This window comes from Chanodichthys erythropterus, chromosome 8 (genome assembly GCF_024489055.1).
Source record: "Chanodichthys erythropterus isolate Z2021 chromosome 8, ASM2448905v1, whole genome shotgun sequence".
Taxonomy (NCBI): domain Eukaryota; kingdom Metazoa; phylum Chordata; class Actinopteri; order Cypriniformes; family Xenocyprididae; genus Chanodichthys; species Chanodichthys erythropterus.
Genome location: NC_090228.1, coordinates 31068788 through 31203698, shown reverse-complemented (window position 1 = coordinate 31203698; position 134911 = coordinate 31068788). Strand labels below are relative to the sequence as shown.

The 134911-nt window shown below is 41.9% G+C and overlaps 4 protein-coding genes across 6 annotated transcripts; 2 read left to right on the top strand and 2 right to left on the bottom strand.

The window, feature by feature from the left end:
* Positions 1-19693: 19693 nt before the first annotated feature.
* Positions 19694-85190, bottom strand: LOC137024720 (NLR family CARD domain-containing protein 3-like). Its single transcript, XM_067392567.1, has 9 exons — positions 85143-85190; positions 74321-74410; positions 73020-73154; positions 72816-72866; positions 38618-40424; positions 38181-38354; positions 34992-35165; positions 21123-21169; positions 19694-20858 (listed from the first exon to the last, which is right to left on the bottom strand). The coding sequence occupies exons 2-9, from the start codon at positions 74388-74390 to the stop codon at positions 20341-20343; spliced, it is 2976 nt and encodes a 991-aa protein (XP_067248668.1). The 5' UTR covers positions 74391-74410; positions 85143-85190; the 3' UTR covers positions 19694-20340.
* Positions 85191-101674: 16484 nt separating this feature from the next.
* Positions 101675-111943, bottom strand: LOC137024725 (zinc finger protein 585A-like). Of its 2 annotated transcripts, XM_067392577.1 has the most exons (7): positions 111884-111914; positions 111455-111500; positions 111109-111215; positions 107194-107237; positions 106878-107110; positions 105930-106388; positions 101675-103787 (listed from the first exon to the last, which is right to left on the bottom strand). In XM_067392577.1, the coding sequence occupies exons 5-7, from the start codon at positions 107047-107049 to the stop codon at positions 101941-101943; spliced, it is 2478 nt and encodes an 825-aa protein (XP_067248678.1). In that variant the 5' UTR covers positions 107050-107110; positions 107194-107237; positions 111109-111215; positions 111455-111500; positions 111884-111914; the 3' UTR covers positions 101675-101940. The 2 variants fall into 2 exon arrangements, with proteins under 2 accessions (XP_067248678.1, XP_067248677.1); XM_067392576.1 differs by lacking the exon at positions 111455-111500 and having other exon boundaries at positions 111884-111943.
* A 685-nt stretch (positions 111944-112628) lies between these two features.
* LOC137024758 (zinc finger protein OZF-like) lies at positions 112629-120986 on the top strand. The gene is made up of 3 exons (XM_067392625.1): positions 112629-112675; positions 115568-115725; positions 118247-120986. The coding sequence occupies exons 2-3, from the start codon at positions 115641-115643 to the stop codon at positions 119092-119094; spliced, it is 933 nt and encodes a 310-aa protein (XP_067248726.1). The 5' UTR covers positions 112629-112675; positions 115568-115640; the 3' UTR covers positions 119095-120986.
* Positions 120987-126927: 5941 nt separating this feature from the next.
* Positions 126928-134461, top strand: LOC137024736 (tripartite motif-containing protein 16-like). 2 transcript variants are annotated; one of them, XM_067392588.1, is made up of 7 exons: positions 126928-129264; positions 129786-130362; positions 130554-130649; positions 130736-130969; positions 132263-132422; positions 132562-132609; positions 132736-134461. In XM_067392588.1, exons 2-7 carry the CDS (start codon positions 129790-129792, stop codon positions 133275-133277), a joined length of 1653 nt encoding a protein of 550 aa, XP_067248689.1. In that variant the 5' UTR covers positions 126928-129264; positions 129786-129789; the 3' UTR covers positions 133278-134461. The 2 variants fall into 2 exon arrangements, with proteins under 2 accessions (XP_067248689.1, XP_067248690.1); XM_067392589.1 differs by having other exon boundaries at positions 126930-129264; positions 129905-130362.
* The last annotated feature ends 450 nt before the right edge of the window (positions 134462-134911 follow it).

Here is a 134911-nt window from a genome sequence, read left to right as displayed (position 1 = left end):
CTGAGCAAAACTTTTCTCTGTTGAGTGCACATTTTGGCCACCTGAGCAAAAACATACTTTATATCAGACCTGTACAATGAACGTAAAAACACACACACACACACACAAAATGGTTTTATCATGCAACTGTAACATTTAACTTTAATGTGCCGTTTCTATTTTATTTGACCCTTGATGTAACTTAGTGATTTATTAAATAATATGTTTGAAAATAAGCAGTTCAGTCACTAAATTAAGCACATTTTAGGTTACTTGAGATTTTTTTCACATTGCTGTATTAACTGTACCAGTCTTTACCAAGAAATTCTATTAAAAAATAATTTCTGTCCTCCTGCAGGACAGTTCAGTTCTTTATAATAATATAATATGAGCAGTTACAATGATGGTTTGGGACAGCCATAATGTGTTTTTGTACAGTCAATTATTAGCAACAGACAGTGTTAAACCATCAAAATTACATGTTTATTGCTTATGAATTTCTCAGATTTTATATACCAGGAGGTTAAGATTTTTCGTGGCAAGGAGCCCTAAACAATCCCCTTGTGAGATAAATTTTTTATACATTATAATATAATAAAATATAATATTTAAGTATTTAAACTACAGTATTATCAGTTTAAATGCTTCCATTTGTTTTAATATATTATATAGTGAAAACAAACTGAAGCATTTAAACTGATAGCTAAATATTTTTAAGAAAAGTGAACGTTAACTCTTTTATAGTTATCTAAACATCCCTGAAACCCACACCACCACACACAAAAATCTATTTAAACTGAGGTATATCACTGATGTATTTTGAGTTTGCAAGCTACACCTGTGGTGGGTGTGTGATTGTAAATGTCTTTTGTGATGAGTTTTGTTAGCATTTTGTGCCCATCATCCGTTATTTCCACCACTTTTCATTAAAACATGACGTTTCATTTCACATTTCTTTTCGTTTCGCGTTAGTCCGCAAACTTACCGTGACTGATTTGGCTCAGGGCCAGCCAGCTCACACGCGCTCAATCGTTCTCTTTCTATGAAACCTGTAAACCGAATTCACCGGTTCCAACTCTATAGCAACAATAACTCTGTAGCGGTTGTCCAGAGCACTGCAATTATTTCTCATTTAAACTACTACAATCATTTTCATGTCTGTTCTCTGCGCGGCAATTATTTCTTCTGCGCGGCCGCGCACGCGCGCAGCTTAGAGGGAACATTGGTCTGGGACCCTGATTAATGCAAATTCCCATTGTGAACTCATGTATTCAATTTCGGCCAATTGGACGGCCTTACACCATCAAAACAACTGTAGCTGAACACATCTTTGAGTTTCATTAGTATCCATTCAAAAGGGGAAACTTCTGAGAATAATTTTGTCCTGGAATGTAAACATGGATCATCTAACAAACTGCAGTGAATTACAAACAGCAGAGAGTGTCATTCTTGTTTTGTAAAGAAATTTTACTAAAGAAAACATTGTATAATGCTATCTGTTGTTTATTGAAGCTTGTTAAATAAAAAAATAAAAAAGGTGAATCAGAAAAAAAGTCTTTATCTCACATTTCTGACTTTTTCTCAGAACTGCATGAGTTTATATCTCACAATTCTGACATTTAAGTAAGCAGAACTATCAAGTTTTGAGTTTGTAGTACTCATGCATGTTAATTTCTCCTAACTTGAAGTACAGAGTAAGCTAACTCATTCATTTTGATAGCAATTAACATAAAATATTTTGTTTACTTTTTTATTTTGAGTTCTTGCAAATCAAAGTTATTTACTTCACTGTAAACCCTAAGAAAATGCAGAAAATGCCAATGTGTTACAGTTTTTTACGATTGCTTAAGCACAATTTTGAAAACAGGGCCCGGTTTGTCAAAACACTACACACAATTAACACAACCCTACACCAAAGTAGCACAACACTTCAGATCATTTGCAAAATGAAACACTTCATTCAAAACTTTACATTAATTTAACAAAACCCAACTTTGACACCGTAAGGAACACACATGGTTCATACATTCTGATTCTGTTTGATTCATTTACACACTGCTGTGCTCAGTCTTAAACTCTTGTAACTTTTATACTTTTCTAATTATATAGTCTGGGTTTGATTTTTTCAGAGATATTGTTAGAGTAAAGTACATGAATATATACAGTATATATATATATATATATATATATATATATATATATATATATACAGTTTTTTCCAATTGCTAACACACAATTTTTCAAACTAGTCTGGTTTTATCAAAACACTTAACACAATTCACAAAACCACACACCCAAACTGCAAAATACCTCATATATCCTGCAAAATGAAGCACTGCAACCGAAACTACACAGAGCATTATCAAAATCAAACTTTTGCATGAAATGGCACACACTTCATTCATATTACCAGATTTTTGCCTAACCACCTACACACTGTTGGGCATAATGAAAAGCACCCCCATCTTTAGTATGCTTTGCCATAATACTAAAATATGTATCAGATTGTTCACATGCACAGAAATATTTGCAGATACACACACATGCTGTTGCAACATTTTTATTTTTTTTCCTTCACTACAGTAAACAAGTCAGTACAACATAAGCACAGCAGATATATTTACATGGGACTGAACAAAAATATTCTTACAAAAAAAGTAAACTGAAAAAGAAAATTTCTGAAAAAAAAATATATTACAGTAAAAAAAAAAAAAAAGGCAAGAAAAATAATTAGGCAGCATCTTGCCGCACAGCCGGGTCTGGCCACAACGCCTCGTCAACATCACAGGCAATATCTTCCCTTGCCAGACATCGAGGGAAGAAGCGCCTTGAGTGCCTTATCCATCCCTGAATTGCACCCACATCAATCTCATCACATGCCTCTTCCATGGCCTGCACAAGAGGCATGCGCACAAAGGGCTGCCGGTCGTATACCTTCCACCGCCATGCCGAAAAGAATTCTTCTATGGGGTTCAGAAATGGTGAGTATGGTGGGAGGTATTGCACGAGAAATGTTGGGTGGTCAGCAAACCAGTTTTGGACTGGGGCTGCACGATGAAAGCTCACGTTGTCCCATACTACAACGTACCGGTTTCTTTGATGGTCTGCATCATTCATACGCTCTGGTGGTATGAGAATGTTGTGAAGTCTGTCCAGAAATGTGAGAATATGGGCTGTGTTGTATGGTCCAAGTTTGGCATGACGGTGGAGGACACCATGCATATTGGAGATGGCAGCGCACATTGTGATGTTCCCACCACGTTGGCCAGGAACATCTATAATGGCTCTGTGGCCAATGAGGTTTCTCCTCTTCTTCTGGTCTTTGCTAGGTTGAACCCAGCCTCATCTATAAAGATGAACTCATGTGGGATTGCATGAGCATCCATTTCCAGTACTCCCTGAAAACAAAGAACAAAAATCACTCAATATGGTGTTATCCAGTACACTGGGAAACAATGTTGTGTGTAGTGTACTGCAGTCAATATAGTACTTACATCCACATATGCTCGTCTGAACTCTTTGTTTCTTTGAGAGTTTCTCTCAAACGGCACCTTATAAAGTTGTTTCATTCTGATTTGGTTTCGCTTGAGAATGCGAGCCAATGTGGACAGACTAACTCGTTGAATGTTGTTGAATAAGGTGTTGTCTTGGATGATGTGGCTTTGAATTTCTCGTAATCTGATTTCATTATTTTCCAAAACCAAGTTTACAATGGCAGCTTCCTGTACCCCGGTGAACATTTGGCCCCTTCCTCCACCATGGTGTCGTCTCTCAGTCCTTTAGAAAAAATAAAATAAAAATATATATAGGGCTTGGACAATGCAGCCTAAATATTTTCCCCCACAGTAGAGTTCATTGTACAGGAAACTTGTACAGTTCATGAATGGCTGATGTCATACACTAAGTAAACAGGTGTCACCCAACTGATACACTATGACATGGGGTATACTACATGTGTACTACATGAAATTTTGGTTACATACCTGTTCTCCAGTCTAAAGGTCCGGATGACAGAGGCGACAGTAAAACGGCTCAAGTTTGGCTGCACTCTCTGTCCAGCCTCACGCATTGTCAACCCATGGTTGATGACATGATCTACTAAGGTTGCTCTGATTTCATTTGAAAGTGTTTGTCTTCTTTGGCCATGAACTCCTCTACCTGCTCTACCCCTACCTCTCACTCTTCCTCCCCTCTTATTCTCAACCTCCCTCTTCCTCTTCCTCTTCCTCTCTCTGCAATGTCTTCCATTGTTGTTGTAAAAAAAAAAAAGGTTCTCACCTGTGGTCTTTTCATAGTGCTTACATCCTGATTGAAGTGTTAACAATTAACCACTGAGGTGTTTGGCCAGGTGGCACATGTAATTGGCCAATTAGCTCATGTAGTGTCATTTTGAATGGCAGTGTTTTGAAATGGCAAACATGTGACTTTATGTCAGATTGTTGTGTCTTATGCAGAGAACTGTATTTAGTGAATTTAAAAAGTGCTATTTTGAAATGCAAAATGTGTGTAAAACAGAAAAGGTGTTTAGACTTTTGGAGACTTGAGAAGAAGTTTTGCTCTCTGTGTGTCAGTTTAAATAATTGTGCTGTGCATGTCATTTTAGTGTGTTAGCAATTGGAAAAAACTGTAAACACAAGATCAGTACTGCACATTGATGAAAATATTTATTTCTCACCACATTGTAAAACCATTCAATACATCAATGCCTTTCCAAAGGTTATATTTTGCACTGAAAATTAGAACATATTCTAAATATAATTTATTACACAAACAAAAATATTTGTGGAGACAAAACACCAAAGCATCATCTCTTGGCCTAGCTGGATCTGGCCATAGCGCTTCATCCACATCTCAGGCGATGTCCTTTCACGCAAGACAGCGAGGGAAGAATCTTCTTGAAAGGTGAATCCATCCTTGCACAGATCCTGCATCAGTTCGGTCAGGCCTTCTCCATGGCTTGAATGAGGCACATCCTGACACAGGGCTAGAGATTGTAAACCTTCCATGCCAAAAAAAAACAACAAACAAACAAAAAACTCTTCAATGGGTTTAAGGAAGGGACCGTATGGTGGGATGTATTGGAGTGAAAATTGTGGATGCTAATGAAACCAGTTTTTTGACCAGGGCAGATAGGTGGAAATTTACATTGTCCCATATGACAATGTATCTCATCTGCTCTGAATCCATTTGGTCTTCTGCTGTGACGATTTTGTGCAGTCTGTCTAAAATGTGAATATGTGGGCTGTGTTGTAAGAGCCTAAGTTGGCATGCAGGTGGAGGACCTCATTCTGTGTGACTGCAACATACATTGGGATGTTACCACCGCGTTGGCCCGGGACATTCAAAATGATTCAAAATTATGTTTCTCCCTCTCCCTCTTACTGCAACATTGCCTTTCATTTTGTTGAAGACTCATAAACTCACATTTTGCCTTTTTATAGTACTATAGCACCTGATTGTTGAGTTTACAGTTAAGCACCCAAGTGTCTTCACACCTGACGGCTGTGTTTGATCAATTGGTTTATAGGTGTGGTATTTTGGAAAGCAGTGTCTTGAAATGGCAAAGAAGTGACATTATGTTAGATTTCTGTGTCTAATGTAGAGAAGTGTGTTTAGTGTTGTGCAAAACAATGTGTGTAGTGTTTTGCAAAAAGTGTGAGGCTGAGAATGTGCTTATAGTTGTGCAGATCTAGCTTTGTGTTTTGCTCCTTGAGTGTAAGGTTTTGCTAATTGTGGGAAAAGTTTAATTTTAGTGTGTAAGCAATCGTAAAAAACTGTAATCTGCTAACATGTTAACAATAATTTAGCACTTACTAAATAAATACAACATATTAAAACATGTAACTTACCTGCTCTCAAACTAAGCCGCAAGCGCTGCTTGTCACCATGATGCAAACTCTTCAAAAACCCACATTAACAGAAACTCTTCTAATTTAGCATAACAAAACATTAATCACTACTAAATCTCCCTTACCTTTAATTGTGCACAAAAAACATTACATAACACTTAATTTTAGCATTTACTCTCACTTTTGGTTGCCAGGGGCAAAGCATGCTGGGAAATAGAAATCCCAGCCCAGTTTCAGTTAAACTTAAATTAGTCTAAATTAAAAGAAATGAGTTCATAAAACTCAAAACAATAAATCAGTTCAGTTTACTTGAAATATGTCAGTGCTGTGAACTCAAAATAAAAATAAAAAGTTATAGCAGTTAATTTAACTGAGCTAGTTTGTTCAATTTAAGTTTGTTCTACTCAAACCAATGAAGTATTTTGAGTGTTCGGGTTTACAGTGTTGAGATTTCAGAAATGAAGCCATAGTTTCCAAAACTGTGTGGGAGCAATTTGAAAAAACTGATGTAGTTACAGTTTTTACGACTGCTTACACACTTAAAAAATAACACAAAGGTACTGAAGCCAAAACCTCTGCCCAGATCTGCACAACTATAAGCACATTCTCAGACTGCACAAAATCGTCACAGCAGAAGACCTAATGGGTGCAGAGCAGATGAGACACATTGTCATATAGGACAATGTAAATTTCCACCTATCTGCTCTGGTCCAAAACTGGTTTCATTAGCATCCACAACTTTCACTGCATACCTCCCACCATACTGTCCCACTGTCCCTTCCTTAAACCCACTGAGGAGGGTTTTTTTTTTTTTTTTTTTTTTTTTTGGCATGGAAGGTTTACAATCTCCAGCCCTGTGTCAGGATGTGCCTCATTCAAGCCATGGAGAAGGCCTGACCTCACTGATGTAGGACCTGTGCAAGGATGGATTTGCCATTCAAGAAGATTCTTCCCTCGCTGTCTTGAGAGGACGTCGCCTGTGATGTGGATGAAGTGCTATGGCCAGATCCAGCTAGGCCAGAGATGATGCTCAGGTGTTTTTTCTATTGTTTTTTTTTTTTTTCATTTTAAATCATGCTTTTGTTTTGTCTCCACAAATGTTTTTGTATTGATGTTGATGTATTGAAAGGTTTTACAGTGTGGTGAGAAATAAATATTTCATCAATGTGCAGTACTGATCTTGTGTGTTTTGTTTGGGTTTTTTTGTCAATATATTCATGTACTTTACTCTAACAATATCTCTGAAAAAAATCAAACCCAAACTATATCATTAGAAAAGTATAAGTTACAAGTGTTTAAGATTGAGCACAGCAGTGTGTAAATGAATCAAACAGAATCAGAATAAAACGTGTGTTCCACACGGTGTCAAAGTTGGGTTTTGTTAAATTAATGTAAAGTTTTGAATGAAGTGTTTCATTTTGCAAAAGAACTGAGGTGTTCTTCTACTTGTGTGTGGATCTGTGAATTGTGTGTAGTGTTTTGACAAAATGAGCCTTGTTTTTAAAATTGTGCTTAAGCAATCGTAAAAACCTGTAAAATGAGTGTTTCGCCCATTACTGTAAATACTGTAAATGTCACTTCTCTTCAGCCGTAGCGGTTGGGTGCCACTGTTTATTTTATTTTATTTGTGAACACTTAGTTTTCTCTTGTTTTTTGGTTAGTTAAGGGGTCAGTTCAGTCCCTGTTTTTTTTGTTTAGACATTTTATTTGTTAGGGTATTAAGTTTTCTTTTGGGAAAAAGACTTCTGATCTTGGGTGCTGATAGTGACAATTACAAGGCAAAAATGAAAAATAATTTTATTTATGTTATTCTCCTGGACCCTAAACCTGGGACTTAACAGTGTGTAGAGTTACTATGCAAAAATACCATTTTTAGAAGAGTTAAAATAGTTTTGAAGGAAATGTTTGCTTTTGCATGTTGTGTGTGACGTTTTGTGGTTTTGTGTGTAGAGTTTTGAGAAATGGAGCCATAGTTTGAGAACTGTGTGAAAGCTTTAAAAAAACTGTAACTGACGTGTTGAGAGTTGGTTAGAAGAACTGTGAGAAGAGTTTTGAAAAGTGACCCAAGTATGGAGAAATGTGTCCTAGTGATTGCAAAACAAAACAAAAAAACACTGTAAATGTGTATCGAGAGGGTCAGTATATGATTTCATTTACCTTTCAATTACCTGTTCATCAGGTAAATGATAAATGTTTGGTAAGCAGTGTAAGGTGTGAATACAATGTTAACCTGTCACTAAGCGATGTGTATTTTTCAGTGAGAACAATGCCACACCTGTGGAAGGAAGTTCTTCCATCTGCTTCCCATTACTGTCCGACTCTGCTGAGCGGTTTGCATTTGTAGCTCCGTATAGTTTTGATTTTAATCACTATTTACTATTTTTCCATGTTGATTATATTTCTGATCTCTCTTAAAATCTCTTCAGAAAATCCCATTGCTCTTTGGACTTCTCAGGGGAGTCAAATTACATCAGTGTCGGAGTACAAATACTTCAGTATTATTATCCATCACACGTTACGCTTTGTTTCATCTATTAATTATTTGAGGCAAAAACTCAAGAAAAATGTAGGATTTTATTTGAGAAATAAGTCCTGCTTTTCATTCAATGTGAGGAAGAAACTCTATTCTCTCTACAATATGCATTTAAGACTCAATTAACATTTAGTTATAATTTGAAAAACCTTTACTCATGAAGATTAGGCTACATGTTTTTGTGGAGTAAAATGATTGAATCCACTGTAGATGGCTTCAGCGCGGTCCTGCGCTCACTGGTGGTGCGTCCAGCAGCACTGAACACCCTTTCACTGCTGCTGCTACTGGCCGGGATGCATAGTACTGATCTGGCTAATTTTCAACTCCGGAGAGCTCTGGGTCACGAATCTCCACATCTAGTGCACCCAATAGTATCCAGCTGCAGACCCGCAAGCACCACAGTTTCAGAACCGCAGCCACAGAACGGAAGTGAGGGGCGGGGCTTAAACAGTCATATTTGCGTTAGTTATACATGTCATTTTCTTTTGTTAAATATAAGTTGTTTTTACATGGATTTTGATGATGATCGATGTCTACAGTATTTAACAACAATACTTTTAAATAAAGTCATTTTTCTGTTCATATAGGCCTAATATGCATAAGATATCATGATGTACAAAGAGCAAAATTTTAAAACAGCCTATGCTTAATGTCAATGAATGGATACAAACACAGTAGTGTATGCTGTGAGTATATAGGCTACAACTATACGCCGTTTTTATTTTAAATAATTTCCTCCATGTTCCAAATAATACTTAACGACACAGAGTTTGAGAAGATTTATTTAAGTTTTTTTGTATTAATTCAAACACTCATATCCTCACTTATGAAATAATGTGATTGTCAAATAACAAGTTTTTCGATAATCCTCTGTCCACATGTCTGTGGTCAATGCGACTGTGCCATCCTTCAACAAAGTCTTAAGTTTCTGTACTAAAGCTTCCCTCTTTTCTTCTGCCATGTCAGTGCACCTCTTTCGCAATTGTCACATGGCGGGGAATAAGAGTTTACGGGAACCCTCCCATACACAGCCCCAACATTAATTAGTTCTTGCACCAGCTCTTCAAACCCCTCGCCATTTACGAAATTAAAAGGCCTAATATCTTAACAGCAAAAGTTGACACACTTCTCCGTCATCATTTGTTTCACCTTTGCAGGGATGAGTTTTGATGCTGTAACAAATTATTTGATTGTAGGTTGATCCTGGGCACTGGCAGGTGTTGAACAGCTTCGATCAACATGCCTTATCAGCGACAAATTCCCTGTCGTTTTGCTGTCGTACTTTAAGAGAATGTCGCATTTTTTGCATTTCGCATAACCCACTGGCTCATTATTCTCATTATGCACATGGTCAAAACTTTTCCACACCTCAGACTTTGCTTTAGTTATGCAGCCCTTAGTCACAATGCGAAGGCTGAGGTTCCTTTTTCACAGATGTTTAATGCACTCATCCACATAGACACCAATATAGACATCAACACCGTAGAACTGAGTAAAAGGATGAAATATACAACATAACATCAGTCACACATTCAGTTACATGGAAAAAAAACATATCACATAAAACTCGCAAATAAACAGAAAATATATCTACATACCACTTTTCCCTGCTTGTGAGCTAAGAGAGGGGATTATATCTTGAGGATTCTTGGTTGGATGGCTTATGATTATAGAGAGAAACACCTTTAACGATGTTTACATCATTCCATCTCTTCATGTAGATGACAAAACAGTAAGTGACGATGGAATAAAATATAACCAAAAAAGTCTTAGAAAGAATAAATCTTGCACAAATAAACAACAGTTCAGTATAGAAATCACAATAAACGTTATAAAATAGTCAAAATATACAAAATTAGACTAGTCAAAAGTAGCTTTAGCAAATGAGTGTTCAAGTGTACAAGCGCCATCTAGTGGAAGAGCTTTGTGACAGCAAATACATCAGTTGCTGGTGCAACCAAAATGTAATCGCCAGAGGCAAGCCTCCGTTTCACCTCCTCAGCATCCATTTTCGCATCTTTCTCACGCTAATCGAAACGCATCACATGGCCGCTCATTTACCGCGCAAGCCCAAATCTGGCCAGAGCCCGTGTAAAATGATAGAAATTAAGCCTTCTTGTAATCTTGTGTTACTAATATTTATTATGAATGTTATAAACAACCAAACCGTAACAGCATGAGGGCAGATCCCTCAATCTTAGAATATAAAACTCTGACAGCACTGCTTGGATATTATTACTAAAACTGCTGCATTGTGAAAAATTATACTTTGGATGTGTGCTCATTTGTTTGTGAGATGTATATGATCATATACAGTTTTACAACATAAACGCTGCTCAGATTGCATAATTTTTTGAAGAATGATGATGGAGAGCAGATCATTCAGAAGAAATGTGATGCATACAATGGACAATTTATCAATATTTAAAGGTGCCCTAGAATTGAAAATTGAATTTACCTCATCACAGTTCTGTACATGGAAATGACATACAGTGAGTATCAAACACCATTGTTTCCTCCTTCTTATGTAAATTTGATTTGTGCAAAAGGCCTCTGAAGAACAGGTGAATCTTAACATAACACCGACTGTGACGCAACAGTGGGGTTCATTAATATGTACGCCCCCAATATTTGCATATGCCAGCTCATGTTCAAGGCATTAGACAAGCCAGTATTAACGTCTGGAGCAGCACAGCCGAATCAACAGACTTTATGCAGGTAAGCAAGCAAGGACAATAGCGAAAAATGGCAGATGAAGCAATAATAACTGACATGATCCATGATATCATGATATTTTTAGTGATATTTGTAAATTGTCTTTCTAAATGTTTCGTTAGTGATGCAAAAACTTGAGAAAATGAGATCCAGGCAGTTGATGACTTTGAAGAAAAATTATTTATTTATTTCAGTTAAATTGAGCCTCACACACAAACTTCAATCAATAATGAAAATATTTAATAAAACCAAAAGGTAAAATAACAATCAGAAATCGAACATCTATGATAATAACATTCTGGAATCTGAGTATAGTAATCTAGAAGAAAATCATTAGAAGTGGCGCCATGAGACAGCAAATTGCGAGTCAAGATAACAGGAAAAAGGTACCTATTGACAGAATGAGCCAGGTTTTATACCTTAAGATTGGGAAAAACTTACAACACACCATTCCAGGCCTTGTTTGAATAGATAAGAAAGGTCAAAATGAACTTTCCGTTGTTTTGGAGGATTTAAAGAAATTCATGACATTTTATGATTTCCTGCTATCCAAACAGTCATTGGGTAATTTTTATGGTCTCGTGACAGTTGACATTAACAGATGAAGTAAAAACACCCAAAAATAGCACCCCAAAAGGGTGGATTAACACCTTCGTCAGAACAATGGAATAGCAAAGTTACATTTTTCAAAGATCCCCTTTCATTTGAATACAGATATACAAAATATTATAACATGTGATCACTTCTGAGAACATCTACGTTTGGGTAAAATTTGGCAGGAACCCAACTTAACCACAAATGTTACCAAGCCCTCTTAACCAAGAAAACTTAAAGTTCACTTGGAACTTCGATGTCACAGAGTTCAACAGGTGGAAGAAACACAATGAAGATCAAAATAACAAAAGAGCATAATAAGGAGTAAATATGGTTATACTTGACTATACGTGATTATATGTGAGTAATTAAGTAAGATTATATGAATACTTCAAATCATAAGTAGCATGAAAAATCATAAGCAATAAATGATAATGAATGATTAATATGAATATGAATAAATGAAAATGCATAAATGAATAAATGAATATTGACCATTTTGGATACACCAGTTAGCATGTTGCTAATGTACTGTTAAATGTGGTTAAAGTTACCTTTGTTTCTTACCGTATTCACAGAGACAAGAGCCATGTCGTTATTTTCATTATTAAACACTTGCAGTCTGTATAATTCATAAACACAACTTCATTCTTTATAAATCTCTCCAACAGTGTGTAATGTTAGCTTTAGCCCCGTTAGCCAAATAAACACTATACTTACATGATCTCATATGCTGCATGATGAATACTTTGTAAAGATCCATTTTGAGGGTTATATTAGCTGTGTGAACTTTGTTTATGCAATGTATTACAGAGTTGTGAGCTTGGGGGCGAAGCATGAGCATTTAAAGGGGATACGTGCTGAATCGGCCCATTTGTAATGATGCCCCAAAATAGGCAGTTAAAAAATTGAATAATAAAAAATCTATTGGGTATTTCGAGCTGAAACTTCACAGACACATTCAGGGGACACCTTAGACTTATATTACATCTTGTGAAAAAGGGTTCTAGGGTGTTAATTGATTTAATGCTTTTGTGGACAAAAAGTGCTGCTTTTTGTTTTTCAATAGACACTCATGGACATTTTAGTGCCACAGATTGGATTCATCTCACAATCTTATTTCATTATAAAGATATTGTAACGAGGCGGGACTCTGGAAGAGATCCATTTGCAAGCTTTATTGAAAGTGAGTGTGGTCGTACTGGCAGGGTCAAACAGGAGCAAACAGGAGCAGCAGGGAAAAGTCAGAATCATGGTCAGGGTAGAGGCAGTAGATCGAGGCAGGCAGATATCATTCACAGTCCAGGAAACAATACACAGTTCAAAGGTATGCAGCAGAGAATCATAAACGGGTAACCAGACAGGATCGGAAACAGATAGGCAGACAGGATATAAATGCTCGGAATTGCAACATATGTTAACAAGACTTCGCGAAGAGGTAGTGTGTATGTGAGTCCTTTATAGTCCAGATGATGTGCTAAGCTGTATGTAGCGACAGGTGATTGGTGTGGAGTGTGTGCATGTGACTGGCAGAGAGGATGATGGGAAATGTTGTCCGGGAACTGACAGGAACTGATGGTGATCGTGACATAACGCCCCCCTTCTGGAAGGCGCGTCCTTGCGACGTACATGGCACAGATAGGGAGGGGGGTGGGTGCACTGGAGACGCAGACAGGAACGGGGTCTCCAATGCAGATCCAGGAACTCAGGCAGCCACGGTGGGTCAGGTGCCACGGGCAGCCATGGCGGGTCAGATTTCACGGGCAGCCATGGCGGGTCAGGTACCACGGCCAGCCATGGTGGGTCAGGAGTGACAGGAAGCCACGGCGGGTCAGGTGGCTTAGGCAGCCACGGCAGGTTAGGTTGTTTGGGCAACCACGGCAGGTCAAGTGGCTTGGGCAGCCACGACAGATTAGATGGCTTGGGCAACCACGGCCGGTCAGGTGGTTTGGGCAACCACTGGCGAGACAGAGTCTGTAAATGACCACGGTGGGTCAGAGTCCATAAATGGCCATAGGGAGTTATAGTCCGTAAACGGCCATAGCAGTTCAGAGGCAGTTGCTGGCCGTGGCCGGGCAGGGGTCCCACCCACAAGCTCCCCACCCTCAGGTATATGGCCCCACCCAAAAAAGTACTTGGTGATTTCAACGGAGGCCGTGGCGGGTTCGTGGGCAAGGAGCTCGGGTAGTGCCGGCAGGGCAAGACGCTTGGACGACGTCGGCAGGGTAAGACGCTTGGGCAGAGCAAGAAAGACCTCTGGAGTGGTCTCTGGGCCCACAGCAGGCTCTGGGAAGGCCTCCAAGCCCTGAAAGATGAAAGGAGCCTTCTTCCTCCTCTTCCTCCTCTTACGTGGACGAGGCTGTGGCTCTGTGTTCACCTCCTCTGTGGACGCTGCAGCGGGCGCACGGGCTGGAGCAGGCTCTGGAGCAAACTCACTGGCTGGAGCGGATTCTGGAACAGACTCACTGGCTGGAGCGGGCTCTGGAGCGGACTCAACGGCTGGAACAACCCCTTTGTTCACTGACACCGAGGGGGCAGCCATCTTGCCCGTGGGCACTGGCGAAACGGCCATCTTGTTCATCGCATCCGGGGAGGTTGAGTGCGCTGCAACAGGTGAACTTGAGTGCGCTGCAACAGGTGAACTTGAGTGCGTTGCAAACGGCTAACTTGAGTGTGTTGCAACAGGCGAAATTGAGCGCGTTGCAACCGGCAAACTTGAGTGCGAAGCGGCCGGCTGGCTTGTGGCCGTAGTGACCGGCTGGCTCGAGTGTGGAACGGCCGGCTGGCTTGTGAGTGAAGCGGCCGGCGGGCTTGAGTACGAAGCAGCCGACTGGCTTGAGAGCGAAGTGGCCGACTGGCGTGAGAGCGAAGCGGCCAGCGGGCTTGTGTGCAGAGCGGCCGGCGGGCTTGTGTGCGGAGCGGCCGGCGGGCTTGAGTACGAAGCGGCCCGCGGGCCTGAGAGCGAAGCGGCCGGCGGAGGCTTAGGAATGTCAGCCGCTCGTACTGAAGACAGCGGTGGATCAGCCACACTGGAACGCAGCCCTCTCTGCTCCCGGACAGATCCAGAGACGTGACATGACTCTGGGTGATCAACGGAGACGTGGCGTTGCTCTGGGCGATCAGTGGCGACATGGACTAGTGTCGTTGTGATGGTAGCCACCATCTTGTTAGTGTCCACTGGCGCGGCGGCCATTACGTGATTCAGTGTAGCATCGCCTCTCTCCGCGACACCCACAGTGAGCGAAGAGCCAACAGTCAATAAAGCATAATCCATAAAACCGCTGAGTGATAAACGTGGTCCTTCTTGTCTTAGTTTATTTTGGAGTGGCTGCCCACATGGAAAGAACCTATATGTGGATATATGCGCATATATGAAACCTATATGCAGTGTATATGTACATATATGCTGCATATATGCACATATATGATAATATATATGCTGCATATATGCGCATATATACTGCATATATGCTATATATATGCTACATATATGCGCATATATACTGCATATATGCTATATATATGCTGCATATATGCGTATATATACTGCATATATGTGTATATATGCCACATATAGGCAAAATTGAGGTGCATATATGTGCATATACAGGAAATATAGGTCTCCTGTATTGCTTCTTCATATCCATATATATGCCCTATACATACAAGATATGTCTTCTATATAGCTAATGGCAGGATCTGGTCATTTTGTAGCTCATATCTCATTTTTGACTGTCATACATGATGCCTAGCTCATATTTTCTATTATCAAGGCAAAAACTAAGAATTAACGAAAAAAATTATGCAAGAACTTATGTATGTGCGAATGTAGCAGTTATGTATTTAGACAATTATTTTGTGATTCCACTTGCCATGACCATATTTGGGGTTTCCTGCCGCCATGCTGACTTGGGGTGTTGACGCACTTTGCTGCTTCCCAGTCTGCATGAGACATCACAGCGGTAGGTCGCACAAAGTTTTTGCGGTGATTCAATTAAGGCCATGTTTCATGTAACAGCTGAATTCACATGATATATTTGTATGATTGTAATCCAAAACCCCTCTGTGATGTACATTCAGATGTTTCGTTGATTATTTTTCTTTACTTAAGTTACTTTTAATATCTCTCTTTCTCAGCGTTGTGCGTTGCTGCCGCATGCTGTTTGTATGCTGCACAAGTCCTCATATATTGCCATTTGTGTTATACAGAATAAAGTGAGGACCTGATGGCAAGATTTTTCGCAGTCTGTCTTTGATTACGACACAACGCAGAAAACACACCGCTACACGAACACGTGAAATTGGTCCCACATGGAAAAAACGTATATAAACATATATGTTTCAATATAGGTTTGATATAGGTTAATATATGTGACATATATAAAATTGGCCGTTTTCCTATATTATGTGTACATATATGTGTACATATATGTGTGTACATATATGTGTACATATATGTGTGCATATATGTGTGCATATATGTACATATATGTACATATAATATAGGAAAACGGCCAATTTTATATATGTCACATATATGTAAAACCTATATCAAACCTATATTGAAACATATATGTTTATATAGGTTTTTTCCATGTGGGTGGTTAATGCCATCACAAAAAAAGGCTATCAAAGCACAGTCAGGCAGATCAGAATAATAAGCAATGTCCAGATATTCACCAATATATTCCTCCAAAGATCGTGTACCCTGTGTACTCCATAATAGCAGTTGTGTAACGCTCATACCGGACCAGTGTTCTCCAGAAAAACTGCTGGATCGTTGTGGCGGCGAAGTCTTCTGTAACGAGGCGGGACTCTGGCAGAGATCCATTTGCAAGCTTTATTGAAAGTGAGCGTGGCCGTACAGGCAGGGTCAAACAGGAGCAAACAGGAGCAGCAGGGAACAGGCAGAATCGTGGTCAGAGTAGAGGCAGTAGATCGAGGCATGCAGATATCATTCACAGTCCAGGAAACAATACACAGTCTAAAGGTATGCAGCAGAGAATCATAAACGGGTAACCAGACAGGATCGGAAACAGATAGGCAGACAGGACATAAATGCTCGGAATTGCAACATATGTTAACAAGACTTCGCGAAAAGGTAGTGTGTGTGTGAGTCCTTTATAGTCCAGATGATGTGCTAAGCTGTATGTGGCGACAGGTGATTGGTGTGGAGTGTGTGCATGTGACTGGCAGAGAGGATGATGGGAAATGTAGTCCGGGAACTGACAGGAACTGATGGTGATCGTGACCGATATGAAGTCCCATTTTGATTTTGCGTGTTGTCATTTTCACACCCGAAACAAATTACAATTACTGGTGCTGGAGCATCTATATCGTAAAAAAGACACCGTAGATTAACCTTTAAAATTTTCTAATAATAGTAACTTATTTATTAATATTTTAGTATTTGCGTTTACACTTGGCATTAATATGCAATCACAGTGATCCGATCAAGCAGATCAGATCATTAGCTAATCAGGACACAGTGTGTTTATATTTGATCACATTAAAGTGGCCTCTGTATCTGGATAACTGATCGGATTTCTGTTTCCCGCACAATATTTAAATTAAGAGCATTTGAAAGGCAGACGCTTCAAATGGCTTCATAGTGTAAAACAACTTTCACTTTAGTCTCTATCAAAGCAGTGCATACAGCAGAGTTTTTGTGATTTATTCCACAAAAGTACAATCGATCACAAATAGAGAGCTTAATCTACCAATTTAAGTTTCCCAACATTAATCATTTCGATGCATTTCATGATTGAAAGAAGCGTGCAAGCATTTGTATTGTTTGTTTAATATGTAACGGCAGAATCCAAACACTTTGTACATTCTTTTATTTCTTTAATACAAACAGTATACAGCAAATAAAATAGTAATGAATAGTACAATTATATAATAGTATAAGTACAATAATATAATATCATAATAATATATTGATAATAGCATATAGTATAATTCTAGTATAACAGTACTTTCAGCACTGTAACTTTGCAGATACTGTTTATGCTCAAGCAGCAACATTACACACTAAGTAAAGTAAAAAAAAAGTGAAATCACATTGAACCACCCCTTTAAGGAATAGTTCAACCAAAAATGAAAATTTGCTGATAATGTATTCATCTTAAGGCCACCCAAGATGTATATGAAAAAAAAGGATAGTCTTTGGCAGGACAGGAAGTCTCTAGGGCGGGTCGGGTGGCTCAGAAGCTTCGGGGCGCCATGGCAGGCACAAGTGAAGTGGCCAACTTGACTGAGGTTTCAGGTGTGGCGGCGGCCATCTTGGCTGAGGGCTCATGCATAGTGGCGGCCATCTTGAGACTAGGCTCTTGAGTGGTGGCCATCTTGGGATGAGGCCCTGGGATGGCCTCAGTGTGCGGAGGATGGTTTCTTCATTCTACGCCTTCTTTTGGGCTGAGGTTAGCATTCATCTTTGATTGAGTTCTGAGGGTGGATCAGGATCTGGACAAGGCTCTAAAGTGAGGATGGTGGGTCCCAGGAAGGTTGTAAAGTTCAGATAAACAATGAAAGTCATACTCATCTGTGATGGAATTAGAGGGAGAAAATTATGACAAATTTTCTATTTGTTTTCATCAAAATTTCATTTTCAAAGAGGTTTGAATATGAACAGGGCTATAATGCTCACAGCAGTTCTGGATTTAACTAGATCAGATACTCCCAGCATTAGGCAGAGGAGGATCAGTCTCTTGGAAATGGTGAGAACACTGCACTGACAAGCTCTCCTCAGATTTCCTTGAGGCTTGTGTAGCCCTGGTTACAATGGGCTAAAAAGGAAATAAAAATATGAACAAATCACCATTTAATGGCAAACTATTAAATAATCTATTAATGACAAACCTACTCTTTGTTGATGAGTCGGGAAACTTCCCTTCTTATAGCTACTTCGCACTTCTCCTCAACTCTTTGTCTTTGTGTGAAAAGCTAGCCAACTAACTAACATTACAGTAAGATTCACAATTATCAGTCACCTAGCCAAAACGAAAGTTACTTGTCATAAAAGTCGGTTTTAAAGGTGCCCTAGAACGTTCTTTCACAAGATGTAATATAAGTCTAAGGTGTCCCCTGAATGTGTCTGTGAAGTTTCAGCTCAAAATACCTTTTAGCTTTTTTTAAATACCTCATAGCTTTTTTTAAATATTTTTTTTAACTGCCTATTTTGGGGCTTCATTAACTATGCACCGATTCAGGCTGCGGCCCCTTTAAATCTCGCGCTCCCTGTCCCCGCTGGCATGGGCTGGGCTGACATATGCAAATATTGGGGTCATACATATTAATGATCCCGAGTGTTACGTAACAGTCTGTGTTATGTTGAGATTTGCCTGTTTTCCGGAGGTCTTTTAAACAAATGAGATTTATATAAGAAGGAGAAAGCAATGCAGTTTGAAACCCAATGTATGTCTTTTCCATGTACTGAACTCTTGTTATTCAATTATGCCAAGGTAAATTCAATTTTTGATTCTAGGGCATATTTAAACTTCAGCAAATTTGTTTATAAAATAAGATATAAGCTAAAACTATTTTAGAAATCATGTAAACTCATATCTCTACTTTCACAGCTCACTAGCAACATCGCTAACTTTTGTAGTCTGGCTGACTCCGGTGGCCAACTACTATTAATATAATTATATAATGACAAAATACAACCAGAAACAAATGTTCAGTCTTACCTGTAATAGGTCATTTTCTTGAGACCTGTTTTCAATTGTGCAGCGATTTGTACAGCCCCAAGCAGCACACAAAGCAGGCATTTTTCTCAATTCCAGTTATGAGCGTTATGGGAACGTTGCCCCGCACAATATGGCGGCGCCGTTGACATACAGACCAGCAGCCAATAGGGCATCTAGTGTTTATTATAATGTCTATGCTCCTGACTGCTTTGTCGGACAAAACGGCGGATTCACCGTTATGATTGGTTAGATCGCTTGTCAATCAAACTCACAGCAAAGGGTCAATTAGTAAAAACACTTTAATTTAAACACATTATCACACTCGTTTGGGATCCAGAAAAATGAAAGGTTGGTCTGATCATGTGATCCCAGTGATACCAGCCTTTACAATTTACAAAATATAATAAAATGACATTTACTACAAAGCATGTATTATTGAAATGTTAAACACTCTGTCATGTTCAAAACACAGTGAAAGATAAAAGTATCTGGAGTTCAGGGATATTTATTGACACAAGTAATCTTCTATGGAAAACAATCAAAGTATTATACAATAATACATGAATAATTCATCATGCCCCATTAAAATAATAAAACAAACATTTAAAGTACATGGGTGAGAATGAAACAAATATAATGACATGTTCTTCATGAATCATGTTTGTGAAAAACACTTTCAGCTGAAAGGTAATTTTGACAGTAATAATAGAGATTGATATGACAATAAAAACTGATTTACATCAGAATATGTAGAGACTGAGAAAAGAACAGACACACACACACATACTTGTACAGTATATGTGGTTTACAGGGACTCTCCATCGGCGTAATGTTTTTTATACTGTACAAACTGTATATTCTATCCCCCTACACAATCCGTTTAGTATGTTTTTTAAACAATTAGGTTCATGAGCCTGTGTCCTCATAAATGAGCTCAAAGCATTATGGGTAGAATCTCTCTACAGTCTTTTCTGATTCATCAACACAGTTTCACCGATCCATAAACAACCCTAATCCCAGGATAGAGCGGTTGAGTGAATGTGGTCTGGACTGTGTGGATGAGGCTCATTGTGTCTCTAGAGACGCTGTAGAAGGACAGAGTTCCTGCACTGTGATCCACATACACTCCTATTCTATGCCTGATGGACTTTACAGGGAGTTCAGTCTCTATCTTATTGTGTCTGAATGAGTATCTGGAGGAAGAGCAGATCAAACACCAGGACTGATCATTATATCCAAACACACACTCATTACCCCATCCCTTCCTGCTGATGCTCTTATATGACACTGATAGATCCACACCACCTCTCCACTCAATCTCCCAGTAACAGCGTCGATCACTCACACTCTCTCTACACAACACCTGAGGAACATCAAATCTGTCTGGATGATCAGGATACGACTGAACTGTAAGAGTGTTAGTAATCACTCTGTTCCTCTCAGACAGACGGAGGTGTTTATTCACTGTGTTTGGATCCAGAGTGAACTGATGGTAATCTGATGGAGATAAAACAGGAATTATGAATCTGATCTTTTAATCTACAAAAAATATTTTTACAGAAACTTTCTATCTTAAGTATTTGGTTCCGATCTCTGACAAGTTAATTTAGGATTTTTCACAAATTAATATTTCAGAAGTAAATCATAACTTGATTTAGGATTCTTACAAATCTCATCTCATCTTGAGTTCAACACTCAACTCTCAGGTCTGTTACCAAACAACCAACTAGTGTGTGTGTGTGTGTGTGTGTGTGTACATACATTTGCGTACTCCTGCTGTAATCCTGATCTCTCCTCCATGATCCACACTAAAAAAAACACACACAGTGTCACAGTTAATCAGTAAACACAGTGGCTCTCCAGATGAATGGGAATAAAGTTATCAATGGGTCTGTTGTGTACAGCACAGTTTGCAGTTGCACACAGTGGACTGTCGACTTAAATCTGCTTACAGCCAGAGACAAAGTCACGTCCATGCTGCTAAAGGCTATTTTATTAATCTAATATCTATTAATATAATATTCCATACATTTTTATAACAGCTTTGTAAATAGAGAATTATTATATTTTAGACATTATTAGACAGATCATATATATATATATATATATATATATATATATATATATATATACATCAGCAGATACATGTAATCAGCAGAGTTGCATAGAGACAGATCGTATTTAGTATAATCTGAAAACCACGCCCACCGGGGGGGGAAACAATCCAACCGTCTCCATTCACTTTGTATAGTGTGAGGCTGCCTCTTTGTCATTTCTGACTTATTACAAAAAACAGAACAATGTCTAAAAGCTGTTTATGTGACCAGGTGTACAGCAAACAAGCTAAAAAAACCCCCCAGAACTAAGTTTTTATAAGCTGTCTGTCACAGTTCCCATGTCTCCTGGACTCCATTTCCCATGATCCTCCTGTTTCCACACCCGCACTCACTTCCCTCGTCTTCTCCCCATCATCACGGATCACCTGCACCTGGACTCCCTCATCAGCACTGCCTATATAATGGACTCACTCTCTTCACTCCTTGTCTGTTCTTAATGTTATTCTACATGTGTTTTGGTTGTACCTTCTCCCTTGTTGTCAATAAATGCCTGTTTATTGTGGATCTCCGTGAACAGCTGGTCTCTGTAACCACTACACGTAACACTGTCGACTCCAAAACACGAAAGTTTAAGGACACAAAAATGGATACAGGTAGTGAGAAGGGCGCAACAGGTCATATTACTATAAAAACTACTATGGAGGGTAATGTAATCAGCATCAGGTTATGCTAAACAAACAAAGAAAAAAAACATGAATTATTTTTAACCATGTCTAAGAATTAGTTTACCCGTCCCTGAATACATTCCCCTCCCATGCATTTCTTATAGTGATATGACCTGTTGCGCTCTGTCTCACTGCCTGTATCCACTGTCTCTAAATCACAAATTCACAAAAGGACAGTTTGCTTTCAACAGCACTTCCTAGAATTCTTTTTTTCCTCTTCTATCTATTTTAATAATTGTTTATGCGTACTGATATTCACTATGAGTGGTTTTGCTAACTATAACACTCCAGTCTGTGGAAGTAAAGGTAGAGGATGGGGTTTATTGAAAGTACCACAGTCATTACAGTTCAGCGTGCCCGATGTACAAAGCGATGCACGTGTGCTCATAGACAGTCATGCTTCCAATTCAGATCCATTAGTTTGTGAGGGCTCAACCACTAATCATGAATCCGATGCTTCAGTAGAGCCACAAGGTGCGTTTTCGTCTACCCCATTCCCTAACGCACAGCCCCCAGATGTAATCACTGCAATGACAGACATAATCAGCCAAGTCGGTCAGCAAATCGCTGACAGTATTGTCACCAGACTCAGCCCAACACACACAGTTGACACAAGTTGAGTATGTAGTACCTCCAAAAATGTGACAGCAGATGGATCAGCTTTACGAATGCTGGACCTACTACAAAGCCAGTTGTCCATTTCCAGAACTGTGAAAGAACCTCCTAGCTTCAGAGGTGAAGTTTCTGATACTGTTGACTTAAGTGAATGGATTGATATCATGAGAGATTACATAAAACATAATAACTTGAAAAAAGAGCAACAAGCGGAGGAAATTTTGATCTTAGAGGCAAAGCAGGAGATGTGGTCAAGTTTGGCATAAGGAACAGTGAAATTGACATTGTGCAGAACCCTGATGCTATCTTTAGTATTCTCAGGAAACACTTTGAAGCTTCTCCCTGCTCTCCTCTCCTGCTGGCTGACTTTTATACCACCTTACCCAGACCAGATGAGGATGCTTATGAGTACTGGCTCAGGTTAAACCGTGCAGTTGACGTTGCTGCAGAATGTTTGAAAGAGCAGGGTAAAGTGTTGGATTGTCCAGGTACAGAGGTAACCTGCATGTTCATCAGATGCTGCCCTTGTAAAGAGCTTGCCATCACTTTTCGATCTAAAACAATTTATGCATGGTCTGTGCGAGAAGTTCAAGATATTTTGAATGAATATCACTCCGAGACCAGTCTTGTATCTACAGTGAGACATGCAGCGCCCACTAGAATTCCTGTGAACAGAACTGAAGTGGAACTGTCGACAGCAGCACTTCCGTCTACTTCTGATGTCCAGCAGTCTAAGTCTTTGGAAGCTCCTGCATTAGAGTGAGTCATGAGCCTGTTGGAAAAAGTCCTGTTAAAGGAGTCCACCAGCAAAGAGCCAAGTCAACACCCAATGTAAGTCTGCCTTGAATAAAAGGACTTAATGACCTGCCATGCACTGCCTGTTCGAGCCCTGATCATTCTGGCCTCACGCATTGTCGTGACAAAAAGTTGTGCTTCCAGTGTCAACCTCCTGACCGCTCACGCTTTGTTTTTCCTGAGAGAGTAAAATCTCTGTCTTCTCAAGGGCTGGAAAAAAGAAGAAGATCTACACTCAAGGGAGGACAGTGTAGATCATGAGAATATTCCTCCAAACCAGTGTTGTATGAATCATCCTACCTCAGTTTATAGTCTTTCTAATTCTGTTGAGCCTGCTGGAAAAACTGTCATCTTTCAGAACATGCACAGAGTACAAAGAATTGATAGTCTGTTTTACACTCCTGCGACAGTATGGGGCGACCTTCAACTGAAAGCTATGGTTAACAGTGGCTCCATGGCATGCATGTTAAGTGAAGCTGCTGAACGTTGCTTATTGCAGCACAAGCCAGATTTACAAAAGCTCCCTGCCAATGATGTTGTCATAATTTAGACTGGGTAAACTCAGCCTGATCTGCCGGCGATTGGATGTCGCCCGGCAACTCAGTCTGGAAACCCGTACATTCATTTCTACTGCTTCTGTTACACTTTTGCGGGAACAAATCACAGACTGGCTTATCCACCTTGCTCACTATTGGCGGGTATAACACGATGACGATAGAGAAGTGACGGCAAGCACGACCGTCAATCCAATTCCTTTTAACCTCTCGACGATGGTGAATGACTTCTTTAGTTTAGCAAACAAATCGCTCAAGTGGGTGTAAATACCACTCACTTTCATGTTTTTTTTTTTTGCACAACCTACAAAAATCGCTCAATGCCATTGCTGCTTCTGCAAACCGCTGATCAATTCTACAAACCAATACAAACTAAACCTGTCTGGAATTTTTGCGTCGCTCTGCAAAGTACGTCACCTGGATCGTTGATCTGATTGGTTCAAGGACTATCCAATTGCGTGAATAATGCTCGTTGATCACGCCTCTTGTGCAGTAGAAAATACATACAGACTCCCCAGACCAATGTTCTATTTTAAATTGAGCTTGGTCTGGTGACAAGTCGTAATTGATTGTGGTGGACAACGTGTTACCACAAAAGTGATGTATGAATTTCAAATCTAAGTTTATGTCTGTAAGATGGTTGTTCCAGTTTTAGTCGTTCCAGGTCAGACTGACGATTTGATCCTGGGTAGCAACGCTATCAAGTGGCTGATTCAAAAAATGAAGGAAACTGACGGATACTGGAGACTTGTGTCCAGCCCAGCTAACTCTGATGATATTGAATGTCACCAATTCCTGTCTCTTCTTTCAAATATGGAACAATGGAATGGAAAAGACATTTCTGACAAGGTGGGCACAGCTAAGTTGAAGGAGAAAATAACTCTAGAACCACACCATAAGCATCTTGCTTGGGCTCAGCTTTCTGAGTCAACAGCTGTTTCTGTGGGGAGCACAGTCATTGTTGAGCCAACCCTGTGTAAATGCCATCCAAGGAATGTGATCATAGGGAGAGTCATCACACCTATGTGGAGAAGTAGATGGGTGCCATTCAAAATAATGAACACTACAGACAAAGCAATCATTCTTAAGAAAAACACAAAGATTGTGGATGTTTTCACTTGTATAGCTGTTGAAGAGTTGTCTACTCCTGAGACCCTGAAGAGTAATGTTCAATGTGCTGTGAGTCCAGCGAGTCATGTGCGGACCAGTGATGAGAGGACAAATGTGCTTGATAAGTTAGGCCTGCAAGATTTGGATTTGGATGCTTGTGAAGTGTCAGATGAGTGAAAGGATAAACTTCTGAGAATCTCATTGAGAAGTATGAGTTGACCTTCTCTCGTGGAAAAATGGACTGTGGGGAAGCCACTGACTTGGTCCACAAAATTCACTTGGTGGATGAGAAGCCATTTCGACTCCCTTATCGACGTGTAGCCCCCTGCCACTATGAAAAGCTATGCACTGTCTTGAATGAGATTGAAGTGAAAGGCATTATAAGGAAATCTCAGAGTGAATATGCATCTCCATTAGTTTTGGTGTGGGAAAAGAATGGCGACCTTCATATTTGTACAGATTTTAGATGGCTGAATGCGAAGACAGTAAAGGACGCCCACCCACTCCCACACCAAGCAGATGCACTTGCAGCCCTGAGAGGCAATGTTTTCTTTTCAACTATGGACTTACCTTTTGGCTTTTATAATGTTTCCTTGTTTGAAGAGCATAAGAAGTACACCACCTTTTCCTCTCCTTTCGGGCTTCACAAGTATAATCGTCTACCTCAGGGCCAGCTTGACCAACAGTCCAGCAACCTTTATGAGGACGATGATGTCCATCTTCGGTATTGAGAATTTCACTAGCCTTCTCTGCTACGATTTAATGGTTTTTGCTCTTTGTGAGCAGGTAGCTCTTGACCGACTAGAGCTGGTTTTCTCACGCCTAAAAGGGAGACATTTCACAGCATGGTCTAATAATAACCCTTTGACCTATATTCTTTTTTGTTAACAACTGTTTATTGAATTTTCTTCTGTGAACAGTAGTATAAAACAAAAAGCAACTGTGCAAATTTAAAACCCATCCCAACCCATCCCACCCCCTGGTAGACTTAAGGGTAGAAAAGAAAAATAATAAAATACATAAAGTAAAATAAATAATAATAATAAAAATGAATTAAGTAATATTAATACATAAAATACAATAAAATAATTTTGACAAAGATTTTAGAAAAGATGACACAATATTAAAAGATGAATGCCATAAATTGACAGTTTTCACATTAGATCCATGTATGCGAGAAGTTGAGAGTTCCATCAAGATAATGTCCAACAAATATACCGCCCAGGTTCGTCTGTCCATTGTGTGAGGAGGATTCCAACGGTTGACTAGCAACTTTTTTGCTGCAGTGAGAGCAGCTAGCAGTAAACATCTTTGTTGGACGGACAAGGTGAGGTCCCAAAAGTCATTCATAAAAAAATGGCGTGAAGTCAAACTTATCTCAGTGCCCAACAAATAAGAGAGGTCCTGTGAGAGCTGAGTCCAAAAAGAAAAGAGAGAGGGGCACTCCCAGAAAAAATTCAAAAAAGTGCCTAAAGATCCTTGTGAACAGAGATTGCACTTAGGAGAGGTTGACAAATTCATATGAAAACGTTTCATTGGAGTCAAGTAGACCCTATGCAGCAATTTCCAATGAATCATTTGGTGGTTAGGGTTTTTAGAAGACATTTTAAACATTCCCCATATCTGATCCGAAAATAAAACATGCACATCCTCATTAAGATCCTTAGCCCAAACAGTTGTAATAGATAAAGGTTTGTATGAATGCTCAAGTAGAAAAAGATAGATGACTGAAGCAGAAGAGGGAAATTCCTCAGAGGGAAGGATTAGGTTGCACAAAGGGTGAATAGGAAGTTGAGAATCCCAGGGCACCCCGTATGCCCGTAGGGCCGATCTAATTTGTAAATACATAAAAAAGGAAGTGCCTGGCAGATTATATTGATTTTTGAGATTCTGGAAGGATTGTAAACCATTATCATCATAGATATCTTCCAGAGTGTTTACTTTATGATGAGTCCATTGCGAACAATGGAATGGAGTATTGCCTGACAAAAGATTTTTGTTGTGGAAGATTGGCGAATGCTTATGCCATATTGTAACTAGTTGTAAACGTCTTTCAACATCCCTCCATGTGGAGAGGAGATGGGTTACAATAGGACCAAACCTAGACTTACACTGCCTAAGCAGAACCACTGAAAAAACTAGATGCTTCAATTTATATGGATAAACAATAGATTCCTCAATTGCTCTCCAAGATACTGAAGCATCAGGGTCAAACCAAACTGATAATGGGCGGAGGGAAAAGGCTTGAGCATACAGTCTAAAATTAGGGAAAGAAAGACCTCCATGTAATCTACTTCGCTGTAAGGTAGACAGTTTAATACGAGGACGTTTCCCATCCCATATATACCGTGAAACACATGCATCAAGTTTGTTCCAGTAGCCAACTGGTGGAGCGAGAGGAATCATGGAAGAAAAGAAGTTAATACGTGGGAGAACATTCATTTTGATCACCGATATACGAGCCTGAAAAGAAGTAGGAAGACGAGACCAATTTTCCAAATCTGAGGATATTTTGGCTAGAATACTATTATAGTTTTTTGAAAGAATTTCTTGCATGGAAGGAAAAATATCTATCCCTAACTACTTTAAGTTTTGAACCAATGGAATAGATGCAGAAAGGGAAATGGGATCAAATTTAGAATTGAGGGGAAGTAGACATGACTTACTCCAATTAATTTTAAACCCAGAGAGAGATCCAAAATGGTCAAATAAATTCAATACATGAGGAATAGAATGTGACGGCTTATCCAAAAGCAATAAAATATCATCAGCGAATAAAGAATATGATGATGAGTATTCCTTATAATTATGGGAGAAATAATTTCAGATTGACGGACCGCTTGAGCTAAGGGTTCCAAGGATAAGGCACATAACAGAGGAGAAAGCGGGCAACCCTGACGAGTACCTCGATGTATAAAGAATGGGTTAGAGCAAACAGAACCTGTGAGAACAGAGGCTGCTGGATTGGCGTACAGAACTTTTATCATGTTTATGTAACTCGATCCTAGACCCATATGCTGTAGAACCGCCCATAAATAGTTCCATTCTAGCTGGTTGAAAGCTTTCATTGCATCTAGAGATAATACTGCACAAGGGGAGGACAAACTATTAGATAAATTAAATAATATGATATAGCCTGTGTAAGTTATCCGAAGCTGAGCGAGATTTAATGAACCCTGTTTGGTCATGATGAACTAGCCTGTTCATAAATTTCTCTAGATGACGAGATAGTACCTTAGCATAAAATTTAACATCAGTCCCTATCAAAGAAAGTGGCCGGTAACTAGAACAGGAAGTCGGATCTTTATCTTTTTTTAACAAGAAAGAAATAACAGCTATATTAATAGATGGGTGAAATGAGCCTTGAGTAACTGAAAAATTTATCATATCTAACATGAGGGGGCCTAAATCCGACCAAAAAGTAGTACACAATTCGACTGGAATACCATTTAAACCTGGGGATTTCCCCTTGTTCATAGATCGGATTGCTGACTCCAGCTCCTGAAGAGTAATCGGTTCAGCCAGATAATCTGAATCTGAATCCGACAGCCTAGGTAAATCAAGGTTGGAAAGAAAAATTGCAAAAGAGTCAGGGTCACCAACAGCAGAAGAAGTATAGAGGTTAGAGTAAAAAGAATGAAAAGAAATATTAATGTCTTTGGGGTCTGTCATAATGAGCCCGGATTGGGATTTCACTGCTGAAATATTAGCAAACTTTTCACTGTTGCGTATTCTTAGAGCTAAAAGGTGGCTTGGTCTACTTCCTTGAAAATAGTAATTCTGCCTGCATCTTTGAATCAGGAATTCTGCCCTGGATCTCAGTAATGAATTAAGTTCAGACCTAACCGCCATAATTTTGCTGAGAGTATTGTCTGAGAAACAACGTTGATTGTCTCTAGTCAGATTCTGGAGCTGTGATTCCAGTTCAACTATCTTTTTATGTCGGTTTTTCTGAAGGAAAGAGGCATACGAAATTGAGTTATTCCTTATGAATCCTTTAACTGCATTCCAAAGTGTTCGTGGATCATCCATTGAGCCTTGGTTAATTTCAATAAACTCAGCAAATTTATTTCTGAATTGGCTACAAAAACAATTTAGGGTTAAATCGCCATCTAGTTGCACGAGATGGCCGAGGGATCAAAGATAATCTGCACAAATTTCCATCATGATCTGACAAAGATAAGGAACAGATATCGGCATCACGAACAGCTGAAGATAAAGAAGTAGAAATGAAAATATAGTCAATTCGCGAATAGGATTTATGAGTAGCAGAAAAGAAAGTGAAAGACTTGGCAGAAGGATTTAATAAACGCCAACTATCCACCAATGAAGATGAGATTATACATTTCCTAAGTTTGTCAGAACAGACGGCTTGAGAGTGTGATTCCTTTGGTCCAGATCTATCTAGGATATGCGACATTACAGAATTTGTGTCTGCACCCAATACAATTTCAAAATCTGAACATTTTAAAAGATAAGTAGACAAAACAGAGAAAAAAGTAGGGTCCGGGGTACAAGGGGCATAAACTGAAATAAATACAATATTTCTATTCTCCACTATTGTTTTTATATGTGTTATTCTACCGTCTGTATCACAACCTTTGTCTAAAATAGTAATATTTAAAGTCCTCCGCACTAATATTAGGACCCCCTTGGTTTTAGCATCCGAAGATGAATGAGATACCACTTCATAAAACTTATTAATACACCTGCGTACATCCTCCTCTTTCAGATGGGATTCTTGAACTAACACTATATCAATCTTTCTTCTTCGCAGAAAATCCAGAAAACCTGTACGTTTGTGTGGGCCATTTAGGCCATTGATATTACAACTGAGAATATTAAGGTCAGTCATAGGTATCGAACAGAATTACTGCGTAATAAGACAAAATACAAATTTGAAAACAAGACCAGTTGAGTCTACCATCAACCTTTTAGTAACTGTAAGTTCAGAAGTAAACATTAGACTACGCGGCTACTCGCTTATCGTGATCTGCGACCACTTTCTTTTGTTCTCTCATCTCCCCTGTAAGAAGATCCAGTTTGGAGCATAGCGACTGAACAACTGACATGTGAGAGGCGAATTCGTTCCGCATCGCCGTCAACTCAGTTCTTAGAATGTCCTCAAAGTGCGCAACAGTATTCGCCATCTTGTCTACCATGTCACCCGTGGTTGGTGGCTTGGATTTCTTCTTAATCGGAGAAGCCGTTGGAGATATCTCCTGCTGCTTCCGATTGTAAGCCATCAGAAATAGTATTATTAATTAAGTAAACTTAAAATAAAACGAAAAAATCAGCAAAAAGGGGCCAAACATACGGAGCTCTACTCGAGTGCGACTAGGTTCATGAGCACGTCAAATGACTTCCTTTGACCTATATTCTAACCAAACCTAGATTGGACACGTGTGAACAGCGATGGGTGGCGAAGCTCGCTGCATATGACTTTGACCTGAAGTATGTGCCAGGCACGAAGAACGTTGTTGCAGATGCTTTGAGCAGAGAGCCCTTTGTTAAGTCTTGTGTCAGCCATCGTCTGTTGAAAGAACCATACATTTCTCTCTTGGATGAAGTCAATGGTGTTGTTACCAGTACTGTGCAAGATGCCTTTCGTGTCAACTGTCAGAATGTGCAGGCTGCCAGTGAAGGTGAAACTGAGAAAGAGCTGCAGGATAATGTGAACGACTCATGTCCCAGATCTTTTGATGCTGCTGAAGTTTCTGCTGCATTGGGTGCTCACTGCAATGGAGTTAGTCCTTTATCCATAGCCAGTCCAACATCACTCTAACTCCCTGTTGAAGATCCATCTGTTGCAATCCCGTTTTCTAGACTCGCTAGTCTCCAAGAGCAGGACAACATAGTCGGCAGAGTCATCAACTATGTTCTCAGACACAAACGTGCTTTAAAAAATGAGAGAGAGCAAAGGAACCTAGCTCTGTAACAAACCTTTTGAAGCACTGGAAAAAGCAAAAGATTCGTAACCATGTGCTGTACAGAGTGAAGAAGGATTGGCTGATGAATAGGAAGCTTTTTCAGTATGTTGTACCTGATTCTCTGAAGCATGATGTTCTCTGTGGTGTTCATGATGCTTCCGGACACCAGGGGAGTGCAAGAACTCTCTCCCTTGCAGATGAAAGATTCTTTTGGCCAGGGATGAGCAAGGATGTGAAGCTTTATGTAAAAAACTGCCAGAGAAGTGTTGTCGGGAAAACTCCAGAGCCAGATGCTTGTGCGCCCCTTGAGCACATTCGAACCTCTGAGCCGATGGAGCTCATATGTTTTGATTTTTGGAGTGCTGAACAGATTTCAGGGAAAGTTGTTGATGTTCTAGTAGTAACAGATCATTTCTCTAAGATGGCACATGCCTTCCCCCATCAAAACCAGTCTGCCAAACAAGTTGCCCGTCACCTTTGGAATGACTTCTTTTGCATTTACGGATTTCCAAAGAGAATACATTCAGACCAGTGTGCGAACTTTGAAAGCAAAATCATTAAGAACCTACTTGAGATGGCTGGTGTTCAAAAATCACACACCACACCATACCATACCCATACTTATGGGTAACGGGTTAGCAGAACGTTTTAACAGGACTTTGGGGAATATGATAAGAGCTCTCCTAGTTAAATCCAAGGCAAGGTGGCCACAGCTTCTAAGGACATTAACATTCAGTTATAACTGCACTGTACATGAAACGACCGGGTTTGCCCCATTTTATCTTATGTTTGGGCGTATCCCGAGGCTGCCAATCGACATCATGTTTCAGCACGTCCTTTGTGACGATAGGGTGGTCAGCCATCACGAGTTTGTCTCTGCACTGAGAAGAGACCTGAGCACAGCTGCAGAAATTGCCCGGAAACACAGTGTCAAAGAGCAGAACCGTCATGCCATTATTTATAATTGGAAGGTCAGAGGTTCACCCTTACCAATGGGAGATTGAGTTTATTAGCGCATTTTACAATGTAAATTGTCAAAGCAGCTTTACATTGATAACTGGTATATATTTTTGGCTGCACAGCAGCTCTTAAAGAATAGAGTCAATGCAGGCAGATCAAAGCACTGTTGAATATCAAATGTCAAGTGTCCCCAACTAAGCAAGCCAAAGGCGACAGCGGCAAGTAACCCAAACTCCAACAGGTGACATCATGTGGCAAACAGGTGGCAAATAGATGTTAAAATGGAGAAAAAAACCTTGGGACAAACCAGGCTTAGTCGGGGGGCGGTTCTCCTCTGGCAAACAGTGCTTTGTTATGATACAGGCTGCTATCATAAGTCCGATAGGATTGCAACATTCAGAGTATTTATTTCAGTTCCATCCAGTCAGTGTTAATTTCGTTAACGAAAACTATGACGAAAAATGTTAGTTGACGACCTTTTCTTCCATGACTAAGACGAGACGATGAGAGACGACACCAATTTCATTTAACGACAACGTGACTAAAACTATATGTGCAACATCGTTGATGAAAAAAGACTGAAATGTGTCTAAAAGACTAAACACTTGACCAAAATCACTCTTTTGAAATCACTTTTTGTTTTTGTCGAATAAAGGAGACAAAACATTACAGACTGTCTTTAGGAGCGGTCACGTCACGCTTACGGGCTGCCAGATTTCCATAATTTAAACCCCCTATCAGAGCTTTTCTGTTAATAGAACACATTTTACTTAATCTTTGCTATCTGGCAACCATGCACACAAGCCCTCTCTACACTGAAGAAGCACGGATGATCTGAAAACATAGACAAGTAAACTGGAGTTCATCGCTCTTCATTTGAGATTTCTACTTAAATTAATGTGTCTATATTGCGCTACTCGTTTAATGACTAAATCTGGGACCAAAGTGCAGACTGATATCCAGCAGTGGTTCTCAAACTGACGCGAAAAGTGCCATTCATTTTATTCTTCTCCATCTTAAAATAACATGAAAACTTAACATGTATTTCTAGCAGGTAAAATGTCGTATATACACGACATTCAATCAAATTACCTCATCTTTTGCGGTCAAAACTGACTGCACCCACACAAGCCAGCATCGCGCTACATTAGTGCTGTTCTCGACAATATAACGTTACCTTTGTGAAAGTGGGGATTTAGCACTTACTAGCATGAAGAACAATATAGACACAGACTGCATGTAGATTTAAGATTTAAACTCTCTTCGATACAAAAAACATACCCTTCTGCGAGTTACTGTTTTTAATGTTGATCATATTATACCAGCAAGAATATTGCCCGAATATAATATATAATATCCCGAATATTGATTTTATACAACAGTTCAACAAACAAAAGGGTGATATTAAGTGATTAGTAAATACTGTATTGTCAGTATTGTAAGTATTTTTGCTCTATTTTGCAACGAAAGCCACAGCAGAACTGCAGCACACAAGCTGTGTTTCGTGAACGAATCTGCGACTTTGAACGAATCGTCAATGATACAGTAATCCATTCATAAATACAGCCGCTAGTTTTGATACTGAAAGAATGAATGACTCGATGATTCACTCATAAAACAGTGACTTACCGTCACCTACTGGCAGTTTTAATGTAATATTTAAAAGTATCACTTCGTTTTTATCATCATTGTATTTAATAATTTAAAAAAAAAAAAAAATTATTTAAGGCATTATTTATTTTACAAAGGTATTTATAAAGGAAAAAATATTGTCCCTTAATGGAAAAGTGTAACTGCAGTCTAAGTGGAAAAGAGAGGGTACACAGAAGGATGTTAAATCCCTCAGGGGGTACGACACTCTAGAAAGTTTCAGAACCACTGAAAGAGAATATGTACAATTGCTACTGCTAAGAGTGCAATGTCAATACAGTCTGTTACCTTGATTTCATAAGCTTGAATTAATTGGTCTAAAGAGAAAAATTATAATGACTATTTTGCTTAAAGACTACATATAAAATAGCTATCAAAATTAATGTTGGCAACTATAGTTTGACTAAAGGTAATGACTAAGACTTGACAAAAATGTGATGACTTTTCGTCAACTAAAACTAGACTAAAATATGAAAGACTAAAATGACTAAAATGTGACCAAAACTAAGGAGCATTTTCATCTGAAGATAAAGACTAAGACTAAATCAAAAATGGCTGCCAAAATTAACAATGCATCCAGTTGAGGATCATATTCATCACGCCGGTATGGATGGTTGTTGAGGAACTGTGCCACTGGTTGTCGTGTTGATGAGGCCTTCACAGTGGATGATCTAGTCAATCTCTGCTGATACTTCAGGGCTGCGCTGTGGTCATGTCAAGGCGCAGGCCCTTGGTCTCACCTGGATACGGCCCGGATCCGGTTGACTACGGTAGACTACGGTAAACCTCGGGATAAACAGAAAGACTAATATTACCCTAGATGCCATTCTTCTTCTGATGTAACGAGTACATCTGGTGTTATAGGAAGTGTTCCCGGTTCCAGCTGACCTAATTTATGCAGCCTAATAATCCTTTAACAGATTTGAAAATACAACACTCTTGTTCCCTTTTCACCTTTTGTCCTATATGTCCTTTTATTCATCCAGAAAACTGCACACAGTGGAAACCACACCTGGAATTAAAGCCAATGCAACTACACCCACTGAGACAGAAGTGTGATACCTCAACCAATTCACATCAAGTTTGGACTTTATGAGTTCAGAACACTGCCACAAGGACTTTGAGAAAGCTGTTTTTTTGTTTTGTTTTTTTTTTTTACTGTTTTTTAATATGTAAAGACAGTAATGCTGTTTTTGGAGTTTTTTTTAATCAAAATTATTCCTGCTCTACATACTTGAGTTTATCCAGTCTGTAGTTTGGATGGTTAAGTTTATCAGTGAGCAGCTTGACTCCTAAATCTCCTGGATTATTGTAGCTCAGATCCAGCTCTCTCAGGTGTGAAGGGTTTGAACTCAGAGCTGAAGACACATGACCACAGCCATCCTCTGTCACCATACAGCCAGACAATCTACAAAGACACAGAGCAACAGTCCACATGACATTGGTTTGGCAATCAGACATGACAATCACACACTGACCTGTGGAGTTTGTATATGCAGCTGTTACTTTCTCTAGATTCAGTCTAAAGTAACAATTAATTTCTATTTCCAAACATATTTAAGTCATCAGACACATTTGTACTTACTTGTATTATAGAAATTGCTGTTTGAACATTTAATACCTATTTAGCCTTTTATTGGAGTAACCAGCAGTAATTTCAAGTGATTACTTTTTTTTTTTTCAAATATCATTGCTTTGAATTAAATATATTTACATTTAGAGAAGAAACATTAACAGAGTCATACAAATAAGAGTGAATGTTATTTTAACTCTCAGGGGTTGGTGGTCGCGCCTGTGATACCACGTTGCTTTTTTTCTTATTATTGTGAAAGACACTCAAAATACTTGGTGGAATTTGGTCATACATACCAGTGTTATACATCATTTGACACTGTTAAGTGTCTACTTTTATTTGGGTACACTCACAAAAAACGAAATGTTTTTCTTTTCGCAAAATAAAGAAAAAAACATGATGCGCGATCTGATGTCTCTAAGTGAAGTACATTCTGAAATGCATCTGAAAATGAACTGAAACTCAGCAAATTCTTGCCACACAGACACAAGAGATATGTCTACTTTCAAATGAAGTCAAATCAAAAACAAATATCCTCAGTTTATGTAATCCATTTCAAACCAATGCGATGTACAGTCTTTTCTTGCTCACATCATTATCTTTAATGAGCTGAGACTGCCACATCACCGGCGCCATTCACATGGTCAATAGTTTGGCTGAAATATATGCATTGCACATGCCCCCAGTCAATGCCACAAAAACAAAATTTCCACATCAGATTCACTGAACGTTCATTGCGTTTTGAGGATAGCACGCTACTTTGGTAAAGAGGCCCTAGATTGCAACTCAGATGACGAACAATTGCATTTTGAACAGCGAATTGAGCCTGACGAGGATATACAGGTGCATGTCAATAAATTAGTATATCATGAAAGTTATTTTTTTTCTGTAATTTAATTCAAAAAGTAAAACTTAAAAATGTTCTAGATTTATTAGACATAAAGTAAAATATTTCTAGACTTTTTTGTTTTCATTTTGATGATTACAGCTTGCTGCTCATCAAAAAACAAAAAAACAAAAAAAAAAACAATTTATTTATCTCAAATTATTAGAATATTTCATTTCAAGTTCTATTAAATGACCATTCTCAGGGTATAAATACTGGGTTTAGGTCAGTAATCCCAACAGCAGTCATGGGGAAGTCTGCTGACTTGACAGTTGTCCAGAAGACGATCATCAAGACCCTCTACAATGAGGGTAAGCCACAGAGGGTCATTGCTGGAAGAGCTGGTTGTTCGCAGAGTGCTGTGCCAGAGCATATTCATGGTAAGCTGACTGGAAGGAAAAGTGTGGTAGGAAAAGGTGTACAAGTGAAAGGAATGACCACAGGCTTGAGAAGATTGTCAGGTGAAGCCAATTTAAGAACTTTTTTTATTGATCTTATGAAGTATTCTAATTTTTTGACATAGTAAATTTGCGGGTTTTTTTTAAATGTGAGCCAAAATCATCATTAAAAGAACCAAAGACTTAAAGTACTTCAGTCTGATTTGTAATATATTTAGCTCAGTTTGGTTAGCTTATGACACTGCTTGTGTAGCTTGTTTGTGAACATCTGCTTAGGTGTAAATATGATATGATTTAGTGCAAATATGTTTTAGCCTACTGCAAAATAATGTGATACCGTCTAAACAATAGACATTATATTTTTATATTTAAATGTCTGGTTTAGGTTAGCCTGTGACACTGCTGATCATAGGAGCACAGGAGCTGAGTTTGATACCACTGATTTACTGTGAACTGAGCTGATCTGAAACACTGGAAACACAAGATCAGTTGCACACATGTAAATGAATACAGTACCATGCTTCACTATGAAACATGAAGCAGAATTTATATGATTACATTACAACCTTCATAATTTGATATTCATACTAAGACATATCCTATTCTCTCAACTATGCATTGTTAGAATTCATAATTTTCCAGCCAACTGACAAGTGTCATGAATGAGGCTCCAATTCCCATAGGCCCTCATTCCTGGGACTGATTACACATGCACCTGCACCATATCACACACACACTATTTAAGACGCGCTCCTGCTCTCATACCTCGCGAAGTCTTAATTTGCTAAGGTGATCATTTCTGACCGTTATTTCTGTGGACTGATTCCCTGTTATTACCTGGACTGTTTTACCCTGCTTGATCCGTTGCCGCCTGCCCTGATTACTGCCTGGACTCTGAACTTTGTTTGCTTGCTGCCTGCCACGACCATTGCCTGTGACCCGACTCTGATTATTGCTGCCAGCCTCGACCCCTTGCCTGTCCCCGACCACGGTACTGTCTTTGCCCTGTTGTGTTCTTAATAAAAACTGCAAATGGATCCACTCTCCACTGACCCTTCATTACAACAAGTAACATTGTTTCATTTAATCACCATTTGGGTGTGTGGTGATAATTTTGGACCCTGGCTGAGCCACTAGATGGCACTGCTAGTTTGTTCAGTGCTGTCAGAAGAAAACCATGCATGAAATCAAAGCATTTTACGACTTGCAAATTTCAATTTATCAATTTTTATCCCCGACCCAAAACAATATTTTTTTCTTAGACTTATGCAGTCAACATTGCTCATACTTCTGTATAAATTTGCAAAAATATCACATTCATGTTTTGTCTCTTGTTCTGGCATTCCATTGAGAGCAGATGTCACATTCTGTGACAAAATCATTTATTGTTATAGCATTATTATAGCCATGGCCCTAAGCAAATACCAGTTCTTTTACTTTTGTAAGTATATATTGTATATTTCACCAAATCAGATGGGGCCCCCTGATTTCCTAAGCGGCCCACTTGGCTTATTGGTTAGGTCCGTTTCTGAATATATAATAGTTAATTATTGTTAAACCATTCACCTCATTATCTCCAGCTGACAGTTTGGATTCTTCAGTCCATCAGAAAGAAGCTTCACTCCAGAATCCTGCAGGTCATTGTTACTCAGGTCCAGCTCTCTCAGGAGAGAGTTTGATGATTGTAAAACTAAAGACAAACTTTCACAGGACTGAGCAGTGAGATTACAGCACTGTAGCCTGTGTAAAGAACAAAACAAATGGCAACAGTAATGCTTATTTTGTAGCATTTATAATCTAGAGCTTCACAAAACCTTTGACTGTAGTGATGTAAGCAAAGCTAAAACAATTTTCTCTTCATAAAACATTAAACCAGTATTTATATCACACACATTACATTTATTCATTTTTCTGAACAGTGTAGTCCAAAAAGCCATCCATGTAAAATGAAGGCCCAATTACAAAAAACTGAAAGTGTACATCAATGCAAAGAAGATCCTCACAGTGCTCTTCTGGTATTTTTTATCACTGGCAGCAGTTTTATCAGTGCTTCATCAGATCTTCTGTATTTGTGCAGTTCAAACGTTTCTTGTGTCTCTTCTGACATGAGGAGCACAAACACCAGACCAGACCACTGAGCAGAGGAGAGATTCTCTGCTGAAAGATTTCCTGAGCTAAGATTCTTCTGGATTTCCTCCACAAAGTCATCTTTCAGCTCACTCAGACAGTGGAAGAGATTGATGGTCCTCTCTACTGATTTCTCCTTCTCTATTGTTTGTTTGATATAGTCAACAGTGTCTTTAACATTCTCTGTTTTCAGTTCCAGTTTTGGCAGTAGTTCCTTCAGGTCACTCTGACTGGACTCCTGTGAGAGACCCAGAAGGAACCGGAGGAAAAGGTCCAGGTGTCCGTTCTTGCTTTGTAAAGCCTTGTTTATTGCAGCCTTATGAAGTTTAAACAGTGGCTTTTTGGAGAAATACCAATTAAGTTGTTCTCTCCAGGTTTCAAGAAACTGGTTCATTTTCTTTTCTTGGCTAATCAAAAACACATAAAGAGCAGCAAGGAATTCCTGGATGCTGAGATGTATGAAGCTGTAAACGTTTCTTGCTGAAATAGCCTTTTCCTCCTGAAAGATCTGAGTGCATAACCCAGAGAATATCATCTCTTCATTGACATTTAGTCCACATTCCTCAAGATCTTCTTTGTAGAAAATCAGATTTCCTTTCTCCAGCTGTTCAAAGGCCAGTTTCCCAAGCTTCAGAATAACCTGATCAAAAGACATGGCATTGGCTTTAGGTTCAGGGTCATAACTGTATTTTGCTTTCATCTGTTGCTGCTGAGTAAGTAAGAAGTTTGTGTACATCCCTGTTAGAGTTGCTGGTGTCTTGTCATTACTCACTTGAGCCAGTAGAGGCTTAAGAACAGTGAGAGAGATCCAGCAGAAGACGGGGATGTGGCACATGATGTACAGGCTCCTGGATTTCCTTATATGACGGAGGATGTTTCCAGCAACCTCAGAACTGCTGTTTCTGTTAAAGTATTGCTCTTTCTGTTCATCATTAAATCCACGCACTTCGGTCACCTGATCAATGTAGTTTCGGGGAATCAGACTGGCTGCTGCTGGTCTGGATGTGATCCAGACGAGAGCAGAGGGAACAAGATGTCTCTTGATCAGGTTTGTAACTATGTTACTCACTGTTGTTTCTTTGTGAACATCTGTAAATTTTTCAGCCTGTATAAAGCTCAAAGGGAAGCGACATTCATCCAGCCCATCAAAGATGAACAAGATTTTACCATCACCTTCAGGAAGAGAGGGCAGTTCTTTAGGATCATCAAAAAAGTATTTGTGAAGCAGTCCCATTAGACTGAAATTATTTCTGATCAAATTTAGCTGACGGAACGGAAGAGGGAAAATTAAGGCAATATCCTGATTTTCTTTCCCTTCAGCCCAGTCAAGGATTAATTTATTGACGGACACTGTTTTTCCTATCCCTGCAATGCCCAACGTCAGCACTTTTCTGTTTCGTCGACCATTATTGACTTTAAAAATATTTTTGCACTGGATCGGTGTGTCCTTGGCATCAAATCGTTTGAATTCGATCTGTCTCACCTCGTGCTCACTGACTATTCCTCCAGTCTCATTCTCCACCACATATAGATCAGTGTAAATATCGTTTAGGTATTTCTGATGACCCCTCTGTGAATTACCAACCAATATTCGCTCACACTCCTGTTTTAATTTGTCCTTCAATCTGCGGCTGGTCGCTGTGTAATCATGATGAGCAGCTTTACTGTCCTCTGCAGTTGAGCCTTTGAGAAAGAGGGGAAAAATTTAATGAGATTTTCAATAAATAATAAAATCTGTATGTAAATTCTAATTTAGTCTGTGATTCCCATTACAAAAATAACCACCGCACATGTGTGGTAACTTGTAAAATGTGTTTCTACTATATTCAAATTAATCAGTCTCATACTGTAACAGTGTTTAAATGATGTTTTACACAGATTATGCTTAAGTTGACTACATTTGTGGTCATGGAAATGCCCTAACTTATGTCAACTCACATACACACTTTGTAGGGGTGAGCAATCAAAATCTGTCATTTTCTTCTTGCTACCAATATGTATGACAATCTAGTTATTTTTAATTACATTTAAATTATATTAAATAATACAGTTTAATTTAACCATTTAATTAAATTTTCAACACCAATTGCAACCAATATTGCTACTAGCCTACTAACATAATTTAAAAAAAAAGTTCTTGGCTTACTACAATGTCACGTGAGTCTAACCCCAATAGCTAACCACAAAATCTCTACTGCTTGACTAATTTCTATGGTTAACCATGTCTGCTGGTATATCTCCCAGCCCTAACACCTTGGTTTCAATTTAAAAGTTTCTAAATTATTTTCTAATTACTTCCAGTGCATTTAATGGATTGTTTCCATTAGACTCAGATCTTTAAGCCAATACGTTTTTTTAAAAGCTTTTTGATATATCAAGCCATTGACAGCTAGCACACCAATCAGTATGTGAAGCTGTAGTTCCAGCATGATTTGTCCTGCTTAAAGGTGCCCTAGAATTGAAAATTGAATTTACTTCTGCATAGTTGAATAATTTTAAAGAATAGAGTTCTGTACATGGAAATCACATACACATACAGTCTCAAACACCATTGTTTCCTCCTTACGTAAATTAGATTTTTGCAAAAGACCTCTGAAGAACAGGCGAATCTCAACATAACACCAACTGTGACACACCAGTCGGGATCATTAATATGTATGCCCCCAACTTTTGCATATGCCAGCCAATGTTCAAGGCATTAGACAAGCCAGTATTAACGTCTGGAGCAGCACAGCTGAATCATCAGACTTTATGCAGGTAAGCAAGCAAGGACAATAGCGAAAAATGGCAGATGGAGCAATAATAACTGACATGATCCATGATATCATGATATTTTTAGTGATATTTGTAAATTGTCTTTCTAAATGTTTCGTTAGCATGTTGCTAATGTACTGTTAAATGTGGTTAAAGTTACCATTGTTTCTTACTCTATTGACAGAGACAAGAACCATGTCGTTATTTTCATTATTAAACACTTGCAGTCTGTATAATTCATAAACACAAATTCATTCTTTATAAATCTCTCCAACAGTGTGTGTAACATTAGCTTAGCCCTGTTAGCTGCAGCAAGTACTATCAAACTCATTCAGAATTAAATGTAAACATCCAAATAAATACCATACTTACATAATCTGATATGCTGCATGACGAACACTTTGTAAAGATCCATTTTGAGGGTTATATTAGCTGTGTGACCTTTGTTTATGCAATGTATTATGGAGTTGCAAGCTTGGGGGCAGGGAGCACAAGCATTTAAAGGGGACACGCGCTGAATCTGCACATTTTTAATTATGCCCCAAAATAGGCAGTTAAAAAAATGAATAATAGAAAATCTATGGGGTAATTTGAGCTGAAACTTCACAGACACATTCAGGGGACACCTTAGACTTCTATTACATCTTGTGAAAAAGGGTTCTAGGGCAACTTTAAAGGGGTCATGAAGTGCCTTGTTTTATTGTTTTATAATGTTTGTACTTATAATGTTAATATGATATATACATAAAAAATTGTCATAATTTAGAAATAAAAGGCATTTTTCCTACCTTGATTATAGCCCTCTGGTTTGAACGCTCTGTTTTAAGGAGCGTGTCTGCTGTGAGACTTCAGTGTAAATGCCCACTGCTGTGATTGGCTGACATCTTTGCATATGAAATAGCTTTACAATCTACCGCTATTGTGTTTGGCCTGGGTGTGCCTCATACGTCCTGAAAAGTGAAGCTGCGGGCTCTTTGATCGCCCCCTGGTGGCTGGATGCAGTACAGGCCATAAACCTCACCCTCTCCATTCAAAAGAACGAGACTTAAAACATAAAAATAAATTACACTTCAAATAAAATTTTCTGAAAGATGGTTTTGGTCATTTAAGGTAGTTGTTATCATGCTGATATATGTTCAATTGTTCATTTTTGTGATAAGTTTGATTTTAGCTAGCAATTTGATGCTATAGAAACGGGGCGTGTCGTCATGATCGACAGTTGTGATTGACAGCTTCTCTGAGGACTGTCGGGGCTTCGAGGGGAGACTGAAGATATATAACTAACTATTAATTTTCAATTTCTGTGTTATTTCACACTGACAAAATGAGCTGTTCAGCAGTAAACTGTACTAACTGACCTACAGGATCTGACTGATATCTGAGCTTTTCTCGGTAATGTTAAACATGGGCTTTATAAGCCAATTAATAAATGTTATTAGTTGAGTTAACACGCCTGACGTTAGCCATGACGGGAAAAAAGCAGGTGATCGTTATCTGGCAGTTACTAATTATTTTTATGGGTATAAAATAATTAGCAGGACAAAACTAATGATAGCCTACTCTACAGCAATCAATCTCCTGTAACGTTAGTTCAACTTTATTTAAAATGGCAGGACCGTTTCTGACATTGTTGTTTCTAGAGGAATATTATATTGAGTTTATCTATTGAATTTACTTCTTAAAAAATATTATTGCTTTAGAAACAGAATAGCCTATTATTTTATAGGTAGAATTTTAAATTTTGTATAATTTATATTGACCTTATTCCTGACTAGCCTACTGCATTTCGAAATATGGGTTGTACTTCCGGCTTGGGGAACTTCCATTCAAAAAGACTTAAACGAATCGTTTCAAATCATAAGGTTGCCCTACAAATAAAGCTTATCCGTCAGTTTGACTGAATGAGCTGTCAATTTTCTTTCATGTTTTATTTTCAGACATCATGAGAATAACGTAACGCTTGGTATTTTAACATAACATGTTATAACATGAATATCTATGGCAAGAGCTCTTTTTTAAATTGCTGCTTTTTAACCTTGTGATTATTTTATTTTGCCGCTGTAATAGTGTGAAAAAGGACAACATATACTGCACATTTGTGGTCTGTTTTCCCGATATAATTTACAATATATCCCATTAATAATTTACTGGAATGCATGTGTCACAGACACGTCAGGTTCCAACATCCAATCACAACGCACGCCATCACCAGAATACTGATCACCGCCACCTGCACCTCATCACCTCACTCATCTACAGCACTATTTAACCCACACGCACACAGCACTCCACGTCCGGTCTAGTTTGCATATACCCATGTTATGCTTACCTCAAGGACTCCTCTTCGTATACTCACCTGTCTCCAGCATGTCTCCTTCCCTCTGTGTGCTTCGTCTGCTGTGTGGGTGTGTTTCAGTCAGCTCCTCAGTTCTCCAGCGATCTCCTCTGTGCTCCAGCGATCCCCAAGCTCCAACTTACATCTACCTGCAAAGAGAAAGGACAGTAACTATTCCTCATACTACCTGCTCAAACTTCAATATAACCAGTTCACTCACCTGTGTGTGTTCACCTGCTCTACTGTGGTCAAATAAACATCCATTACCTGTTACATCTGTGTCTGTCTCCTGCATACCGTAACAGAAGACCGGACCAACACCGTAGACCCAGTATGAGCCAGCCAGATCCATTCCAGGAACTCGTGGATGCGCTTCGGCACACTTTATCCACTAATCATCCACCGCCATCTCCAGTTACTGTCCCTTCACCTGCACCAGCTAACACCACCAGCGATGTCAACACTCCTCCTTCACTGCCGCCGTACGCCAGTCCCATGGCCAAACCAGCGCCCTACTCAGGATCGGCGGAGGATTGCAGCGGATTCCTGCTGCAATGCACACTGGTCCTGGAGATGCAGCCACACCTGTACCCGAGTGACACCTCCAAAATAGCGTTCATTATATCTCAGCTCAGTGGCAAAGCATTAAAGTGGGCCGACTCCATCTGGTCCCAGTGGGGCGCTGTAACCCAATCCTACTCGGCGTTTATTTCCCACTTCCGGGAAGTGTTCGGGAAACCGATCACGGACTCTTCAGCTGGTGAGAAACTTTATAATTTGAAACAAGGATCTCTGTCTGTTTACGACTATGCTTTGCAATTCAGAACGCTTGCAGCACTCAGCGGATGGAATGAACAAGCTCTAATAACGACTTATCGCCAAGGTTTGGAACCTCGGGTGTGGCTGCATCTCGCTGCATGCGAGGACTCCATCGGCCTCGAAAAGTTCATCCAGCTCTCCATTCGCTGCGCCACTCGCATGCAAGCGTGCATCCAAGAGCACCAGGACCAGTCCCTCTCCAACGTGCTCCTCTGCCGATCCGAACCCGTCAGCACCCCAGAACCAGCCCAAGTACCTATGGATGTGGAACACTCTCGTCTATCTTCTGAAGAACGCCGCCGCCGGCTGACCCTCCGTCTCTGTCTCTACTGTGGTGAACCCAGGCATGCTATTGCTGCATGCCCCACACGACCGCCGCGACCCCTGGTGAGTGCCATTATTCCTGCTACTCATAAGTTGAAACCACTCACTACTGTCGTCAATCTTACTGCCGCCAATGTCTCCCTTTCAGTGGTCGCACTCATCGACTCGGGGTCAGCCGGCAACTTCATCTCCGGAGCCATCTGCCGCCACCTTCGTCTCAAGACCACTCCGTCTCCTACCATCTACACGCTCAACTCACTAACCGGCAGACCCCTGAGCCATAAGCGCGTCCGCACCGTGGCTGGACCAGTAACCATTCAAGTTGGTTTACTACACCGGGAAGAGGCTCATATGCTGGTTCTGGAGGACTCAACTGCTGACGTGGTTCTGGGGCGCCCCTGGTTGGAGCAGCATAACCCGATCATCTCCTGGAAAACGGGCGAAATCCTGAAGTGGGGCGACACTTGCTTCTCTCGCTGCCTGGCTGAACTTCCTGTTCCACCATCTTCTTCGCCTGACCTCTCTCTCTGCGCCACGTCCATCGAAAGTCCAGTCGAACAACGCTCCGTCGACATCCCCAAGTGTTACGCCCCCTTCAGCGACGTCTTCTGCCCGCAACGGGCTTCCAAGCTGCCTCCACACCGGCCATGGGACTGTGCCATCGACCTGCTTCCGGGTGAACCAGTGCCAAAGGGTAAGATATACCCACTTTCCATCCCGGAGGAGAAGGCCATGGAGGATTACATCAAGGAAGCCCTCGCCCAAGGTTACATCAGGCCGTCTACTTCCCCTGCTGCTTCCAGTTTCTTCTTTGTGGCTAAAAAGGACGGAGGCTTGCGGCCCTGCATTGATTATCGCTCCCTCAACAAAATAACCGCCAAGTTCCGGTATCCCCTTCCTCTCGTCCCAGCGGCCCTGGAACATCTCCGTGGTGCCACTGTGTTTACGAAGCTGGACCTCCGCAGCGCGTACAACCTCATCCGGATACGTGAGGGGGACGAGTGGAAGACCGCCTTCATCACCCCTACTGGCCACTACGAGTACTTAGTAATGCTGTATGGACTGGTCAACGCCCCCTCCGTATTCCAGGACTTCATTCATGAGGTGCTCCGAGAGTTTCTCCACCGCTTTGTCCTAGTCTACATCGACGACATTCTCATATACTCCCGGAGCCAGGCCGAACATCGCCGACACGTTGCGGAGGTCCTCACCCGACTTCGCCAGTACAACCTGTTCCTCAAGGCAGAGAAATGCTCATTTCACCAACCTTCCGTCTCTTTCCTGGGCTACAATATCGACCACAGTGGCATCCGGATGGACGAGAGGAAGGTGGAATCCATTACCAACTGGCCAGAACCCACCACCATAAAAGAACTCCAGCGCTTCCTCGGATTCTCCAATTTCTACAGACGTTTCATCAAAGGTTACAGTTCCATCGCCCATCCACTCACCAGCCTGCTCCGTCATCAGCCCAAGCCTCTGTCCTGGACCCCGGCAGCCACCAACGCCTTTAACCAGCTCAAAGAAGCCTTCACCACCGCTCCCTTACTCGTACATCCAGACCCAGAGAAACAGTTCGTCGTAGAAGTGGACGCCTCGACAACTGGAGTGGGAGCGGTGTTGTCGCAGCAGCAGGGGACGCCAAGTAGACTCCATCCATGCGCCGCCTTCTCCCGCAAGCTCAGCCCGGCGGAAGTCAACTACTCCATCTGTGACAGGGAACTTCTTGCTGTTAAGCTTGCCTTGGAAGAGTGGAGGCATTGGCTGGAAGGAGCCAAACACGCGTTCCTGGTGCTAACCGACCATAAAAACCTTGAATATCTTCGATCAGCAAAGAGACTGAACCCCAGGCAAGCCCGTTGGGCGATGTTTTTCTCCCGCTTCAATTATACCATCTCCTACCGCCCAGGCACCAAGAATGTAAAGGCCGACGCTCTCTCCCGTCTCCATGCTCCTGATGAACAGACCGAGGAACCAGAACCCATCATCCTGAGCTCTCTCATCGTAAGTCCTATTACCTGGTCAGAAGAGACCATTCCCTCCTCCAATGCCTCCACGAACCCTCCGCCGGGCTGTCCACCCGGCTTGCTCTACATTCCATGGACACGACGCACTCCCACCATTCACTCGGCTCACACGTCACTTGGCACTGGTCACCCGGGGGTCAATGAAACCCTCTCGTTGCTTAAAGAACGCTTCTGGTGGCCAGGGATGGCTTCGGATGTCAGAAGGTACGTGCAGGGCTGTAGGGAGTGTGCCATCTCCAAATCTCCTCGTCATCTGCCAGCTGGGAAACTCCTTCCGCTGCCCGTTCCAGATCGCCCATGGTCACACCTAGGAGTGGATTTCATTACTGATCTCCCTGTCTCAGACGGAAATACCACCATCCTAGTTGTTGTGGACCGCTTCTCCAAATCGTGCCGTCTAATCCCACTTCCAGGATTACCCACTGCCATGGAGACAGCCGAGATCCTCTTCAACCAAGTCTTCAGATACTTTGGAATACCAGAGGACATTGTCTCCGACCGAGGACCCCAATTCATATCCAGGGTATGGAAGTCGTTCTACTCCCTCCTAGGTGTGGCCGTTAGCCTGACATCCGGATACCACCCGCAATCGAACGGGCAGACGGAAAGGAAGGTGCAGGAGATCGGCCGCTTCCTCCGTACCTTCTGTCATGACCACCAGGACTCTTGGAACCAGTTCCTGGGTTGGGCCGAGTACGCCCAAAACTCCCTCCGACAGTCTACAACAGGACTCACACCGTTCCAGTGCGTACTCGGCTACCAACCCCCACTGTTCCCCTGGGATGGGGAACCCTCCAACGTTCCGGCAGTGGATTACTGGTTCAGAGAGAGCGAGAGGGTCTGGGACTCAGCACACCATCAATTGCAACGAGCCCTGCGCAGACGCAGGATGGTAGCCGACCTCCGACGTTCCAACACCCCTGTCTTCCAGCCTGGTCAGTTGGTCTGGCTATCCACTCGCGACATCAGACTGCGTCTGCCCTGCAGAAAGCTGAGTCCCAGGTTCATTGGCCCATTCCCAATCGTCAAGCAGGTCAACCCAGTCACCTATCAACTCCGTCTCCCACAAGGGTATCGTATACACCCCACTTTCCACGTGTCACTCCTGAAAGCTCACCACCCTTCTGTTCTTCCCACAGGACCTGACGTAGCTCCCGCCGAACCCCCCCTTCCACTCATCCTGGAGGACGGAGCTGCATATGAGGTTCGGGAGATCTTGGACTCCCGACGTCGTGGTGGTCAGTTGGAATATCTTGTGGATTGGGAAGGATACGGCCCCGAGGAACGCTCCTGGGTCCCAAGGAACGACATCTTAGACCCCAACTTACTCCAAACATTCCACGACAGTCACCCTGAGAGACTGGCACCGCAGGGAAGAGGACGACCACCACGGCGTCGGGGTCCTCGGCCCTCTGGAGCGGGCCGTGGAGGGGGGGTACTGTCACAGACACGTCAGGTTCCAACATCCAATCACAACGCACGCCATCACCAGAATACTGATCACCGCCACCTGCACCTCATCACCTCACTCATCTACAGCACTATTTATCCCACACGCACACAGCACGTCCGGTCTCGTTCACATATACCCATGTTATGCTTACCTCAAGGACTCCTCTTCGTATACTCGCCTGTCTCCAGCGTGTCTCCTTCCCTCTGTGTGCCTCGTCTGCTGTGTGGGTGTGTTTCAGTCAGCTCCTCAGTTCTCCAGCGATCTCCTCTGTGCTCCAGCGATCCCCAAGCTCCAACTTACATCTACCTGCAAAGAGAAAGGACAGTGACTATTCCTCATACTACCTGCTCAAACTTCAATATAACCAGTTCACTCACCTGTGTGTGTTCACCTGCTCTACTGTGGTCAAATAAACATCCATTACCTGTTACATCTGTGTCTGTCTCCTGTATACCGTAACAGCATGAAGGATCTCTCGTTTTTCTCGTCAAAACATCACATCTCTTTCCAGGTTTCTTTTCACAGGTAAATACAATTTATTATCTGTAAAAATGATGGAAATCACTTTGAAATAGTTATATTTAACCCGTCTGTTATTGCTGTGGAAAGAATCATGCTTTTTCATGGCCTGTTGAAAGTACCTTGTTGATGCTTTTACACTTTTAAATGTTCGTTGGTTGAAGGGTGAGTAGAATAATGTCATCTCATTGTACCCAGTTTAAAAATAAAACATAATATTGCGTTCATAGAGCGAGCCTTTCACTGACTGTTTACATCTTAACGGAAGTTGCTCCCATAATTCAATCAAAGCATCATGGGGCGTAGGAATAAGGTGGATAGCCTAAAATACACTAATGATGACGCAGTCGTCTTGGCAGAAGTTTGATACTGCAACTTGATGGAGTATTTTATCCATCCTATGGAGAACAATTGTAGAATTTGTTTGCTTACTATAAAAGATAGAAGTGTTGTGAGGCCTCTTGGCCTATGTAACTGTAAGGGTCAAACAAGTTTACTTGGTCACTGAGCATATTTTGTTGGTAATTTTACACCAGATAACAGGTGGCTGTGAAATGAACAAGATCATTGTTAAGTGCGTCATATGAAGGCATCTTGCCTCTAGGGTGTATTGACTGTTTTGATACAATGTTTCATTTGGCCAATGGGAAAAGCGTTGACCATCAATTGGCAGAAGGCCATGAGAGATTAGGGTAAAAGATGTACAGTAGTTGGCAGTCGGCCACCCTTACAAAGAAAATTATCCCTTATATAAGTAACACCTAAAGTTTTAATTGGTGAAATGACTATTGCAGAAAGATCGGGGAGTACATGGGAAGGAGGTGTAGGAGAAGAGCCCCCGTAGATGAGATCATGGAAAATAACTGTTAGGGTGAATATTACCAGCCAATGATATTACTTTGGTGTATTTTAAGAGATAAGAAAAAGCCAATGATATTACTTTGGTGTGTTTTTTAGAGATAAGAAAAATGTATAAAACTGTGCCCCGGCTATGGGAGCCTCAGATGCGGAGCTGGCATCTCACTTTGTTGCTTGACAATAAAGTTAAATACTTCTGAGACCTGGAACTTAGACTCTGTGAGTTTTTCTTCGAGACCAGAACTGAAGGGACAAAGAGACATCGAATCTGCCATGACATAATTGGCGAGCCCTGAGCCAGGAGCCAGGAAGAGGTCGGGGTGGAACTGCGGTGGGCGTGCTGGCATGAGGCTTCACAAAACAAAGGCGCTATAAAAATGAGGTAAGCAATTTTGCTTATATTTGTTTTGTGTGGCCCCTTGTGAGCTAATGCCTGCGTGGTGACTGCCTAAGACTTCACCAAAACGAACCAAATTTAAATTAAAATGAATCAAATTTAAAATAATTGATTGAATTGATTAAAATTAAAGGAGAAGTAACTTCCAGGTCCCAGGGGTACCGCATGCGTGTCTAAGTGTTGTTCGTCTAAGTGTTTAACGCATGAAGTGCGTTCGTCTAAATACGCATGAAGTGCATTCGTCTAAGTGTTTAACGCATGAGGTGCGTTCGTCTAAATACGCATGAAGTGCGTTCGTCTAAGTGTTTAACGCATGAGGTGCGTTCGTCTAAATACGCATGAAGTGTGTTCATCTAAATGTTTAACGCATGAGGTGCGTTTTTTGTCTGCCTGAGTGGGGCACATAAATGTTATATGTCTGTATGGGTGAAAAGTATGGGATTAATATCCTGCCATGATTCAAAACTGAAAATAAAGTTCTGAAAGGTTGAAACTAAGTGTTCGAAAACTCAAAATCTTACAAAAAAAAGTTTTGCAAGATCGAAAAATAAGATTTGCAAGCTTGCAAAATGTAAAAAAATAAAAATATCTCTGCAAACATTGTGTTGTTTTTGAGATTTCCTTCTTCAGAACTGCAACATTTTTTTTACGATGTTGCACAAAGAATTTTTCAGAGTTTCAAATTTGTCAGTGTTCTCCCACTGTATAGTTTGTTTTCCAGGTTTGAAACCTTGTAAATGGTGATCTGAAAATTGGTGTGCGAATGTGTGAAAAAAAGTTTTGAAACTCTGAAAACAGAGTTTTGCAGGCTTGCGATGTGGTAAAAAAAATAAAATCTCTGCAAACATAATTTTGTTTTTGAGTTTTCCTTCTTCAGAAGTGCAACACTCTTTTTTTACGGTGTTGTGCAATCATTTTTTTCAGAGTTTCGAATTTGTCACTGTTCTCCCAGTGTATAGTTTGTTTTCCAGATTTGAAACCTTGTAAATAGTGATCTGAAAACTGGTGTGCGAATAGGTGAAAAAAAGATTTGAAACTCTGAAAACTGAGGTTCGAAAGGGCGAAACTTATTACATTACATTACATTTGCACTCCTATTGCAGACTATTTTTTCAGAGCCGAGTTTACAACACCCACTTTGCGGAGATACGCCCACACAGTTGTGACTCACGTGATTTGCGGCAGCGTTGTCACGCAGCTCTGCTCTGAAACTCTGAAACTCAGACTGAGCGAAAATGAAGCTTCGCAACCTTGCAACTTAAAAAAATGCCTGGAGGGAGGGCCTTCTGCTCTTGGCCAATGCTTTGCTGTCTGCTGACGTACAGTCCAATCACAAGTCGTATTTACTGAAAAGGTCCAAAAATATGGCTACCGACTTGTCGCAGGAATTAACTATACAATTGCCAGTAGCCACTGAGTTTACCACTGATAGGCCGGCGGTGCATCTCTGTATACACACTCTCCTCACGCAGCGAACGACTCACTTTCCTCACGCAGCTGACCACTGACTCTCCTCAGCCCTACAGTGAGTTATTCTAATTAGCCTAACATGAAATTGATAGCCAAGGTTAGGGGAAAATTACCTTTTTATAAAGGTAAAAAAAAAAAATTCCATGACAATCAATTTCAAGGGATAAACCTAAATGATAATTCTGTCATCATTGACTTACACTCTAGTTGTTCCAAACCTATATGAGTTTCTTTCTTCTGTTTAACTAAAAAGGATATTTTGAAGAATGTCAGTAACCAGACAGTTGATGGTAACCAGTGACTTCCATAGTATTTTTTTTTCCTACTATGAAAGTCACTCGCTACAGTCAGCTGTCTGTTTACTGACATTCAAAATATATTTTTAGTTCAACAGAAGAAAGAAAGTCATACAGGTTCGGAACAACTAGAAGGTAATTCAATGATGACAGAATTTTTATTTTTGATTGACCTATCCCTTTAAGGGAGCATATACAAATCTGATGATTAAAAGTTTACATCTTAACAGTAACAGTTTACAGAACACTGATGGGAATATTGCTTCAGAATAAAGTACATTTACAACACAAAAAATGATAAACCTTACTAGATGTAGTTAGTTATTGCACCATCACAGTATTTGAAAAGAAACGTGAGGAGAGTCAATTGCTGCGTGAGGAAAGTGAGTCGCCGGCTGCGGAAAGTGAGTCGCCGGCTGCGGAAAGTGAGTCGTTCGCTGCGTGAGGAAAGTGAGTCGCCGGCTGAGGAGAGTCAGTGGTCAGCTGCGTGAGGAAAGTGAGTCGTTCGCTGCGTGAGGAGAGTGTGTATACAGAGATGCACCGCCGGCCTATCAGTGGTAAACTCAGTGGCTACTGGCAATTGTATAGTGAATTCCTGCGACAAGTCGGTAGTAATATTTTTGGACCTTCCGGCCCGCCACACTAGACAGGACCGCGTTGTGGCCAGAGATCCGTGCATCCTCTGTTTGCGTATCCTGTGCGCTTTCGTCATTGGCGGAGCAGTCGGTCAATCCCACCTTTCCAGTAAATACGACTTGTGATTGGACTGTACGTCAGCAGACAGCAAAGCATTGGCCAAGAGCAGAAGGCCCTCCCTCCAGGCTTTTTTTTAAGTTGCGAGGTTTCGAAGCTTCATTTTCGCTCAGTCTGAGTTTCAGAGTTTCAGAGCAGAGCTGCGTGACAACGCTGCCACAAATCACGTGAGTCGCAAGCTTGCAACTGTGTGGGCGTATCTCCGCAAAGTGGGTGTTTTAAACTCGGCTCTGAAAAAATAGTCTGCAATAGGAGTGCAAATGTAATGTAATGTAATAAGTTTCACCCTTTCGAACCTCAGTTTTCAGAGTTTCAAAACTTTTTTTCACCTATTCGCACACCAGTTTTCAGATCACTATTTACAAGGTTTCAAATCTGGAAAACAAACTAATACACTGGGAGAACAGTGACAAATTCGAAACTCTGAAAAAAATGATTGCACAACACCGTAAAAAAAGAGTGTTGCACTTCTGAAGAAGGAAAACTCAAAAACAAAATTATGTTTGCAGAGATTTTATTTTTTTTACCACATCGCAAGCCTGCAAAACTCTGTTTTCAGAGTTTCAAAACTTTTTTTCACACATTCGCACACCAGTTTTCAGATCACCATTTACAAGGTTTCAAACCTGGAAAACAAACTATACAGTGGGAGAACACTGACAAATTTGAAACTCTGAAAAATTCTTTGTACAACATCGTAAAAAAAATGTTGCATTTCTGAAGAAGGAAATCTCAAAAACAACATAATGTTTGCAGAGATATTTTTATTTTTTTACATTTTGCAAGCTTGCAAATCTTATTTTTCGATCTTGCAAAACTCAAAATCTTACAAAAAAAAGTTTTCGAACACTTAGTTTCAACCTTTCAGAACTTTATTTTCAGTTTTGAATCATGGCAGGATATTAATCCCATAGAAAAGCGCTGAAGTGTGTGATCACGCTTGTCTGTGTGATAGCCAGAGCTGACGGGAGAACTCGGCGCTGAGCGGGGGCTCCTGGCTGGCTGTCAGATAGACAAGAACTGTTAGTTATAAATAAAGAAGGCCTTGAGAAGAGAGACAGCGATTTGAGAAAAAAAGTGACTGAGGTGTATAATACTGTGTATAATGCAGAATTAGGTATAAAGTAAAATAGAATTGCTTGGTTTGTTTCTGTTTTTATTGCTTTATGTAAAGTTGATAAAAGCATATGAGAAGTGTTGTTCGGAAGAATATGTGAATATTCCTGCAGGTTTTGTGAAATGGAAAAACAAGATTGTTAATGGACACTAAAATTCAAAATTATAAGTGTGATAAAAAATGTAAAAGAATTGTATAAGAATTGATGAAAGAACTAAAAACATTCCCAGAAATTGGCTCTGTTGTTTATTTGGACACTTTCCAGACTGTAAGCGCTGTGATCCAGATAAGGAAACAGCCCTTAATAAGTCAAAACAAGTAAGGAAATGTTAATAGAGAAAACTTTGAGAAAACTGGTGTATAGTCATTTTTAATGTGTGCTGCGTGAGTGAAATCCCGGGTGTGTGATTGTTTTAAGAGTGTGTGATTGAGCCTGCACTGTATCAACAGAGTGAAGATAAAGGCGGGGCTGCCTCTGATAGAGAGAGGAGAAAACTAGAGAGAAGATAAGGGCGGAGCTGCCTCTGACAGAGGGAGGAGAAAACTGAGAGTGCAGTAAAGGCGGGGCTGCAAGAGGAGAGAAGTGTGTGTGTGTGTGTGTGTGTGTGTGTGTGTACAGGGAGGAAGACAGAGAGAAAAAGTTTACCCTTTCTGGCTGTGACTATTTTATAAACCAGAAAGTGGGGAACAAATTCCAACATAAACTTTGAACAAAATTTTGATTATTGAACAACATTATTCCCACCAGTGGACCTGAAATAGAGGAACTGCCTGTTTAAAATACCTAAGAAAGACTAATCATATATCTTAATATTGTCTGATCTTTGAGGTAATAACTAGTTAAGAATAGACGCAAGCTGGGATTAGAGAGGCATATAGCCTACTAAAAAAGTGTGAAACAGATAGTCATAATTTAGAATATAATAGCATCAACACCTGTAGAGATGCCAAGGTCTAGACATCAATTACACAGAGATACTTTAGGATAGCCTCCAGAAAATAGGGAAAAAGGACAAAAAGCTTAAATACATAAGGCAAGCAGAGGAAACATCTGGTTATGTGCAGAGAAGCTAAATCTAAAAATTAAAAATCTAATTAAAATTAGGGAAACAGGTCAAAGGGAGATATAATGACAAAAAGGAAAAGGAAACAGAAAGATCGCCTACCATGAACTACCTTATGGCCCTTCGGAGAAAAAGATGTCTGACATAACAGGAAGAGTAGAAGAAAGAGGTAGGGCTGTACGATATTGAAGAAAAAAAATGCAATATGCAATTCGATATTGATTCAAGGGTCAAGATGAAAAAGAGTTTTCAAGCATCAAAACAATAAGTATAATACAGCTTTGAATTGTTGTTGTTGTTTTGCAATAGATCAGAATGAGTCCTGTTTAATTCATAGTTAGAACTATAATGCAAACCATAGAGGGTAATTGTTTGTTTTTTCTGAGCAAAAATTAAATATTCATTTTTACCATGATTTACAGAAGACACACTAAAATGTCATTTAGTAACAATCTTGTCAGGGATATTTACAACACAAAATCTATTTATATTAAAGACTATTTACTTGTGATTTTTAAAAATTGCCACCATCCTAGATTTTACCCATTTGACAGCAAGAATGTCTTACTCATGTAAAATGCAATTAAATTTAGTATGCTCACTTATTCTTTTATATATTTTAGTATGTACAGGTCAGAGTATGTTGTTTCAATTTTACATAAATGTGTTACACTGAATGACAATGGAACATTATTTCACCCACATGTCAACATTTTATTCTTCCAAAACTTATTTGAAACCTTAGAAGCAGACATTTGACTTGCGTTCAATTTGCTTTCTATGCATATAAAATCACTTTTTTAAATTTCTACTGATTTGGACATCTAAATGTATTTGACCCTTAAATATATTTAAAAACTAAAATGACAACCTAATATGCTTATATGAATTATCAGCAAGACAGGTAGTTAGACTTAGATTGCATACTTTTCGGGGGGTGCAAGATGACGTAAGTGCCACAATGGGTTGTTTTCTAAAGGTTTATTGCGTTTAATAACTCTATTTTAATGTCAAGCTAATAACATATAAGTAACTGTCATGATCACCGTCTGTTCCTGTCAATTCCCGGACTACACTTCCCACTATCCTCCCTGTCAGTCACATGTTCACTCCACACCAATCACCTGTCGCCACATACACCTAGCACACTACACTGATCACCACACCCAGCTGCAGCTCATTACCAGGAATATCACACACACCACCTCACCGCGAAGTCTTGATTACACCTGTAACAATTCTAAGCGTTATTATTTTTGCCTGTTGCCGTTCCTGCCTGTTACCTGTTTTACGATCCTGTGCTGCCTACCTCTGACCTGTGCTTTGTATACGGTCTTGTGAGTGATATCTGCCTGTCCTGATCATTGCCTGTTCCTTGACCATGATTCTGCCTGTCCCTTGCTGTTCCTGTTTGCTCCTGATTGACCCAGCCTGTACGACCACTCTCACCTTAATAAAAGCTGCAAATGGATCCCTGCCTGAGTCCCCAGTCGTTACAGAAGACTTCGCCACCACTACGATCCAGCAGCTTCCCCGGAGAGCATCTGCACAGTATGGACATTACTCAATTGTTGTTGTGGAGTACGCAGGACACACGATCATTGGAAGAATATGTAGCGGAATATTTGGACATTGCACAATACTCAGACTTGCCTGAATGCGCACTAATAGACTTCTTCTGTGATGGTGTGAACCAGCCACTCAAATCTCAACTCATCCATGAGGGACCCCGTACATCTCTAAGTCATTTTATAGATTATGCTTTATTGACTGTTGGCTCTCTGTTTACTGTGGGTGTCGCGGAGGAATGCGACACCTCGCTTAATCACGTAATGACTGCCGTGCCAAAGGACACTCACAAGATGGCGGCCCTCATAACAACAACACTAGTCAACGTCTCCGCTGATCGCCCAGAGCAACGTCACGTCTCCGCTGATCGCCCAGAGCAATGTCACATCTCCACTGATCGTCCAGAGCAACGTCACGTCTCCGCTGAACGTCCAGTATCACGTCACGTCGCTGGTCCTGTCCGAGAGCGGAGAGGATTGCGTTCCAGCATGAATGATCCTCCACTGACTACAGCACGAGCAGCTGGCATCTCAAGTTTGTCTGTTGCAACGCTCTCAAGTTCGTCTGTTGCAACGCCCTCAAGTTCGTCTGTTGCAACGCTCTCAAGTTCGTCTGTTGCAACGCTCTCAAGTTCGTCTGTTGCAACGCCCTCAAGTTCGTCTGTTGCAACGCTCTCAAGTTCGTCTGTTGCAACGGCCTCAAGTTCGTCTGTTGCAACGCTCTCAAGTTCGTCTGTTGCAACGCCCTCAAGTTCGTCTGTTGCAACGCTCTCAAGTTCGTCTGTTGCAACGGCCTCAAGTTCGTCTGTTGCAACGCCCTCAAGTTCGTCTGTTGCAACGCTCTCAAGTTCGCCGGTTGCAACGCTCTCAAGTTCGCCGGTTGCTATGGACTCATGTTCGCCGATTGCAACGCACCCAAGTTCGCCGGTTGCTATGGACTCAAGCGCCCTGGATGCGATGGACAAGATGGCTGCTTTGCCAGTGCCCACGGGTAAGATGGCCGCCCCTGCAGTGCTCAAGGATGTGGGGGGAGTTCCAGCCATCGAGTCCACTCCAGAACCTGCTTCAGCCAGTGAGTCTGCTCCTGAACACGCTCCAAACGGTGAACCATCGCCTCATCCTCGGAAGAGGAGGAGGAGGAGGAAGAAGAAGGCTCCTTCTGTTCTTCCCTCTCGTACGTTCAAGCGTCTTGCCCTGCCGGTGGCGCCTGTGCTTCTTGCCCTGCCGGCGCCGCCTGAGCTCCTTGCCCTGCCGGCGCCACCTGAACTCCTCGCTCTGCCAGCGCCACCCAAGCACCGTGCTCTGCCAGCGCCGCCCGAGCTCCCTGCCCATGAACCCGCCACGACTCCCGTTGAATTCCCCAAGAACTTTTTTTGGGGGGGCAGTATTCTTAAGGGTGGGGAGCTTGTGGGTGGGAACTCTGCACGGCCGCGGTCATCAGCGGCCTCCGAACTGCCTGTGGCTCCTGACCTGCCGTGGCTACCCAAGCCACCTGACTTGCCGTGGCTGCCCGAGCCACCTGACCTGCCGTGGCTGCCCGAGCCACCTGACCTGCCGTGGTTGCCTGAGCCACCGGACCCGCCGTGGCCACCAGAGACTCCTGACCCGCCGTGGCCTCCCGTGGTACCTGACCCGCCATGGCTGCCCATGGCACCACACCCACCATGGCCACCTGTGGCACCTGACCCTCCGTGGCTGCCCGAGTTCCTGGACTTGCATTGGGGACCCCGTTCCTGTCTACATGCAGGTCTCCAATGCACCCACCCCCCCTCCCTAGCTGTTCCGTTTACGTCGTGAGGACGCGCCTTCCAGGAGGGGGGCATTATGTCATGATCACCGTCTGTTCCTGTCAATTCCCGGACTACACTTCCCACTATCCTCCCTGTCAGTCACATGTTCACTCCACACCAATCACCTGTCGCCACATACACCTAGCACACTACACTGATCACCACACCCAGCTGCAGCTCATTACCAGGACTATAAAGGACTTTCACACACACCACCTCACCGAGAAGTCTTGATTACACCTGTAACAATTCTAAGCGTTATTATTTCTGTCTGCTGCCGTTCCTGCCTGTTACCTGTTTTACGATCCTGTGCTGCCTACCTCTGACCTGTGCTTTGTATATCGTCTTGTGAGTGATATCTGCCTGTCCTGATCATTGCCTGTTCCTTGACCATGATTCTGCCTGTCCCTTGCTGTTCCTGTTTGCTCCTGATTGACCCAGCCTGTACGACCACTCTCACCTTAATAAAAGCTGCAAATGGATCCCTGCCTGAGTCCCCATTCGTTACAGTAACAGTCGTGTGCCCAGTTTATTCCCTCATATATGCATTGGCCTAAAACTTTGACCTTTTACAACTTTTTGAAGTGGCCTATTAAAATCATTCAGATATCACAAGCTGTATTGTAGGGAAAAAAAGAGAGAGAGATAAGCACATCAAGTTACAGGGGGAAGTTAGCAGATGAACATAGAAAACATGAGGATGAAAGGAAAATGGAGGCATCAAGCCATGGGGGGGTCAAGAAAAGAGACACTAAGGCCGTACAAAGAAAACCTAAAGAAAAGAGAGACTAATTAAATGATCTAATTAAAATCTGTCCAATATAATGGAGTTAGAGTGAGACATAGGAAGGACTGATAAATGGATAAAAAAATGGAAGTAAGTCCTGAGAAAAGAGCTGGATGGATTTGGATTTCAGATTGGGAAAATGGATTTCAGAGAAAGCAACAGACAGACAAAAGTTAAAATACAACGCAAGACCACCAAAGAGTAAGTAAATGATTGTGAGCTAATGTATACTTGTTAGGAGATTTAGGGAAAAGATGTAGAGAAAACAATTATCAAATGAGTACATAAAAGAGTAACTTAATGAGCCCTGTATGACAAAAACTGAATTTCATTCAATTTACAATGTTTGGGAACTCTCCAAGTCAGGGGTTTTCTGTTTTTCAGTTGGCCTGGTTGAGTTTCAATGAGTTGAGTTTTGATTAGTTGAGTTTTGCCAGTTGTGGCAGCAGTCTCTTGTCAGAGGTGGTACGTTGAGCTGACGGAAAGGTTTGGTTTGCCAGGCCGCATTGTCTGTCTGGTTGGATGTTTTGAACAGTGGTGAAAATTTTATCTTTCTTGCTCCAAAAGGTGAAAAATGTTAGTTTTTTTGTGTGTGTTTTAGACTTGTTTAGCCAACACTGATTTTTCACTTCGGCTTGATGGATTGACTGTGGACAGTTGGAGGTGTTCGGTGAGGGTTTTACATTTTTGATTTTGGATGAGGACATTGAGCTGTGACAATTTAGGAATGGACCCAGAGTTCAATTACATATGACACTTTGTATGTAGAGGATGCCACTTAAAATATTTATGTACAATGATGAAATGAGCATTTAAAAAAAAGTAAATGGGAAGCCATAGACAAACCTCTCAAAAACTGTATTCAAAAACAGCTGAAGTACTAAGAGAAATGGAAAACAAGTACATATGTAGGATTGAAGAAAAGAGCTAAACTAGTTAGAATTAAAAGTAGGCCAATTGAACAATTACCAAGAAAACTCTAACAAAAATGGATAAGTAACCCTGAAATAATAATATTGCATAAATGTTAGTTGACCGGTCCAAATTAAATTAATAAGCAGGCCTGCTAACAGGGATTGATCTGGAGGATTGCACAAACTGGTGGCCACCAAAAACATTGGAGTTTTCTCCTTAGTATAAGTGGTTTGTGCAGTTCCTTGAGGAAATCCAAATAACTGACAGAAGGGATTATAGAAATATCTGATAAAAAATAGAGATATAGATGTGGGTTTTATAACTATTACTGACACTGAAAAGTCATATGAAGACATCTGAAATTTGTATCTTGTTATCCCTGGGAGACAGTTTGAAATTTGATCCATTGCAGAGATTCTAAGATTTTTAGATTGTGTTAATTAAAATAACTTTGGACATGTGTTGAATAAGCAAGATTGAGTGACCAAGCCAAACAAACATTTTTAACAGACATGTTATATAGATTTTACAACGAGACTCATTGATACTATGGTATACATGTGACTGAAAATAAGTCTATTCAAAAGACTGAAATGCTGCTATTTTCTGCATTCTGCAAGAAAAATGCTTGCTGTTTTCTGCAAAAAAAGAACTTGCTTTATTAAAATAGCATGGGGAAACTGCTGTTATCAACCAGATGAGACTTTGTAGAATTTATAAAGGATAAATTTGATTAATGCGGTTCTCTGAGTGTTCAATCTCCAGATTACCCCAGATGACTTCTGGGACGGCTGCCTTGACATACTAACTGAAAGCAACTGGACTGTGCAACAAGTGAGATCAAGAAACACAAGGACACTCAAAACACTCAAACAGCAGCCCGACCAGTTCAACTGCTCCCTGAACTGAGCAGAAGGACTTTCCTAAGAAGGCACAGGCGATACATTTCCAATTATCACTAGAGACCACTTCAAATTTTATTGATTGACCATATTAATTGTATTTTGATTATTCATTGGTGCAACAGCAGTTCTCTGCATTCTGTTAAGCTAACACTCTCTATCTGCTTTCTTTTAATAGACATCAGTCCAGCCGTAAGCATTAAAAATCAGAAAGAAATAAAAAAGAGGGGAGGTTGAGTGTTTGCTTGACTCAACAATTAACTAAAATTGGGACTGGACTTAGCTGTGGTGTTTAACACAACTACATACTAATACCGATGAGCTGTATTATTGGAAACATTTAGACACTGTCAAATGGGGAATGCCACATGGCCTATGTTCAGTAGATCATGTCATTAGAATTTTGTTACTAATTTAGAATTGGTGGTATTCAAACCTTGATATTTAGGATGGTAACTTGCATATAAAATTAAAGAAATATTAATGAGTCAATTAGGAGGCATACTCTCAAACGATATAAGTCGACAAATGATTACATCAGCAACTCTTAGATGCGCATGATTTTTAACCATTGCGCAAGGGGGGAAGAGAAATCAAAGTCACTGACAGATGATTTGATGATTTTTTTTGATAAATGAGTGATATTTTTAATTTTTTAGCCAAATGCATCATTTGTGGCCAAAACAATGTTAGAAAAGGTGTGTACATGGATTTGAATGGTCAACCAAGGAGAATACCAAATTAATTTAAGGACGGAGATGAATGAACAACCAGAATTTGTGTGTATAATTTATGAAAAAATATAATTTAAATTTATTGTGATTAACAGAAGCTCATTAACCACGCTGAAGATGCATTGAGAGCCTTCGGAGAACAGTTCAGACCCACAAGCAAAATGATAGGTCAAATCAGACAAACAGTAAATTGGTTATTCACAGAAGAAAGGAGGTGTTTGTAAAGTATATGAAGTTAACTGTTGTACTTATGTTCCAAATAATACAGCTCCTGATAAATCATTCAACAAGGCAATGAAGAAACTGAATAATAAGAGAAGAAATCACTGAAAATGAAGGAGATAAGCATAATGGGAACTAGTCTGATAAAATATTTGAATTACCGGGTAAATGATTTACTAAAGTGAGAATAATAATAGCAATGGCTATTGCTATTTTTGTTTTGTTGTTCCCTTTCAGTCGGTCACGTTCGACGTACGTCAGTAGTGACCGACGAATTGGGATATCGCTTAGAGAGCCCTATCAGCTTCGTGTAAACTAAAACAAGCCAATGGAATTGGCGTGCGATATTTGTATAATGCGCACCGCCTCCGACAGGTGTATATAAATAGGAAGCAGATGCAATCGCACTCTGTCTTTCGCTTCGGAGCCATACAGTGGTGTCCTAGTTTCAGAAGACTCCTTTCTTCGTCAGAACTAAACTGCCTCAGAAGAGGATTCTCAGCAGCCGTGTGTGTGCTGGTAGTTACGGCGCTTCAGCGAGGTCGCGAGCTTCCGAGGAGCCGAGCTATAAGCTCTCAAACTGCTGTTTTCACAGCAACACGCCAAGAGTGAAAGTGTGTGTGTTGCGATTTGGGCCGGTTCCTCGGTGTGTCCAGGGAGTGGTGTACCTGGCACATCGCGTCACTCCCTGTGTGCTTCAGCACGAGCGAGTTGACTGTTTTCCCCTTCTAAAAGAGCTTTACAGACGAACCCTGACAGTATGTCACTTCGTCTGTGCGTTAATGGGTGCGGTCGTTCCCTGGTCCCTGCTGATGGGCACAATCGTTGCATCTCGTGTTTGGGCATTCAGCACGCTGAAGCAGCTTTTGTGGATGGTTCATGTTCCCATTGCGGGAACATGACTATCGCGGTGCTGAGGTCGAGACTCTCCTTCCTGAAGTCTCAGGAAGCGGGGGTCCCCTCCCCTATGCCCCGTTCGACCGTTTTTTCCGGCCCGGGCCGGAATGACGGTTCGGCGGTGTATAGGAAGGGTGACCTGAGGATTACGGTCAGGGCTTCCCCGCCGAGCGGAAACGCTCTTCGGGCCCCTGCCGCCTCATCAGCACCGCAACCCATCGTGCCACCGTTGGTTTCCGCTGGGCCCTCTACGGACTGTCCAGCCGTTACCTTTGGTGCGCCGGCGGCGGATCGGATGTCGATCTCTGCATCGGAAGGTGAGCCTGAGTCCTCGGGGGAGGAAGATCCGGACGCGCTGCCGCCCGGGACAGTAGCGTTGCCCGAGTCGGATCCCGAGCTCACGGCTGTGCTCTCCCGGGCCGCCTTGTGCGTCGGGCTTGAGTGGAACCCTCCACCCTGTCCCGGCCCATCTAGGTTGGACGATTGGTACTTGGGGGGGGGTCGCGCTGGTCAAACCCAGCGTCCTGCCCCAATGCCTTTCTTCCCGGAGGTGCACGATGAGGTGACCAGGTCTTGGCAAGCTCCGTATAGGGCTCGTACAAGGCCTGGTCCCTCGTCCGCCTTCACCTCCCTGGACGGCGGGGAAGCCAGGGGATACGCGAGGATCCCGCCAGTCGATGTCTGTTGTGATGCAGTTGTGTCCAACGGCCACTGGCTGGCGCGGTGAGCCGCGTCTCCCTTCCCGGGCCTGTAAATTCTCAGCCGGTCTGACTGAGAAGGCTTACAGTGCCTGTGGGCAGGCTGCCTCCGCCCTGCACGCGATGGCCCTTTTGCAGGTTTACCAGGCAAAAGCGCTGTCGGAGTTGCCCCAGGAAGGTCCTGACCAACAGCTGCTTGGGGAGCTGCGCGCTGCCACTGACCTTGCCCTCCGGGCAACGAAGGTGACAGCGCGTTCTGTTGGCCAGGCGATGTCTACTTTGGTAGTCCAGCAACGCCACCTCTGGCTGACCTTGGCAGACATGAGGGAGACCGACAAACATCGGTTCCTGGATTCCCCCGTGTCTCCGGTCGGCCTTTTCGGCGACGCGGTGGAGAGCTTTGCCCAACAGTTCTCCGCTGCACAGAAGCAGGCTGAGGCTATCAGACATGTCATGCCACGGCGGTCCGCTGCTGCCTCCACCCAGCCGCCCGTGGCTCAGCCTCAGCCTGCTCGTCGCCGAGGGCGCCCGCCTGCGTCTTCCTCCGCCCCTGCTAAGTCGGCAAAGCAGCAGCCAACACCAGCCAAACAGCAGGGTGCCGGTCGCGGACGTGGTGCCCAGCCCGTCTCTGCCAAGCCAGGTGGCAAGCGGTCGAGGAAAACTCGGCCCTGAGACGGGCGACCTGGAGGGGAAGGTTCCTGCTCTTCGGGAGAGTATTCCATCTGCTCTCCCACCCCCGGAGGAGGGCCGGGGGGATTTTGTGGCGTCTGTCCATCTACCGCCGCTGGCTCTCCGGAGTCCAGCGGTACCCACTTTGTCACAAAAAGAGCAGTTTCCTCAAACTCCAGGTCACAAGAGGGCGCGTCTGCCAGTGTGCCAGGCCCCGCCTCGCCGCTCGCAACCCCCTCCCATTCCGCCAGTAGGCGGCAGTGTGATGGCGCAGACCGCGTCCCGTGCGCCGTCTCCCATTCGCACTGCTGCCTCGCAGAGTCCGACCTCACTCCGGGCCGCTCCCATGCCGTCCGAGTCAGGTCCCTCTCTGCCTTGCTGCCCCACCCCCGGTGCGTCTGTGGTGCCTTTGGTCCCGCTGGCTCGGAGTCTGGAGGCGTGGATCACGCTTCCCAGCCCGTCCCGCTGGCTCATTCGCACCATCAGACTCGGCTATGCGATTCAGTTCGCCCGGCGTCCCCCGGTTTTCAGGGGTGTCCACTTCACTCAAGTGTCGTTGGACAGTGCACCTGTTCTCCGGGCGGAGATTGCTGTCCTACTGGCGAAGGATGCAATCGAGCCGGTCCCTCCAGCCGATATGAAGTTGGGGTTCTACAGCCCCTACTTCATTGTACCGAAAAAGGGCGGTGGGCTATGGCCAATCCTGGATCTGCGCGTCCTGAACCGGTATCTTCACAGGATGCCGTTCAAGATGCTCACGCAGAAGCGCATTTTCGAATGCGTCCGTCCCCGGGATTGGTTTGCAGCAATAGACCTGAAGGACGCGTACTTTCATGTCTCGATTCTGCCTCGACACAGACCCTTCCTCCGGTTTGCGTTCGAGGGTCGGGCATATCAGTACAAAGTCCTACCCTTCGGGCTGGCCCTGTCACCCCGCGTCTTTACGAAGGTTGCGGAGGCGGCCATTGTTCCCCTCAAGGAACAGGGCGTTCGTATTCTGAACTATCTCGACGACTGGCTGATCCTGGCCAGCTCGCGAGAGCAGTTGTGCGAACACAGGGACATGGTTTTAGCTCACCTCAGCCGGTTGGGTCTTCGGGTCAACTGGGACAAGAGCAAACTCGCCCCCGGGCAGAGGATCTCTTATCTCGGTCTCGAACTAGACTCGGTCGCACGGACTGCGCGTCTCACCGAGGCGCGCGTCCAGTCGGTGTTGAACTGCCTGAGCTCGCTCAAGCGCAGGACAGCGGCTCCACTGAAAGATTTTCAGAGGCTCCTGGGGCATATGGCATCTGCAGCCGCGGTCACGCCGCTCGGATTGCTTCATATGAGACCGCTTCAACACTGGCTCCGCGGCCGGGTCCCTAGATGGGCGTGGCAGTGCGGCACGCTCCGTGTCCCCGTGACACCGAGCTGCCGTCGCACCCTTGTCCGGTGGTCAGATCCTTCGTTCCTGCGGGCCGGAGTACCCCTTGAACAAGTGTCCAGGCATGCTGTGGTCTCCACAGATGCCTCTGCCACCGGATGGGGGGCCACGTACAACGGGCATGCAGTGGCAGGTCTTTGGACGGGGCCTCAGCTGCATTGGCATATCAATTGCCTCGAGTTGCTAGCGGTACGTCTTGCGCTGGCCCGCTTCAAGAAGCTGTTGTCAGGCAAGCACGTTCTAGTCCGCTCAGACAGCACTGCGGCCGTTGCGTACATCAACCGTCAAGGTGGTCTACGCTCCCGTCGCATGTCGCAACTTGCCCGCCATCTCTTGTTGTGGAGTCAGAAGTATCTGAGGTCCCTTCGGGCCACTCATGTCCCAGGTGTGCTCAACCGTGCAGCCGACGAGCTGTCACGGCAGCCTCCACTTGCGGGCGAGTGGCGGCTCCACCCCCAGGCGGTCCAGCTGATTTGGCAGCATTTCGGCGAGGCCCAGGTAGACCTGTTTGCCTCCCCAGAAACTGCCCACTGCCAGTGGTTTTATTCCCTGACCGGCGGCACGCTCGGCACGGATGCCCTGGCACACAGCTGGCCCCCGGGTCTGCGCAAATATGCGTTTCCCCCAGTGAGCCTTCTCGCACAACTCCTGTGCAAGGTCAGGGAGGACGGGGAGCAGGTTCTGTTAGTGGCTCCGTACTGGCCCACTCGGACCTGGTTCTCAGACCTCATCCTCCTCGCGACAGCCCCTCCCTGGCCGATTCCTCTGAGGAAGGACCTCCTGACTCAGAGACGGGGCACCCTGTGGCACCCGCGTCCCGATCTATGGAACCTCCACGTGTGGTCCCTGGACAGGATGCGGAGGTTCTGAGTGATCTCCCGCAAGCGGTCGTAGACACCATCACTTCCGCTAGAGCTCCTTCCACTAGGAGTCTCTACGCGCTGAAGTGGAACCTGTTCGTCGAATGGTGCGCCTCTCGCCGAGAGGACCCCCGATCATGTTCGGTCGGATCCGTGCTTTCCTTCCTGCAAGAAGGGTTGGAGCGAAGGCTGTCTCCCTCCACCCTGAAAGTGTATGTTGCCGCCATTGCCGCACATCACGACGCAGTTGATGGTAAGTCTCTGGGAAGGCACGACCTGATCATCAGGTTCCTGAGGGGAGCGAGGAGACTGAATCCTCCTCGTCCTCCCTTCGTACCCTCTTGGGATCTGACCCTGGTTCTCACAGCTCTCCGGGGTCATCCCTTTGAGCCTTTGCAATCAGTCGACCTGAAACTAATGTCTCTCAAGACGGTTCTTCTGGTTGCATTGGCTTCCCTGAAGAGGGTAGGGGATCTGCATGCATTTTCGGTCGACGAAGCGTGCCTAGAATTTGGGCCCGGTGATTCTCACGTCATCCTGAGACCCCGGCCTGGATACGTGCCCAAGGTTCCTACCACTCCCTTCAGAGATCAGGTAGTGAACCTGCAAGCGCTGCCCTCGGAGGAGGCAGACCCAGCCCTAGCTTTGCTCTGTCCCGTCCGCGCTCTGCGCGTTTACGTGGACAGAACGCGAAGCTTCAGGACCTCAGATCAGCTCTTCGTCTGTTACGGAGGCCAGCAGAAGGGAAAGGCTGTCTCCAAGCAGAGGATGGCCCACTGGATAGTGGATGCCATCGCCTTGGCGTACGAATCCCAGGGCGTGCCTTGCCCGCTCGGGTTGAGAGCCCACTCCACCAGAGGGGTGGCCTCCTCCTGGGCGCTGGCTCATGGCGCCTCGCTGACAGATATCTGTAGAACTGCGGGCTGGGCGACACCTAACACGTTCGCTAGGTTTTATAGCCTACGTGTAGAGCCGGTATCTTCACGTGTACTCGCATCCACTAGTCGGTAGACGTGTTGTACCCGCTCTAAGTGTCGGCTTGCAATGCCATTCCCGCCACCGGCCGGATACGTGCATACTTCACTCCAGTCGTGTTCCCCGCTTGGCAAACCCTGTCGAGTTCCTCCGCCTCCCCCTTCGGCTCGGACATTGCGGAGTGTCTGATGCCAGGCCTGCATCCGTCGCTGACGCTGTCTGTTGGCTGGGGCCCATATGTCGTGACCCCTCTACGTGAGCGGTCCCATATGTGTAATTATCCACGGTTTTAAACTCCCTACGGGCTGAGTCCGTGTCTTTCCCTTAGCAGAGCCAGCTCTGCTGTCACCTGTCAGATGAGTCTCCCCCTACCAGGTGGAGCCATCCCAGGGACTCCATATGCGTACTGCCCCCCGGGCCAGTCCATATGTGTATTCCACGTAAACTCCTCCCCCATTGGGTAGGTAGTGGTCTCCGCAGCGTCCCTTACGGGTTCGCTTCCCCAGTGTAGTCTAGTTTACTTAGTGGGTAGTGGTTAGACAGCAGTAGACTCTCTCGGTGTAAGCTCGCCCCCTTCACCGCCAGCCGGTGCTATGGGCGGCTGAGCTTGCGCTGGGCACTGGAAGGGGTTTCGTAACTGTGGCGCTTTAGTTGGGATCCCAATTCGTCGGTCACTACTGACGTACATCGAACGTGACCGACTGAAAGGGAACGTCTCGGTTACGTATGTAACCCTCGTTCCCTGAAGGAGGGAACGGAGACGTACGTCCCGTCGCCACAGTTTCTGTACCCTCGCTGTAGCGCGGACACCAGTTGTCTCCTCAGCGAAAAACAGAGTGCGATTGCATCTGCTTCCTATTTATATACACCTGTCGGAGGCAGTGCGCATTATGCAAATATCGCACGCCAATTCCATTGGCTTGTTTTAGTTTACACGAAGCTGATAGGGCTCTCTAAGCGATATCCCAATTCGTCGGTCACTACTGACGTACGTCTCCGTTCCCTCCTTCAGGGAACGAGGGTTACATACGTAACCGAGACGTTCTGTTGTATTGTGCCTTTTCTCAGATCAATGATGGCCAATGCAGCTGCCAAACAGATGATCAATGTATCTGTAAGATGAACTGGAGTCGATATCGGATGCACCAACACTGGAGTGTAACCAATTGGTCCAGGGCTGGATGAACTGGACGAGTTCTGTAAGACCGACTACAGAAAGAGATGGAAGGTGTCACGATCGATTGTGTGAGTGCCCTATCTGCCACTTGAGGGCACTCCATCCTGGACTCTTTCACCCATTGACTACACTACCCATAACGCACTGCCGGACTCACTATCCCTCTATCACTTCATTACCACCAGCTGTCATGCATCATTTAATCAGTGTCTGTCTATTTATACCCTGTCTGTTTCTGTTCACTTCCTGGAGTTTTCAGTTCACTTTCCCAGTCTGTGTTGTTTCCTGTTCCCGTATTTTGTTTTTGTTATTTTTTATGGACTGATACCTGGTTTTTGACTCATGCTTGTTGTGGACTACGATTTTGGATTTCCCTAATAAATTACCTGCAATTGGATCTGTCTCTCGTCTTCGTGTGTGAGTCCGTGACAGAAAACTCCAGCACCTAAGGATCCAGCAGGATGGGGATCCACATCACTCCTCCTACCACTATGAGGGAACGGATGGCTCGCCTGAGCAATTTAACCACCCTGCGGCAACAGGTCATCAGGTCGGTGGATTGGCACAAATGTTTTGGACCCTGGCGGCAGGGCTAGGTTACAATGATGCGTGTCTGATTGACCTTTTCAACGGTTGTCTGGATGACCCGTTGCCGTCGAGGGAGAGAGATGGATTGGGTGACATGGATTTTTGGGGGTTCGTCTACTACCTTGAAGATCGGGGTAGGGGGACCCCACCTAATCTACCAGGCAGTGTACATGCTCCAGCCCATGAATCCGTTCCAGAAGTCACAGGGGAGGTAGGCACTGAGCTTCTGCTTAACCCTGGTAAAAGGAGGAGGAGGAGAAGGAGGAAGGTTCCCTTCTTCCCCCAAGGTCCAGAGCCCGCTCCAGCCAGTGAGTCCACTCCAGAGCCCGCTCCAGCCAGTGAGTCCACTCCAGAGCCCGCTCCAGCCAGTGAGTTCACTCCAGAGCCCGCTCCAGCCAGTGAGTCCACTCCAGAGCCCGCTCCAGCCAGTGAGTCCACTCCAGAGCCCGCTGCAGCCAGTGAGTCCACTCCAGAGCCCGCTCCAGCCAGTGAGTCCACTCCAGAGCCCGCGCCAGCCAGTGAGTCCACTCCAGAGCCCGCTCCAGCCAGTGAGTCCACTCCAGAGCCCGCTCCAGCCAGTGAGTCCACTCCAGAGCCCGCTCCAGCCAGTGAGTCCACTCCAGAGCCCGCTCCAGCCAGTGAGTCCACTCCAGAGCCCGCTCCAGCCAGTGAGTCCACTCCAGAGCCCTCTCCAGCCAGTGAGCCCACTCCAGAGCCCGCTCCAGCCAGTGAGCCCACTCCAGAGCCCGCTCCAGCCAGTGAGCCCACTCCAGAGCTCGCTCCAGCCAGTGAGCCCACTCCAGAGCCCGCTCCAGCCAGTGAGCCCACTCCAGAGCCCGCTCCAGCCAGTGAGCCCACTCCAGAGCCCGCTCCAGCCAGTGAGTCCACTCCAGAGCCCGCTCCAGCCAGTGAGTCCACTCCAGAGCCCGCTCCAGCCAGTGAGTCCATTTTGGGTGAGCCACTGCCTCACCCTCATAAGCGGAGGAGAAGGAGGAAAAGGGCTTCCTCCGTCCTACAAGGCCTGGAGACCACTCTAGTGGCTGTTCGTGGGTTCTCCAAGCGCCTTGCCCTGCCGGCGCCACCGAAGCGCCTTGCCCTGCCGGCGCCAACTAAGCGCCTTGCCCTGCCGGCGCCAACTAAGCGCCTTGCCCTGCCTCCTGAGCAGCCAGAGCCGGCCACGGAAACCGTCACCGAGCTGCCCGCTCTCCCTGAGACGGCCATGGAGCACCCTTGGTCAGCCCTGCCGCCTCCGCCGCCACCCAGATCTTCTGCCCTGCCGCCGCCGTCCAAGCCTACTGCCCTGCCGCCCTCCAAACCTTCTGCCCTGCCGCCGTCCAAGCCTTCTGCCCTGCCGCCACCGCCTAGATCTTCTGTCCTGCCGCCGTCATCCAAGCCTTCTGCCCTGCCGCCGCCACCCAGGCTTTCTGCCCTGTCGCCACTGCCCAGGCCGTCTGAACCGTTGGAACCCGCCTGGTCAGTTCCTCCGGCACCACCCTGGCAATCAGCCAGGACTCCAGACCCGCTGGAACCAGCCTGGTCAGTTCCTCCAGCGCCACCCTGGTATTCAGCCAGGACTCCAGAACCGCTGGAACCAGCCTGGTCAGTTCCTCCAGCGTCACCCTGGCTCTCAGCCAGGACTCCAGAACCGCTGGAACCAGCCTGGTCAGTTCCTCCAGCACCGCCCTGGCTATCTGTGGGGCACCCTGGATCTGACCCGCCATCCCTCCCCCTGATCCTCCTCCTGTCCACCTCCCTCCTGAGTTGTGTTTTTGTTTTGTCTGGTGGAGCGTCTGGTAGCCGCTCCTTTGAGGGGGGGTAATGTCACGATCGATTGTGTGAGTGCCCTATCTGCCACTTGAGGGCACTCCATCCTGGACTCTTTCACCCATTGACTACACTACCCATAACGCACTGCCGGACTCACTATCCCTCTATCACTTCATTACCACCAGCTGTCATGCATCATTTAATCAGTGTCTGTCTATTTATACCCTGTCTGTTTCTGTTCACTTCCTGGAGTTTTCAGTTCACTTTCCCAGTCTGTGTTGTTTCCTGTTCCCGTGTTTTGTTTTTGTTATTTTTTATGGACTGATACCTGGTTTTTGACTCATGCTTGTTGTGGACTACGATTTTGGATTTCCCTAATAAATTACCTGCAATTGGATCTGTCTCTCGTCTTCGTGTGTGAGTCCGTGACAGAAGGGGCGCCTTTTTTTGTTTTATCAGAGAGTTTGATCATGTTTTTGGTGAGAGAGGGAGTGATGTTTGACTCTTACCTCTTCTGGAGTGCAGTCACATGAGGCAGCCAATGGGAAAAGCGTTGACCATCAATTGGCAGAAGGCCATGAGAGATTAGGGTAAAAGATGTACAGTAGTTGGCAGGCGGCCACCCTACTAAGAAAATTGTCCCTTACATAAGCAACACCTGAAGTTTTAATTGGTGAAATGACTATGGCAGAAAGGTCGGGGAGTACATGGGAAGGAGATGTGGGAGAAGAGCCCCCGTAGATGAGATCATGGAAAATAACTGTTAGGGTGAATATTACCAGCCAATTATATTACTTTGGTGTGTTTTTAAGAGATAAGAAAATTGTATAAAAACTGTGCCCCGGCTACGGGAGCTTCAGATGCGGAGCTGGCATCTCACTTTGTTGTTTGACAATAAAGTTAAATACTTCTGAGACCTGGAACTTCGACTCTGTGAGTTTTTCTTCGAGACCAGATCTGAAGGGACAAAGAAACATCGAATTTGCCACGACAAACTCCGCCTCCGGGCTCCACTAACTATTCCTTCTGCGCATGCCCAGGCTCTAAACTGACGTTTTTGCGTAACATGTCAACACCCATCGCCGTACGTTTTACATTCAGTTCATTACAATGGAAGGAAGCAGTGTCACAGCATCCATCTTTTTTTACAGTCTATGGTTTGGCCCTGCAGTTGCTGCTTGCTGTTACATATTCTTTTGTTTTCATGTACAGAAATATATTGTTATAAATAATAATGAACCTTATAATTAGTATACAGTAATAAAGTACTTACAAATAATTTCCAAACTATTAGTTTATAGTTCATTCATAGTTAATATATTGTAGCCTCTACATTGTTAATTTATTAATAGGCTATATACAAATAGTGAGTTCCCCATTCATTGTCACTATAATTAACCAAATTATTATTGTTTAATTAGCTTATATGTAAAGAGTTAGATAATGTTTATCTATGCTTTGTTAACAACTTATTAACCATAAATGATTAACACTTTAGATTAGGTCATGGAAAATTATATATATCATATATTTTTACTTATTATATTAATATTAGAGTTAGTATAGGGTGATAGAATATACAGTTTGTACAGTTTAAAAAACATGCCTAGGCAGAGTCACCATGAATATTAATATATTAACAAAGCAGAAACTACAATATATAAACTATGAATAAACTATAAATTAATTGTTTGTAATAATTTGTAAGTACTTGCTTAAGTAATGTATACTTCAACACTGTATGTGAGCTGCATAAACTCAAACATTCCACATCCTGATAAACACTGATTGAACATGTTCAGTTGATGAAAACCAACACCAGCCACTGTCAACAGGGGGAAAACACAACGAACGTGTCTGTTGGTGTCAGTCAGAATCTGTCAGTGCAGTGTGAGGAAACACGACTGTTGTACCTTGATCTACTGTGTGCTTCTCTGGCTCTCTCTCTGAGGCTTTTTGTGTCTCTGTGTGGAGAAAGAAAAGGAGAGAAGTCAAAAATTAAAGGCAAAATATACAGATAAACTGAAGAAAAGACTAAAGCATGATTGCCCATTAGCAAAATAGTCATAAAACAAACTTCACTAGTTGTGTCTCAGTAAGCACTGTTATATTGATACCGTTTCCTGCAGAGTTGTAGATGTTCACTGGGCCCGTGAAGGTGTTTCCAGAAAGTAAAGGAGCATTTACAGTTGCTCCTGTTTCAGCGTTCACATCAACACCGACTCCACAGTGAGTGCTGCTGCTCATCTGGACTAGAATAGAGAGAGATTAATGACATTTCTAAAATGACAACTTTTTTTCTTGGCCATCTTCTTGAACTGGAAATCCCGAAACACTATTCACATAACGCATTGGAAAAATTTGCTCACAGACTACATCTCCCTAGAATATTTTTCACCTCATTACAACTGTATATCGGAACCACAACACTCCAGATCAGACCTCATTCAACTATTACAAATCTGACACACTCATCCTAATTAATTATGTATTCATTTATTATTATACATATTTATACAAGGTTTTAGTAATATTATGAAATATATCATAGAAACATTGAGCAGTAATAGAATGATGTTGATGGGATGATATTTTGCTTGATATAAGGACAGTAACGGTATAATGAATATCTTTAATAATTTAAAAAAAAAAAGAAATATATATATCTAAAATATATAAATATAACCAAATCAAATCTACACCTAACATATACCACACATGATTTTAATGCATCAAATGCTGATTTTAACGCACCACTCCCTTCTTTTAATGCACCACCTCAGCTTAGGCATACATACAAATAGTAACTGTACTGTGAATGAGAAGGAGAAAAAAAAACAAAAATCAAAAAACATGCACACTGACACAAAAGCTAGGAGAGGTGTAGTATGTGTCATTATTTCATTATTACTATTACTATTGTCATTTTACCATTGTTATTATCATTATTATTACTGTTATTATTATTGATATTACTGTTGCTGTCAATACAAAATATTATCATCATCACCATATTTAGTATTACTATTGTTATTATTATTATTGTTATTACGGTTACTATTAATTATATAAATGTTATTATTATTATTATTGATATTACTATTTCCGTCAATACAACTTATCAACACCATCTTTAGTATCACTATTGTTATTATTATTACTGTTATTATTATTATTACTGTTGCCGTCATCACAAAATATTATTATCATTGTTATCATACATGCTATTACTATTTAAATACTTCTACTATTACCCATTTGTCATTTCTGCTTATTTTTCATTGCTGTTTTATTGTTGTTTTTGTGTTTTGTTGTTGTGTTTTGTGTTCACACTATGTTGTATGTTTTGCACTCCTAATAAAAAACAAAACAAAATGACAACTTTAATATTATTTACTGATATTCTTTCCTTTATTACCTTCCTTGTGTTTCAGCTTTTCTTCTTCCTGCTCATCTGGTGTGTCATAGTGCAGTTTAGCGGAAGCCATTGTCCTTCACTGACTCACTGCTGTTGGACACAAAGAAAAAGGACCACTTTTACCAGGCACTTTCAAAAATGAAGGTACTATTTGAAAATAAATAAATAAATAATATTTTTTAAAATAGTGAAAGCAGGTGTTGAACCTTCTGAAAATGTTGACTACTTGTATAAGTCAAACTAAATACTTAGTTGGAGTATTATTATATACAAAACTCAATTTTTCCTCTTGAGCAGGTGAAAATTCTCAATTTTTTAAGTTAAAAATATTATAATATTATATGTTATTGGCTTGCTGGCAATCTTCTGCATCTGAAGTGCATTTAGATGTATTTATAGTCATTTTAATGAAGCTCAGATGTACCATGAAAACATCTTCTCTGCAGTTCTAACTTCATAAATAATGTTATGAGATTAATGGTTCACACTTTAGATTAGGGTCCAATTCTCACTATTAACTGACTTTTGCTTCAATAAACTCCTAATTACTGCTTAATAAAGAGTTATGACTCATCATTGCTGCAACCACCTGTGACAATATTCAGTTAAATGCAGTTTTCAGTCAGCACTGCTCATCACTTGCTTTCATGATTGACTAATGAAACCGATAGACACTTTGTGCCTTAATTCTATTCCTAAAACTACCCATCACAGAAAACTTTCTGCATATTTATATTTTAAAACATTACTTAGTATGATTTATAAGCTTATTGTAAATCACAACGATCACAACAGAATCTATGTGGATAAACTGTGGATCATTCATTGCTTTGACACAAAATATATTCAGTATTTCAAGTGTTCAAGTGTTAAACTAGGAATAATGTACTGTAGTGAAAACATGGCCCATGGAACATAAACTGCAGTGACTTCTAAATAGTAGAGTATCATTCTTGATTTGTAAAGAGATTTTAGAAAAAAAAACTGTATGATGCTGCCTGTTGTTATTGTTTTTAGCTTTTAGAGTTTTGAAAAAGTGTATTGAGAAACATGTCCTAAGTTAAAGCTGCAGTAGGGAGTTTTTAGAAAACGTTGAATTAGCCTGGAAATTTGAACAAGCACAACTCACAGCTCACTCCCCCTTGCTCGCTGCTGCGCTACAGCCCTCCCTCCACAGCTCCTCCCCCATCAAAACGGAGCCTGCCGTGAACGCGCAGGCTAGTAAGCAAGCAGGGCCACCGATGACGGCAGATAAACAGTTATGGCACATTCACTGGTATGGACGAAACATCAACAATATGATTTACATTGACTATGGCCTGCCCATACTTTGACTACAAACTTGGTCCTCAAAACATTACGTATTTTGCAATACATGTAATATAACTATATGACGTTGCACTATTTCTATAAGTAATAAATAGCTAGTAAGATAATATAACGGTAACTAACGTTACAGTATGCAAGTAATTATTCTATTGATATGTAATGCTAAATAAGGTTTACTAGTACATTATTTCAGCAACATGACAAGCCAGTGAATTAGTAGGTTTCAATAGTTGCTTTGCACAGTGCGTGACATTTTATCTGTATGTTATGTGGCTAGAGTTTTGACACCAAGTCCATGGGCTCCGACAAGGAATTCACAACCACAGCGACTTCGAGGAGTCAACGGACGGGGAGAAGAGGAAGCTGTGGTGTGCGCGGAGCATCAGGCAGGGGACGGGCAGGCCTGTTTTGAAATTATCTTAGTTGTGTAGTTCTTAAAAAATGAAACAAATCAAGCAGGGATGCTTACTTGTCAAGCAGAAATGTGGCTAACTCTGAATCGGTTTTTAATCCTTTCAGGACACGTAGCTCCCTCCACCTCGGAAAAGCCGCTCCGATATTTACCCTCATTTTATTTCGGGCTCTATCTAATTCTTTCTTTTTGGCTTTTTTATCATCGTCATCTGTCTTTTTCCATTTACCCGTCTTTATTTTATGAGCAGGTGCCACTCCAGGAAGTGGCAGTTTGGATTGTTTGTCCACCATGAGCAAAGCTGCAGCACACCGGTAATCTTGAATTTGAACGCCTGTACGCGCTGTGCATGAGAGGGGTGTGATCAGCACACGCGAGCTTGATTGACACTGCTAAGACACTCCTCCTGGCTCTGATTGGTTGTTTCTTACCGGGAGCGGTGTATTTCTGCAAATCGCAATAGGACCACTGGGAGGAGCCAGAGGAGCTTGATTTTTTTCACAGATTATCTGTCTCATATTCTACTGTCAGGACATAATGACAGGTTTAACAAATATGTAAAAAATACATTTTTACAAAAGTTACCTACTGCAGCTTTAACTGTAAAAAGTGCAGATAAATATAATTTTATTTATCATCCCATCTGGGTTTGATTTAAAAAAGAAATGATCATTATCTCACATGTTAAAGCTGTCAGCTATAACATCTTCAGCTATTCTTTTTGCATTTGGTTTGTGTCACAGAGACGAACTCAGTGATTCCCTCCTCTGGCCATCGGAGGGAGCCCTCACCCGAGTACTAACATTCACACGCACACTACAATTCCCATCATCCCCTGCCTTGGACTAATTACCCGCCAGCTGTACCTCGTTAACCGGACTATAAAGGACTCTCATACACCACACATAGATGCAAAGTCTTGTATTGCCGTGGTGTACAATTCTGAGCGTTATTCTATTATCTGATTGCTTACCTGTTACTGAACCTGCTGCTTATCGTTTACGAACCTCTGCTGCCTGTCCCTGACTTGTGCTTTGTATCATGATCTGTGAGTGTTATCTGCCAGCCCTGACCATTGCCTGCTTCCTGTTTACGATTCTGCCTGTCCTGTATCGTATCTGGTTGCCCCTGATCTACCCTGCCTGTATGACTACGAACTTGTCTAATAAAGCATGCAAATGGATCCCAGCCTGAATGACAATTCGTTACAGTTTGAAACTATGGAGTGAAAATCTTGTGCACACAATAGATCCACAGACGCACAATCATCAACTCACAGATCAGACAATATATGAAATCTGACAACAGCAGTCATGAAAGCTTGTGGAGGCTTGTTAGCAATGCAAGATAATGCAAAATCCAAATTAAAATTAAATGTTTTCAGGACAAATAACCAGCAGGCAAATATTGCACATGATTATGCTTAATAAATCAAGAGGAGAAGAAATTGAGATAATAAATAAAATATGATTCATAGTTCGTCTGAATCAACCCTGAACTGACTTGAGCTACATAACGACACTACTCTCTTTCAGAGACGCTTTACAGCAGAATCTGAACAGTCTCCACAGCTGTTTCCATAAATGATCCTGTTGTTTCCTTCTGTTTATCACTGTGAAGCTGCTTTAACAAACTACATCAGTCCAGACAACATCCCAGCCATCAAAACAACAATGACAGAGATAGAAGAAGCTGCAAGAGTGATAATAAAACAGCACATGGTTTTATTAAGGCTTCTATACAGAGAAAGATATTAAGCATTCATTCCTGTTCTGAAAATGTGTTAAAACTGAAGTAACTTGATTGTCATGTTTTTTTTTAACATTACAAGAGAAAAGATCACGTGTCACAGAGTCAGAATTTAGCAGCAGCCTCATCTGTGAAAGCAAAGACACTTGGCAGCTATCTAAAAATGTCCTCTGTGTCTCCAGAGAAACTATAGCAATATAGTCACTGGTCATGCCTCAAGTCTTGTCATGGTCTAAATTATTTATAGAGTCCTTTACAATTACACTGAAGACGAAAGGACTCTACAGTCAGAAACACCATAAACATTATAGAAAATATATACATCAAAAACAAAGATAATACAAAATACAGGTCCAAAAATATCAACAATTAAAAGCCATAAAAAAATAAGTACTGTTGTGCTTCTGATTTGGGCCGATGCAGTGGGAAATGTGGGTGAAATGAGCCACGACAAGGGGATTTGTTTACTGAACTTCTGCACAGATGTAAGTCACAGTTCACAGCGCACTCACCAACAGTATCGTTCATGAACACACACTTTAACTGATGCTCTTGCTTGCTCTCTTTCTACACTATCTGAGTCCTGAGTCCCTTCAGTAAAAATAGCATATCAACAGTAACTAAGAAATAGTGCATGTAATAGTAAACAGTATCTTTAGTCTGGAAAAGTCCTTCAAGGTGTTAACTTTGAAATAACAATCCATAAGTACTAGTACTTAACTAAAAGTCACATTTACACATTGATTTATTTTTTAATTATTGCATCTTGCAGGCTTATGAATTTATCTTCCTTTGTTTGTCCTCTTGATTGTCTCTTCTTGTCCTAGGCCTGACATTAACCCAAGTTCCCTATCATTTTGCCTTTGTCAACGAGCTGCTGGTTGACGTTTTCTTTCTTTGTTCTGGTTTTTCTTGAACTCAGGGTCAGAAGAAACTGATTCTGTTTCACTGCTGTACTGGGTTACAAGCTGTTCAGGATCAAGCAGAGGCACTTGAATTATAGGATTACTAGTGGTATCTTTGCTCTTTTGCAGGATCTGACTCTTTTGACGGTTAACCCATGCCAGAATCTCCTCACAGTCATAAGGCTTAAGACGGTCATGATGCATGATTCTTGTGTGTCGTAACCCCTGGACCTCATAAAGCACCGGACCACAGCAGGTATCACAAAGGGTCCTTTCCAAGGTGCTTGGAGTTTTGGACTTTGTCCCTTCTTTTTGGTGCTGTCCCTCATGTACACAAGATCTCCCACATTATACATTCTCTCTTGAGACCTGAGATCATACGTCTTCTTTTGACATTGTTGAGCTGTTCGGAGGTGCTCTCTGGCAGCATCATGTGCTTATCTTAAGCCCTTTTCCACGTTTTACAGGAAGTCGGGAACTGCCAAACTAAACTGCCGAACTGTCACACCCACAGCGACTTCGAGGAGTCAACGGGCGGGGAGAAGACCTCATAAAGCACCGGACCTCATAAAGCACCGGACCACAGCAGGTATCACAAAGGGCCCTTTCCAAGGTACTTGGAGTTTTGGACTTTGTCCCTTCTTTTTGGTGCTGTCCCTCATGTACACAAGATCTCCCACATTATACATTCTCTCTTGAGACCTGAGATCATACGTCTTCTTTTGACATTGTTGAGCTGTTCGGAGGTGCTCTCTGGCAGCATCATGCGCTTATCTTAAGCCCTTTTCCACGTTTTACAGGAAGTCGGGAACTGCCAAACTATCTGACCTCTGCCCGACCATAGCCCTGAGGTTGGTAGACTTCTCTTCCGAGCATCAGCATATTTGGTGTGAATCCTGTGACTGCATGTTGGGAGCTACGATATGCTGATGTAAGTAGAGGAAGATGTTCATCCCCATTTTTCTGATTCTGGTTCACATAGCAGCAAATCATCTGAAGGAGTGTGTGGTTGAACCGCTCAACTTGCCCATTTCGAGGCAGGGTGGTAAGGGGTCGTCCTTGTTTTTGTAATTTGCAAAAGACTGCAAACATTCTTGAATAGTGAACATTCTTTAATTGTGACCCTCGTCTGTGTGCAGTTCAAGTGGTGCACCAAAACGGGAAATTAACTCATAAACTAATGTCTTAGCTGTAGTTTCTGTGCCTTGGTCTGGAATAGGAAATGCCTTCACCCATCGAGTGAATTGGTCAATGCTGATGAGAACATACTTGTTTCCAGAACTGGACACAGGAAATGGACCCTGTATATCAATGTGGATCCGATCCATTGGGGCCCCTGCTTGGTAATTTTGAAGTTTGGCTCTCTTACTAGGTCCTGCAGATTTACAAGCATTGCAGAGTTTGTACCGTTGTATGTACAAATGTACATCTCCACCCATGCCAGGCTGAGTCCTCCAGGTCTTTCCCAACGATAGAAGAGAACACCTTGATGTAATTAGACTTGCGGCCAACACAACCAGTATTTCCTTACTGCTGGACTTCAATGCTACCTGCTCCTTTGTGGGAAGGGTTCCACTCTTTTTCCACTCATGCAAGATAGAGAGGTCGGGATCAGCTTTTTGTTCTTGAGCCAGCTGTTCTTTGCTAGTGGTTTCTAACCAGTTAACATGTGGGGCTCCAAGCAACTCTGAAACTGATCTGTTCTCTGCACCTGAGCAAATGTCATTGTGTTCTTTTATATCATAGTGCTTCTTCAAATCTCTCCCAGTGGTCATGGAGTCTTTGGCAATGTTGACAACCTCCACATGGCAAATCTGGAACATTCTTCCCTTCCTGATAACAGTTACACATATTGAGAATATCACCATCACGTCTTGACATCGCATCAGCATTTGAATGTTTTCCAGCCCTGCGCTCAATGTCGAGATCATACTGGCTCAGCTCTTTCAGCCATCGAGCAAGCTGTCCCTCAGGGTGTTTGAAATGGAACAACCAGGTAAGGCTGTTGTGATCAGTGCATAAAAGGAACTTCTTACCAAGCAGGTAGTGTCAAAATTGGCGGGTGTAGCAGACAACACCTAGCAACTCTCGTCTCGTTACATAGTATTTTTTCTGAGCTGGGGTAAGGTGGATACTTGCGTAGGTGATAACTCTTTCCTCTCCCCACTGAAGTTGTGATAACACTGCTCCAATGCTGTGATTTGATGCATCTGTGTCGAGAATTTATTTCCCTTCTGTTGAAGGATACCCCAGTATTGGTGCAGAAGTCAATCTTTCCTTGAGCTGTGTGAAGTCATTCTTAATCAAATGTCTACATCCTTAATCAAAGCTGGGTTGGGGCATATACCCTCACCACTAACCACATGGCCCAGAAAAAGGACTTTGTCTTTGAGTAGGTGACACTTGGACGGCTTCAGCTTCAACCCATAACTGTCAAGGCGTTGGAATATGAGTGCAAGGCGATCAAGGCTCTCGTCTACTCCTTTACCCAGGATGATGATGTCATCCAAGTAAAAATCAGAAGGTTTTCCCATTTAAGTCCTCGAAGAATGAACTCCACTGCCGTTTGGAAAGTGCTGGGAGCATTGCACAATCCAAAGGGCATACGAGTGTATTCATACAGGTTATAGCAAGTGATGAAGGCTGTCTTTGTTCTGTCCATTTCATCTACTGCAATTTACCAGTATTCAGACTGGAGGTCTAGGGTAGAGAAGACACAAGTGCCACTAAGGACATTCAGGTATTCCTCAGTCTTGGGGAGAGGATAAGCATCCTTAGTTGTCAGGCTGTTTAGGCGCCAATAGTCGATACACCAGTGGACTCCACCATCCTTTTTACGGACTAACACGACAGGGGACGCCCACTCTGAGGAGAAAGCTGTAACGACTCCTGCTTCCAGCATAGCTTTGAGATGCCTCTCCTATTTTCCTTGAAATCCGAGTGGAGTCCGTCTTACTGGCTGGCATACTGGCCTAGCAGCTCCAGTATTTATTTTGTGTGTGACAGTTGTTAGGAAACCAAGGTCAGCATCTGAAACGGCAAAAAGAAATCTGTATGAGAGCAAGAGTTTAACAAATCGCGGTTGTTCTTCATTTAATGTTCATTTAATGAAGCCGTATAAAGGGCTTGGAGGTGCTCAGGTAAGTCAGTGGCAGTTGACAATCTTCTTAGTTCCGAATAAATTGTGTCCTTACTCTGCTCTTGAACGCTACAGTCCTCTTCTTACTCTGTGTAATGTGATAAGCTCTCATCTGGATAGGTTTCAACCAAGAGACCAAGACAGGCTCCTTTCAGCAAGGTGGTCTTATTGCTGGAAAGATTGCAAAGCCTTACAATCACCCATTGCTCCATGGTTGTGAAAACACTTCCAGAAGTCACAGGTAGGGTTCCAAAACAGCACAGACTCCAGGTTTTGGATTGTCAACTTCACCCCAGACGAGACATTCACTTTCTGGCAGTAACATTGTGTCTGTCTCCAGGACCATTTATGCGACATGGTAGTCTGTTCCATTACCTCTGACAATCTTAGCAGAACCAGCTCTTCTTCAGTGAATACACTGCCGCCGGAATGGGTTGTTACGTTTGCAGCCTGCAGAAGGTCTAGGCCCAAAAGAACAGAGTCACGTATCGGAGCCACAAAGACTTCCCATTCTGCTTTCCATGTACCGATTTGGAATTTAACTTTTAGTCCAGCTTTGGCACTCATGTCTTTCCCTGATTCAGCATAATGGAGACATATCTGTGTTAAAGCTGTCTGCTTATTTAAGGGAAACTGCTGATTCAAGGTTTCTGAGATCTGAGAACCGTTGCTTCAGCTCCTGTGTCTACAACGGCTTTCACTGGAATGCTGTTCACAGTTGCATCAATGAGCAAGCTTGGGCCTCTACTTGTAGTGTGTCCCACCTGTGGTGTAGGGGACTGGCTTCTCTAGAAGATCTCTACTAGATCCCTTGGAGCAGTACTGTGGTTCTGCTCCTTACTACTTGGACTGGAGTTGGGTGGCGGGGTTGACAGCCTCACACACTCTCTGCGAAAATGTCCTTTTTCACCACAGTGATAACACAAACCTAATCCAACACGGCTGAAACTTGGTGAGTAAGACTTGGTTTGTGCTGCTCCACTTTATATAGGAGACCGGCCCTGCCTCTTTTCCTGATTTGCTTCTTCCAGCTTGCTTGGCTCCACAGCATTATCTAATTTTGATTGCAACTGCTCCATCTTTTCCATCAGGAAGTGAAACTGGTCAGCAGTCACATAGTTCTTACCAATTCTCTCCAGTTTCTGTTAGGAATGCAGTTTTCTAAGAAAGAATAGCTAGCCGGTCTGCAGTGATGTAAGATGGACTCTGCACCCTGCATGATGCTGCTGGAGTTTCACTGGACACTTTATCATCATCTGCCCAGGAAATACGCCTGGCTTTGCTTTTTGCATCAGCATCACATCCCACGATGGCTTGATAATTGTGCTCATAGGCCTCTACAAGTCTTTGAGCCTCCACTAATGAATGAGGATCTCTGTTCATTACTTCATAAGCCACCTTTTGGTTATGAAGCCCTTTGAGGAAGAAATTTGTGGCAAGTTGATCTTGCAGATCGAGCTCCACACCAGGGTATGCTAAGGTGACTAAGCGTTGGACTTTTTCTGCAAACTCTGCTGCTGACTCTTTAAACTGGCGGAGTTCTCCCAGCTTCCTTCTAATTGTGGTTGGGGGATCTTGCTGATCAAAACGTTGAGTAAGCTGCTCTTTAGGAATAATGTAGTCTTCTTGAATATGCTCAGAAAGTGAACAGACATACTTAATTGCTGCCCCCCTCAGACATTGATGCAAATAATCCACCCTGTGGGCTCCACTCCAACCATACTTCCTGGCCTGCCGTTCAAATGGTACTAGAAACGACTCCCAGTCCCCACTACCATCAAAAATAGCGAGCTTGGCTCTGGGACTCTCTTGAGGGATGGCTTGGCCTTGATGAGGAAGAAAACTGTGTCTTTGTTCAACGGCGTATGTAGGTGGCAGTAGCTGAGAGCCACGCTCACTACTTCGATGTCTAACACTTGTCTCTATGGAGGGGGTAGCTCTGGTGGGGCCTGAAGTACGTGCTCTCTGTTTGTATGACTTCCAGCTCAGCAGTAAATGGCCCACTTGTAATGTTGCGTGACCTCTTTGGATTCTCTGAGGTAAATGTTGAATCACAGTAAGGCATCCGCCTCTCTCTGACAGTAGGCTGTGAGTTCTCATGGGTCTCCCATCTGGGTGCAGTGGACATTGGATGTTTGTGGGGCTTGTTCTACAATTCGAGCATCACTTTCACCCAGTCTGGAGGTTGGTCAGGATCAGGGGCTGCTGCTGCCATTGCTCCACGGTATAAATCGTACTGGGACATTTTTTAATACTTTATTTATTATCTCATTTTTCTCTTTATATTTTGACTTTTTTCTTGTTTTTTCTTTTCTTTTTTTCTTGTTTTTGTTTTGTTTTATTTTTTCTTCTTCACTACCTCGCGCCACCGGCCTGGTCTTGAAGAAGCGCTAACAAATTAACTTGCGACTGCAACATCCACTGCTTTAATATGTTATTTTGCCAATATCCGAAATCCATTTGGGTTCATTTACAGAGTTTCAAAAACATCCAAATAAATCCCAGCTTCTGACACCAGTTGTCGTGCTTCTGATTTGGGTCGATGCAGTGGGAAACATGGGTGAAATGAGCCACGACAAGGGGATTCATTCACAATTTACTGAACTTCTGCACAGATGTAAGTCACAGTTCACAGTGCACTCACCATTGATGTGGCTGCTAGGTGCTCTTGCTCCAGCACAGGACGGCAGTTTTCCGACGTGCAATGAGCATGTGAGCAACCCCAAAAACGAACTAAAGAAAAACTTTACGCTCTATACAAAAGAGTGCGTAACTGAACAACCAATAAGAGACTAGATCACAGAAAGGGTAATTAAAATACTTAAAGGGGCCATGTTCTCTTTTCTACAGTACATTTTTAAGGGAGATTTACACATCTCAATGGAGGAAACAGATCTGTTATCAGATGGAAGGGCGTTACACAGCCCCACAAACCAGAGAGAGTCAAAGTGCTGCTCTTTTTGACACTGTTTTTTAAAACACAAACACACACACACACACACACACACACACACACACACACCCCTTCCAGAAAGCAGGTTTATGTTTCAGGGTTAGTTTACTTCAGATAAACGTCTCTAAGCTTCAGAGGTTTTCAGCACTTGTGAAAGCACAGATTATGTGTCAGATGATTATAAATCATTATTATTCAGCACTACTTTTCCCATCTCACATTTCACAGATCTGCATTCAAAAGTGAAAATATTGTATGTACTCTTTATTTTTGCAGTGGAAGTTTTCTATATTTGAAAATACATGAAAACAACCAAAGAAAGATGAAACACTCACCTCAAACAATATTTGTAGACATTTCTCTTCTGAACTGTCGTGTTGAACAGCAGCTCTGAAATTTCTTCCTGGAGGAAGTGAAACTGCTTTTAAAGTGTCAGTGACAGTCAGACGTCAGCAAACACACCAACTCTTATCTGTTTTTTATTCAGAAATTTGTGTTCTCAGTAAACTGAACTGCAGTTTTTGGAAGTTTGTTAGTACATGTTTTGAACATTACAGTTTTTATTCAATCACTAGGACCAGTTTCTCAATACTTGAGCCACTTTTTCAAAACTCTTCACACAGTGATCAGAACATCAGTCTATGTGAGCTGTCTATGTGGGGCTCCAGGAATGTGGTTGGGAACCCTTGGTCTATACCATGGTAATCTGTTTATAGTATCTCATGGCATACTTACTATAATGTTAAATGCTGTATTTGATGCCATCTGTCTCCTTTATTCTGATGTACATTCTTCGTTTGTTGACCCTCGCCTCGCCTGTCCCTGGAATATTCTTTGTCTTGCCCAAATCATGCCTTCTGAACATGTTTTTGTAAATTAAAAGCTTTTCTATATGGATCTGCACGTCGCAGTCCCTCTGTAACAATTACTCAGAGGTCTAGTTTTAAATATAATTATTTCGAAGTGATGGTGCTTTGTAACATTATCTAGTGTACATGATAAATTTGTATTGGCTACTGTATACAGGCCACCAGGGCACCATACAGACTTTATCAAAGAATTTATTGATTTTTTATCGGATTTAGTATTGGCTGTAGATAAAGTCCTAATTGTTGGTGATTTTAATATCCATGTAGATGTAGATTTTTTGGGATTGGCATTTACAGACATTCTAAACTCTATTGGAGTTAGACAACACGTGTCAGGACCCACTCATTGTCGTAATCATACTTTAGATCTAATATTGTCACATGGAATCGATATTGATGCAGTTGAAATTCGTCCAGAAAAACATAGTTAAAATAGTCAATGTGACTACAGTGTTTCAACCCTTAAAGGGCAACAATATGTAAGAATTTTGCAGTAAAATATCCCAAAACCACTAGGCCAGAGAAAATCGTGATTTTAACCAAGGATACGGGACGTATATGGGGCTCATTATTGGCTGGATCCTGTGTCAGCATCACATGCATGCATCGTGCAGCTCACGTGTTCAGCTTGTGCCAATACTGAGTTGGCTTTCGGACGTAAAGAAGGACACCTGCACTGAGTTCACCATGTATGACAAATTGATGAATAAAGTCATTATTTTTGTTTTGTTTTTGCGCACAAAATGTATTCTCGTTGCTTCATAAAATTAACCCTCTACCGCACGCATTATGATCAATCTATAAAAAAAAATATTTGACTCTTTTTCTTTTCTTAGAATGGCTTAACTTAGTGCTGTAAAAAATTTTTGGGAAAAAAAATTATTTTAAGGTACTTTATGATATGTTGCCATATGGCAACAACATACAATAGTGGAAATAAATTAGAATAAGTGTAAGTGTATATAGTTAATATTTTTCCTCAGAAATGTTGTTTGTATTGAATCAATTGGTGCTATTATAAGCTTTAGCAGTAAATATAAACAACAGCTTATACTTATTTTCCAACATCTTGTGCTTTTATTTATTCCATGCTCTTTTGCTGAATAATGCTTTATATTTCATTACGTTTTTTGTCAATATTATTTAAATTGCAAATGTAGACAGTTAAAACCAAATCTAATACTGTTCATCATGTATCATAAAACATTGACCAAACCAAACCAAAAACATTGCAGTTCATGAAAATTCAACATTACGCAATCTTATGAGAGGAAGGTTATGAACATGAACCCCCCATAATCCTTGAAACTTCACCTTTTTTTCTGTACAAAACTTCAAAAAGCATTTTTTTCAGAGGTGAGACACATGTACACATCACATTTGGTGCACTTCACCCTAACAATATACTTACATCCACTTACACCTGCCTTTTTGAGACACCATGGTAGGCCAGTGGTAGATCTGGGCCAGTATCACTGGCTGTGGTGGCCGGTCTCTGATGTTGATTTAATCCATAATACAAATGACATGGCAGTCCTTAAAATATGACTCATCAACATTATATCACTAGCCACTATCACTTGCCATATGGCAACACAGACATTTTATCAATTTACCAAAAACTAATTTCATAAAAACGTTTTTGAGTGGTGAATATGTCATCATAACTTACCTGAGATGATGTTAACAATTTTTTTGTGAATGTGACATGGGCGGGTCCTTGTTTGTTACTGACGTTTTAGTTTGCTTTCAGCAACTACATACAAGAGACAGCAGTTTGTCAGAAATCGCGCTACAGAAAAAAAATGCATGTCATTTGTCTTTACCAAAGCACATCAATGGCTAAACTAAGGTCTTCTCTTACCAACAAAAAAACGAGAATGTTCTCTTAAAGAGACGGTGGCAAGGAAATGAACACAAAGAGTATGTTGCCATATGGCAACACTATGCGGTAGAGGGTTAAGGTTGAACCACTGCAGTCACATTGACTATTTTAATCATGTTTTTAACTACCTTTCTGGGCATCAAAATGTGCAATGACGTTGTTGCCTATATGTGTATAAGATACCCTCAGATTTCATAAAAAATGTGTGTTTTGAAGATGAATGAAGGTCTTACGGGTGTGGAACAACATGAGGGTGAGTAATTAATGACAGAATTTCCATTTTTGGGTGAACCCTTTAAAGAAATACAAAAGGCATGGTACAACGAGCACACTTTGGCCCTTAAGGGTGCATTCACACTAGTTACTTTACTTCACACTAGTTTGGTTCGTTTGGTTCATTTGGTCTGGACCAAAAAAGAAAAAAAAAACATTTAGTCCTGGTCCGTTTAGTGTTCAGATTGGCAAATTTATCACCGAACCAAAAGATACCAAACTTAAAGGCATAGGGATACATTCACAACCTGGTTGGTCGGATTTTATGACGTATTGCCTATTTTGAGACGGAACTTACCGAACATCCAAAACAATGCTGTGTGATGAGGTAAATGCACTTGTTGTCTGTGCATAGCCTTCATGTGATGGTATTTTGGCCAGCTGGGAACTCGTGAAGAGCTTATAAAATGTGTAAAGTAGTTGTACTTTTACTTGAGTACAGTTTTTGGATACTCTACCCACCTCTGACCCAGACCCATCTTTTCAGCGGTCTCAGTCCGCTTGTTTGGTGTGCACCAGGGTTTGGATGGCAGCATTCACACATGCTCAAATGAACCGCACTAACAGAGCAATTGCACCAGGGTTCGTTTTAATCAAACCAAACATGCTAAGTGTGAACGCACCGTAAGAGAGCAGATTGAAAAATCGACCAAAAATAGATTTTTTTCCCCCTCGCATTTCATGGAAAGAAAGCATTATTGCAAACAGAAAGAAATTGCATTAAAAATAGCAAGATCTGCTTTTTTTTTAACTCTTTTAGCAGAAAATAAACACAACTCTAGGGATTTATTTGTTACAGTGGATAAATTAACAAGAAATAAAGCTTCAACTTCAGACCAGTGTTAATTTTGATAGCCATTTTTGATTTATTCTTCATCTTCAGATGAAAAATGCTTAGACTTAGTCACATTTTAGCCATGTTTACCTTTTATAGTTTTAATCGACGAAAAGTCGTTGCATTTTTGTTAACTTTTAGTCATTACTTTTAGTCAAACTAAATTAATTTTGGTAGCTATTTTATATGTAGTCTTTAGACAAAAATTAGTCATTATTATTTTTCTCTTTAGACCAATTCAGTTAAGCTTATGAACAATTTGAATCAAGGTAACGTCTAGGTTACTAGTGTAACCCCCGTTCCCAGAAGGAGGGAACGGAGACGTTACGTCGATACTGACGTAATGGGGGGGGTCTCGCTAGGGAGCCCAATCACCTCCAAGGATACAAAACAAGCCAATGGGAATTGGCCTGTGAGATTTACATGCCGGGCCCCACCCCCGGCATCCGGGTATAAATAGGGCCGGCATACTCACCTTCATTCATATTTTTGCTGAGGAGCCGAGACAGGTATCTGGCCGCTCAGCGGTGGCCCAAAGCTATGGCAGGGGAACGTAACGTCTCCGTTCCCTCCTTCTGGGAACGGGGGTTACACTAGTAACCTAGACGTTCCCATTCAGTCAGTCACGTTCGACGTTACGTCGATACTGACGTAATGGGGTCCCGTGGAAAACGCCATAGCAACCAAACCACGTTACGAGTGTTAGGGAGGCAGATGCTGGCAGGCTGAGGCGTGCCAATGCAAGTGCGGCCCATACTCGCAACCCTCTAGTGCCCAGAGTAAGCCCAGGGATGTCTTCCATACCAGCGGGATGGAGAGGACAGGGCGTTACCGTGGAGAAGTCGAAGCTGCTGTTCCTACCCCACGGGGAAGAGTGCTTCGGAACTCAATCCCTCGTTTTTCAGCAACGACAAAAACGGCAGGAAAGCAATCCCCGAGGAGGGGAAGGCTACGGAGACCACACCCTGCCCGAAGGGAGGTAACGTGTGGAAGACACATAAGGACTGGTCAGAGAACAGTAACGCATATGGAAAATCTCTGATGTAGGTCCTACCTTCCGGGAGGAACGACTAGCAATCAGAGACGTGGCAAAGCGAAGCCGCCCAGGGAAAGACACGGGTTTACCGTCAGGGAAACCTTACCGTGGACAAACACATATGGGATTACCCGAGGGGAATCACAGCATATGGGCATCTAGCCCAGTACAAGGGCAGACCAACTGGGCATACACGCGAGTACTGGACCTGGCGCCGGACGCCTCCGCCACGTCTGGCCGCCGCAAGATGCAGGAGGAACTCCACAGGGTTCGCCGTTACGGGGAACTGAACTGAGGAGCGGGAAAAGTGCTCGCATTCCCTCTCCCGAGGGAAATGGCACAGCAAGCGAACACCCATGGCTATCTAGGAGTAGACAGCACACGGGTGGACACCGGTTCCACTCGGAGGTTATAATACCTCGCGAATGTATTCGGTGTCGCCCAGCCTGCAGCTCTGCAGATGTCTGCAACAGAGGCACCGTGCGCCAACGCCCAGGAAGAAGCAACACCCCGAGTGGAGTGAGCTCGCAACCCGAGGGGGCACAGCTCGCCTTGGGAGTGGTACGCCAAGGCGACGGCATCCACTATCCAGTGGGCCAACCTCTGTTTGGAGACAGCCTTTCCCTTCTGCTGACCTCCAAAACAGACAAAGAGCTGCTCAGAGCTTCTGAAGCTCTGCGTGCGGTCCACGTAAACGCGCAGGGCACGAACGGGACACAGCAACGCAAGGGCTGGGTCTGCCTCCTCCGGGGGCAGTGCTTGCAGGTTCACCACCTGGTCCCTGAAGGGAGTGGTGGGAACCTTGGGCACATATCCAGGCCGGGGTCTCAAGATCACGTGAGAGTAGGCCGGCCCGAATTCCAGGCACGAATCGCTGACCGAAAATGCTTGCAGGTCCCCAACCCTCTTGAAGGAGGCGAGCGCGGTCAGGAGCACTGTCTTAAGAGACAGATGTTTCAGCTCAGCTGACTCGAGGGGCTCGAAGGGAGCTCTCCGCAGGCCCGAGAGGGCGATGGAGAGATCCCAGGAGGGAATGAGGCGAGGCCTAGGGGGATTTAACCTCCTGGCGCCTCTGAGGAACCTGATGATCAGGTCGTGCTTTCCTAGTGACTTGCCATCAAGCACATCGTGATGCGCTGCGATGGCGGCCACATAGACCTTCAGGGTGGAAGGGGACAGCCTCCGTTCCAAACCCTCCTGAAGGAAGGAAAGCACAACACCGACCGGGCATTTCCGGGGGTCCTCCCGGCGGGAGGAACACCACTCAACGAACAGACTCCACTTCATGGCATAGGCGCGCCTCGTAGAGGGGGCTCTAGCCGAAGTGATGGTGTCGACTACCGCGGGCGGTAGGCCACTTAAGTCTGCCGCGTCCCGTCCAGGAACCACACGTGGAGGTTCCACAGATCGGGCCGTGGGTGCCATATGGTGCCCTGCCCCTGAGAGAGGAGGTCCTTCCTCAGGGGGATGCGCCAGGGATGGGCTGTCGCGAGGAGCATGAGTTCCGGGAACCAGGTCCGGTTGGGCCAGTACGGCGCAACTAGCAAGACCTGCTCCTCGTCCTCCCTGACCTTGCACAGTGTCTGTGCAAGGAGGCTCACTGGGGGAAACGCATATTTGCGTAGACCCCGGGGCCAGCTGTGTGCCAGTGCATCCGTGCCGAGGGTCCCCTCGGTCAGCGAATAAAACAACTGGCAATGGGCGGATTCCCGAGAAGCGAACAGGTCCACCTGTGCTTCCCCGAACCGGCTCCATATCAGCTGGACCGCCTGGGGGTGGAGTCTCCATTCCCCCGGGAGCGTGAGCTGTCGTGAGAGCGCGTCGGCCGCACGATTGAGCTCGCCCGGGATGTAGGAGGCGCGCAGCGACCTGAGTCGGCGCTGACTCCACAGGAGGAGATGGCGGGCGAGTTGCGACATGCGACGGGAGCGTAGACCACCCTGATGGTTGATGTACGCTACAGTCGATGTGTTGTCTGTCCGGACCAGTACATGCTTGCCCTGCAACAGCGGTCGAAACCGGCGCAGCGCAAGGAGTACTGCCAGCAACTCGAGGCAGTTGATATGCCAACGGCGATGGGGTCCCGTCCAGGAGCCCGACGCCGACTGGCCACTGCATATGGCACCCCAGCCGGTGGTGGAGGCATCTGTTGTGACAACAACATGCCTGGACACTTGTACTAGGGGCACCCCGGCCCGTAGAAAAGCAAGGTCCGACCACGGGCTGAATGTGCGGCGACACTCCGGTGTGATGACCACACGGAGTGAGCCGCGGTGCCACGCCCACCTCGGGACTCGGTCGTGAAGCCAGTGCTGGAGCGGTCTCATATGGAGCAATCCGAGCGGCGTGACCGCGGCTGCGGATGCCATATGCCCCAGGAGCCTCTGAAATTGTTTCAGTGGGACCGCTGTTTTCCGCGAGAACGAATTCAGGCAGTTCAGCACCGACTGTGCACGCTCGTTGGTGAGACGCGCTGTCATGTTGACCGAGTCCAGCTCCACACCGAGAAAAGAGATGCTCTGCACGGGGCAGAGCTTGCTCTTTTCCCAGTTGACCCGAAGCCCCAACTGGCTGAGGTGACTGAGCACCAGGTCCCTGTGTTCGCACAACTGCTCTCGGGACTGGGCCAGAATGAGCCAGTCGTCGAGGTAGTTGAGAACGCGAACGCCCACCTCCCTGAGCGGGGCAAGGGCCCCCTCTACGACTTTGGTAAAGACGCGAGGAGACTGTGTCGAGGGAGGATCGAGACATGAAAGTACGCGTCCTTCAGGTCTATAGCTGCAAACCAATCCCGGGCGTGAACGCACGTGAGAATGCGTTTCACGGTGAGCATCTTGAACGGGAGCTTGTGAAGGGCCCGGTTCAAGACACGCAGATCCAGGATCGGCCGTAACCCCCCGCCTTTCTTGGGTACTATGAAGTAAGGGCTGTAAAACCCAGACTTCATCTCGGCTTGAGGGACAGGCTCTATTGCGTCCTTCGCCAAAAGAACCGCAATCTCCGCCCGCAGGACAGAGGCGTTGGGCCCTGTCACCGAGGTGAACAGAACGCCGCTGAACCTGGGGGGACGCCTGGCGAACTGAATCGCGTAGCCGAGTCTGATTGTCCGGAGGAGCCAACGGGACGGGTTGGGAAGGCGTAGCCACGCCCCCAAGCTCCGTACGAGTGGAACCATCCGGACAACAGAAGTACCCACGGGGGGCAGCACGGAGCACTGTGGCCCAACTCGGGAGGCAGTGCGTCCCGAAGTCGGGGCTGTGAGTGGGGTCCACTCACGTGGCTCATGGTGGGCAGGGTGGCGTGGGAAGGCAGTGCGTTCCCGGGGCGCCAAGACCCTGCCCGTGGCGAAGGAAGGAGCGGCTGAGAGAGAGGGAGCGGAAGCTCGCTCACCCCCAGCGCGGACCTTCTTATGTGACCCAGAGGTTTCAGAAATTGCTCTTTTATTGAAAGGGTGGGTACTTGCGGCCAGCGGCGGAACAGAAAAAAACAACACAGGATTCTCCCCCGGGCCCTGTCCTGGGGGAAGGAGCGGAGCGGTCCCCGTCTCCTGAGCAGCTTCCGAAACCTCCGGGTCTCCCGTCTCAGGGCCGCTTCTTAGCCTTCTTCTTTTTAGAAGGAGGCTTGGCGGTCTGGGCGGGGGGCGTGGCCTTCCTGCGGGTGGCTCGAGGAGGGTGGGAGGGTTCCGACCTCACAGGAACCTGAGCCGCAGGGGGACGCCCTCGGCGAGGAGCAGACGGAGGCACGGCCCGAGGTGGATTGGTGGCATCATCACACCTGGGCAAGATGTGTTTGATGGCCTCCGTCTGCTTCTGCACCGCTGAGAACTGCTGGGCAAAGTCCTCGACGGTGTCGCCGAAGAGGCCGGCCTGGGAGATGGGGGCATCAAGAAAGCGAGCTTTGTCGACTTCCCTCATCTCAGCCAGGTCCAACCAAAGATGCCGTTCCTGGACCACCAGGGTGGACATCGTTTGACCCAGGGCGCGTGCCATGACCTTCGTCGCCCGGAGGGCGAGGTCGGTCGCGGCGCGCAGCTCTTGAAGCAACCCTGGTTCAGCACTACCCTCGTGCAGGTCCTTCAGGGCTTTAGCCTGATGAACCTGCAGAATAGCCATGGCGTGCAGGGCGGCGAGAGCGGCCGTGGTCTTACCCGCCTTGGACGGGAGCCGCGGACGATTCCGCCAGGTGGCCGCGGACTGCGGGCACAAGTGCACCGCAATCGCACGTTCCACCTGCGGGATGTCCACGTATCCCTTGGCGGCTCCTCCATCGAGGGTAGTGAGAGTGGAGGAGGCAGAAGACCGCAGTCTGGCAGTGTGAGGTGCCAACCAGGTCTTCTGGAGCTCCTCATGCACCTCCGGGAAGAACGGTACTGGGGCGGGACGTGGCTGAGCGCTACGGCCCGACCCCAGAAACCAGTCATCCAGCCGCGAGCGCTCGGGACACGGTGGAGGGTTCCACTCGAGCCCGATGCCCGCGGCGGCCCGGGCAAGCATGGCTGTTAACTCAGAGTCCGCCTCCGACTGAGCAACCGCCCCCGAGGGCGGAAGCTCGGAGTCATCGTCGGACTCTGAGCCGTTCAACCCACTCCCCAATGCAGCAATCGACATCCGATCCTCTTCCGGAGCGCCGAAAGTGACGTGGGGCACCCCCGAAGAGGGCCCCGCGACAGCAGGCGGCATCTCAACGGCACATGGTGTTGTTGAGGAGTGGGAGGTTCGTGGGGACGGACCCGACGAAGTGGCTCCCACCGTGATCCTCAGATCTCCCAGAGCACTAACCTGGCCAGCGGCCGCTACAGCCGCTGGCGCTGGGGTAGTGACAGAGGGGCCTCTCACCTCCGTGTTAAAGAAGGAGAGGCGCGATCTCAACACCAACATGGACATGCCCTCGCAGTGAGGGCATGTACCATCCACGAGCGCCGACTCAGCGTGCGGTCTACCCAGACACGTGAGGCAGTGATCGTGGCCGTCAGAAGAGGTCAGGAAACGACCGCATCCAGAAACACACGGACGAAAAGCCATCTTGAAAAAGACGCTGATCGCCCGTGCTTGCTCTTTCAGTATACCTCACCAGCCGAAGCACCCAGGGATGGGCGTAGCACCGTCCTGTGGGCAGCGCGCCGTGACACCCACCGCTGAACGTGCCTTCGTCCCACAGCTGGAGAGACTCGAGCAGCCACCGGAACAAACAGAAGATAGCAATAAAAATTGCTGTTGTTCAGGATATACCTGTAGCAATTAAAATTGCTGTTTGCTCTCTCCTTGAAATCCACTCTTTTTAAGAGGTGATTGATGACCGAACTGATCGGCTCCGAAGCAAAAGTATGAATGAAGGTGAGTATGCCGGTCCTATTTATACCCGGATGCCGGGGGTGGGGCCCGGCATGTAAATCTCACAGGCCAATTCCCATTGGCTTGTTTTGTATCCTTGGAGGTGATTGGGCTCCCTAGCGAGACCCCCTCCCATTACGTCAGTATCGACGTAACGTCGAACGTGACTGACTGAATGGGAACAGGCTGACATTGCACTCTTAGCAGTAGCACTTGACAGAATTAGCCAGCGTCCATTACACAGTGTCCACGTTCATGGTGTTCCTGCCGTTAAAGTTTAAAAGTTACAGACTGCAGCTTTAAATTGTATATAAAATTATTTTATTACTAATAGAATAAGATGCATTACATCTCAAACATCATTTATCCTTATTTTTGTAACTTTTCTAATGTTTTTCTTGATTACACAACTTAAAGCTGCAGTCTGTAACTTTTTTTGGTTAAAAATGATCCAAAATAAATTGAGCAATTACATACTGTATCCAGCCAGTGTCTCCATATCCCCTTATCTTAGCTCGATTCACAACGCTAAGCTTGTAATAATGTTTTATAATAAGAGCGACCTGGTGGATTTCTGCGGGAAATTCGAGCATGCAGCAGTTCGTCTTTGTGTCATTACGTCACGTCTGTAAACAAAGGAAGGAGTCCAGGCTAGTCGGCTTTATCATGTGAGGATGCTGCTTGTAGCGGATCATTTATAGCCTTTTCTCACATCAGCTGAAATAATTAAACATCATTTTGATGGCGGATTGTAATCCAGAAAGATCCAAATGACAATCACTGACAAGACCATTTAATCATCATTGGTAGCATGATTTATTGTAGGTCTTATGCTTTTTTCCTCAGTTGGTCAGAACAAAAGTGGCAGACATGTTACTTACTTGTTCAGATGATATTTTCCAGTGAAAATTCTTATATTGGTCATACTTTCAAGACGTAGAATCTGTGATTCTGAAGTTCAGTATCCACACCGGTATGGTGATTGACAGCAAACATTAGATTCATCCGCTGAGAGGCTCAAACCTAAATTAACCACTGGTTATACAAACTGAAAACAAGGAAATGTCAAATTATCATACGTTTTGGAAACAGTCCAGAAAATCTTACTTGTGATGCAGCCTTGAGTCCTTGAATCACATTTAGTTACGTTAGGCCAGAGGAGAACTGGCCCCCAACCTGGATTATCCCAAGGGTTTTTCTCACCACTGTTATCTAATTTTGTGTTCCTCACTTTGGCCTTCTCAGTTAGGGTTTAAAAGACAGTATTCTGAAATTATCAATTAGACTGCACTGGCTCTTTCATATGAGAACAAAAGCTTGAACTGAACTGAGCTGGATCATGATGCTGTTTTTTTTTTTTTCTCTATAGAGTTACCTTCATAATTTTTTTTTAACATTCTCTTTTTTGGTTTTTAACATTGGCACAAATAAAAATTCCAACAAAATTCACTTTGCTGATACAGTATGCAATAATATTATTTCATATGTAAATAATTTATGTTTGAACACAGGTAATGATAAAGAAGGGAAAAGAGGAGAAAAAAAGAAAAAAAGAAAAAAAAAACGGGGGGGGGGGGTTAATTATTGCTGTCTTATTAAAATAATTAATAAAAGGTTTCCATACTGCATAAAAATGATCTGTCTTGTTTTTTTTAAAGAAAATCTAATCTTTTTGAACTGAAGGTGGTGCATAACATCTTTAATCAGGACAGAACAGTGAGGTGGATTTTTTTGTTTCCAATTAAGCAAAATCAATCTATGTACCAAGAGTGTAATAACTCCAAGTACAATGCACTGATTTTTAGAGAAATCCAATAATTATGAATATTAGGACATTTCCAGAACATATGTCCTAGTGAGGCTGGAGTTTGACTCCATCTGTCACATACTGGGTCCACTGAAGAAAACATCTTAGAGAACTTTAGTTTAGACAGGTGAAGTCTATGTAAGATCTGGAATTGTATAAAACCATGTCTAATGCACAAAGAAGAAGAGTGAACCCATTCTTGTGCTTCTTCCCATTACCAGTCTGCAATATCTATTCCAAAATCTTCTTGCCATGCTGCTCTTAAATGCTCTAATGAAACATCGCATTCCAACTGTGATAATTTATTATATATAATGGATATTCCTCCTTTAATAAATGGATCCTGTAAAAACAGTGAGTCCATCTGAGAGGTTAACGTCTCATTAGGGAATGATGAGAAATTCTTTTGAGCAAAACAGCGAGCTTGTAGATATTTAAAAAAAAAAAAAAAAAAAAGTGAATTAGGTAGATTAGGAATATCTTTTGTAACTGTTGGAAAGCATTTATTAATAAACAAATTTTGGAAAGAACATATTTCTTTTTTGAACCAGGTCTGAAATATTGAATCAATTTGGGAAAGGGGAAATGAATGATTAGCAGATAAAGGACTTAAAATAGAGCATGTCTGCCATTTTTAATGCCTGAAATTTAAATGTACCCTGAAATTATCCCAAATGTATCTAAGTTTGACACAATGGTTGGCACTGATTGTAAGGGGTTAGAGATGTAAACTAACAAGTCAACAGCATATAATGAAACTTTGTGTTCTTTTCCTCCTCTCATTATTCCACTATAGGCTGTATATGCACGTAAAGAAATTGCTATTGCTAAAGCAAATAGCAGGGGTGAAAGAGATCAACCCTGTCTTGTAGAGCGATTTAATTGAAAATAAATAGAGTTATTATTGTTTGTTTGTATAGAAGCTTGGGGGTGGGCATATAACAATTTAATAAATGAGATAAAATTAGAACCAAACCCAAATTTTTCCAGAGTGGCAAAAAGGTAATCCCACTCAACCCTATCGAACGCTTTTTCTGCATCCATAGAAATAAGTACCTCAGTTTGGGTGGGATTGGGACTAGGATTGTATATAATATTTAATAATCTTCTAATGTTAAAAAATAGGAGGCGAATTCTGGTAAATCCTGTTTGATCCATGGAAATCACAGTTGGAAGAGCTTTTTCGAGACAAGTGGCCAAAACCTTGGCCAGTGTTTTGTTATCAACATCAAGAAGACAGATAAGCCTATATGAACCAGGGTCTAAAGTGTCTTTTTCTACCTTATGTATTAAAGAAATATTTGCCTGATAAAATGTTGGTGGTAAACAGTCTTTCTCAAGTGATTCATTAAAGACCTCTAAAAGTAATGGAGAGATTTGATCACTAAAAGATTTATAAAACTCGGTTGTGAAACCGTCCGGACCCGGGGCCTTTGAACTTTGCATATTGGATATTGCTTGTTTTATTTCATTAATAGTTAGCGGTTGTTCCAAAATGTTCCAAGATATCCCTGTCTTCCAAACTTAAAGATGGAATGTCAAGTGATTCAAAAAACTGCTCTATACATGCTGGGTCATTAATAGATTCTGAGGAGTATAATTTGACTTAAAATCTCTTAAAAATATTATTTATTTCCTGTGGGTCAAATGTACTTTGTCCCGTATCTTTCCTAATTTCCGTTATCAGTCTTGATGCTGCATTTTCTTTAATTTGCCGAGCCAGGAGTTTACCTGCTCTCTATCCATGCTCATAATATGTGGCTTTCGCTCGCATCAGCCGATCAGTAGTCTCTGAGGTGGAGAGTAACTGAAATTCTAACTGGAGAGAGAGCCACTTCTTATACAATTCTGGTGAGGAGGAAGTATTCTAGTATTCTGTCCATTAATTTATTTTTTTGTTCTTTACGCTGTTTCTTGATCAAGATACTATGAGAAATAATTTGTCCGTGCATATACGCTTTAAATGCCTCCCAAATTGTGGATTTGGAAACATCAGTCGTTTAGTTTGTCACTAAATCCAATCGAATTTGAGCTTTGGTTTGTTCTACAAATGCCTTATCTGCCAATAAACTATTATCAAACCTCCATTTAATAGTGTCATATTTGGTTTCAAATAATATCTGAAGAACTATGGGGCTATGGTCTGATAATACCATTGCTTCATAATCACAATGTAAGACAGCTAGAAAAAGTTTATAATCAATTAAAAAAAAATCTATCCTAGAATAGGAGTGATGGACGGGTGAGAAAAAATAATATTTTAGTTTCTGGACTTGCTGTCATAGCAACAGGTCCGTAAGCTTAAACCTGCATGGCAGGTTCAGAGCGAGATTTATTTGAGAGGGAATGTGTCTTACACACAAGATGCCTGTGTAACCCTGGTTTTTCCTGCTTTTACTTTCTCTTCTCACGACTCCCCACTGTTCACGCTATCGCGAGATTCATGCAAGTATCGCGAGATTTGACAGAGGCCGCGTCATTTCCCTTTAAATATGACGGCGCGCTATTGTTTTGTGTGTGTGTGTGTGTGGGAGTCGATGTGTTGTGCTGCTGCAGATGCCTCCGGTTCGGTTGACTGATTTTTCTTCTGAATTGTCGAACTTGCTCATTGTGTGAGGTATACAGTTGCAGCACTTGAATCTTCGAATCATGTGAATTGTTCATTAACGATTTTGAATTCAATACTATCTGTGTGTATATGTAAATATTGTAAATGTTGTCAACTTATTTCATTGTAATATATTTCACCATTGAGTACTGCAATCTTGTGTTTGTTTCATTGAACACACCATTTTCCTCCCTGAGTTGAGTTTAGTTCTTCTGATATTGGTCCATTATTTTCATCTACCATTTCAGTATTTATACACGTTACACCTGCATTATGTAACAAATCTGCTTCAGAGGTAAAATTAAATGAATTACTAATTACATTTTCTGTCAGTAAAATTTGAAGTATGTGATGCTGCTATTTTCAATCACTGTCCAGTTCTCTGTATTGCCATGTGCTCTGCCTATATCCTATAAATCACCTTGTTATTCTAGATGTTTTAATTCCTCTACTGCCAAGTCAATGTGTATTTATCTACCCAAATCCCAAATGCTGTAAATGTTATATTCTCTTGTGTCAATCCGGATGAATTAGTTGATCTTTTCAACAGTACACACAGCAATATCCCCAGAGTTAAATCAACTCTGCTCAGAGTACATATGATCCCTCTCTAAATACTGTTAATGTAACACTGAAGCAGAGTTAAAGTTAATGAGAAAATTAAGCAATTAATAAGGCTGTGACTGAAGTCACTTGTAGTTCTTGTGTTTTTCTTATTTCTTCAGTGATTATGCTTATTAACAGCAGGTGTTCATCACTAATATGCAATCATTACTTAATTGCTTAATTATCTCATTAAATTGAACTCTGCTTCAGTGTTATTTTAACACTATTTAGAGAGGGACCATATGTACTCTGAGCAGAGTTGATTTAACTCTGGGGATTTTGCGGTGTACCTGCACTTCCATCTTGGACTGTTGCTTCCCTTAGGTTACAAAGATCCAAAGTGATGGAAAAATGTACAGCCATGGCTACATGGGCCAACTCATGCCCTCAGACAAGAGTTGAAAGAAAGATAAACTTCACATATCATACAAGATTTTCAGAGAATGTCTTAAGCAGTATCAGAGCACTGCTAATGCAGCACAGTGGAAGTACGTCAGATGCACAAAACCGACACAGGCCGAAGGTACATTTTAGTACAATTAATGTCTTTTTTAAATCCTACTCCTAGTGCCTCATTTGAGATCACCACTGATTTGTGTGAACAGTTTTTAAAACATTTTATCCATAAAGTCAATTGTATTAGGTCTAACATACCATCTCAAAATTCTTTTCTTCTAGAAACGGCTTCTCATCCGAGTTCCCTTTCTCTTTTCCAACCTGTCACCTTCACAGCTCTATGATATTGTTCATAGTATGAAGCCTTTTTCCATTAAATGAAGTTGTTACTCCTATTATCAATAGCTCCGTAACTAATGTAATTGTACCAGCCACTTTAAAACATTAATTCAATTCACATTTATTGGGCATCCCAAGATAAAACAAAAGCAAATCAAAAATAATTAGCGTAGCTGCTGTTCATAACATTAACCAATGACAATCATGTGCATTTGATCTGATATAACTGGTGTACAAGGATATGAGATGCATTATGTGAATGCTTGGCTAAAGAGATGCGTCTTTAATCTAGATTTAAACTGGGTGAGCGAGTCTGAGCCCCAAACATTATCTGGAAGGCTATTCCAGAGTTTCGGAGCCAAATGTGAAAACGCTCTCCCTCCTTTAGTGGACTTAGATATCCTAGGTACAACCAGAAATCCAGAGTTTTGTGATCTTAAAGAGTGTGAAGGATTGTAGGGCGATAGAAGATCGGTTAAGTACACAGGAGCTAAACCATTTAGAGCCTTATAGGTCATTAGCAATACTTTATAATCGATACAGAACCAGTGTAGAGATGATAAAATTGGTGTTATATGATCATATTTTCATGACTTGGGGTGCGTTTCCCAAAAGCATCTTTAGCCAACTAACATTGCAAGTTCTGTCGTTACTTACATAGTTCAAAGAGTTGGTGTTTCCCGAAACCATTGTTCAAACGAACATTAACAAACTGCATCGCAAACTTGTGTGGTTGGAACGACAGCTCTTGAGCTGTAGTTAGAAGCACAGTTTCTTGTTTTTATGCCATGGACTTAATAAATCCTTGAGCAAAATAAGCAAGCTGACATTAAGTACAATGTATATCTTTTATTTAGAATATATACAAATGTCATTTATATATTTAAGTTTGTCTTAAAGTAGACTTAAAGTACCATTTTTGAAGAGTGCATACGTGCTTTAGTACGTAAGAACAAGCATTTGATTTAATCTGGAAATAAAGCAAAATAACTGAGAAAAATGAAAATTAGTCCATTAATGCCATGTGTGTAGTTTATAGCAAAAAATTAGCATTAGTTTGATCTCAAACGGATTCATTTAAACAAGTCAAAATTATAAAGAGGTAAAAGCTGCAAATTTTCAAGGTGGACAATCACATTTGGGCCACATTCAGATGCGGCGTGACCGTAACCTTACTTTCACACAGATACGACTTTTCTGGTGCCATTTTAAACCGCCGAGCCATTTAAATCTCTTTCCACACAATGAACACAAATGTGGTTTCACATCTGCATGACTTTTCTGGTGTATCTGTAAGTGTGATGGCAAAATACATTTTTTATTACACTGATCACAACTAAACGGCCTTTCTTCAGATTGAATGTGTTGAACATTTTTGATATTTCTCCTTTTTCGAAGCCTTTTTCCACTCTCAGAGCATGGCGACTTCTTTCCACAAGAGTTTCCCACATGACGTTTCAGGTCTCTTTTATATGTGAAACTCTCCTTACACTGAAGACACTTGAAAGGTTTCTCTCCGGTGTGAAGCCTCATATGAATGTCAAGTGCTATTTTCTGACTGAAAATCTTTCCACACTGTTGACAAATAGAACAGTTCTCCTTTGTGTGAAGCCTCATGTGGAAAGTAAGGGTTATTTGACGTGTAAAACACTTTCCACACTCGAGACACACGAATGGCTTCTCTCCTGCGTGAGTTTTCATGTGAGCCTTAAGATTTGATTTGTTTGAACATCTCTTCCCACACTGTTTGCAGACGTATGGGTTCTCAGGATTGTGAGTTCTCATGTGGTCTATAAATGTTTTTTCATACGCCAAGCTCTTCCCACACACTTTGCAGGTGTAACGAGTGTCGTCACTGTGACTTATCAGGTGTGCATCAAGGGCTGATTTAAGTCTAAAACCCGTTCCACACTGAGCACATATGAAAGGCTTCACTCCAGTGTGAAGGGTCATGTGAGTCTTAAGATTTCCTTTGTGCGTGAAACCCTTTCCACACTGAGCACATATGAAAGGCTTCACTCCAGTGTGAATTCTCATGTGGGAATCAAGGTATGATTTATATGGGAAGTTCTTCCCACACTGTTTGCAAGTGAACTGCTGCTCTGCAGTGCAACGTTTTATAAAACATAAACTGTTCTCTCCCGAGTGTTCTTTCTTCTTGTGGGAATTAAGTTGCATTTTTTGTTTGAAACTCTCTCCACACTGGTCACATTTGAACGGCTTCTCTCCAGTGTGAACCCTCATGTGGGAATCAAGTTGAATTTTTTGTCTGAAACTCTTCCCACACTGATCGCATTTAAATGGCTTCTCTCCAGTGTGAATTCTCATGTGGGTTTTAAGGCTTCCTTTGTGAAAGAAGCTCTTTCCACACTGTTGGCATGTGCAAGGCTTCTCTCCAGTGTGAACTCTCATGTGCATATTAAGGTTGTATTTATTTTTGCAAGTCCTCCCACACTGTTTGCAGGTGAACTGCTTCTCTGCAGTGCTACGTTTCCTAATAGTGTTGAGGCGTATTTTACAACTTAAATCATTCTCTCCCGTGCGTCCTTTCTTCATGTGGGAATTAAGTTGCATTCTATATTTGAAACTCTTCCCACACTGGTCACATTTGAACGGCTTCTCTCCAGTGTGAACCCTCATGTGGGTATCAACTTGAACTTTTAGTCTGAAACTCTTCCCACACTGATCACATTTAAATGGCTTCTCTCCAGTGTGAATACTCATGTGGGAATAAAGGTTTCCTTTTTCAGTAAAGCTCTTTCCACACTGTTGGCATGTGTAAGGCTTCTCTCCAGTGTGAACTCTCATGTGCACATTAAGGTTGTATTTATTTTTGCAAGTCCTCCCACACTGTTTGCAGGTGACGACACTGTTAGATTCAGTCTTCTGAACTCTTTTTCCTGATGAAGTTGTTTCAGTCTGCACAGATTTTTCATATTGATCTTTCTCTTCTTTTTCTTCCAGTTGTTGATTCTGTTTTTCCAATGCCATCAGGTCTAAAGCAAAGATAAATACAAGTTAACACCAGTTTAATTGTGCAAAGCGAAGATAAAAGTATTAAATCAAAAACATACATTATGCAACAAAACTGTGTTATTTTAGACTAGTCCTGAATCTGCCATTCAGGTATAAAATATTAGAAACATATAGTCCTCTTCACAATGCTCTGGCACTTGTGACAATTTCATTCAGGATTTAAAGTCAAGTTTTTAATGTATGTTTGTTGTTTGGAATATGAATTTGCACATGGTTTGTCTTAAAGCAAAAGTCAACACTATTGCTGTGTATTTTCTGTTTAAAACTGCAGCAATCTAAAGACAGTTTCAAAAAAGTGGTCTGAAATTACTTGATGTTTGTGAAGTCACAAACTACCTTGGAACCAAGTGGATCTCTGAGCTTGTGCGAGCGAGTGGAGCTGGGGCTTATTAGCATATTTATAGATCTGCATATTTCAAATAATGCAAGGATGTAGAGTAACATTCAGGCCATTTTTAAATTTGGTGATAAAAGATGAGTTTTAAGGGATTTCAATTATTGACTACAGTTTAACTTTAAGCAGCACAATTCACTGAAGTGATACATTGGTGTGAATTGATTTTTTTTTTTTTGCACATTTGTCACACTTTAATGTTTCAGATTTAAATATGAATTAAAGATAACAAAAGTAAACACACCATGCAGTCTTCATTATGAATTAAAAACAAAATCCAAACCCACATGGCCCTGTGTGAAAAAGTGCTTGCCCGCTAAACCTAATAACTAGTGGGCCACCCTTAGCAGCAACAACTGCAATCAAGCATTTGCGATAACTTGCAATGAGTCTGTTACAGCACTGTGGAGGAATTTTGGCCCACTCTTCTTTGCAGAATTGTTGTAATTCAGCCACATTGGAGGGTTTGAGCATGAACCACCATTTTAAGGTCATGCCACAGCAATAGGATTGAGGTCAGGGCTTTGACTAGGCCACTCCAAAGTCTTCATTTTGTTTTTCTTCAGCCATTTAGAGGTGGACTTGCTGGTGTGTTTTGGATCATTGTCCTGCTGCAGAACCCAAGTTCGCTTCAGCTTGAGGTCACGAACAGATGGCCGGACATTGTCCTTCAGGATTTTTTGGTAGACAGCAGAATAATGGGACACACACCTTCCAAAAAGTTAAACTTTTGTCTCGTCAGTCCACAGAGTATTTTCCCAAAAGTCTTGGGGATCATCAAGATGTTTTCTGGCAAAACTGAGACAGGCCTTTATGTTCTTTTTGCTCATCAGCGGTTTTCATCTTGGAACTCTGCCATACAGGCCATTTTTGCCCAGTCTCTTTCTTATGGAGTCATGAACACTGACCTCAACTAAGGCAAATGAGGCCTGCAGTTCTTTGGTTGTTGTGGGGTCTTTTGTGACCTCTTGGATGAGTCGTCTCTGCCCTCTTGGGGTAATTTTGGTTGGCTGGCCACTCCTGGGAAGGTTCACCTTTGTTCCATGTTTTCGCCATTTATGGATAATGGCCCTCACTGTGGTTCACTGGAGTCCCAAAGCTTTAGACATGGCTTTATAACCTTTTCCAGACTGATAGATCTCAATTACATTCTTTTTCATTTGTTCCTTAATTTCTTTGGATCTCAACATGGTGTGTAGCTTTTGAGGATCTTTTGGTCTACTTCACTTTGTCAGGCAGGTCCTACTTAAGTGATTTCTTGATTGCGAACAGGTGTGGCATTAATCAGGCTTGGGTGTGGCTAGAGAAACTGAACTCAGGTCTGATAAACCACAGTTAAGTTTTAACAGTGGGGAGCAAGCACTTTTACACACAGGGCCATGTGGGTTTGGATTTTGTTTTCCCTTCATAATAAAAACCTTCATTTAAAAATTGCATGGTATGTTTACTTGTCTTATCTTTGATTCAGAACGCTCGGTCACAGTATTTTATTTACTGTTGGTTACTAGGTTTCCAATACCACAATCATCCACTCAAAAACTTAATGGAAATGCACCTAATTCGCAGTTTTCTTTTCTTTTTTTGTGAACTTTGAAAAGATTTGCTTCACGTTGGGATGGAAACCTGGCTAATGTCAAGAGGAGCCAGAGATAATAACAATTAACAACTGAAACTCTCTCCATACTGAAGATATAAAAAAAGTTCTCACCTGAGTGTTTTCTCCTTTTGTGGTATGTAAGGTTTATTTTACGTGCAAATCTCTTTTCACAATAATGACATGTGAACAGCTTCTCTCCAGTGTGAATCATCATGTGGAAATTAAGGCTTGTTTTCTGAAGGAAACTCTTTCCACACTGATCACAAGTGTAAGGCTTTTCCCCAGTGTGACTTCTAATGTGGGAATCAAGGGTTGTTTTGTGAGTGAAACTCTTTCCACACTGTTGGCATGTGTGCGGCTTCTCTCCAGAGTGAATTCTGATGTGCACTTTAAGGTTATGTTTCGTAGTGATTCTCTTTCCACAATGCGGGCAGGTGAAGTCACTGTTAGATTCTGTCTTCTGAACTTTATTTAGTGTTGTTTCAGTCTGTATAGATTTTCCTACATCCATGAAATCTTGTCTCATATATTGATCTTTCTCTTCTTTTTCATTCAGTTCTTGGTTCTTTTCTTTGAGTGCCATCAGGTGTAAAGCAAAAAACAAAAACAAAAGTTAATAGACGTTTAATGGCTCAAATCAAGACATACAGCATTCTGATATTTTAATAAGGATCTAATTACTAGGGCTGGGCGATATATCGAATGCTTTTGTCAAGCGCATTTCGTCAGTAAAGCCGGTTCCCTGATTGCCGTTAAATCGCCATCACCTGTCTTCAAATGGAGCGGCATTTAATAGACAAAGCTGTAGTTCACTGACAAGCCACACAATTTCGCGTTCATTATCGACGGCGATTCATCTGTGATATGAACGCGATACTGCGTGGCTTGTAAGTGATCTACGGCTCTGTCTATTAAATGCCGCTCCATTTGAAAGCAGGTGATGGCGAATTAACGGCAATCAGGAAACAGGCTTTACTGACGAAATGCACGTGACAAAAGCATTCAATATATCACCCAGCCCTAGTAATGACTGAGTTCAGATTTGAGAATGAAACCAACCTGTTTGTTCCTCCTCATCATCTTGTTTCACACTGAAAATTTCTTTAATCCTCATCTCATTACTCTCCTCTTTAATAAACACCATCTTTGTTTGTTCCTCAGTATCTTCATGTCTCAAACTGAATACTTCTTCAATCTTCACGTCTTCACTCTCCTCTTTAATAAACGCCATCTTTATAATAGTGTGTCACGTGGATCTCAGTCGCTTCACCAGGAGTTTTTCTGTGTTTGTCCTGTTTAAAATGAGAATAATTAACGGAAAAACACATCCAAACTAAATGTCTGGGTGCTGTAGTGATGTGAAATTAAAACTAACCACTAGTATGCAGATTGAGTCGGTAGATATAGAGCAGAGTAGACCTGAAATAGAATAAAAGATAAGTTTTAAAACAAGTTACAAAACCGTTTATTTACTGGATTAAGAAACATTGGAAACACTTAGGTTCATTAGTTATCTACATTGGCTAACATGAACTAATACTGAACTGCACTTATACAGCATTTATTAATCTTTATTAGTAAAAGTTGAAATTAATACATTATTAAAATCTTGTTAACGTTAGTTAATGCACTGTGAACTAACATGAACAAACAATGAACAACTGTAAAGCTAACAAAGATTAGTAAATACACAGTAACAAATGAGTTGCTCATGGTTAGTTCATGTTAGTTAATACATTAACTAATCTTTAACTAATGAACCCTTATTGTAAAGTGCTACAGAAAGCAGCGGCAAAACGCTATGCATAACATTGCTCTTCTCACTTTTATATTTTTGTATTTGAACCGTTGGTTTTGTTCATACCGGCACTTGCGTCTATCTGCCTCGAATGTAGTATGCTGAAGGCGAGCAGAAATGAGATAGGCTACACTGCAGCATGTCAGTCACGCTCGTCGGGAAAGTGAGTGAAACACACACAAACACACATTTTTATCAAATAATACGGCATTAATAGCGGTTCCCTTCCACAATTTGGTACGTTTGTATTCATATCAGAAGCGAACCGTACCGGAGTTCACTTGAACAGCACCCCAGACCACCCTTTTTAAGCGGACTCGGGTACGGTTCGCTGGTGCGCACCCGAGTTCAGAAGACCGTGTTCACATCATCCAAACATACCGAACTCTGACGTCAATCGAACCCGGGTGCGCACCAAAAGTGCTAATGTGAAAGCACCCTCAAAAGATACTGAACCTAAAGGCATAGGGATTCACTCACAACCTAATTGGTCGGATTTTATGACATACTGCCTATTTTGAGATGGAACTTAACTAACATCTAAAATAATGCTGTGTGATGAGGTAAATGCACTTGTTGTGTGTGCGTAGCCTGCATCTGATGGTATTCTGGCCAGCTGGGAACTTGTGAAGAGCTTATAAAACGTGTAAAGGAGTCGTAATAGCGGCGGGAATCCCTTCATCACACACGTAAATGATCTGCTGTGCATCTGATGCCGAAAAACTGATAATGCGTGAGCTTTCTGTCCTTTTTAGGGTCTCATCTTGCTGTTTTTGGTTCCTTTACATGTCTTTAGTCCGTGTTGCGTTCATATATCATTTGAACCGCACCAGAGATCCTTTAGAAGCGGACCGAGACCAATCTTTTCAGTGGTCTCGGTCCGAGATTTGAGTATTAGGGTTTGTTGCAAGTCTGGATGATGATTGCAGACCTGCCAACCTTGTAGGGGGGATAGTCTTTTTTTTTTAAAGGTGCCCTTGATTCAAAAATTGAATTTATCTCGGCATAGTTAAATAACAAGAGTTCAGTACATGGAAATGACATACATTGAGTCTCAAACCCCATTGTTTCCCCTGTCTTATATAAATCTCATCTGTTTAAAAGACTTCCGGAAAACAGGCGAATCTCAACATAACACCGACTGTTACGTAACAGCCGAGATCATTAATATGTACGACCCCAATATTTGCATATGCCAGCCCATGTTCAAGGCATTACACAAGGGCAGAACGTCTGGATCTGTGCACAGCTGAATCATCAGACTAGGTAAGCAAGCAAGGACAATAGCGAAAAATGGCAGATAATAACTGACATGATCCATGATAACATGATATTTTTAGTGATATTTGTAAATTGTCTTTCTAAATGTTTTGTTAGCATGTTGCTAATGTACTGTTAAATGTGGTTAAAGTTACCATCGTTTCTTACTGTATTCACGGAGACAAGAGAGCCGTCGCTATTTTCATTCTTAAACACTTGCAGTCTGTATAATTCATAAACACAACTTCATTCTTTATAAATCTCTCCAACAGTGTAGCATTAGCCTTTAGCCACGGAGGACAGCCTCAAACTCATTCAGAATCAAACGTTAACATCCAAATAAATACTTTACTCACATAATTCGAAGCATGCATACAGCATACATGACGAACATCTTGTAAAGATCCATTTGAGGGTTATATTAGCTGTGTGAACTTTGTAAATGCGCTGTAATATAATCGAGAGCTCGTGTGGCAGGGAAGACGCGATTTAACGGGGCGGTACGCTGAAAAAAAAATCAGTGGATAGGTAATGATGCTCCAAAATAGGCAGTTAAAAAAATTAATTTAAAAGAACTATGGAGTATTTTGAGCTGAAACTTCACAGACACATTCAGGGGACACCTTAGACTTATATTACATCTTTTAAAAACATGTTCTAGGGGACCTTTAAACATTTGAGAATACAAAAATTTCCTTACACCTGCTCAAAAGCATTTTGTAAACTCATGATTAATATTGCATTGCATAGTGTGTGCTTATAAAAGCTCACAACCACAAGTGAATCTCATTCAATTGTTTAATATGGACTAAAATATTTTTTTGTTTGCAATTTCAAGGCTATATTTACATACGTCAAGTCGTTTATACAGGTTTTGTAATAAAACTAGTCTAAAATTAAGAAACCCTTAAAAAACAATAAAAGCACTGAGTTTACATGTGATTCATTTAAAATTATTTATACTTTCAATATCCAAATATGATACTAAAGAAAATGGTTTCTATTTGTAATGTGCTGTCTTTGAATTTGATCACTGCACATTATAATTTTGACATATTAGAAGTACCGTGACTACTTTAGTGTCCTCGCTTAATTGAGAATTCAGTCACTGTCAGACGGCGGGAGTGGAAGGAGGGATCGAGTGTGATTTGCTGTCGATTTGCAGTCTCTTTTTATTGATAGGCTGTACGCATTTGTCAATCATCCCCTCTTGCTATTTGAGGAAATGAACCCACCCCCTGATTGGTCAAAATCTTTCTTTTGCAGGATTTGAGTACTATATATGCACAAAGCCAGGTTTTTGCATTGTATAGAGCGACAAATCTTATCAGCATACTTTGAGGTCAAAATACGTACCCGCTATGCATCACAAAACGTGTTTACGTGTTAACGCATTTTTTCCACCACAGCTGGCACCAATCTTTGAGAGTTAGTTGAGACTTATAGGATAAATGTCTGCAACTGGTCATTACACATCTGAATGAGGAGGAGTATTTGCCCAGTACTACAATATCAGAACAGAGTTGAATGCTGTCAACAGGGTCCCTGTATCTGACTATCTTCTTTCAGATGGACGTAATTGGAGATATATTTTAAAATAACCCTTCTCCTCTTAGCTCCTCTCCTCTTAAAATGGTTGTGAATGTGGGAAGCCCCCAAAATGCATCCATCCATCACTAAATAAACCCATACGACTCCAGTGGATTAATAAATGCCTTTTGAAGCAAAGCGATGGGTTTTAGTAAGAAACAATATCCATATTTAAATCTTTATACTATAATAACTAGCTTCTGACAGACGGCCAAATGCAGAGATGTATGGCGGAAGAGTGACCTCTGAGCCGATGCAATAAAAGCACTGAAGCTCAGAGGAGAGAGCAAAGCAAAACACCGGTCACAAAGTCTAAAATTAGAGATTTTAGAGAGAAATGTCTGAGGAATTTGATATAAGAGAAGAGGAGCTTGAGTTTTTTGCCGCAAGTCAACTTACCCAGTATGAGTCATCTGATCATTTTTGTTTATAAAGTTATAAAATAAAGATATTTTACTTACGGAAATGCATCACTTTACTTCAGAAGACCTTTATTAACCCCCTTGAGTTGTATAATTACTTTTCTTGCTTCAAAACACATCTAGCCCACATTATAAACACATTATAGCCACAGTTGAAAGGAAAAGCAGAGAAAGAAGCACACATTGTGAAGCTCGATCAGACTCTGTTTAGCTGAATTACCGTGCTTCTCCACTGGAACGTGTGTGTCTCCTGCGGGAATCCTGATGGGCTGCAGATGACCAACCACAACTCCTTTCTTCCTAGCAACACCGAACAAGAACAAACGCCTGAAACGGAAACAGAAGCAGGTTTAATTCACCTATACTGAGAAGATCAAAAAGCACAGTAAACCTTTCTGATAGACTTAACCTGTGAATAGTGCTTAACAAAATATTTGAGTGATCATAAAAAGAAAATGTAATCTGTTGACTATTACTGTGATTGCAATGAAAAATAACTCTTATGGCTGTATTTGATGAATTACATCTTTTATAAGAGTACAGTGCTTGCTTAGTGGTTAACTAACCTGTAAGTTGACATAATTAGTTGTAATAATTATTTGTTCTTTGCGTCTAAAGGAAAAAAGATGCAGTGAATGTATTTGTAGATGTAAGCAATAAGACTAACCACTAAAGTGAGAATTAATGGACTTAAATTACTAAAAACTCTCAAACTAGCACTACAAACTCATAAAAGAACACAAACCATTCACAACTACTCATATTTAGGCATTTATGTTTAACATTTTCACGAACACATTGCTATTGTTAATAAAAGCCATCCTCACACATTATTGTGTTTGTTAGATTTGCACTTCGATTCACTGAATCATTTGCAGGTTTTTTGACTCAAGAGTTTCACATTCGTGTTTATGATAAACCAATTCACAATACATCGTTTGTAAAAGCTACAAAGTTGCATTAATGTAAATACTTTACACGCTTAAAATACAAACCTTTCTTCAGCCGAACCACAGCAGATGTGTGCCTGGAGCGCAGCGCAGCCTTGTGACGTCACACGACGCCATGCCAAAATAAAAGCCCTGTTCACACGCTGCTGCTGTCTAAAATCACAAAAGTGCACAGCAAATTTAAAATAGATGTCAAGAGTTGTGTAATGTACAAGTAAAATAAATAATAAAATATACAGTATAGTGATTATTTTATATAATATGGTTGCCATTCTGACATTTTTAGTGGTTCTGCATAATAGTAAATGTGTTATGTCCTTTATAAATAATACTAATGCTATTTATGGTATCACATAAAGATATACATCTGAATATATCAAACTCAATAGATTACCAGCTGTTTATTTTGTTGCCCAATCACATGTGCCTCTTGTTTTTTAAACTTCTTGCTTTTTTTAAGCATCCCACTGCTCTTTTCACTCCCCATTAGCAATGTTGTTGCTAGATTTAACTTTTCAGACCACCTTCAAAACCTTTTTTTTATTCTTCAAAAAGCACATTGCAACAAATTTAGCTTTTTTAATATTTATTTGGCAACTGAAGAAAGTTTTATGGTTGAATTAGGATATTTAAATAGCTTTTATAAACGTTCACTAGTGTGCATCCTGAAACAAAAAAATGGCACTGACATATTTGAAGATATGTCAATGCAAGTTTCTTTCAGTTAAAACAGCTCAAACATGCGTTTTAGTCTAGGGGACTTTTGTTTTGCTATTCCCGTGTGACGTCACAAGGCTGCGCCGCGCTGCTGCTCTGTTGTGATTCACTTAAGAAAAGGTTTGTGCTTTTAATCATTTAAAGTGTTTAAATATAAGCAAACCGTTCTGATAATTTTAGTTTTTTACATTAATTGAAAAACGAAAGCTTTTTGAATATACAACATCGTAATGCATTAGTAAAGCGGATCCAAACATGAGTGACAGAAAAGACGCGTCTCATTTCGCTCCCTAAATCAGTTAATAATTTTTAATGTCTTCTGTGAATTAGTTTATGTATTAATATAATTGTTTATTTATTCCTTTATTTAATTATTTACTTCTATCGCGGGAAATGAGAATCGCGATCCGTTTTCAAGCAGAGATGGAGATCAAGAAAACCAGACAATAAACAGACAATACCACTCAATTTTCAAACTTTACACACATTATGCCTGTGAATGAATCTTAAACCTTAAATCACAATCAGTTATTCACTACAGACAGTGCAAGTGTAGCGAGAGTGGGGAAAATAGAAAAACTAATACTTGTATTTGTCAGTGAAATAAAGCTGCTATTGATTTATCAATTTCTAATAATTGTGCTGTTCAAGACGTGATAAAGACTTATAAAATGATTAATAAGAATATTAATCATTATTTTTATTTGTTATTAGTGGCATTAAAATGTTTTGTTGTACAATGAAACAAAAAAGAAAAAGTGCTGACGAGTAATATAAGTTTGATGATGCAGATTAAATCATTTTCAAAACCCATTATAACTAATATACAAATGCCTGTTTTTTTTTTTTTGTTGTTTTTTTTTTTTGCAGTGGTTTCATTAATTGACAAGTAAAATGACAATTATTAATAAAGCACATTTAAAAACAACAAATATTGAACAAAAGAGCTGTAAAATTTTTAAAAATACAATAAAAGACCCCTGCAATTAGTAAGAGAGCAAGAGATAGCATTGTGCTTTTTCCTTGTTTGCATGATGACGTTAGTTACACTAGTATAGAGCGTATATGAACAGTGATTCAAAGGAGAAACGATCATGTTGAAGAGACCATCTGAAATTGTGAAGTCTTCAAAAAACTGTACTATAGCAAATACAGCACCATCAGCGGATGCTAGGCATGGGTTTGTAGAAGAATAAGCCGTGTGAGCAGAGATATCACGCTCGAGAAAATGAAGAAGTTGAAGCCATGTCTAGTCAAACACTGCTGGCGAGGAGTATCGTTGTCTGAGAATGAAAGCAGCCTTCGTCAAACACACTTTCCTCACGTTTTTGACCAACACATTGAAGCAGTACTTCACAAGATCAGCAGAGAGAAAATATCTGTTTTGGTTGATGAAAGAATCCGACTTTTTCACAGACTGCGACTAATTCACAGTCGAGCGTGAAGCACTATCAGAGCTAAACGAAGAGGCTGGCTATCATGCGTTTTAATGGAGATGTTTGTGTGAGATGGAAAACTTAGAATGGACTAACTTACAGCACTTTGACAAAAATAAGTGTTTTGTTCTGGATTTTGAAATGCAGTGCTTTGCTTTTTTCTGTATTGATGCATTTTAAAATTATATCAGTGTATTTTTAAATACTTTAATAAATTACTCTTAAATTGCATGAGTTTCAGGATTTCAATTGATTAGCAATGCTTTTTGATTGCTAAAATTGAATTTAACCATTAAAACTGATTGCAGAAAAAAATGAAATTTGGGAAAAATAAAACAGATTTCATAAGGCCTTTAATATTACTTTGATAATATTATTTAAATAGTATTATTGGGAAAACAAGCCAAATATCATCTTGATATCGTCAAAGGCATCAGTGATATTTCACTATTGTCGATACACAATATTGAAAAAGTATTCTATGAAAGTAAAACTCTTCTCTATTCCCACATACATCAGTCTGTCCCTTCTCCATGCTCTACTATGCAGTTGACCGTTTGCAAAGACCTGCCTCCTTTAGTTACTGTTGCTATGTCCGACAAGCCATGCCGATCTCTCACCACAGTGACAAATACATCGCAGAGCAAAGAGGACACTGACAACGCGTCGACAGACAAGACTCAAATTTCAAATGCTGTAATTTTGAAAGAAATTCAAACAATAAATTCAGTTTTGTGGCTCTTTTATTTGTTGTGTCAGATGCTGTAGCGCCCCAGTTCAAACATCTCGTGAACCGATCATCTCTTCCTACTAGATAATTTTATAGCATCAAATAAACATGAATGAACATCAGAAGGAATGTCGTTTCAATCACAGACATTTTTCAAGTTCAAGTCCACCGAAGTTAATCTTCTAACTCCCCTGACTGACTGCTTTGTTGGACAAAATGGCAGATTCGGCATTATGATTGGTTAGATTGCCTGTCAATCAAACTCCTGGCGAAGGGTCAGTTAAAGTCCCCATGAAATCAACATTTCAGTTTATTGGCTTTTGGTAAGAATTCATTAGCCTTACAGTTATCTATAAGCTAGTGTGCTCAAAAAAAAAAACGACAAAATTCACATTTAGAAGATATCTTCATTCAAAACTCACTTCTGCCAATATGGATCAATGATTTTGATGACATGACGCAGCACTTCACCTTCTCATTAGATTTTCTGTCCAATCAAATGCTCTCTAGAACCTAGTGTCCCGCCCCCTACATTATAAATAGATGCTGAAGCTGCGTCTGAAATCAGTTCAATTACACAACAACAGTTTGTTGGCCTGAAAACTCAAAATTTTTAAAAGGTTTCAGAGTTTTTGAAGTTTTTGAAACCAATACCGTAATCATCTCTGTAAACAACAAAAACGTGAATTTGTGAAAATGGTGACATCATGCACATGCGTATTATGCGTTCAGTGCTCTGTAAAAGATTTTTTTACAAAGTGACATCGCCATCTACTGGCCTGGCAGCATAATACATTTTTTTCTCGCTTTATTTTTATTTCTGTTAATTATTCTCATCTTAAACAGGACAAAGCATACAAAAAACACAGAGAAACTCCTGGTGAAGCGGCCGAGATCCACGTGACACACTATTATAAAGATGCCGTTTATTAAAGAGGAGAGTGAAGACGTGAAGATTGAAGAAACATTCAGAGTCAAACATGAAGAAACTGAGGAACAAACAGGTTGGTTTCATTCTCAAAGCTGAACTCAGTCATTGATCCTTATTAAAATGTCCAGCTCTTCAGAAGTTAATGATATTTTTGAAGAGTGTCCCAATTAAAACGCTTTTAATGGACAAGGAGCGGGTTGCCTCATGGACACACATGTAGAGATCACATAATAGAGAAGTTGTATTAGAAATAGTCTAAACAAAACAATTATTTAGTGTTAGCATTAAGCTCAATATGTGCTCCATTTCTATTATTTAATTATGCAACCATATCTAAAAACATTGTTTTGTTTAAAGCAAAACTTAAAATTTATTTTTTTCTCACCCTCAAATATCAAACTGGTGTCTAGTAATCATGACGTTTTCCCCCAGTCAGACTGATTGAAACATATGTGCATCTTTTACTTCTGGAAGCTGTATGAAAGATCACATCAGATCATAGTAGTTGCTGAATGTGTGTTCAAGTTTGTGTCACTCTGGACGGACTTTAAGCTTCACAGCTGAACCTGTGCTGTAACTCTGTTTTAACTGCATACAGTGCCTAAATAGGCAACACCAAAGAACTGAACTAGGTGAATCTAATCAATTAACTAATTAACGTTCACACGGCCTCATAATAACCGTAGTTACGAGATTCTAGCTTGTAAAAAGCGTTCACATGCTTGTAGAGCTCGTAATTACAGCTTGTAAGCTGGGAGTTTCCTGAAAGCTCCCACATGTACCACCTGATCACTGTAGATTAATTTGGGCGTTGATAGTGGTGCCATGGAAATGCACAATTCCCAGTCCAGGGACCAAAAGGATGTGAACAGCTCCGAATATAATGTCATGTGAACACAGCAAGAGTCAACCAATGAGGGCATAGTTAGAAACTATGACAATCAGCATAAACATTGAATGACCTGTAAAGCCCCGGGTATACTTCACTTTCCACGCTCGGATGCGTCTTGCACGCAGTCACATCCGTGCATCTTTCAAAGTATACTAAACCACAGATGCGCACAGATGACTGAGTTCGACACATGCGCAGTGCAATTTTTTCTATACTATTACCAGACATCGATGGGACATCAATGGGACATTTGCTGGGCAGGGTCTGAGGAGAAAAATAATGCAGCCACCATTGCAACATAGTTCAGATGATACACCAAGAGAACAGGATTCAAAAACGATGGAGAAAGCATGCTTCTTAGTTTACTCGTCTTGTTTTTGAATCGCTCTTTACACACTCTTCTTCGATGACTGCACATTGTGCTCAGTACTGTGCGTATTGCCACCTAGTGGACTCTTCTGTCCTGCTTGAGCATGCGCTGTTGCATGCGCACTGTCCGCGCTGTCTCAATTTTGGCTGCACTGGGACGGGGTGTGCGGCTGGCCGTGAGCTCTTTGCATGATGAAAATTACGTCATGCAGACGGTGCATGAACCTGGACGGCCGAATATACCCGGGGCTTAAGAATTACATAGTTATGGGCTCTATTAAAATGTTCTTTATGAATCTATAATAAATTTATATTCATTTACTCAAGTCAATTTACATGTACTGTGTAATGAGATCTAAAATTATTTATTTTCCTGTGGTTCCCTCTACAACATCATTACAAAATGTTGTAGTCCGTCAGTCATTTTAAGTTGGGAAACATTTCTTTTTCTAACTTCTCCTAAACCACTTGAAATTTTGTATGTATCATCTATGACACTTAAGACAAAAAGTGTAGCAAGAATTTTAAATTGTCAAACCGTTTATGCCCATTCATTTTCCAGCCATGGCTCCATACACTTATTAAACTATATTTTCTAAACCAGTTGATGAATCCAAATTCTGTTGACAACATTTTGTCATCAGGATCTCTAGATGATACATACAAAATTTGGTGTTAATTGGACAAATGGTGTAGGAGAAGTATGTTTTTCAAAAACCACAACATAGCAGAATAATATAGTGCATGGCAAAAAATAAGAGATAAACATTTTGTTCAGCTTGAAAACAATCATTTTCATTGTAACCTGTATGGTTGTGGAGATGTGAGCAAAAACATAAAAGTACTTATTATAGCACCACCTATGGTCCAATCATGGTGGGCGTTATCACCCAAGTAGTGGGGGACATTTGGCAGCATCCTGCCAAATTTCATGGTTCTATGACTTACGGTTTTGGTGGGACAGACATTTTTAGGGCAGAAAAAGAATAATAATAAATATAGCTGCGAGCAGCAATTATCGGTGTTCAAACCCTATAAGGCCTTTAAGAACATTTTTTGTTTTATTCAGCAAGCCTTCCGATCATATGCGGAAAAGACCACTTACAGCCAAAACAGGCAATTGTACATACGAAATTTATGGTATATGAAGCTTTTTAATCAAGGTTGAGCCAAAAACCTAGGACTAGCTTGCCAAAGATGTTTTTCTTTGTGATGATGGTGCCATAGTGCTTGAGCCTTTTATCGCTGCTTACAGATATGTTGATGGCTTTGATGTGTCTTGCTTTGTGCCATTAAACTGGGGTTAACATGTATTTGTCCTTTTTTGCCTTAGACCTTATGGCGCTGAAAGAGGAAAGTCAAGATGTGAATAAAATGGAAGAGAAAGATCAGTTTGGGAAACATCATGATTTAACAACTGGAGAATCATTTAGTTGCTCACAGACTGAAAAGACTTCACAAAAAAGGGCTCAAAAGACAGCGAATAGAAGTTATTTCACCTGCCAACAGTGTGGAAGGAGATTCTCTCAAAAAGGAAATCTGAAAACTCACATGAGAATTCACACTGGAGAGAAGCCTTACAAATGTCAACAGTGTGGAAAGAGCTTCACACACCAAGGAACCCTTTATACCCACATGACAGTTCACACTGGAGAGAGCTCTTATGCCTGCAAACTGTGTGGAAAAACCTTGACACGTAAAGGGAATCTTAAGATTCACATGAGAACTCACACCGGAGAGAAACCTTTCACATGTGATCAGTGTGGAAAAAGTTTCACACGTAAAGAAAGCCTTAATAACCATGTGAGGATTCACTTAAAAGATAGCTGTTGTATATGCCATCAGTGTGGAATGAGTTTCACAGACAAGAAACAACTAAAGACACATGTAATAACTCACGCAGGAGAGAAGCCTTACATGTGCCATCACTGTGGAATGAGTTGTGCAACCAACACAAACCTTAAAGTCCATGTGAGAGTTCACACTGGAGAGAAGCCTTACAGCTGCCAACAATGTGGAAAGAGTTTCCCTCGAAAAGAAACTCTTAAGACTCATATGAGAAGTCACACCGGAGAGAAGCCTTACTCCTGTAAACTGTGTGGAAAGAGTTTCACACATAAAGGAACCCGTTATAGCCACATGAAAGTTCACAATGGAGGGAAGCGTTTCACGTATCTTTAGTGTGAGAAGAGATTCAAACATTAAATACATCTGAAAAGTCAACTGCAGATTCATTCTGCCAAGAAATTGCAGTGCTTTGAGTGTAATAAGAAGTTTAGACCAAAGCAATTTCACTTGTTCATTCACCCTGGAGGAAGTAAGTGGGTCCTTGTAAAGCATGTAAAAGCATTGATTTAGCTTTTAACAACTTGAAAATCCATAAAAAGTCTTAAAAATTGGGGGAAAGTCCTAAACGTTTGCAAAGATTTAACATTTTTGGAGCACAAACAGAGGAGACTTTTAAAAAGGCAAACATGGTTTTGATTGGCTGGAGATTGTGATGGTAACTGATTTGCATGCTGACCGAGCTGCTGGATTGATTTGGCGTGTTCAGGTGGACAAGAAGATGGGAAATGTACATTTTTTTAAGTGGCATGAAAATATCAAATTCTCAAACTGGTTAAGACCACTACCAGGAAATTATTAAAAAGCTTGTTACAGAATTTGTAAGAAATGTTTTAAACTTGGCTCTATGGGTTTTAAGGCAGTCGAACTTGAACATTTCAAGGAGAAAAGCACAAGCGATATGTGTGATAATGGCAAATCATAGCTCGTACACCTCTAACAAAAATATTAAGCCAATTTTTAAGCACACTTTCACAACTCCAAGCTTGTGAAAACATTCATATGTGGACAAGACAGAACTGCCTACGTCATCAAGTTTGGTTTGGCTCAGTAGATATTATGTTTCCTTGCTCACTTCCTCAGCATTACTTGGAGGAACTTGGAAATAAGAAAACATTACCACAAACAGGACCAGATTTAGAAAATTGTTTCTAAGGTGGAATGAGGACTATGAGGGGTGGCTACACCAAAACGTGCGCCCATTCTTGATTTATAGCCTGACATACACATTCGTGTTCATGAATATGCTAAACAGTTGCATTACCACAAAGTAATTATTTAAAATAAACAGGAAAATGTCCATATAAATATCCAGGGCACCAATTCAGGACACTGTAATGTCAACAGATTCTAAATGTCTTGTAAGATTATGTCTATAATTATTACATATAGAAGACAAGTAGTTTTATTAATCTTAGATAGGCTACTTGGTAATCACAAGTTTAAAGTCTGCGTGAACTGGAAGTTGCAAACAACTTTTCTCCAGTGTTGTGACGTATTTCCAAGTGAAACAGAATATTGGATAGAGGGCAGAGTTTTACTTTAGCGCTCCTCCTCTCCATCTCTCGGTCATAGCAGACGAACGGTAGCAGAGGAGTGTTTGCGCGTTTTCAACCCAAGCCATCAAATTGACGTTATCAGAGAAGTAACACCATTCCAGACCAGAAGTAACTTCAGATTTTAATTAAATATTACCGTGACAAACAATTTTTTTCTGTGTTTTAACTTGCACAGATTGATTGTTAACCTCAAGACTAGTAATATGCACTAACAAAGTTAATAAGGTCAATTTTGATTTAATTTTAAGCGTAACAAAAACTTTTGATTTGGCTAGAGATGCCAAAATATCAAAGCACAGACTGAATCTGATGTTTTTTTTGTTTTTTTTTTGAGTTTCTGTTATCTGTTATTTACAGAGATGGAAATGTCTTTTATGTGGATGTTATGGAAGGTCACCAAGAACACCCAAGCAACCATTAAGTACGACCCTAGCAACTGCGTAGCACAGCCTAGCAACCACCCAGAATATCCTAGCAAATGCGTAGCAACACTTTCTATCACATCTATCCTGATTCAACTTCAAACTATTTAACTTGAATTTAAAACACGAAATTTGTCTTTCAAGATTTTCAGTCTAGATAATTTAATTGTTTTTTTTTCACAGATTTTCAACCCGCTTTGTAATCAAGTTGTTACAACATCGATAGTACACGCCGTGGCCCAAAATAAAAAATCCTGTCCATGATTTGATCATTTTTGTATTGATTATGTTTCTAGCATGTTATATGTTTGGCAACAGTACTTCTAAACCTTATAGTTGTCATTATTTTATATTGTTGTATATAATTATTTTTTACATGATTTTGTGCTACATTCTGTCATATTGAAAAGTGGTACAGAAACATTACTTACATTTGTATTCAAGACTCTTGGTGGATGCAGAACTAGTCTTTTAACTGGTCAGGTTTAGACAGAAGTAGTGGATCCCAAGCTTTGTATTGGCTATGACCTGTTGCTGTTGTTCTGAACTGACATTTCTTGCAGGTGTTTGCCTCAACTTTCCTATTGTATGCACATGGTGGATGTGTATGCAGAGTTGCAAAGGGTTAGAGGAGAACTGTTGCCAGCTTCAGAGCACCAAACCCCTGTGCTGGCAAACCACTGCAGACAGGACATCCACTCATCCATGGCCTTGTGTGACTTTTAGAAATTTCTGGAACATGTGAAACCTATTTAGTTAAAAATGATTGCATTTACTCATTTACACTAGTCATGGCTTGACTACTTATTACTGTATGATACAGTAATTACAATAACTCTAAACAATAACACACCAGTATCATGATCGATCATGACATTATAACACCATAAAGAACACTGAAAGCTAAAAATCCATGAATTTAATAGTGTTGTTAATGTAGTTCATCATAGGAAACAGGAACATGAGAAGTGCTGCAGTATACTACATCAAGATAACTACTGTTATGACACTAAATGCTAAACATGATGCATCATAATTAAAAAAAAAAAAAAAAAATACAATGAATATGTTGTTAAAAGTAGTTTATCATAAAGGGGAGTAGTATGAAAAATGCTGCAATAGAGATGTCATGACATTAAAAAAGCAATTGAATGGATTATAAAATACGAGAAAAAACATGTATTAGTCTGTTGTTGTTAATGAAGTTTATCTTACTCTCTCGCTGTTTACATCCGATGAATGAACTTCAATACTTCGTTGGGGTACACCCAAGAAAAAAAGAGAGCCCATCTCTACAGAGACTACAAAATGAAAAGATAAAGCAAAGATAAAGCCAGAAAACACCATTTGCTCAGCAAAGATGGAGATCTGACATGATTGGTAGAGGATCTCTGATATAGATGGAGGGACTTGTGCTGATTGACCATCATGAGACAGTTGCACGGCTCGCAGGTACCACCATAGACTGAGGGTTTGATTCCCGTGTGGGACAACTTTTTTTAAATTGTGTGAAGTGTTGTGTAATTTAGATTCCTTTATTATGTGGGTATCATTGTACTAAACTTTATTCCTTTAGGATTATTCTGATTTTGTTCATTCTGTGTTCATTCACATCTAAACTTCTGCTCATTTTGGGTTAATTCTCCCCTATACTTCTGAACCAGCTGTTTTTCATGTACATTCAACTTCTGCTGTTTTGATATTCCTGCCCCATTGCACTACAGCCCTTTCAGGGGCTTACAGCTATATTTGGTTATTATTGGATTTAATTTGCAGTTTTGTGCTTTTCCAATTTATTTCTATTTATCATTTTTTTATATGGAATGAATGATTCATAGATTTTTAAAAATAAGATCTTTAAGCATTAGATTTCCATTTATTTTTTTAGTACATGTTGATATATATATGTATCACTACTAAATACAAATTTCCTTTTGATACAGACCTCCAGAGGCATTGCTGAAAACAATATCCCTCTCGCTTAACCAAGAATCAAATACAAAGTTGTCACCTCATGACTCATGAACTGTCTTCAGCTATAACAACCCCTTGACATGTCAAATCGCGCTCCTTCTCATCGCCTGATTGAATTGAAGTGACAATATTTTGTGCAGTTTGCTGCTGATGAATTCCTCAGGATATATATGTGAGCTGTTTCATCATTGTCATCATATTTTTTGCTGTGCACAACGATCATGATCAATATTTAATAAGCATGACCCTTCTGAGAGGCTTCAATCTTCTGGTTGGACACAGGATGTATGTGGAGACAGAAACCGAAGGGTTGTGAGGTTTGAGAAGTGAAACTTGGAAGCTAGGGTGAATCCTGTACTGAGGGGGGAGCTGGAGTTGATAAGTGAAAGGATTGACCTGCTTCACAATTGTAAAGGGGCCAATGAATCTGTGACTTAACTTTCTGCACGGCAGACGCAGCCTGACGTCCCTGGTAGACAGCCAGACCTTCTATCCTGGCTGGTAGTTGGGAGCATTGGATTGACGAAGGTTGGCTGTCATCCTGCATCTGCACATTGCCCGTTGAAGTTAATGGTGAGCTGAGTCCCAGACCCTCTCGCTCTCTCTGAACCAGTGGTCGACAGCTGGAACGTCTGATGGTTCCCCTGTCCAGGGGAACAGTGGAGGTTGGTATCCGAGTACGCACTGGAAGGGTGTGAGACCAGTGGTGGATTGCCGCAGGGAGTTCTGTGTGTACTTGGCCCAACCCAGAAACTGGTTCCAAGAGTCCTGGTGGCCGTGACAGAAGGTACAGAGGAAGTGGCCAATCTTCTGGATCTTCCGCTCCGTCTGCCCGTTCAACTGAGGGTGGTATCCAGACAAGAGACTTACGGTCACACCTAGGAGAGAGAAGAAGGGTTTTAATACTCTGGAGATAAATTGGGGCCCTCTATCCGACACGATGTCCTCCGAGATTCCGTAGTACCTGAAGATATAGTTGAACATGAGTTAAGCAGTTTCCATGGCAGTCAGTAGTCCCTTTAAAGGAATCAGACGCACAGATTTAGAGAATCTGTCAGCAACCACTAATACACAGGTACAGTCATTGGAAACGGGTAAGTCAGTGATAAAGTCCACTCCGGGGTCTGTTGGGAACAGGCGAGGATGGAGTTTACCAGAGGGAAGATGACGAGGGCTTTTGGAAGCGCACATCCCTGCATGTACCTTCTCATGTCAGATGCCATATTCGGCCACCAGAAGCGTTCTTTCAGCAGCGACAGGGTTTCATTGACCCCTAGGTGGCCAGTGACCAGTGACATTTGAGTGGAGTGGATGAGGGGAATGCGCCGTGTCTGCGGGATGTATTGCAAACCTGGTGGACAACCCGGCGGAGTGTTGGCGGAGGCATTGGAGGAAGGCAAGGTCTCTTCAATCCAGGTAATGGGACTTACTATGAGCTTTTCAGGAATGATGAGTTATTGTGTCATAATATACCTCCACCGGGTTGAGTTTGCGGGAAAAGAAGGCCCATGGATGCAGTCTACTTGGGTTCCCCTGCTGCTGAGATAAGACTGCTCCAACTCCAGTGGTAGAGGAATCAACCTCTACTACGAAGGGCTTGTCAGGGTCAGGATGCATGAGGAGAGGAGCAGTGGTGAAGTCTTTCTTCAGTGTTTCAAAGCGTCCCCCTCACGTATCTGGATGAGGTTATAGGCACTGCAGAGGTCCAACTTGGAGAAAACAGTGGCACCTCAGAGATGTTCCAGGGCAGCTGGGACAAGAAGAAGTGGATAGCGGAACTTGACAGTTATCTTGTTGAGTGCCCGGTAGTCTATGCAAGGCCGCAAGCCTCCGTCCTTCTTTGCCACAAAGAAAAAACTCGAAGCAGCAGGGGAAGTAGACGGGCAGATGTAACCTTGCTCCAAAGCCTCCTTGATGTATTCCTCCATTGCCTTCCCCTCCGGTAGTGACAGAGGGTAGATCTTTCCTCGGTGCATTGGCTCACCCAGAAGGCCGGTGTGGAGGCAGCTTAGAGGCTCTCTTCGGGCAGAAAACATCACTGAAGTGGGCGTAACATGGTGGAATGTCCACAGACGGTTTCTCAACAGGGCTCTAGATGGATGTGGAACAAACGGAGAGAGGTTTGGAGCAGAGGTAGCATTGAGAAACAAGATGGAAAACATTTTTCGCCCCACTTCAGGATCTCTTTTCCATGATATTACAGGGTTGTGCTGCTCCAACCATGGACGCCCAGAAGCTCCACAATATAAAAAATCTCAGGGTCAGCCACCTCTGCCGCTCAGTTGGTGTAAGTCGATTATTGTCCAGTTGCATGGGTTCACTGGCTGGTTCTGGAGGGCTGACGGATTCAGGCCGGTGGAGGAATGTTGAAGGCTCAAGCAGGCCCTGATGCTCTTCAAGTCACGACTGCATACAAGTAGCGAAGCGTATTGACAGCTGGATGAAGCATTCAAGCCTGATGGTGTCCTCGTATGCAGCATGATGCAAGCACACACGTGGATTCAATCCTTGACGATAGGTAGTGAGCAGGGATTGTTCGTTCCATCCACTTGCAGCTTAAAGTGTTCTGAATTGAAGAGCATATTCATTAACAGCCATTGATCCTTGTTTTAAATGATAAAGTTCCTCACCAATTGAAGAATCCCATGCAGGTTTTCCGAAAACCTCCGTGATGTGGGCGATGTAACTGGTGAGAGGCTGGGTTACAGCATTCTTCTGGGTCCAGAGCGTTTCAGGCCATCAAAGCGTCTTGCCGTTTAACTGCGAGATGATGAATCCGGTCTTCGAGTGATCATCCGGGTACAGGTGCGGTTGCATCTCCAGGACCAGTGAGCACTGTAGAATGAATCCATTGGGTTTGGCCATGGGACTGGCATATACTAGCAGCAAAGGAGTAGTGCTGAGTGGTGTGGAAGTGATCACTGGTGGATTGGCATTGAATGTACGGTGCATGGCGTTAGCAAGCTCCTGAAATGAATCCGAGTTACTCATACTGGAGTGAATCGGTTTTGGTCCGGTCTTCAGTTACAATCACAGAAGGACAGAGACACAGGATGTATAAATGTAAGGTGTTCATTTTCACAACCAGATGAACAACAGTAATGCAGGTGAGTGAATGGCAAATCTTTAGGTCAATAGTGATAAACGGAATGGTAATACTTTTCTTTGTTTTGTAGATAGTGAAATGGAGGCAGAATGCTGGTTTCCAAACACAAACGATTGAGCTGGACTTCACACACGATGAAGATGTACACAGGAGGGAAACAGGAGACAAACATTGAGACAGGTAAGTATTCCAACGGACTCCTTGAGGTAAGCATACAGGTATGATGCTAACAAGACCGGACAATGAGTGTGTCTGAATGAGAGTCTTTTATACTGCCGGTAATGAGTGTGCTGATGACGTGCAGGTGTGCATGATTAGTATTCGGGTGAAGGAGTGTGTTGGGTGATGGTGGAGCCTGGCGTTTCTGTGACAGTGAAGAAATGCACTTGGAATTCCTGGGTCACCTGGCTTGAGAGTGTGTGCATGTTCATCGCTGTGCAGATATCAACAACTCATCCTTTTGGATTTGAGGTGAGTATTTAATTTGTCATGAATGTATTTAGGTGTTCTACATGCCTTTAAGGTGCTAAAGAGGATCTTTTCGTCGACTGAGAAACCAAAGATTGTTACTGAGTTTTTGAAATGAGCGCATGCGTAAGAACAACCCCTTCCTTTGAAGGAACGCCTCCCAAAACTCGTGCACGAGTATTGGAACACGAGTGTTTACCACCGGCATTCGCTGTGTCGTGTTAGTGGATTCATTATGTCGGACTCACCGCAGGTAACTCATAATCTGCACTTGTTATTCCTGTCTCCGGACAAAAACATTGCATGCGGCGCCTGTGGAGTGTGGAAAGTTACTGGAGCACGCCCGCGATGATCACGTAAACGATTGGCTGATGTTTTTAAGGCCCTTCCTCGTGCACAGATGATGTATATTAATATTATTCCTTTCAGTGCACCTAATAAATAGTCTTTTATCAGTTAGTAAAGACAGTTTTAAGTAATATTGCAAAAATGTATAAAACAAAACATCCTCTTTAGCACCTTTAACATAATCAATATCATGTATGGCCATCACCAGTCCCCTCATGTCTTGGTATCAGTCATCTTAAGGAGGCATTGTCTGACCCATGCCCAGAGTGCTCTGTAACGTTGCTCGCTGTGCATCAAGCACGTCTAGCAGGCCTGTAATCTAGAACGGAAGGTTTGTTGCTTTCTTCCAGTATTACTACTGTTGATCGTAAGCATAAACAAGTATCTCAAAATAAAAAAAGATTCTAGAATCTTCTGATTTAGCACACAAGCTTGACTAGTTGTCTTCTGCAGTAGAGTTGTTACTGACTCTCCTGGCTAAAGCTCATCCTAATATGGAGATACAAGAGAAAGCTCTACCTGATTCCGCTGCCGCTTTGTCACTAATGATGCATAGGGGATGTGATGTCAGTGGCTGCCTCTGATTCACTTTTTGAAGCTTCTCCAGTAATGTCAGGTGATGAAGAAAATTCACCTGCATATCAATTGTGTCACTCTGGCAGTGAGACAGTGTCGTAGAAGTCAGGTGGGTCATCTTCAGTTGCATCACTGGAAGAAGCATTAAAAACAATAACCCCCCCCAGCAGCAGTGGGCTCTGACAATGTTTTTTTTAAGTCGTGCACAGAGAACATCCTTTACATCTGTTTTGGTGTCTGCGCTACAAAATTGATCAAAAGCTACACATCCTGAAGAGTTAACCCACACACTGGCTGTGATGCAGGACCCAGAAGCAATAGAGCCACCTCTAGAATCTAGTGTGGCAGCACTCGTTGTGTGTCCTGAGGAAGCACTTTGTGAAAACATGTGCTGCCCCAATGTTGAGTGCAGATGCACTGATGAAATACTCCTGCATGCAATTCAAAAGGTTTGGGAACCACTGGTGTAGGCATCTTCAGAATTTCCAACTTCGGAATCCAGAAGCTTATCAATGGAAATCAATTTCAGACATGACACCCAGGCCCCCAACGATATCCCCCGACCTCTACAAAAAAGCTGACGTGGAAATGTCAACAGTGGGCTGTTTCACGGAAAGTCACCTGGATAATTGCAGATCAATAACCCCAGATTGGTGGCTGCTGACTACCCTGTCAACAGGGTACCATTTACAGTTTCACTGTTGACATCCTGTTCATACTGGAGTGAGACGTACAATAGTTTATGATCCAGTCACCAAGAGATTTATCAAAGTCTGCTGGCAAGGCTTTTCAGCAAGGCTTTTAAATGCATGCAAATAATGAACTTGTGATTGTGAATAAGTGCAGTGTCCCGTGAGCGTAACTCTACCGCTTTGTTAACCGCTGTGTTACTTTAGTACATAGTGGTTGGATATTTTCTCATATAAGAGCATAGACTTAAGGGCACACACAAACAGGGCCATTTTGGAGAGAAATGAAATCCACAGAACTGATTTAAAACCACAATTCACAAGTGCGTATTGAACAGTGGATGTCGTACTGAACGGATCAATATTTTATTAAGAATTGTGGCATCCCTAATTTATACCTTTCAGTTCCTTTTGTTCATTTGTCTTGACTGAGTTTAAGTACTCACCATTACGCTGCTATATCTGCTATTTAAATAGTCTTTTAATCCAAATACTCAAGGAACAGACAGGGAAACTCAGAAAACAACCATCAAACATAGAAGAGACTTGACAAATAACTGAACCAAACAGGGTAGCCTTAATATATTAAGGGAAGATGTAATATGTTCTTCCAGCAGTAGGGGGGAGCTGTATTTCATTGTTTGATTGTGCCCTCTTTACATGGGTGGAGCTGTTGTTGGTCACAGTGTTCTTCCTTTGTGACAAGGTAAGGAATGTCTTCCCAGCTTTTTGTTATCTTATAAATTTATATGATTATTTTTACCATCCGTGTTATATAAAGAGATATATTGTTGTTAAAGGGGTTTACTAACGAATATGTGCATTTATTTCCAATGGATGGTTTTGTATTTCTGATATTCATATGTTGTAAGTTCCATGTGGTCGAGTATATTTTTCCTTGTATTGTATTGTGTTCAAGGTTTATTTGTGTATTTTGTGGTTTTATCATTTGTATTTTGCATATATCTTACATCTATCTTTAGTTTTCTATGTTGTAGTTTATTTTTCCTTAGTTTGCAACCATATGATGGGCTCAGCTACAGCCGTTTTGCTGCTTGTTGTAATTTGATAAGTAATGTTTTGATATTAATTTGGAATTGTTCTTCTTTTGTGACAAGTGGCTGATGTGTACAAGACAAATAAAAAGAAAGTTTCACTGCTGTGACAACGACGGTCTTGGTGTCCTCCTCTTACACCCAGTACATCACACAACGCAGAGACATTTGGGGGAGCACACCAACGAAGAGGGTTACATATACAAGACTAAACAAGGAACTAATTGAGCTAATTTACAACCAACCAGTGAATAAGAAACAAAGAAACACATGGGAAAGCTGGGTCAACTGAAGATGAACAAACAGAAGGTAAACACAATGAAAAGCTGTAGGTCATTTCAGTCCATTAATTTTGTTACCTGCTAATAGTGGTACACGTGAGGGAATGAATAAATAAAAAAATGTCTATGCCACATACTTTGCGTGGATCCTCTGAATTAAGGATGAAGCTATGACTATGTCTTCTGTGTAGATATTTTCAATTCAGGAGGTAATTTTCGTCTGAGGACACAGTCATACAATGACATACTGTATTCAAGAATTGTTTAAAAAACAAAGCAAATAACTTTTCTTATCTAGTTTAAACCACTTATAGCACTGCATAGATGTGATGAGGATGCAGTATCACTGCAGTTATTAATGGTGTTGCTCTGATTCTCTGTAACTCTTATTCTTTGAGTCTGTCTGAGACTGACACCTAGTGGACGTTTTATGATCTGTGACTTTTGCACACGGCACTCAAACACAGAACCAGGAAGCAGGAATTGAATGTTTTCAGAGACGGAGAAACTGAAGTGTAGTTGAGCTGTTGTGTCTCTGTATTCATGCAGTAAAATGGCAGAAGCCAGAATATCTCAGGATGAGTTCACATGTCCAGTGTGTCTGGATCTCCTGAAGGATCCAGTGGCCATTCCCTGTGGACACAGTTACTGTAAGATCTGTATTACAGGCTGCTGGGATCAGGAGGATCAGATGAGAGTCTACAGCTGCCCTCTGTGCAGAAAGACCTTCAGTCCAAGACCTGCTTTAGCTAAAAACACCATGCTAGCTAAAGTGGTGGAGAAACTGAAGAAGAGAAAACTTCCTGCTGACTGTTACGCTGGAGCTGGAGATGTGCAGTGTGACGTCTGTACTGGAAGAAAACACAAAGCCGTCAAGTCCTGTCTGGTGTGTCTGAACTCTTACTGTCAGAATCACCTTGAACAACATGAGAGTTGGTTTAAAAGAAAGAGACACAATCTGACTGAAGCCACTGGACGACTGCAGGAGATGATCTGCCCGACACATGATAAACTCCTTGAGGTTTTCTGTCGCACTGACCAGAAGTGTATATGTGTGCTGTGTACGATGGATGAACATAAAAACCACGACACTGTATCAGTTGCAGCACAGAGGACAGAGAAACAGGTATAAAATATCATCTAGACACTGATGAAATAATGTTGACTATATTTATACTACTTAAATCATTCACACTGCAGATGTCAGCAGAATGAACGAGCTGCGAGTGGACTTTAACTGCTGAGCATAAATATTTATAAACTTTTTAATGACAGCACTATAATGTGACATTTGCTGTTTTTTGGTTTGTGCGGCAGAACCAGCTGAAGGAGACACAGAAGTCATTCCAGCAGAGGATCCAGCAGAGAGAGAAAGATCTTCAGCAGTTGAGAGAGGCTGTGGAGTCTCATAAGGTGAGTCTGGAGAAGAAGAGAAGTTTGAGAAGTCTCAGTCAGGACTCACTGAAGCCACTGTGTGATTGTGATGTGTGTCCTAACAGCGCTCTGCACAGACCGCAGTGGAGGACAGTAAGAGGATCTTCACTGAGCTCATCCGCTCCATTGAGAGAAGCCGCTCTGAGGCCACACAGCGGATCAGAGATCAGGAAAAGACTGCAGTGAGTCGAGCTGAAGGACGACTGGAGCGACTGGAGCAGGAGATCAATGATCTGAGAAGGAGAAACGCTGAGCTGGAGCAGCTTTCACACACACAGGATCACATCCATTTCCTGCAGGTAACAGAGATCTAGAAGAACAGGATCATAGTGGACTTGAGCAAGAGACTCACAGAGAAACATTTCATGAGAGCAGAATGAGTCTTTGACTGAAGTGTTGATCTGTGTGTTCGGTTATTATATAATCATCAGTCAGACATCTGATCTTCTTTTGAAAGAGACACACTTACAAATGCAGTTCTGCTTTCAGAAATATCTTAGGAAACATTTTTTCTAAAATATATATTGAGATATATTGAAAGATATACTTAACCTTTTTTTCAACCACATGAAATCAATAATCTTGATGGTACCAGTTTCACCCAGCTAGATTTCCCATCATCTGTTTACTTAACTTTACTAATAAAAACTTTAGTAATGTTTCCCAAAATCATATAATTCGTTTATAATAATTTTCATTAACACATTAGACTGGAAGTGAGGCTGTATATCAGCAATGCTTCAGCGTATTTAAACCACAAAACCTGATCTTGTGATCGTGTCCTAAGAGTCCTTGTGAATTTCAGAGCCACTAACTGTTCAAAAGTTATAAATTATAGTCACTCTATCTACTCGTGCCTTTGAATTGCTTTTCCTGAACAAACCTACTCAACCCTGTCATGTGACGTCATTTATGAAATTGATCCATTGGCAGTATTTTTCTAGAAAATTCACATATAGTCCCAATCCCAATTCTCTTTTATACCCCTTCGCCTTGCCCCTTGAAACGTAGTGGCAAGATGTAGGGGTGAAAGAAATGGGACACCACTACTACACATCATCATACCTAGTTTCTTTTGTTAGTGTCCTATAACATTTAACCAGTATGAACAGCAATGAAGTGTGCATATCAGCAGAAATCAGCATGTTTAACAGATACTCACTCCCAACATTGTTTTGCGCTGTATTTTGGATGTACTTTGTTTCAGTTCAAAAACGTATGAGCCTTCAAGTTTCCCAAGACTGGTGAAGCCCCTTGTCCATTGGGTCAAGATGTTTGTCTAATCATTGCAGTTCGTGCCGGTACAAAGATGGTTTCATTTTCTACTGTGTGTCCCTTCCCCTTCCCCCTACCACTCCAGCCAAAAGAGAATCGAGTCACCCCTACCCCTTCAAGCGAACACACAAAACGAAGGGGTGGAAATGGGATTGGGCCTAAGTGTCAAACACCAGAACTTACAACTCCAATATGATGCTGTGAAAGTGCTGGATTGAGGAGAGTTACTAAAGATCAACAACTGCTCAAATCTGACAGTAGTGCAGGTTATTGGCTGAAGTTCGGAGGTGATGAGCTTTGATTTCTGTTTTCTGTAGAGTTTCCAGTCTCTCTCAGCTCCTTCTGAATCTACAGACTTAAATGATGATCCCTTCAGTTCTCTCTCATCTTTTGATGTCGTGAGAGAATCTGTCCTTCAGCTGAGAGAAAAAGTGGAGGATTTCTGCAAAGAGGAGCTCAGGAAGATCTCTGACAGAGGTAAAGTCCTGGAGATTCATCTGCTCTCAGAAAAGATCCTCCATCTCATATCATGTAGAAGATCATATAAGAAATGTCTTTGGAACGGATGCAGGGAACATGATAATCACACTCACTTCATGTCTGTTTATTTCCACAGTCACTTTCACCAACATTGTTCCCAGGACCAGGAAAGACTTCCTACAATGTAAGTCACTAAGAAAACAAGCAGAAAAACTCACTGAGCTGATATATTGAATATGAAGAGTTCAGATACATTAAAACATCAGACAGATTGATAATTCCTGATTGTGATGTGTTTTATCTCCATCAGATTCCCATCAGCTCACTCTGGATCTGAACACAGTGAATAAAAACCTCCATCTGTCTGAGAAGAACAGAGTGATTACTGTCACTCGCATAGATCACATGTATCCTGATCATCCAGACAGATTTGATCGTGTGTCTCAGGTGTTGTGTAGAGAGAGTGTGTGTGGACGCTGTTACTGGGAGATTGAGTGGAGTGGCTATGTGTATATATCAGTGTCATATAAGAGCATCAGCAGGAAGGGATGGGGTAGTGAGCATGTGTTTGGAAAAAATGATCAGTCCTGGAGTTTGATCCGCTCTTCCTCCAGTTGCTCATTCAGACACAATAACATAGAGACTAAACTCCCTGTAGAGTCCATCAGCAGTAGAGTAGGTGTGTATGTGGATCACAGTGCAGGAACTCTGTCCTTCTACAGCGTCTCTGGAGACACAATGAGCCTCATCCACACATTCCAGACCACATTCACTCAACCGCTCTATCCTGGGTTTAGGGTTGGTTCCGAAGGGCCTTTGTTTTATATTGGATCATCAGTGAAACTGTGTTGATGAATCAGAATACACTCTAGAGAGATTCTACCCATAATACCTTCATTATCTCATTACATTAAAAGCTGTTTCTCAATGTGCGTACTTGTCTGTACTTGTGTTCTTGTGAACTTGTGAAACGTCATCAGTCGCTGTCCAAGTACGGTTCCAATTCAAAGGTCGCATCTAGCCAAGTACAGTTCAAAACCCCGGATGTGTTCTTGATCCGGCCCTTTTATCGAGGATGCATTGAGAGGTGACTTGTGCAGACTTGAGACAGCCAGGTATCCCAGAATGCATCTCACACTAACCAGCAAGCATCAGTAGTAAGGGAGAAAACCCACATAATTTAAACATATTACTATTTTTATGTCATGATATGTAGTTTTAAGAGTTTTTCAGGCAATAATGTGCTAGTTTAAAGCACAAATTTGTGGTTTATTGATAAAGATAGCACCTTTCTGAAAATCTAATCTGACGTTGTTGGAGTTGTGAGATCCAGGCGATTAACGGATGCTCAGCACTCATGTACCCAGCCGAGAGTAGCCTTACCTCGGCTAATCCTTCTGACGTTTGCTGCTGGCTCCGTTTTGGCTGAGGGCAATGTGACATTTCATAACTTTATATATTCAGGCTATTTAACTTTTGTATTCTATTAAAGCGCTGATTTTGTACGCTTGACTGAATTGTTTGCTTTATTTCTTATTGTAGCTACATTCTTATACCTTTTATAATGGCTATTGATCATTAAAACTGACATTTAAAAAAAAGTCAGGGTTGTGTTTTATGTTATAGCCTATTTCATTTAACTACAGTGAAGATAATCAGAGTATGCCCAAATAGTATTACATTTAATATTTTTGAAATATATACAAAAAGAGAGGGTTGTTTAATATTTCGTTCACTCACTCGTTGCCTCAGGTTATGTTTTTGTTTGTTTTTTAAATAAAACAAAAAGAGGCAGACAGAGTGGTGTTTTATAACAAATTTTGTTTTATTGTTCGCTAAAATATACATAACGAGATGAGTGATGTTATCAAGAACGCTGCTGTTCCATTTGCAAAATCACCGGACTTGCGTCCTCATGTCCACAGGAGTTTGTTTTCCTGAGTCGAACTTGCCAAGTTCTAACTACCAAGGACGCAAGTCTGAACTTGGTTTTGAGAAACACCTTAAGTCTTCATTCCTGGGGGGGAACATCTAAATCAAGTGCATTCTGCTTTCAACAAGCAAAAATCTCAGTAAAAATATTTTCCATAGAATTAATATTATTTAACAGTGTAAAAATTGTATTATATTGTATGTTGTTTTATGTAAAATAAAAAATGTTCTTTCTATGGTTTTTCCAAGTTTCATCAAATAAATTAGACTTGAACTGTAATGATTTATGACTGCTGTGTATGCCTATACCCTTCCATGAGCGTGAGGTCATTGCACATCGCTCTGTGGTACATGTCAGCGATTTCCATCTTTCTCATTCTTTGGGTCAGGTGTACTGTAAAGTGTAGAGTCCAAAGAGGAAGACGAGGAGACAATGAAAGTACAAATAAGGTAACACTTTTAAGGAAGTTAAAATGTGTGTTATGGTAATTGAAGATGAGACTTGTGAACGTAGGGCAAGTTATATGATGAATTTGTGAATTTAAAGTACGAAA

Excerpts from the sequence above, each read along its gene's own strand:
- LOC137024720 (XM_067392567.1), bottom strand. The coding sequence starts at position 74,390 with ATGGCTTCCGCTAAACTGCACTATGACACACCAGATGAGCAGGAAGAA. Across the intron at positions 73,155-74,320 it reads AAAGCTGAAACACAAGGAAG|TCCAGATGAGCAGCAGCACT; the intron begins GTAATAAAGGAA and ends TCTCTATTCTAG. Across the intron at positions 38,355-38,617 it reads AAAAATACCAGAAGAGCACT|GCTACAGTGCTGTAATCTCA; the intron begins GTGAGGATCTTC and ends TTCTTTACACAG.
- LOC137024725 (XM_067392576.1), bottom strand. The coding sequence starts at position 107,049 with ATGGCGTTTATTAAAGAGGAGAGTGAAGACGTGAAGATTGAAGAAGTA. Across the intron at positions 106,389-106,877 it reads TGATGAGGAGGAACAAACAG|AAAAGAACCAAGAACTGAAT; the intron begins GTTGGTTTCATT and ends TGGCACTCAAAG. Across the intron at positions 103,788-105,929 it reads CAAAAGGAGAAAACACTCAG|ACCTGATGGCATTGGAAAAA; the intron begins GTGAGAACTTTT and ends TCTTTGCTTTAG.
- LOC137024736 (XM_067392588.1), top strand. The coding sequence starts at position 129,790 with ATGGCAGAAGCCAGAATATCTCAGGATGAGTTCACATGTCCAGTGTGT. Across the intron at positions 130,970-132,262 it reads ATCACATCCATTTCCTGCAG|AGTTTCCAGTCTCTCTCAGC; the intron begins GTAACAGAGATC and ends TGTTTTCTGTAG. Across the intron at positions 132,610-132,735 it reads CAGGAAAGACTTCCTACAAT|ATTCCCATCAGCTCACTCTG; the intron begins GTAAGTCACTAA and ends TATCTCCATCAG.
- LOC137024758 (XM_067392625.1), top strand. The coding sequence starts at position 115,641 with ATGCCGTTTATTAAAGAGGAGAGTGAAGACGTGAAGATTGAAGAAACA. Across the intron at positions 115,726-118,246 it reads AGAAACTGAGGAACAAACAG|ACCTTATGGCGCTGAAAGAG; the intron begins GTTGGTTTCATT and ends TTTTTGCCTTAG.